A 144,179-nucleotide genomic window follows, 5' to 3' on the forward strand; every position below is an offset into this window, starting at 1 on the left:
CCGATCGGAAAAGGGTGGACCGACCGATCGGATGGCCGACCGGGGTCTAAATGACATCAAAGGTACCCCCGCGGGAAGTCGGGGTTCCGACGCTCTTGTTGAACGGAGTCATGTGGCCGAGCGGGTAGTCCGCTCGGCCGAAGACATAAAGTAGCAAGACTGCGGACAGTCCATAGAGCACACGACCGGGAATCTCCCTAGCGGACCAGCACGTTCAACCGGCTGGACGCGAGGGATTGCCTACCGGACGGGCGCCCAGCATGGAGTAAGAAGAGACAAAAGGACAAGGTAACATCTTATGACAGCGGTATTGTTCAACGACCAGGCCATACGCAGGATCTTATGACATAGGATTCCGCTGTCCCATCAGAGATGTGCTCGGACTGTAGCAGTATGGTGTCAGGTAAGCTCTTCTGACAAGCCCATATGGAAGTATGGGTTGAGGACACGTATTCGCCTCGATATGTGTGCGTGAGCCCCTTCCCAGCTCTATATAAGGAGCCTCACACTTCGCCGGAGGTACGCATTCTCTGATATTCGGAGCCACTTCTTTGCTATCCACTTGCCTGACTTGAGCGTCGGAGGGTCGTCGCCGGGAACCCCTTCCCGGCCCGACTTCTTTACAGGTTCGCCGGAGCGTCGTACGACCGGTCGGGTATCTACGCCAGCAACCAGGAGAGCGCCACGTGCCCAACGTCCGTTGATTCAGCGATTCGGACAGGATCAATTTGGCGCCGTCTGTGGGAACGCTCCTGCATCCGATCAGAAGCAATGGACGAAGCTGGACGACCGCACTCGGTGATGCTCTCCATAGAAGAGCTCGACGCTCTGGTCGAGACAAGAGCAGCTAAGCTTGCGGAACAACAGAGGCAGAAGTCGCAAGCCGAGCGGATTGAGCAACAAGCGACTTCAGTATCTGGGGGCCGAGTGGAAGCACCTCAGGCCACAGTCCCATTTCATCGGGCCCTATTTCACACGCCTCCGAAAGCCACAGCAGTTAATCGTGAGCGAGGATCTTCATCAGACGAAGTGCCAATACGAGACAACAGAAAAGGCAAGACCCCCCGAGCGGACGCTTCTCCCGAGTGGATCAATCGGTAATTCTCGGAGGCCATTCTGCGAGACCCTCTGCCAAAGCACTATGTGCCCCCGGCGATCGGTGAATACAACGGAACCACCGACCCGGACGATCATTTGGGTAAGTTCGACAACACCGCTACCCTTCATCAATACACAGATGGAGTGAAGTGTCGGGTTTTCCTTACCACCCTCTCGGGATCGGCTCAACGGTGGTTTCGGAGGTTACCGGACGGATCCATCACAAGTTTCAAAGACTTTCGCACGGCCTTCCTTCACCACTTTGCAAGCAGTCAGTGTTATTAGAAGACAAGTGTCAGCCTGTTTGCCATCAAGCAAGAGCCCAGAGAGCCGCTCAGAGCGTACATCCAACGGTTCAACCGAGTGGCCAAGGATATTCCAATAGCCACCTCAGAAACGATGATGAACGCGTTCACGCAAGGCCTCGTGGACGGTGACTTCTTCCGATCACTCATTCGGAAGCCGCTCCGAGACTACGATCATATGTTGCACCGGGCCAACGAATACATCAATGTGGAGGAAGCCCAGGCGGCCCGAAGAAAAGAAGTTTCAACAGAGCGGTCAACCCCTGCCGAGCGAAAGCCTCATACTGCTCATCAGCCGCCCAGAGGACCGCGAGCTGAAGCAGCCCGCCCACCGCAACAAGAAAGATCCCACGCCATTCAAGAAGTATTTGCCGAGCGACCCAAACCAAAAAAGAAGGTATGGACCCCAATGTTTTGCTCATTCCACCGGACGGACACACACAACACAAGAGATTGCCGGAGCCTTCCTCTGATCGCCCACCCCGTTCCCCGGAGTGGCGGCCGTCCATCGCCATCATCCGACAGACGACAGAGACCTCGTGAAGCTGATCGGATGATACCCGACAGACGGCAAAGACAGACTCCCGAGCGGCATCATACTCCGAGGCATGAGAATCCCCGGATGTCAGGGAGCAGCCTAGATCGTCCGCCCGGGAAGAAGAAAATAGAAACAACACTTCCTGAGGCGAAATCAACATTATAGCTGGCGGGCCGACTGGAGGAGACTCCAACAAAGCAAGGAAGGCGAGCGTCAGGCAGCTTCAGATCCATGCGGTTGGCTGCAGCCAAAAACGGGCGAGCGGTCCCGAAATCAGTTTCGGGCACAGGGACTTGGAGGAAGTCGAAGTGCCACATGACGACGCTCTCCTCATCAAAGCAGTAATAATCAACTACGCTATTCACCATGTTTTCATTGATACAGGAAACTCGGTCAATATTATATTCAAAAAGGCCTTCGACCAACTATAAATTGATAGAGCCAAACTGCTACCCATGACAACCCCCCTCTATGGGTTTACGGGCAATGAGGTTCTGCCGGTCGGACAGGTCCGACTGGCTATTTCGCTGGGAGAGGAGCCGCTCAGAAGGACACGGACTGCAAACTTCGTCGTGGTCAACTCTCCCTCAGCATACAATGTCATCTTGGGGCGACCGGCGCTCAGCGAGTTCCGAGCGGCCGTCTCCACCTTCCACCAGAAAATCAAGGACCAGCTGGCAGCTCGGCGATGCTACATCGAGATGGTCCGAGCTGAAGCTAATGCCGCCCGGAAGACGCCACGGATCGAGGTGAACGCTATAACCGAAAAACCTCCCTCTTTGGTTTATTTAGAAAAAGAGAAAGTGCAGATTCACCCGACCCGATCGGAGGCCACCACATTCATTGCGGCCGATCTGGAGGCGAGCTAGAAAAAGGAAGTAATCAAATGTCTCCAGAAAAACTGTGATGTCTTCGTTTGGTCGACACATGAGCTGCCCGGGATTTCGCCAAGTATAGCGCAGCATGAGCTCCATGTCCGACCGGATGCTCGGCCGGTGAAGCAAAGGAAGAGGGACTTCAGCGCCGAACAAAATGCCATAATCCGAGCGGAGGTCGAGAATCTCCTGGAGGCCGGCCACATATGCGAGGTTCAGTTCCCGAGCTGGTTGGCGAACGTAGTACTAGTCTCCAAGCCGGGCAACAAGTGGAGAGTTTGCATCGATTTTCGGGATCTCAACAAAGCATGCCCAAAAGATTTTTATCCTTTACCCCGGATCGATCAACTGGTGGACTCCACAGCCGGCTGCGAGTTGATATGCATGCTCGATGCCTATCAGGGATACCATCAAGTGCCGCTCGCCTGAGAAGATCAAGAGAAAGTTAGCTTCGTTACAGCCGACGTCACGTACTGCTACAATGTGATGCCGTTCGGACTGAAGAACGCGGGAGCAACTTACCAACGCTTGATGAACAAAGTGTTCAAGGAGCAGATCGGACGAAATTTGGAAGTATACGTGGATGATATTCTCATCAAGTCCGTCCGAGCGGCCGATCTCTTTAAAGACATGGAGGAGACTTTCCGAACGCTGAGGAAGTATGGAGTTAAGCTGAACCCTCAGAAGTGTCTGTTCGAAGCAAAAGGCGGGCGTTTCTTGGGTTACATAGTGACCGAGCAAGGCATCGAGGCAAATCCCAGAAAGGTGAAGGCATTACGAGACATGCCACCCCCAAGAAATTTAAGGGAAGTATAACGTTTGACCGGTCGGATAACAGCATTGTCTAGATTCATCTCGAAGACCGCCGACTGGAGTCTCCCGTTTTTCAAAATCTTGCGCAAGGCTACCAAATTTCATTGGAATGAAGAGTGTGATCGGGCGTTCGAAGACCTGAAGGCATATCTGAACTCTCTGCCTATACTAGCCAAGCCAGCTGTGGGGGAGCCGCTCTGTATTTACTTATCTTCAATCGAGCAAGCAGTAGGCTCGGCATTAGTGAGGGCGAGCGGAAAAGAACCCGTGTATTTCTTAAGTCATATTTTAAAGGACGTAGAATCTCGCTACATCGGGCTCGAGAAGCTGACTTTTGCTTTGGTCCTCGCCGCTCGGCGCCTCCGTCCCTATTTCTTGGCCCATACTATCATCGTCCGGACGAATAGCCCATTGGGAAGAGTGCTGTTGAATCCAGAAGCGTCCGGACGGCTCATTAAATGGACCACGGAGTTGAGCGAATTTGATATTCAGTACCAACCCCGCTCGGCGATAAAGGCGCAGTCCTTAGCAGATTTTGTCACCAAAGTATAAAAGTCATAGCCCGAAGCCATGTGGAAAATATTTCTGGATGGATCATCTACTCGGCTTGGAAGCGGAATTGGAGTATTATTGCTCTCTCCACAAGAAGAACGAATGCATCTGTCCGTTCGGCTGGATTACAGAGCAACAAACAACGAAGCGGAGTATGAGGCCCCTATAGCCGGCTTACAGGTCGCCCGACATGTGGGGGCCGGTTGGGTGACGCTGCATTCGGATTCTCAGTTGGCCGCTCAGCAGCTCTCTGGAACTTTTGAGATTAACAATGCTCGGCTCAAACTCTACGCTGAAGCCTTCGAAAAGCTCAAGGCCAAGTTCAGAGAAGTCGTTATCCAGAAGATACCCCGAGCGGAAAACCAGGCAGCAGATGAGTTAGCCAAACTTGCAAGTTCAATAACGCCGGTCGTCATCTAGCAGCCAATTGAACAAGTATCTTTAGTGGCACACGTCGACCGGATGGAGGGCCTCGAGTTTCCGAGCGATTGGAGGACAGTCATCATAGAATTTCTTCTGTCGGGGGCAACACCATCCGATCGGGAAGCAGCCCGGCAGTTAAGGAGGAGAGCCGGTCGGTTTACACTCATTGGAGACCAACTCTACGAGAAGGCTTTCTCCCGTCCGCTGTTGAAATGTGTGAGCTCGGAAGACGAGGCATACATCCTCCAAGAAGTGCATCAAGGATCGTGCGGAGGACATCCGGGCGGGCGATCGTTGGCTAAGAAGATCCTGTTGGCCGGATACTTCTGGCCAACCTTGCAAGCAGACGCCGCTCGGACCTTCACGACGTGCCTTTCCTGCCAGAAATATCATAACTTCTCCCACCGACCGGCGGAGGAAATGAAAGCAGCTACCGCATCCTGTCCGTTCGACCAGTGGGGAATGGATATTGTGGGTCAATTTCCTATGGCGACCGGTCAGTGGAAGTTTCTACTGGTGGTTGTCGACTATTTTTCCAAATGGGTGGAGGCCGAGCCACTAGCCAAGATCACCGAGCAGATGGTCAAGAAATTTATCTGGCAACATATAATTTGTCGGTTCGGCATCCCTCGTCAGCTCGTATCTGATAATGGACGATAGTTCACTGGGAAGCTGCTAGAAGATTGGTGCAAAGGTTATGGTATTGAACAATATTTTACGTCTGTGGCGTATCCCCAGAGCAACGGCCAAGTGGAAGTAACCAACAGAGAAATCCTTAGAATTCTTCGAGCCCGACTGGACCACATGGGAGGAAGCTGGGTGGACGAGCTGCCGGGCGTTTTATGGGCCATCCGCACGACCCCAAAGGAAGGAACGGGCGTCACGCCTTTCCATTTGGTGTATGGCGGCGAAGCGGTTATTCCGGTCGAAGTCGGCGTCGAGTCCGTCCGGATCCAGAATTATGATGATGATAACGCCGAGCGGAGGAACATGGAGCTGGATTTGGTCGACGAGGAGCGAGCCAAGGCGTCCGTTCGGCTGATGGCGTACCGGCAAAGAATGAAGCAAAACTACAACCGGTGCGTGATCCCTAGATGGTTCCAAGTTGGCGACCTAGTCTGGAAGAAAGTAAAGTCAGTCGGTGACGTCGGCAAGCTGGAGGCTCCTTGGGCGGGCCCCTTCAAAGTCATCGAAAAGCTCCGCTCAGGTGCTTATTATTTGGAGGATGAAGACGGACGGCAGCTAGATCGACCATGGAGCGTGAATCATCTCCAGCCGTACCGAGCTGGGTGAGAGGTGCGCTGATGTGATTTTACATATGTTTTGGTCGCCTATGTCCTTGTAATGCAGGAAGCAAAAATGATAAAAAAGATGGCAAATAGCTTCACCGAACGGCAGTGTTAAAATTAGCCTTAAAGGCCGTCGAGCTCCGACGTTAAAAATCGAGAGTCGAGCCGGCGACTATAAACCCTCCGAGCGGAAGACCGTCGAGCTCCGACGTTAAAAATCTAGAGTCTAGCCGGCGACTATAAACCCTCCGAGTGGAAGACCGTCGAGCTCCGACGTTAAAAATCAAGAGACGAACCGGCGTCTATAAACCCTCCGGTCGGAAGACTGTCGAGCTCCGACGTTAAAAATCAAGAGTCGAGCCGGCGACTATAAACCCTTGCGAAACAAAAATTAAAAAGTCGAGCCACGACTATAAACCCTCCGAAGCGGAAGTATGGACGTAAAATATCGAGAGTCTAGCCGGCGACTATAAACCCTCCGAGCGGAAGACCGTCGAGCTCCGACGTTAAAAATCGAGAGACGAACCGGCGTCTATAAACCCTCCTACCGGAAGACCGCCGAGCTCGACGTTAAAAATCGAGAGTCGAGTCGGCGATTATAAACCCTCCGAGGAAGACCGCCGAGCTCCGACGTTAAAAATCTAGAGTCGAGCCAGCGACTATAAACCCTCCGAGCGAAAGACCGCCGAGCTCCGACGTTAAAAATCTAGAGTCGAGCCGACTATAAACCCTCCGACGCAAGACCGCCGAGCTCCGACGTTAAAAATCGAGAGACGAACCTGCGTCTATAAACTCTCCGCGGAAGATCGTCGAGCCCGACGTTAAATATCGAGAGTCGAGCCGACTATTAACCCTCCGAGAGGAAGACCGCCGAGCTCCGACGTTAAAAATCGAGAGACGAACCAACGACTATAAACCCTCCGAGCGGAAGACCGTCGAGCTCCGACGTTAAAAATCTAGAGTCGAGCCGGCGACTATAAACCCTCCGACCGGAAGACCGTCGAGCTCTGACGTTAAAAATCGAGAGACGAACCGGCGTCTATAAACCCTCCGGCCGGAAGACCGTCGAGCTCTAACGTTACAAATCGAGAGTCAAGCCGGCGACTATAAACCCTCCGAGCGGAAGACCGTCGAGCTCCGATGTTAAAAATCTAGAGTCGAGCCGGCGACTATAAACCCTCCGACCGGAAGACCGTCGAGCTCCGACGTTAAAAATCGAGAGTCGAGCCGGCGACTATAAACCCTCCGAGCGGAAGACCGTCGAGCTCCGACGTTAAAAATCTAGAGTCGAGCCGGCGACTATAAACCCTCCGAGCGGAAGACCGTCGAGCTCCGACGTTAAATATCGAGAGTCAAGCCGGCGACTATAAACCCTCCGAGTGGAAGACCGTCGAGCTCCGACGTTAAAAATCAAGAGACGAACCGGCGTCTATAAACCCTCCGCCCGGAAGACCGTCGAGCTCCGACGTTAAAAATCGAGAGACGAACCGGCGTCTATAAACCCTCCGGCCGGAAGATCGTCGAGCTCCGACGTTAAATATCGAGAGTCGAGCCGGCGACTATAAACCCTCCGAGTGGAAGATCGTCGAGCTCCGACGTTAAAATTCGAGAGACGAACCAGCGTCTATAAACCCTCCGGCCGAACGAAGGCAATAAAGAGGACTCGGGAACGAGTACTCGAAGGTATTCGCCGTCAATATCGTTCGACCGCCTCTACGTTCCGCTCGGCCCAGTACCCAAAGGTACTTCATCAACATCCAGCGAACAACCTCTTTTGTTGAAACATGATATATTAAGCCGAGTGGAAAAGCTACGCAAAATACTTCATAAAAATTCCTTTCAAACATAAGAGAGGTGTGATAAGAGGCGAGCGGACAGCACACATATTGACTAGCAAAAGGACAAAGCAAGCAAAAGGATATCATAATAAGGAAACTAAAGCCGAGCGGCCAAATTACAAAAGTGGCAGTTTTTAGCCGAGCAGCAGAATTACATTTAGGCTTCTATTCTAAATAATCGTAAAGATCCTTCGGGATGTTGTCGAGGAGCGCCACTTGATCTGCGGCCGGGATGAAAGCAGAGTCAGGAAGAAGACCCTTGGACTTCAAATATGTGGTGGTGGCGGTCATAGCAAGGTCGAAGGCAGTGTACATCCGCTCGCAAACTTTCTCCGAAAATTCGGGCGAGTGGATGTAATTCTGTCTCAGGGCGGCGACCCGGCTTGGCTCGGCCTCTTGATATTCTTTAAAGGCTGCCTGGGAGGCGGCGAGGGACTCCTGCAGAGTTTGTAGTTCGTCCTTATGCTTGTTTGCATCGGCCGAGTGACCCACCTTCTCTCCATCGAGCTGCTCCATCAACTCCTTTACTCGCTGCTCTAGCCCCCGAGCCTCTACATTCTTCTTCTCCAGGTCGGAGATAGCTGTGTTCTTCCGCTCGGTCGCCAGGCTTATCTTGCGATCTAGAGATTTATTCACGCGCTCGAGCTCGACCAAGGTATGAGCCTGATCGGATGTCTTCTTCTACTCGGCCGCCAACAAGTCTTGGGCTTTCTTCAGCTCCTTCTGCAGATCGGTGTACGAAGGGCCTTGGGAGTCGGACGGACCGCCTGCAGCCTTCAGTAGCCTCAATTCTTCGTCCACCATCGACAGGCGGTTGGAGACAGCTATCTCCTCCACCCATCTCTGACAAAAGAAAAAAGAAGTTGTTAGTGGCCGATCGGAAAGAATGCATAAAGAACTTTTCTTACCCCCGTGACCTCTTGCATGTGGTTGTTCGCCAAATTGCGAAGGGGGATCAGCGCGACGCGCGCTCGAGCGTCAGCCCACATCTCGGTTAGGGGCCCCTTCAAGGTGATTGTGTTCTCAGGCGCAGTTGGCCGCTCAGACTCGGGTAAAATCTCCTCGATGGGAAGATGTAGGGTGACCCTAACAGTGCGGTCGTGACCGGGGGTCGTCCGAGCGGAGGATGGAAGAGGGTCGGAGGCCGGTGCCGAAAATTGAGATAAAATTGTTGAACGCTGGACTCGGCGGGAAGCAGGCGGAAGGACGCTGACCGGAACGGCCTCAAGAGGGTCCGCCGACGCGTCCAAATGCGATGGTGTCCGATCGGACAAAATCGCCTCAACCTGTGGAGCCTTGCCACGAGCGGTTGCAGTGACCCGCTCGAATGGCTGGACCGCGGACGTAGCCGATCAAAGGGGAGTCTCCACTCGGCGCCTCTTTTGTCGAGGTTGCTCTTCCTCCCGAGCGGAGCCTTCATCTTGGACAGTTGGTCCTCCACTGGGGGTGGCTCCTCTTGCCACATTCTGATGAGAGGCCTGAGCGGCTGACTCTTCATGAGTCCCGCTCTTCCCTTCATGTGAGCCGACCGGCTCAATGCCGAGCTTCTCCATTTCTTTGGCCGCGGCGGCTTCGAGTGCCGCTGCTTTCCTCTTCAGAATACCAGTCATCGCCGACTCCATGACAATATTCGCTGCAAAGGAAAGAGGAAAAAATCAGTTAGCAAGCAAGACAAATGTACAAGTAAAATTCTTACCGAAGCCGCTCGGGAGGGGTGTTCTGATCGGACTCAGCCCGAATATGTACATGACCCCCTCTGGAAGGAATTTGTTGATGTCAATCCGCAGACCGGCAAGCATGTTGGCGGAGTGAAGATAATCCGGCTGGGTCTTGAATCTTTTGAGTTCTGGGGAGAGAGGATTTCCGGTCTGTCATTGGGTTCGGAAGGAAGTCCGCTCGGGGAGGCGAATGTAAATGTAAAATTCTTTCCAATGCTTATTGGAAGAAGGAAGTTTATTGAAGAAAACCAAGCCGGGCCAAGCCTGGAACATGTAAGTGCCCGGCTCGGACTGTTTAGGGTAATAGAAGTAATAGAAGACCTCCGGCCGGAGGGGAATGTTATGGATTTTAAATAGGACGATTACACCGCACAGAAGGAGGAAAGTGTTGGGAACTAGGCTGCCGAGCGGAACGCCAAAAAAATTGCAGACGTCAATGATGAAGGGATGGAACGGAAATTGTAGACCGGCGGTGAACTGGTCGCGGAAAACACTAAAAGCTCCGCGCGGCGGTTTGTTTGGCCGAGCGGAGTCTGTTGGTAGGCTGATTTCAAGGTCGGAGGGGATATTGAAACTATTAATCAGAACATTGGCGTCGCGCCGATCGAAGCGCGACTCCATGGTAGCGTACCATGGGCCGAGGGTTTGGTCTTCAGGTTGAGAAGATTGGGCCATTGTCCGAGTGGACGAAACCAAAAAAGACGAAAAGGCAGAGGATAAAAGCAAGAAGATGGCAACGAAACAGTATCCCGAGGACGAAAACTTGGGAAAGGAATGTAAAGAAAACCAGAAATAGAATAGAAAAAGGGCCTTACAGAGAAGAATAGAGATGGAAGAAGAACAAGGAATCGCCAGAAGAAGCAGCAACAGGATCGCTGGAGCACCGAAACACCAAAGGCAGCTGTTGAACTCGCGCAGATGCAAATGCGGCGAAGAGGGGAGAAAACGAAGGTTTTATAGGGCGGAGCCCGAGCGGCCTCCACCGTTGGATCCAGGTCGCGAGAATCGGAGTACTCATCGCGCCGTTCATTTCGAACCGCCTCGATCTCATCACCCGCAGCGCCGCCGCCGTACGCTGACGGCAGCAAGGCCACGTGGCATTCCACCACGGGAGAGCATTTAATATGCGCCTTATCAAGGCGCAGAGCGCGTGCTTGGCCTTAATGATGGAGATTGGTGCAGCTTCCGAGGAGATCCGGGGGATAGTGGCGTTGACTGAGGCCGTAGTTACCTCCATATCTGCCGAGCGGAGGATGGTTTCTTGGAAGAGCCGCTCGGCGAAACAATCGTCCAGTCAGTCAGACTAATCGCCTCCTTTGACTAGACTTGAAGGGGAGGCAAGTGATCCGGCGGTAAGAACAGGGGACCCTCGGAGTCAACGCCAAGCGTAAGTCAAAAGGTCAAAAGGATCGAAGAAGGGTGGACCGACCGGTCGACTTTTGGACAAAAGCTGGACCGACCGGTCGACCAGAAAATGGTGGACCGACCGATCGGAAAAGGGTGGACCGACCGATCGGACGACCGACCGGGGTCTAAATGACATCAAAGGTACCCCCGCGAGAAGTCAGGGTTCCGACGCTCATGTTGAACGGAGTCGTGTGGCCGAGCGGGTAGTCCGCTCGGCCGAAGACATAAAGTAGCAAGACTGCGGACAGTCCATAGAGCACACGACCGGGAATCTCCCTAGCGGACCAGCACGTTCAACCGGCCGGACGCGAGGGATTGCCGACCGGACGGGCGCCCGGCATGGAGTAAGAAGAGACAAAAGGACAAGGTAACATCTTCTGACAGCAGTATTGTTCAACGACCAGGCCATACGCAGGATCTTATGACATAGGATTCCGCTGTCCCATCAGAGATGTGCTCGGACTGTAGCAGTATGGTGTCAGGTAAGCTTTTCTGACAAGCCCATATGGAAGTATGGGTTGAGGACACGTATTCGCCTCGATATGTGTGTGTGAGCCCCTTCCCAGCTCTATATAAGGAGCCTCACACTTCGCCGGAGGTACGCATTCTCTGATATTCGGAGCCACTTCTTTGCTGTCCACTTGCCTGACTTGAGCGTCGGAGGGTCGTCGCCGGGAACCCCTTCCCGGCCCGACTTTTTTGCAGGTTCGCTGGAGCGCCGTATGACCGGTCGGGGATCTACACCAGCAACTAGGAGAGCGCCACGTGCCCAACGTCCGTTGATTCAGCGATTCGGACAGGATCACTTTGTTTGCCCATCATATGCCATGACATCATCTTTGTATTCATGCTTTATTATGAAAAATACAAAAATACCATGTCATGTCATACATACATCATGTAGTTCTAGCGATTTTTTTTTTGAAAATTATTTATTTTGATGTATGTCATAACACATCTTGCATTATTTTTAATTCCTTGCAATTAAGGACAAATGACATTTACTAACAAGTAACATCCTAGGTGGATGTTCATAATTTCAAAATGCCTAGGTAGATATACATGCTCCCTAGTTTAAGGCAAAAATCAAATTTTACATCTCACAAAGACCTATAAGGTGACTTGTATGTGTTTTAGTGCACATTATATACAAGTGAGATGTTAGGATGATGAACAAAACTCAAAATGTTGATTTAGTGCATCTAGTTGAGTTTTGATTTCATCAAAACATATAATTATGTATTTTCCAATCATTGGGATATTAGTTTTGAAAATGACTTTAAATATACTTTAGAAAATCTTGGTGATGACTATCTTTTGATAGTAATCATCATTGAAAAGTTAGACACAAACTAGAAGAAAACATTGAAGATTTTACAAGTTTTCAAGTTTTGTCAATCTTTGAAAATAAGAAGTATTTTCTTAGAAAACTATTTTTCCTTGATAGTGTATACCCTAAGTAATGTCTACACAAATTTTTATGATTTTTAGAATTTTGTAAAATTTTTGGAGAGTTTCTGAAGTTCACTGAAATTAACCTTCAGAAAATCAGGGCTTCAATCGATCACCCGATCGATTGGAATGCCTCAATCGATGGGTGATCAATTGAAAAGGCAGGTATCGCGAACAGAAGCTTAATGGATCGATCCATCGATCAATCCACACCTATTGAATCGATCAGTGGATCGATTGGGTCAGGTTCAATCTATTCAACCCCCAATTTCAATTGATTGAAGTGCTGATTTCAACTGGAAAAACCTAATTTCAGCATTTTAAACCATGTTTAGTCGAGGTAACCATTCCTAATCCCTTGAAAGCCATTTGTATACATTTAGGGGGAGTTTTCATAATGAAAACAAGGATGGATTGGTTAAGGAAGACTAAGTAGGAGTTTAGATTGAGGTTTGATTTAATTATTGGATTTTTAAACCTCAAAACTTCCAAATTTTGGGTTTCCTAAATATTTGGGAATTCCAAGTCATTGTTGATGCAATGAGAGAAGTTACATGCATGTCTTTAAGGGGAGTTACTCTTTAAGGACATGAAAATTTATTTTCCGATACCATTGAAGATGGTTAAACCTTCGTTTAGAAAAACAATATCCAAGGTTGAGCGTTGAAAAATAATGGAGAGTGTATATCTTCATTGTAGGGTTATGGATGCTCTAGGATGAGCATCATAACATGGAATAATGCTCCAGGGTGAGCATTTAATACAGTGAAGGGTATGAGACCTTCATTGTTGGATTGGTTAATGCTCAAGGGTGAACATTGGATACAATGAAGGGTATGAGACATTCATTGTAGTGTTGTGTCCAACAAGTGAAGTTGTAACCAACGATGGGTAACTCTTTAGGGGGAGAGTTCTTTTTGATGTGTGCCAATAGGGGGAGAATGTAAGATTTAAGTTAGACCTTCATTACCTAAAGAGGGAGTTTGTCCTCTAGGAAAGGGGGAGAATGAAGGAATCCCTCATTCATACTTTGGCAGGAAAGGAAGTTGAGGCTATGAGATTAGCCTAACTTAAAGATATTGTCAAACATCAAAAAGGGGGAGATTGTTGGTGCAATATCCCTAGGTCAAGGTTGACCTGGTTGACTAAGCTTGAGTTGACTCAAATTTGAGTTTTGATGTTTGGGTTTCGATGTTTGACAATACATGGAGATTGACAGTATATAGAGATTGCAGGTGCAATCGTTCATTTGGGGAGATTGTTGGTACAATTCTCCTCTGGTCAATGTTGACAAGTTAGATGTGAAGAAGAGTCAAGTAGGTCAAGACTGGCTGGATACTTGACTGAGAAGTCCTGGTGAGTGAAGCCAGGCAGTTGGAAAATCCTGGTGAGTGAAGTCAGGTGAAAGTCTTGGTGAGTGAAGCCAGGCAGATGGGAAACCCCAGTGAGTGAAGCTAGGTGAAAGTCCTGGTGAGTGAAGCCAGACAGATGGGAAGTCCTGGTTAGTGAAGCCAGACACGTGGAAATCCAAGTGGGTCAAGGTTGATCAGACACCTGGTATTGAGAAGTCCAACTAGGTCAAAGGGTTGACCGGATACTTGACACGAGGAGAAAAGTCCAAGTGGGTCAAAGGGATTGATTGGACACTTGGTGAGGAAGTCCTAGCAGGTCAAGGGTGACCGGATGCTAGGCATGATGTCCTAACAGGTTATGGTTGACCAGATGTTTGTTTTAGGAACTTTGGACTTGATTTGGCAAGTCACAAATGGGCCAAATCGATCAACCGATCGATTGACTCATGCCCAATCGATTGGTTGATCGATTAGGTGAGGCGCCGCGACAAAAACTTCTCCCAATCGATCCACTGATCGATTGGGGGAGTGTCGCGATCGCACAGAAGCACTCCCGATCGATTGGGAGCCTCCAATCGATCCGGCGATTGATTGAGAGATTGGAATCGCGCAAGGGTCAGTGAATCGATCGGGAAATCGATTCAAGGGAGTTCCAGAGAGCACAGAGGCACTCTGGATCGATCAACCGATCGATCCAAAGTCTCCCCAATCGATTGAGAGCAATTCAATCGATTGGGATTTCCGACCGTTGGCGCAGGTTATATTTGCTGGCGAGTGTTCTTCTCCACACGACTTCTATTCTCTTCTACGCACGATCACAGCGAAGACCACAACGATTTCTCCACTCTCACAGCCAGATCTCGAAGGCTCTTGGAGACAAGTGTAGGTACACTTCCAAGGTTCAAGAGACAACAACAAGCAACAAGTAAGCAAGAAGAAGAAGCTCTTTAATTGTATCTTTTGTATTTTCTTCTTGCGTGAGTTATATTTGTTGTGTGGGTTTGTACAAGGCTTCTCCGCATTCGGTAGTTACCATAAAGGAGTGTTTTCATAGTGGAGAGTGCTCGTGTGTGTGGATCCTTGGATTAATCACCTCTTCTTGAGGTGGATACTAAGTAAATCCTTGTGTTAGCGTTGTGTTTTTGTTTCTTGTACATTCCGCTGCATATCATCACCAAGAAGCAAGCTACAAGCGCGCGACGAGCTATTAACCCCCCCTAAAGTCATTGTAAAGTTTTGTGCTTGCATTTTCTATTCATTTTTAGTGTTTCTTGTATTTTATTATTGTGAGAACAACTTGTACGAGACTTCTTTGTCTCTGAAAAATTTTCAAGAAAGAGGGATTTCATAGTAAATGAGATCATACGAGCCGAATCTTTGGATTAATATCTTTGGATTAATATCTTTGGATTAATCATCTCGAGGAGATGGAGATAAAGTAAAACGAAGGTATTGAGATTGCTTCAAAATTTTTGTTGCCATATCCTAACAATGTGCGCTTAAATTTTTTTAGATTTGAAAATTTTTATGTATTTAATACTATAATTCAATGCTTAAATTCTAAAAATAAAATTTTAAATGATATATCACAAGCTAAATAAAATAAACAAAAAAATCATTAAAAAAAAATAAAAGGAAAACATACGGTAGCAGAAGTTCACAACTATATACTCCGTAGGTTAATTTTTTTTTATAGAGGTTTGATATATTAAGAATTTTACGTCGAATACATCACACCACACCAGTTCAAATCCTATAGATTCTCTGTCCTAATAATCATGTGTCTTCGTATCTCCTCGTCAATAAGAGGGGCATGCATGAGTGACATCCTTAAAATATATATAATACCTTTTTAATGTGCACTATATTTTTAAGATATGATCTTATCCATCTGATTGACGAAAAAATAAGAAAACACATAATTATTAGGACAAATGATCTGAACTATCACACCACACCACACCACACCACACGGCGTACACTTTTTTACGGTTTGACAAATTCCTCATCTATTAATTTGTAATTAATAGCAACCGTAAAAAACAAAATACAAAGCCATCCGCAAAGAAAAATTAGTTTCTTGATTACCATGTTACAATAATTATTTTTTAAATTTCCTACGTGAATCAAAAAAATATTGATACGATAATTTAATAAATACGAGAATTATGGACATTAGGCAATAATAATCTCATTGGCCACGTCGTTTCTGCAAGAGAAGGTGAATAGCTATGAAGGGAATTAATAAGAGAATTAATGGAGCTTAATATTAATTAGATTATCAAGTAAATAATTTTGATTAGTATTATTCATCATTTTTAACTTAATAAAGACCTCCTTCGATTTTTAGTCCCCTAAGACCTCTAATGAGTGTCACATTATCTCGGGTTATGGTGCAGCTGAAAAATATTAAGCTGTCATCCAAGTATCCATGTAGTTCGTATTTATAGAGATTTTTCTTTCAAATAAGACGCATAACTATTGGTTACTAGATTTCTAGGCCATTCGTCATGAGTACTTTTCGATTTACTTTGTCAATAGATGAAAAATTTTCATGGGACTAAATCAATTGTCTCAGATTCAATATTAACTAGTTCATTAAAAAATTTAATGAGTGTCAAATTAAAATTTTCCTAAATTTAAGGGACAAAATTGTAAAATTATCTCCATTCATCCACTCCCGGCACCGGAGTTCAGCCGCAGTCCTTGGTGGTTGGACAGCTCTCAATAATCTTCTCCACCACCTCATCGTCGTCTCTACTCTTCCTCCGCGAACCTCTCCACTTGGCCCTTCGAAAGCCTCGCCTTAAGCCTCAGGCTCATACCCCGACGAAGGTGGCAATGTGTTCGAACAAATATTGAATTATTGACCATGTCAAAGAACAAAAACGATATATAGTAGTGATTGCTAAACATTAATTAAGTTTTAAAAGATGAAATTAAATATATAGTTCCGGGAATCGAACTGTCAATGTGATATATATGCATGACATAAACTATAATACTATTTTACAAGTATTTGTAAATATATAGTTTATTATTATTATTTTTAAAAATAATATTAAAAAGATTTTAGAATGAATGCGGGGCAAAGTTTTAAATAAAAAGCGTTAGATGCAATTTTAAAAATTATAAAAAACATATTCATTATCAACCCGAGCATCAAACACTAACACATATTCCTAATTTTATTATTGGATTGTTCATTTCAAGTGCTTTTGCCCCAAGAACTAAATTTGCACGCTCTGAGCCTTCCCCTACTAATTTATAATCGTTTTATTTATACATATATTTTTATTTATTATATTATCTCTTTTATCATCATATTTAATACCTTTTATCAATAAAGGAACGATGTAATAATATCCTAATAACCATTGAATAAAGCTAGTAATTAAACATTTTAAATTCAATCAACAACATCAACTAGAATATATACAAGATTTTAACTGAAAATTGAGACAGAAAAGGAGATGTGGACAACTGAAACTCGATACTCCAATAAACGACACCCACGGCGTCCTACTGCTCGTTCATTGGTGGTTCCCACAGAAGTTCCAATCAAACGCCTGGTAATATGGTAATCAGAGGACCGCCGCAAGGCAGGGAATCCCACGTGGACCAGTCTTTTCGGCCATTTATAAAATTAAAATAACCTCTTTCCTCTCTCTAATTTCTCCTGCGCTGATTCTCTCGCTCGCGCTTGCGATTCGTCCGCTCTGGCCTCTCCCTCTGCCCTCGAACGGCGCGAAGCTAAGATTGGGGCTCGCATAATTCGCCGCAGGGCGCCGAGGTCGGCCCTCTCGGGTTCCGGCGTTCGAATCGACTTACCGGACTCGGGGCGCGCGCGATCGAAACCCTAGCGGCGCCCCCGCCCCCGCCGGCGGCTAGGAGCGAGGCGCCGGTTCACAGCTTGGAGGTGATGGCGGCTGAGTTGGGGCAGCAGACTGTGGAGTTGTCCACCCTCGTGCGGAGGGCCACGGATGCCTCCTACCTCGCGCTCAAGGAGCTGGTGGACCGGTACCGGCAGGTAGAGGACCAGCGATCCGACTCCGTCAAGAAGATCGACATTCTCAAGTTCATCGTGAAGACGCAGCAGCGTATGCTGCGAATCCACGTGCTCGCCAAGTGGTGCCAGCAGGTGCCATTCGTTTTTTTTTTTTGTTTTTTTTTTTGCTTCCCTTGTTCTGCTTCTTTACCGATTGCAAGAAGCTGGCTTTCCACCTGGGGTTTATGGATGAAATCTTTTAGAGTTTAGAGAAGTTTTATTTCTTAATTACTTGCAAGTCGGTACTGGTTCCCATGTTATGCCTCTATCTGGAGCAGAAAGATTTGATGTCCGAAGGAGGTTTATCGAATAAGTTTATTCAGACCATGGGAATTTAGTGGTCTAAGAATCCGATATGCTTCAGTAGAAGAACCATAATTCATCTCGTGGAGTGTTTTACCCTTCCAGACATATTTTTAGTATGAACTTGAATTCTATAAACTTTGTAATATAGTCTGATCCTCTACACTCCGACACAATTTTCTGTTCTTTTCTACTCAACGATGCGATAAGAAAAAAAGGGCTTAATCTTGTTTGTGTTAATTGGCACCTGAGAAGAAACAATTGATGTTTTGATATCATTGAAAATACCTACGAGAATCCTTGTAGGTGAATTGTCCACTGTCGAGTTGTAAGTGTTCACTATTCCCCTATAATGCACCAGTCTTCTTTATCCTTCTCTTCCTATCTTTTTAAAAAATATTTTTGGTGTCTTGGCTATCTGATCTGCTATGTCAATCAAATCTGGTTGTTTTCTTTGACATGGACCACATGGCATGTCGAATTCAAACCTAGTCTAAAGTGAAATCATTTTGGATCTTAATTATTTCGATAGAATGTAAAAGATATGTGATGTTGGTCAATGTTTGAGGTAAAATGGTCAATATAGGAGGTAAGATCTCAACAAAGTTTGCTTATATTTGAGACTGTAGCTTTATTCAACCTACATAATAAAAGTAATCCTACATCATTTTGAGAAAATTGAACTTATATTAGCCCTAAGAATTGATCAATTGATAACTTGTGATGTTTCAAGTGACAAAGATTACTGCTGCTGGACCTAGCCTATGGCAATCACACTGCAAATGCAAGATCGATATAAGCTAGAATAACAGTTGCCTGTGTGGATAAGTGGCAATCTTTTTGTGTATAAAAATTTGGGTTTTAATATACTATTATCTAGTTCTTTACTTTTTAGGCAATAATGTTTGCTCACCAGGTGCATCTGACGATGTGGCTTGATGATGATGAGGATAATCATGTATATTTGTCATATTCATCTACAGTGCCACCTCCTGAAATATTTCAATCATATTTGTAGTGCTATTTTTTTTATTGTTATACAACTAGAATCCAAGTTATGATTATGATTGTTCAATAACCTGGACTGGGTGCAATTCTATATTTTACTCTTAATGTTGCTGAAGAGAAAGGAGGGTATCTTTGCATTATAGGTTAGGATGTTCATATGATACTTTTCTTGAATTTGGCTGATTAGAATGGCTTCATTTTTTTAATCTTGTGATGGACAATGATAAATTAAAAGCAGCCCGGTGCACGAAGCTCCCGCTATGCGGGGTTGTGGGGAATAATCCATTGTACGCAGCCTTACCCTGCTTTTTACAAGAGGCTGTTTCCAGGATTCGAACCCGTGACAAAGCAACAATTTTACCATTGCGCCAAGGCTCCCCTTCTTGTGATGGACAATGATGCTTTAAAAAAAATCTGATTGCTTTCGTTGATGATATAATTGCAATCACTTTTTTTTTTTGGAAATTTGTGAGGAACAATATTTATTTTGTTAGTTTGGTGATGAAAGTTTTACGTTGTTCAACACTACATCTTTTGTGGTTGATCTTACAATTATTTGTTTCATCATCAAGTTTGGTCTTACTGAGCTAAGGATTGCTGTGCTCAGTGGTACAGGTTGTCATGTGATTCTTAGAAGGTGCTGATTCCTTTGTTTTTTATTTGAACATCATCAATTGATCTTTCCTCCCAATTTGTTAGCATTCATGGTGTATTAAGTTCATTACTGAACTATGAACTATCAGAAATGCAAATGCTTATTTTTTGTGTTAGCTTGAAGGTAAAATATAATGAACTGGTTTGATGTTTGATAATTTGATTCAGCATTCAACTTTCAGGATCAAGATGCAGTGTTGGCATTTAAACTGCATTCTTGTATAACATAAAAGTATTTTGGTGTGTGCAGGCGCCCTTAATCCAATATTGCCAGCAACTTGCAGGAACTCTTTCCAGCCATGATACTTGTTTCACCCAAACAGCAGATTCTTTGTTTTATATGCATGATGGGCTGCAACATGCTCGTGCTCCTGTATTTGATGTTCCATCTGCTATCGAGGTCCTCCTCACTGGGAGTTATCAAAAGCTACCAAAATGCATAGAAGATTTGAATATTCAGAGTACACTTTCTGAAGATGAGCAAAAGCCTACTTTAAAGAAATTGGATGCAATCCTCCGATCCAAACTTTTGGAGGTTGTTCTTCCAAAAGAAATAACTGAAGTAACTGTTTCTAATGGTACTGCTGTTCTCCATGTGGATGGTGAGTTTAAGGTTTACTTGACCTTGGGTTATCGTGGTCATCTATCATTATGGAGGATACTACACTTAGAGTTGCTTGTTGGGGAGAAAAATGGATTTGTTAAGCTTGAAGAATCACGGAGATATGCTCTTGGAGATGATCTTGAGCGCAGAATGGCTGTTGCTGAAAATCCTTTCTCAATTTTATACACGGTTCTGCATGAACTATGTGTTGCCCTTGTTATGGACACTGTGGTCAGACAAGTTCAGGTACTACGTCAAGGTAGGTGGAAGGATGCTGTACGCTTTGAACTTATTTCAGATGGTAGTTCAGGACAAGGAGGGACTAGTGGTACTTCACAACTAATTCAAGATGGTGAACTTGATTCAACTAGCCTAAAAACTCCTGGCATGAAGATTATTTATTGGTTAGAAGCTGATAAAGGTTCTGGTGGTTCTGATTTTGGTTCATCTCCCTTTCTCAAAATTGAACCATGGCAAGATACACAAATTAAGTGTCTACATAGTTCGTTTGTATTGGATCCCTGTAGTGAGAAAGAAGCTACCTTTTCTCTTGATCAAAGTTGCATTGATGTAGAGAAACTTCTTCTGAGAGCTATTGCATGCAATAGGCACACACGTCTACTTGAAATCCAAAGGGAGTTGAATAAAAGTATCAACATTTGTCGAGCTTCGGGTGATGTTGTGCTAAAGCAAGATGGAAATATGGATTCAGATTTGACAAAGGTATATAGTAGGATATTTGACTTTTCAAGATTTTTTTTCTTTCTCATATTGTGTGTATAAGGAAGGGGAGTCTTGGCGCAATGGTAAAGTTGTTGCTTTGTGACCAAAAGGTCATGGGTTCAAATCCTGAAGACAACCTCTTGCAAAAAGCAGGGTAAAGCTGCGTACAATGGATCCTTCCCTGGGACCCCGCATAGCGGGAGCTTCGTGCACCGGGCTACCCTTTTTTTTTGTTTTATATTGTGTGTATAAGACCTTATTCCTGTCTTCTATAATCTATGTTTGAAACCTACAAGCAACACTTTAATGATAGCATCTTGCACTTTAAACCCACAAGTACAATTAAACATGATTTTTTTAACATATGAAAACTCAAGATAGGATTCATCCACAGGGTGCATGGTTGATATAGATTATCGGCTAAATGGCATTTCATGTTGTACATCACTGCATTTTTTGTTATACATCCACATGCTTCTATTCTTTGTTAATGGTTCAACTTTTTTGTGTTTTTTCTTTTTCTACTCGGAATGACATAGAAAGCCGAAGGTCTAAACTTGTGTGGCTATGGTAATGTTTTGCTCCCAAAAGTTTAATTTGATAACTTGATTGTTATATCAATGCTTGATTGTACAGATTTTCAACTTATTCATATTTGCACAAGTAGTTTAAGATGAAGAGTGAAACTTTTAACTTACCATCTGACAGACCAATGTGATTATTGTGTCAAAAAATTTCTGGATAGTCTTTTAGTGTATCCTATTTACTAAAGATCCTTAAATGGTTCATTTTACCTTGTTACTATGTTTGGTATCATTTTATTTAACAACAAATGAATTGATGCTGTCAGCATGCCCTCAATTTTTGTCTTTTACTTTTATATGAGGGCTCTATGCTTTCTTTCTCATTAAAATATAATTATGTTTTACCAATATGCTCTGCAGCGGGAAAGCTTTAGTATTGAGGACTCTTGTGGGGATGAAGTACTGAAAGTGCGAGCCTGTGGGATGTCATTTATTACGCTTGGAATAAATATCAGGTTATTTAATTTTTTACTCAAGATTTCAGGAATCATACTTTAAGTTTGTTTATTTCCTGTTCAGTTCACTTCCAGACTATTATCTTTATTGAGAATCATTTACCAGAACAACCATTTTGGTTGGGTTTCTACATGGGGACAGATAGGTCTAAGGTGGAACATCAAGGGACATGCTCTGGATAATTCATCATCATGCATGACAAATGTTTATTATATCAATGTATCAGACATAGCACCCCTGATCCAGTAGTACCTGACAGAGTAAATGTTACAGATCTATTAATCTTGCCGTTCGGAGATTAGTCAGTTTGGCTCTAGACCTCTAGTAATCAATAACTTGTATAGTTTTCAATATTTCATGGATTTAGGAGAATGCTTAATTGTGGGCTGATGCCGGTAGAAATTAAGTTCCTTGGTGACCTTACCAGTGTAGGAAGGAGTAGTACCTTCTTGCTGGATCCTGGTTGGAGAGGCAATTTCTTGGCTGCTACGTAGAATAAGAAATCAAGTCTCTGAGAGTCTGTAAGGCTTACCTAGCTTAACCCATTTTGTGTTTGCCATTTCAACTGAGTTTTGGCCCTACTATTCTCTCTCTCTCTCTCTCTCTCTCTCTCTCTCTCTCTCTCTCTCTCTGTTAGTTTTTTTTTTTAATTTTAACTTTATTTATTTTTCTTTCCTGGTGTATTTCCCCATCAAGAATGCCTCTTGCCTTGCCTAAGCCAAACTGAGTGCTTAGGTGACGCCTAATGCTGGATACACGACCAAAGATGATTAAGTGGGTAGGTGATGTCTAATGCAGGATATATGCCTGAAGATGAATAGGTGTGTGCTTATGTGGGCTGGTTGTGCCTAGCTTTGGATTTAGACAAGCACCAGATCTTCATACTTGATGCAGCATGGGGGTTTGACACAAATGAGAAGGTGGTTTTAATGGGTTTAAATGCAAATCATATGAGTTTAGGTGCTGTATTTGACTTTGTTGTGGTTTTTATAAGACACAGATTGGGTACTGTATTGAGTGGGGCTGCAGACTCTAGCTTATATTTGAAGTAATTTGGTGAAACCCCAGATTAAAATAAGTTACGATGATGTAAATTCCATAGATTAGCTGAATTATTTAGAGTTTCATAAGAGTGATAAATGAAGGGGAAATAGAATCCTATTTAGCTTAATTAATGATATGATGTCTTGGACAATTACTATTTGCTAGCAAATTATTGTTGCGTATGGCTTAATGGCAGGTGAAGATCCATACAGCCAATCCACATAGTTGGCATACACTGCTTATCATATCTGGAAAATAGAAACAACTAAGGTGCAGCTAGGAACATGGTTTTAAATTTTTTTTTTTTACTTTTTTTTATCATATTGAATGTGATAAATACAATTACTTGAATCGTAGATCTCTTGGTTCCATGAGGAAATTTATGTGATGTTGGCATTGTTGATGCCTTCCAAAATGATAGCATCAAAGGCTCCATCTGTTTAGCATGTGACCCATGACTAAAAGGATCATTTCCAAAAAATAGTTTTGTGATATTAGTTGCTGATATCCATTCATCTATATGGTATAGTGAGGGTGCACACAATTCATTTTCCAAAACTTCATGCAAAGTTCAGAATTCTAAAAAAGTCTCTAGGTGAGACACCAATTTCTATGTCAGTTGATCATGGAATTCTTTTTGTTAATGATAACCAAAATTCTAATTTCAAATAATATCAATCATTTTACAGTAGCAATTTACGCGCATGCTTTTTGCCTGAGCTGCTATTGCAATTTGCATCTACAATAATGTACCAACAATTTTCTATTCTATTAATGCATATTTAACTTTGCAATATTGTGTAAACTGTACAACAATATCTCCCATTTAGTTGCTAATCTGTCTTACATTTTGGTTTTCTTCTCAGTTTGACTTATGCTTTCTGAATTATCTTTGAAAGCTTGCTAGCTAATTTTTGTATCAACCTTGTATTGCAACACAGGAGTGGCAGGTTCCTTCTTCATGCTTCCAAGAATGTACTTTCACCATCTACACTTGTTGATTTTGAAGTGGCTTTAAACCAAGGAAGCCTTAGTGCAACGGAGGTATTCACAAGTATAAAAAGAAAAAGTATTCTCAATTTGTTTGCATCAACTGGGAGATTTTTGGGCCTACAGGTACTCTTTCAATTCTTTTATAGAAGTTATTAGAAAGAAAATGCACTCTATAACTTCTGTAGTTCCTCAGATAAAACAGTTAGATTACCGCATGTGTTTAGGCATTATGATGTATTCAAGCCAAATTATGGTTAGGAACATAAAGCTAGGAAATTGTGCAGGCTGTGAAAAAAAGGAGGTGACGAACTGAATTGTAATTCTGTCCTTCACTAGTTACTTAAAAGAAAAACAAAGCCCATTCCAAATACCTTCATTTTCTTGAGTTTATGTTGCAGTAATGTTGTTGGTCTTCTCTACAGATGTTATGGACCTCTACAACTTGTATGTTGTGCTAAATAATGCGGTCTGCCCTGCAGGTTTATGATCAGTCATTGACAACTTTAAAGATCCCCAAATCTATATTGGATGGATCAGATTCTCTTTTAATGGGGTTTCCTCAGTGTGCAAATTCTTATTATTTGTTGATGCAAGTTGACAAGGATTTTAAACCTATTTTTATCTTACTGGAATCTAGATCTGATTCAGATGGAAATTCCAATTCATCCAATGATTCCAATAAAGTAATACGTAGTAACAGAATTGATATTGCTCAAATGCAAATTGTTGATGACGAACTGAATATCAGCCTTTTTGACTGGGAGAAGCTTCATTCTTTATCGAATATTGTCACCTTTAATCAGGCTGGAGAACATCATTTTAGAGCCGAAGCCACTCTCCAGCTTCCTGGATTTGTGCAATCCAGCTTTTCATCTGTTGTTGACGAAGTGTTTGAGTTTGACAAAGTCCCTTTGCCCTCAACAAATCCGCTGGCCTTGTCTCATAACATGCCTTCTTTATCTAATATAGGAAATGCAAATAGTTATCATGGCATAAGTGCTAAAGTTACACCACCTAATTTGGAAGGAGAGTTACAACAATCTCAAGTTCATAAACTTGCAAAAGTTCCTGGTTCGTTTAATTTGCTTCATGTGGCACACAACATAAAAGGCTTAGTTACGAATGATATTACGAGTTCCTTTTCCTCTTCAAGCACGGTTAGGTTCCCTTCCATTCATAAATTGTCAACCTTCAGGTCTGATCAAGACATACATTCTAAGTCTCCATATTTTTCTGATGCTGGTCAGTACCTATCTGTAGATGAACCACCAAAAGAGTTCAGTATGCTTGAAGGGAACGGGCCAGGTCAACCAATTCCTTCTACTCGCACAACTGGCTTGCCACTCTCTACCCACAGTACAACTCCAAATATTTTAAAAAGCTCATCAACTGGCAACTTGCTTGGTTCTTCAAAAGTTACTAGAGCTAACTCAATGAATTGGACTGATTCTTGTAAGTTTCATGTTTCTGTGATTGATTCTTTTCTTATGTAACAATTGACTTTTATTTAAACTGTATGATTGTATAACCTTTTGCATTCCTAATCCATGTTTTGTAGATCCAACACCAGAATCTGGAGCATATACCTCAGACTACAATGATGCCCACAAACATGAGAAAAAGGGAAGAAAGCGCTCCCGCTCCCTGCTGGATTTTATTAAGTCATGTCCATCTTTTCATGGAACAGAAGCAAGTTGTTTGCAGGATAAAAGGAGGAAAATATCAGAACTATCTGATGCTCGTAAGCCATCCTCTGCTTTAGTTTCTTCACCATTATCTTGCAGAAAGAGTGGACATATATATGGGGATCTTCTTTCTGAAGCAATCAATGGCGTTTCTCCTTCAAATCTGTATGTTTCTGTCCTCCTACATGTTGTCAGGCACTGCTCTCTATGTATTAAGCATGCTCAGCTAACTAGCCAAATGGCTTCACTTGATATTTCTTATGTCGAAGAAGTAGGCTTAAGAATTCCATCATCGACCTTGTGGTTAAAGTTGCCATTTGCCAGGGATGATTCTTGGCAGCACATATGCTTGCGCCTTGGAAAACCTGGAACCATGTGCTGGGATGTGAAAATCAATGATTCTTATTTCAGGGAATTATGGGAACTTCATAAAGGGAATGCTACTACTTCATGGGGTTCTGGTGTACGCATCGCCAATACATCTGAGATTGATTCTCACATTCACTATGACGCAGATGGCGTTGTGTTGAGTTATAAGAGTGTTGAAGATGATAGCATCCAGAGGCTCATGTTAGATTTGCGTCGGCTTTCAAATGCTCGATTATTTGCTCGTGGGATGCGGAAACTCATTGGTTTGGGAACTGATGATAGGTCAGATGACAACACAGTTCCTGATTCAAAGACACACACTAAAGGTACCAGTGAAGCAATAGATAAGTTATCTGAACAGATGAGGAAAACCTTCAAAATCGAAGCAGTTGGTTTGATGAGTCTATGGTTTAGCTACGGTTCAATGCCTGTTATAGTCCACTTTGTTGTCGAGTGGGAAGCTTGTAAGGAAGGTTGTACAATGCATGTTTCCCCTGACCAGCTCTGGCCACATACTAAGGTATGCACATATTTCTCAAAATTACATCCTTGTAATAACTTATTTTCAAACCAAAATGAGTATACAGAAACTTGCGTGGACAGAGACATTAAGGGTAGAGGAATGCTGCCTCAACCTTTTCTATTGAATTTCAAGGCTCAAACTGCTATTTGCCATGAAAATGCTCTCCTAAAATTTATGCATTTGGATCAAGTTTAGATAGCCTCTTTTAATGAAGATTTATAATGATGCACTTGATGGGTTCTCACTGGAAGTGTATACCTTTTTCATGCATATGATGAATTCTTTTCTTGGAAAATCAGTTTGCTTTGCTGGTACATTGTGAAAAAAAAACCTTTAATTCTACTTACATATTTCATATCATTACCTCAGTTCGTTGTTGATGTTAACTGTTGGAGATGAAAATGAGCAGTATTTGAAGTATTTCATTTTGCATCAATAAGATGATTATTCCTTATAGCATGATAAAGTTCAATGGGATGTTTAATGCAATTCACTGCATCGACACAGTTTCTGGAAGATTTCATAAACGGAGGTGAAGTTGCATCATTTTTGGACTGTATTCGTCTTACTGCTGGTCCTTTACTTGCTCTTTGTGGTGCGATACGTCCTGCTCGTATTCCTGTGGTTACAGCTGCCCACTCCCTTGCACAGAAGCAGGGCAATTTTGTCTCACCTCATGGTTCGATAGCAAACTCTTCAATCCAACATTCATCTGGTTCTCCTGCAACCACTACACTAATGGCCCAGCTTAGTAGTCACAGCCTCCAAACTGCTGCAGTTTTATCTGCTGCTGGTAGAGGAGGGCCAGGACTTGTTCCTAGTTCTCTATTGCCTTTTGATGTCTCAGTTGTATTGAGAGGTCCGTATTGGATTCGGATAATATACCGGAAGAAGTTTGCTGTGGATATGCGTTGCTTTGCTGGCGATCAAGTTTGGCTACAACCAGCAACACCTCCTAAAGGAGGGCCTGCAGCTGGTGGATCATTGCCATGTCCACAGTTTCGACCATTCATTATGGAACATGTTGCTCAAGGCTTGAATGCTTTAGAGCCCAATTTTTCGGGTGCATCACAAAGTGGTATGCAATTGGGTCCAAGCAATCCGAATGTGAATTCAGTCTCACAGCAGTTGGCACCTAATGCCAACCGTGCAAGTGTTCCAACTGGAGCTGGAATTTCAAGACCAAGCTCTGCTCTTGGAAATCAAGTAGGTGCTAGCATTAGTCGAGTTGGTAGTGCCATGCTAGCCTCTTCAGGCTTGGCTCCTGGTATATCCACGGTACGAATATCTCCAGGTACCGGTTTCCCAGTTCATGTAAAGGGAGAGCTTAACACAGCTTTTATTGGACTCGGAGATGATGGAGGTTATGGTGGTGGTTGGGTCCCTCTTGCGGCTTTGAAGAAGGTGCTGCGTGGCATCCTCAAATATCTTGGTGTCTTGTGGTTGTTTGCACAGTTGCCTGATCTCTTAAAAGAAATTCTAGGTTCAATTTTAAAGGAAAATGAGGGGGCTCTTCTGAATTTAGATCAAGAGCAACCTGCGTTGCGCTTTTTTGTCGGGTAAGAAATCTTGTTCCCTTATACTGCAATGTTTGAGCTGGTTGAATTAATTTGTCTCTACTGTTTCCATGATGCAATAAAATAAGCCTCTCCCCTGGGTTTAGCAATGATATTTTTTTTAGACCACAAGATAGGGAATGTTAGCTTGATGAATTTAATCGAGATCATGCTATTTGAAATAATTTAGTCTAGCTTTCTAGAGTGGAAAGATAGGATAGGGAGGAGAGGTAAAATGCAACAAAAATATATTTTGTCAACTTTTTCTACTTTCTCCCCCTCCTGTTTTTTGACCCTAGTAAACTCAGCCTAAAAAGTTATTTTTTCCCTCCTTATCCAGCTTATTTATTTGGATTATTTTATTTTATTTTATTTTTTTTGCAGTTGGCTTGATTGACTAAATGGATTTATTTCTCCTTTTACAGAGGCTACGTCTTTGCTGTCAGTGTGCACAGAGTTCAACTTCTTCTGCAAGTCCTGAGCGTGAAACGATTTCACCAACAGCAGCAGCAGCAAAATCAAAGTAATGCTCAGGAAGAATTGGCTCAAGGAGAGATCAACGAGATATGTGACTACTTTAGCAGGCGGGTTGCATCTGAGCCCTATGATGCTTCTAGAGTCGCTTCATTCATCACACTTCTTACGTTGCCTGTTTCGGTTCTTAAAGAATTCCTGAAGCTAATTTCTTGGAAGAAAGGGTTATCACAGGCCCATGGTGGAGACATAGCTACTGCCCAGAGGTCTCGTATCGAGTTATGCTTGGAGAATCATTCTGGCTCTGTTTCAGATGAAAATGTGGAGTCCTCTTCTTGTGCAAAAAGTAACATACATCATGATCGCGCCCATAATCTGGTAGACTTTGCTCTTACCTTTGTACTTGACCTGGCTAATATACCTCACATGAATGCTGCGGGTGGAGCTGCTTGGCTGCCTTACTGTGTGTCAGTCAAACTGCGATACTCATTTGGGGAGAATGCCCATGTTTCCTTTCGCGGAATGGAAGGAAGCCACGGAGGTAGAGCATGCTGGTTAAGGCTCGAGGATTGGGAAAATTGCCAGAATAGAATGGCCAAAACAGCAGAATATGCAAATGGTAATCCTGCAGGGGACATCAGCCAAGGGAGGTTGAGGCTGGTTGCTGATGCACTACAGAGGACATTGCAGGGTCTATTACAGCAACTCAAAGATGGTGTGATTTCTTCAAGTTCGAATGGAACTTAAGAGCATAAATCTCAAAGCGTACTAGATGTTTCAGGTGCGTGAATTGTGCAAGAGAAGCTAAAACCTAATTGCCATCTCAGTCGCATCTTTAAGGCATGAAGATGATGATAATCTATCCTCTACACCACAAATCAAATGTCGGATAATGGTCTGCAAGTTTCAAGATGAGCTCCTTCCTACTTTGTATGGATATGCTATGAACAATTAGTGGGTGTATACTTCATTGGTAGGTTAGACAGGTAGTTGAGGGTTCCACCGATCATGGCTCCATGATCAATCAAGAATCTAGGTTTGCATAAGCATCATCTCTGAAAAAAAAAATATCTGATGGGAGTTCCCTTTTCTCATATAGTCCTCGCCTAATTGTAGGACCTACTGAAGTTTCATAGGAATCTAGCAGCTTGTATCATGTGAAAATCTGAAGGGAAATAATATAAATTGGTGACTCATTAATAGATTCTTATACTAGTTGATGGAGACTAATCACATTGCATTCAAGCAGTGATCGTTGCATGATGCAACATATGCTGTTCATAGGCACAACTTGCTCAATAATTCACACGGAGTATTCTTCAATTCTGATGATACCATAACTTGTAATTTGATCAATTTCTCATCAATTCTTTTAGTGTTACAAGCAACGTTGTTGGAGGGTGAGATAGTTACTCTTAGCTGAATTGTTAGTGGCAATTATATATCTTTTATGCCAATGAGTATGGAATACCCTGCGCGATACTCTTGATTTTAGTCAAATTTGAATCTGCCATCATATATAATGTTTATCTGACTAACTCGATTATTAGGTGTTTAAATTAAACTTAAACAAATTCAACATCTTTGGATGTCTGTTTATTTTATTATTATTTTTAAAATCCTATAAAAAATAAAAGGTTTTCACAATTTTAAATTAAATGATACTGAAGCAGACGGCTTTTGAAAACGGTTATTGGTAACTAACACTTCGAAAGTCGTGCCGGCCATTCTCTTTCCTCTCCAAGGCCACTCGTCTTCCTCCTAAACATAGTCCCCAGGTAGGCACCCAGCTGAAGCGGTATGTTGACCAACAGTATGCCTATGTGAATTCATTATTCATGCTTCATGCCTCTCCTCCGCAGATTCCCATGGTAAGCGGGTTTACGCGGTAAGTTGACCTCCGGTATTTCCACGTGTTTTCCCCTCCCACACACTCATTTTAACACGATGACCCGAAGAAGACGAAGAAGACGACGACGACCAGGAGAAGGTGAAGCCAGACGACGACGACCAGGAGAAGGTGAAGCCAATGCGGGGGAGGGGCGGCAAAAGCGTAAGCGAGCGGAGAACCCCAGCAAGATGGGCGGCCGTCCTTTGCGCCTGTAGCTTCGTGCTCGGGATGCTCGTCTCCCATAGGTCGAACCCCCTCAATCCCCACTCCAATTTCGCGCCTCCTGCTAACCCTAGCTTACGTAGGCTCGCGGTTTCTTCTTCATGCCAGATTCTTCTTGGCGAGTAGAGGTGGTGACCAGGTCGTCTCCCTCAGGCGGCAGGATCAGGAGCTGCAGATCTTGTCGGAAGATTTCGCAACGAAAAGGGTACGAGCGCATTGTTCAATTCGAGGTCTGACAAGGAAGTGTGCTTCTAATGTAGTTCATTTTATCGTTTGATAGCAGAGGCCGGTGCGGAAGGGGGACGTGATGGGGGAGATGGCTAGGACACATGAGGCCCTAAAGTTCGCACTCCTACAAAATTTCCATTTTTGTGGATTTTTTTTACTGGAAATATTTAGGATTCAATTTTATGTGTGGGTTCATGTGTCTGTTTGAAATTTCAGATCTTTGGATCAGACGACCTCAAGTAAACAGAGCAGGAAAGCATTCATTGTGATAGGGATCAACACTGCTTTCAGCAGTCGGAGGAGGAGGGATTCCGTTAGGGAAACCTGGATGCCCCAAGGTAAGGTTTAATGCATCTCCCTAGTTCGAAGTGTAGCTTAGATTTTGTACCATGTTGCAGCTAAAGTTCTGTTAATTAATCAATAACTAATTGGCTACTTCTCATTGTTGTGCGCCATTCAGTTTTGAGATTGTGCTTTATACAAAGTCGAATTGTTTAAACCAAGTTATGCTTTAATAACCAGAAAAGCCTTATCTTTTTTTTTATTTCATTTCCCTATTTATTTATTGCAAATCATGTATGCTTGTTCTTCTAACAATCTTGGTACTGAGACTCCTCTACTTGTACACATTTGATAGTCCTCCCAACTATCACAGTGGAATCCCTAGCATAAATGTGTTCATATAATGCTAATGTTTCTCTTTCTTTTTGATTCAAATGGTTGTTTTACTTTGGCTGATCATTTTGAAGAGGAAGGAAAGGGGAAGATAAAACATTACAAAAATGCAAATGGGACTGGCTCATGATCCATGTGCAGTTTTGTGATACTTTTGACCTCTTATCTCTCTAATCGTTCACTCAAGTAAACCATGCCTAAATATGTAGCAATAAGCATTGTACCTGACACATTCAATATACAAGATTAATGTTTGTGATTTATATAAACATTATTGGATGATTAATAACCATAGAAATTGAATTTCTTTTGAGGAAATGAAACTTAAATTATTACTGGGGTGTGACCATGTAATAGAGAATAAAATTTCCAGTTTCCGAAAATTTCCTAAATTACTTTGAAAAAGTTAAATTAGAACAATCAGATCGTCAATCCGTTTGTTACTTCTTTATCATCAATCAGATATATATATATATATTAGTTGGATTTACCTGGTTTGTGCTTTTCTCATATAACAGGTGAAAAACTTAAAAAGCTGGAACATGAGAAAGGAATTGTTGTCCGATTCATGATTGGCCGTAGGTAAACATTAGGACTCTTAATCTTTGATAAAAAAAGGCATCTCTTCTCCTATAGCTACTCATTCGCATAAACTTTTATTCTTCTTGCAGTAATTTTATGTTGCCATCTTAATCTTTTAGCTAGACTTATTTCGGTTCATTATCAAAATGCCATTTTGTTTTTGATTTCTTCATGGTCAAACTTGCCAAGCTCATGCATTTAAAAGATGAAATAATTCAAAAGTTAAGGTGGCAAACAACTCTATTTTAAGCACAACAGTAGTTGTGTGCAAACTTCTTTATTTTCTGTATGGATTTCTAATGTACTGTTAGATGCATATAATTTGCAAGGCTGAAGGCTGTAGCATGATCAATTGTAACAAATGAAATATAATTGAATATTGACTTACATAAGGGGGAATATTTACCCTACTATGTTACTGTTTGAATTTTAGTGGAATTATTATATTGAAATATCCTTGATTTAACTAGGCCGTCATATGTATCATTTTATGTTTGTCCGTGGTCATCAATATGGTTCAAGAAAAAACGATTAAATGCATATCTTTGAAAGGCTTTAAATTTCAAAGAACATAACAAAACTAAAATTTCATATTTTGACATGTTTTACTGGCATTGTCTCTCGATTCTGAGAGGAAAAACTATTTCTGGAAGTCTGCAACTCATATTCAACTGTGAGAATTTTGTATTCATGTGACAGTTCTCTAATTCCTGAGCATATACTGATTGAAGTTGTATTTTTGATGTTCCCATAATTTCTGTTTCTGGATTGCCAAATTTATAGTTAACATTTCCCTGGATTGCTTCCATAATTTTGATGTTCCCATAATTTTTGGTTCAGATGCAAAATTGATAATCTTTTTGAAACAATGTATATTTATGTGTGCTCTTCCTCTTGCCTTCATATTTATTTTTTGTTGTGGTAGGACACCCTTTGCCTCAATTAATTTCAGTCTCCATCTTTTTCTCGATACATTTGTTCTTACCTTGTTTTTCTTGAATTGCTGGTGTGGCTGAGTGGTTCTTTTATGCACAGTGTGACCTCTAATAGCATACTTGATAAAGCTATTGATTCTGAGGATGCTCAGCATAACGACTTTCTCCGGCTGGTATGCTGCAACTCTTCTAAGATGTTGTTAGTTCTAAAAAATTGTCCAATCTCTTCCTCGAATTACAATGTTTGTCTTGCAGGAGCATATCGAAGGTTATCATGCACTCTCTGCAAAAACAAAAACATTCTTTTCCACGGCTCTAGGCATATGGGATGCGAACTTTTATGTCAAGGTGGATGATGATATTCATGTGAATCTAGGTGTGTACAAGAACTTGTTTGATGTTATGCACTTTGTTTTTACCCGTGGATACAAATGTGGACAACCAAATGCAGGTATGCTAGCCATGACTCTTTCTCGACACAGATCAAAGCCTCGTGCCTATATCGGGTGCATGAAATCTGGCCCAGTGCTTTCGGATAAGTAATGTCTCGTGATCTTTCTAAGGGGCATAGTCCTTTCAATGGTCCAAATATTTCACTTTGAGTTCATGTTTCTGAACCATTTCATCTGTGCTTCAGAAACATCAAGTACCATGAACCTGAGTACTGGAAGTTCGGAGATGAAGGGAACAAGTATTTCCGTCACGCTACTGGACAGATTTATGCTATTTCTAAAGACCTTGCCTCGTACATATCAATAAACCAGTAAGAGGCTCTCTCATGTAACTGTTATTTGGTTCAAACTCTGGATGATGCTGATTAGTTACAATATCAAACGCAGACACATTCTACATGAATATGCAAACGAAGATGTGACACTGGGTGCATGGTTTATCGGGCTTGATGTAGAACACATCGACGACAGAAACATGTGCTGTGGGACTCCTCCAGGTTTGTTCTCTGGCAGTTGCAAGCTTTTGAGTTATCCACCCAAAACTACTACCCCTTGACTCTCTTAAGCTTCCCTAGACTGCGAATGGAAGGCTCAAGCAGGAAATGTCTGTGTTGCGTCCTTCGACTGGAGCTGCAGCGGGATCTGCAAGTCGGTGGAGAAGATCAAGGATGTGCATCAGAAGTGTGGTGAAGGCAATACAGGTCTATGGAGTTCTTTATTCTAACATGCAAATGTGGCTACCCCATTATTACTAAACATGATTGAAGTAGTGAGAAGAAACAAGCAGAAACAGAGACCAAACTCCAAAAGGGAGAAGCAAAGAAGCGTATCTATGCTTTGTGGAACATTACAAAATTTTCTTTACTCCGAAGTCTAATCAATACGAAGACCTGTAAATTTTGTAAATTTCGTCCAATCATTTCTTTTTCTCTTCAGTTGTTTCTGTGTTGTGATATAGCATATATTTTTTTAGCTGCATCGATCATTTAAATTGTTGATTAACTTAACTAAGTTTGACCTAATTGGAGAATTTTCATTTCACCCCTCCACTATTTATCCTTTTTTTAAAATGCCCTCACGTTAATGTCTATTATATGAGGGTGATTCAATTTGGTAGTGTTTCTGGTTAATAACACTATTATTTGTCTTAAAGGACACATTTTTTTCAACAATGGTAGTGGGCATTCTAATAATTTCAAAACTTTTAGGTGCATTTTGGAAAGAAAATATACAAATTACCAAGAGGAATTTTCCCTCATTAGGTTTGTACTTGTTAATCCTCATTTATTTATTCACCGTATCATAGCAACGAAATCCAACAAGTCCAACGGCATTAGAAGGAAGGGGGCGCGAGAGATGAGGCAGCGATATGACTTGGTGTTCCCGAAGCTCGCCATGGCGGCGCCGCCGCCGCTCCTCCTCTTCTCGCTGCTGCTGCTGCTTGCTTCACCGGGCGCGGTCGGCGTGTGGCTGAACCTGCCTTCGTCGGGTACCAAGTGCGTGTCGGAGGAGATTCAGCCGAACGTGGTGGTGCTGGCCGACTACGCCGTTGTCCGCGAGGGCGATCACGCTGATAACCTCACCACTCTCGCCGTCAAAGTGAGCTCCAAACCCCCTTGCTTCCAAAACCTTAGATCTATCTATTCCTTTTCTTCGCGATCTGCGTGATATATGTATGATTTGGTCTTGATTTGGGGTAAAGATTCTATATTTATTAGAAGTCACTATATTACCGCTATTATAGTTGTATGAAGATCTCCTGTAGTTTTTTCTTTCTTCCGACACAAAAAGGGGGGAAAACACAGAATTGTATATGGTACGACTTATATCATTATGTTTCTAACCCAAGTTTGCAGATTTTGATGGTTAGAATTTGAGTTGTCTAATTTTTTAGCAATTGAAGTATACAAATGAGCTTGATTAAGGCATCCAGCAGTTTTTATGGTGGAACCAAGATTTATATCGTTGAATGATTGAGACTAACTTGTTATTTATATATTCGACTTATTCTAATAGCACTAAACAGAAGTTGTTGCTTGAACAACTTTAGATATCTTGGAAGCGTTACAAAAGGATTTGGAACTGATATCTTAGAGTGTGAGTTTTGAAGTTGTTGCTTGAACAACTTTAGGTATCTTGGTAGTGTTACAAAAAGATTTAGAACTGATATCTTAGAGTGCGAGTTTTCTAATGTTGGACCAATCAAATCATAAAGGTGATAATAAGTCTTGACACTCTCATCTTTCTGTAGATAGATGAGCTTGTGTTGGATTCAAATTTATTTTATTTCAGAAATGCTGGCACTTGTACATGTTTACTGAAATATGTAAATGCCAAGGTATTTCATGAAATTAAATAATTATCTAGCATGCATGCCAAATAAGTAAAGGATAGCTTTATACTTTTATGTTGATCTTACTCTTTTTGATGCCAGAAGTGTACACATTTGATTTGCTTGGAGATATTAAGTTTGTGGAGATGTATGAATAGGATGTATCTAAGGGTTACATTGAGATGCAGGAAACTGAGTGGAAAGGTTCCTAACGATTATGGATTAAGGTGGTACAAATCTGTGTCATTATTTTCCTGCAGGCATCGAGAGAAAGACCAGATGTAGGCAGTGCCCACCCAATGCAGTAAATGACTATTTTACTTGACATAATCACCTGTGATGCTGATTACTGTGGAGATACTAGTATTATTACTCAATATTAATCCATAATCAGATTTTTGGGAATGAGAAATAGCAAAGAGCCATAGACTGAAGTATATATTTCTTTTTTCATCCAACAGGATTAATTCAAGTATGTATTTGGGTGGAAAGCATTACAAGAAAACAATTCGGGTGCGTTTGGTTCAAGTCATAATGTATGATCTTGGTTATGTGATTATCAGGTAATCACATAAGGTTATGTAGAATAAAATATAACCTTTGGCTCAATCTTAGGCAATGCAACAAAAACTTGTTTGATTGGAGGTTTTAGTGTATAACCTAGTTTAACATTTATTGTATTATCCTTGGTTCAACCCAATCGGCAATCGATTAGGAACACTATTCATTGTCACATAATGTATTTTAATATCTAATTCATTGTCACATAATGCAATCGATTACAACAAGTTCAATCCAAAATGACAATCATCCAACAAGCATAATTGTAAATTTAAAAAGGATTTACACACTAGATTTCCAAGATACAATAATACATAAAAAGGATCTACACACTAGATTTCATGGAAATCGATAATGATCTTCAAGCCAAGGTACTTACGTCTAGTCTCACGAGCATTCTTCAATTCCAGAGCCTTTGCTGCCTTTCTTTTCAGATACTTCTTAGCTCGAATGACCTTCTCTGACATGGGCGGGTGAATGATTGAAGGAGGAACTGCCTGAAGCTCCATTCCCAGAAAATTCATCTTCTCAGTGAGGGCACTGTGAATTGAGGTCTTCAAACTATCAACCTTGAGCTCCAATGTCTACACTGAGAACTTCAAGATCCTATCTTTAATATCCATGGTAAGCAATTTTGAGCCAGAAGTGACCACCAATATCTCATGTAGGTATCACACTGCATAAACCCTAGTTGGTTTGTCAAGAACACTAGAAATTCCATTCTCTTCATTATCTACAAGGCCGGAAATCCTGGGGGTTTCTTTTTGGATTTCGGCACGGATATCTTAAATCTCCCTGTCCAGGGTGTTGAAATATATGTTGACTATTGTATCACTAAGACCACTTTCCTGTGGAAAACTGCAGCCTAATTCGACTCCTCCAGCTCTATGGCAATGGCCTCACAGTCGAAGAGGCGTTTGACGAGAGAAATTAGGGCAGGGTCCTCGTTCTTCTCCTCCAAAATAGCAGCCAGGTGACGGAGGTGGAGGGGACCGAAGGGCTGGCTACAGAGAACAACGCAAAACCACCATGTGGGATTTTGGACCCTGGCATTAAGGTGATGGTAGTGTGACGCCCAATGGATTCCCTTCCGCTGTAGGCAAAGGTGGTGAAACGCTTCTTATAGACAACTTCGAGGGCCATCCTCACGGCCTTGATGACAACCTTGAACTTGAGATTGGGGAGGGTGAGGGACTCACCCTTCTTTCGCGAGGGGACAAGGATGGTGCAGTTAGCGGAGGGATCGAGGATACCTTGGCAGAGCTCTTCGGCAAGGGCATCGACCGATAAGTGCAAGGCAAAGGGGGAGGAGGGAGGGAGGGAAGGGTTGGAGCGAGAAAAGAGGCAACGGGCAGTGACAGCGAGAACGGAGTGGGTGGCGAAGATGGAAGGGAGAAGGTGGTGGAATTTCCCGGTGTGTTGTTGGCGGTAAATGAGGGATTCGAGGTTGGACGGGGAGATGGGACGAGGGATTTAGATTGGGAGTGGGGAAGGAGAGGAGGAAAGGAATCGAAAGGAGAAAGGCAAATATCGGAGGATAATTTTGAAAAAAAAAATTGTTAACCCTGGAATATTGCAAAATCTCACACTTCCGAGGTAATCAAATTCCGGATTTATGCCCCCACTTGCTAACGTGGCGGGCATACTCCATTACCTAGGAATCAGTCATTACCTGAACCAAACAGGGTTGAATAACATAACCTTACATAGATAACCAACCATAACCATGAACCAAACATACCCTTATTGTTTGTGAGTTTCTGGTTGGATATTTTATTGGGAATTGTTTTCCCTAAGGAGCAACAATCTGGAACATGACCTGTGAATCATGGATTTGCACGTTTGATATTAATTGCACTTCTATGCACTAGGCTATAGAACATTTGCTTGATTAATTATTACATCATAAGTTTTGAAACTTATTCAATAGTGGTAGATTAGCAGTTATACAGTGAGAACAATTTATTTAGCAACAAATAATACAAAACAATTATAAAATTTGGGAGGAAAAGGCAAATGGAAGTTACTGCAAGAAGATTAATTTAGTTTCATGAATGAAGCATGAGGACTAAGCATTCTATAGTTAGACTAGTTGAATTGATTAAAATTGAAATTGTTAAATGCAATAAACAAGCGATGTTGCACAAAGTTCAATTGAGCGACAAGATACATGCAGTTGGCCCTAATTTGTTGGAAGTCAGATGGCTTAATAATAATCATGATTACGAATGAGATAATTGTTTTTATAGGTTTAGTACTGTCAGTGCATTATAATGGATGTTGTGACACTGAAGACACAGCTCTCAACATGAAGATAAAGCTCTCAATGAATATAAAGGCACAGTTATAGAGGCATGTGCTTAGGAGGTTGACTGTGCATTATATTGTGTTGACTGTGATTTATTAGTTGTATTGGGTAAGGTGGAGCTAGAAAAATGTTAGTTGTTAGTTAGGAGGCTGGTTTATCTTCAATTTGCTACTATGCCACCTCGAAGTGCACCAAAAAGCATGCACATCTCATTATTTTGACTAGTGAACTGATTCTATTACCATTCCATCTTCATCTTCTTTGGAAGTTTTCCTGATCACTTCCTATTTCTAAACATTCACTAGCCCTCAATTTATCAACGATTAGTTGACAGGGGGGATTGCATGGATTGTTATGCCATTTAATCATCTTTATACAGTTTTGTGATCAAGTTGCTTTTATGCAGGTTACATCACCTTATGGATACACACTTCATGAGAAAGGTCAAGTTACTACAGGTCAGTTTGCGTTCACCACAACTGAGGCAGGCAACTATTTGGCATGTTTCTGGATAGATAGCAGCGACAAAGGCATAGGGGCAAGTGTTAACCTAGACTGGAAGATTGGAATAGCAGCCAAGGATTGGAATTCTGTTGCTAAGAAGGAAAATATTGAGGTGAGCACTTGAAACTACATAATCAGGTGATTAACCAGAGAACTTTAGATAAGTTTGTCTGCAATTGACACATGATTTGCTTCCTCAATTTCAGGGTGTTGAACTAGAGCTGACAAAACTAGAAGCAGCTGTGCATGCAATCCATGACAACTTGTTATATCTTAGGTTCAGGTACTCCTAAAAGCCGTTCTTTTCAGCTAATCATATGCACAAAATGTGGTGATGGAAGTTACATGTTACTAATTGGTATTTAGCAAAATGTGTTCTTATATATATAAGTGAAACTAAACAAATGAGTGTAACTAAAGAAAAGATAAGTTGATCATTCATTCTGTTTCTTTTCTCCTATGAAAATGAGTGAAACTCAACAAGAGAGGTCCATCATTTTCTTGGATCTCCATCTGATTTGGGCCAAGAATATTTCAATCAGTTGTAATGCCTTTTCTTTTTTGGTATTTGTGGCAGGGAAGCAGAGATGAGGACGGTGAGCGAGAAAACAAATTCAAGGGTTGCATGGTTGAGTATTTTGTCACTTGGGGTTTGCATCTCAGTCTCCATCTTACAACTATGGCACTTGAAGGGCTACTTTCAAAAGAAGAAGCTTATATAAAACAATGTTTTGCATGGTCTTTGTTCTTTAATTTTTATTTTAGAATTTTGGATTAGATAAGAAACTTTTATTTTCTAAACGCTTATGCTTGTATACTAGAAGTTGGATTTTATGGATTGGCAAATTTTTGAGCTGAAATCTTTCATTATTTATTCTGTTGAGATTTATCCCCTTTCATGGTTCAAAATTTCTATTATTTTATCTATTGAGATAAAATAACTAGGAGGTAATTGAGTGTATTCTTTTTCGAGCTTGGGTTCCATTGAAGGCTTCCAAGGACCACACAAGACTAGATCGAATGCCATCTCTATTTTCGCCATTTCATTTCTATTCATTTTTTTCCCTCTAGAAAAGAAAGCTTGTAGATTTAAATCACGGCTTTAATTAGTTGATTCGATTCTTTTCAGGTGATTTTTCTCTCTAGCTAACTTGTTCTAATAGCTTTCTGAATTTGATTCTGATTCTTGAATTTCAAGTTGCGTAGCAATTCAATCCCTTTAATAACGGCTTTAATTAGCTTGATTCGATTCTTTGATTCCTCTAGAAAATGATGAGATAATAATAATAATAATAATAATAAGTTTCTTTGAATGAATATTTCTTGAACGGAACGAACAATTGTAAAGGGCTCTTCATTCGAGAGCAGAGCAAATCCTTTGGTCCATAAATTATGGATCAGGGGATGATTCATTATATGAGGACCTTTGATTTGAATAGACCTCATTTATGAGCCACATCAAAGATGACGATAAGATGGAGTCCATCTAAATCAAAGGTCCACATCAGTGGATTATCTCCTGATCCGTAATTTACGGTCCAGAGGATCCCTACTAGCCTCATGAGATTCGCATATGAGCCAGATGGGGAAAACGAATTTTGCTAAATATTTTATGTGAAATAAATGAACCTAAAATTTAAAACAGAACCTTCTTGACATTTAATAGCCTCTTAAAATACTTTTTAAGATATTTTTATTTTACTATCATAATGTTAATATTCTTCTAAAATTCTATCAAATCTTTTAATTATTAATATCGAGATGACATGACAACGAACGTTGATAAAATTTTAAAGCTCTCTAGGACATGTTGGGGTGGACCTTTTGAACGTTATCCCATATGTGGTGGATACATGTACATCGCCATGCTCTTTATAACCATAGCACCAGGACAGAACAATTATAAGAATCGCCATACGACGCCATGGCAATCAAAGGCAGCAGTGGCGGCGCCGCCGGGAGGAGCATCATGCGGAGCACGTCGTCGGAGGTGACGGAGGAGGAGTTCAAGGAGTGGCTCAGGAGCTTCGACACCGACCGCGACGGCAGGATCAGCCGGGCTGAGCTCCGCCAGGCTATGCGCAGCATCCACCTCTGGTTCAGCGGATGGCGGAGCCGCTGCGGCATCCGCTATGCAGACGCCGATGGTGACGGCTTCATTGAAGATGACGAGATCGACAGCCTCATCCACTTTGCACAACACCATTTAGGCCTTAAAATTACCACCTACTGATTATTAATTCAATTAAAGCATTTTTTTTAAAGTGATAATTGATCGAGTTTACATATAAATTTATGTATGTGTGTGTTAATTTAGTTAATCATGTGATTAAGTTGTTGATTTTGTTGTATTTGGTATAATAATAAACTTATGTGTTTGTGAACTATATCTGTGCATAATTAGTTTGTGTGATATTATTGCTTATGGGGCAGTCAACTATATCCTAGTTTTATTTTTTTAATTATTAAGTTTGATAATATTTGTTGTAATATTTTTCTTATGGAAATTTGGACAAAGAAATAAAAAAATTACCAATCAAACACAAAGATATTGATCAAATTAGTTAGCATTATTCCCTTTTTCATTGTCAACAGATTTCACTATCACAACAATAGTAAAAGAATAATCTATCTCTTCCTATATTTCTTTTATAAAATAACAAATAAATTATTTCTAGCAAATAAACAAGTACCGTAATAAATTTCAAATAGAGCCAAATAACAAAGATATTGATCTAATTCGTTTTTTGTTGGATTCAGTTTTGAGCCAAATAGCAAAAGTGATGAATATTTCTAACTTTCTTACGGTCAATTGCATCAACAATAAAATATTACAAACTAAACATTTCCATTTAATGTCAATGTAACCAATCCATGAGCAAAAAATAATGACTACAGCTGAATGAAACCTTCTTCTTCAAAGAAAGTGCCAAAGAAACAAATTGCAAATGATATTATTCAAAGAGCATATCATATAATACCCAATGGAGATTAGTCCTGTAATATATTAATCAGTGATGCATCCATTTAATCAGTGCTGCTGAAATGTTGGCGTTTAAATCTTTGTTAATTTGCTGGAAGAGAGGAGAGGCCCAACCAAATGCAGCTTTCTAGTTAAAGGATGCCACTGGAAAATTCTAGTGCTCGTCTCTTGCGAGAGCATAGCTTGATCATGGTCAGCTAATGGAGGAATATATCCTTGCAGTGGCTTCTTCATCCGTGCCATATTTCAATACTGCTGATACTTTGCAGGCCTATTCACTTCCGGAGCTTTTTCTGAATGAAGAATCTGATATGTAAAGGAATCAGAATGACAGTGTCTACTCCTTGGAAACTTGAGAGCAACTTGATTCATTACCTCTTGAAGGTCTTCTTCCTTCCATAGCTTCCTTCTTCTCTTGACAACTCGGGCAAATAAATGGACCATCCCAGGGTTGCCGTTTGCCAGACTGATGTGAGTTTCCATTGACAGAATAGCCCTTGTATGGTTTCATCTTGATCTGGCATATCGCACATACAAAAAGCTTGAACAAGTTGTGAATTGGATATGCAACACTCAACTTGCATTTCCCTAAAAATTATTGAGCCTGTGTCACAAGAAACACCAAAATCTCGAGGGAACTTTTAGCATACTAATTTACTCTTGTTAATGGTTCCAAAAAGCCATCTCAATTCTCTTATATGATTTGATATGCTGTCATAGTAAAAGAAGAATTCTTCGCAAGTAAAAATTAACTAAGATTTTTGACCTTTGGAATAGCAATGCAGATTCTCCTTCGAATATTTCCTCCACACATCTGGCTCCACAAAGTTTCTATCAAAATTTGATGATAACTCAGGAGACTTCCTCCAGAACAAGTGTTTGAATACACACATTCCCTGTTTCTTGGTCGGGGCGTAGTAGGAGTTATTTTCTCTACTGGTAATATATCTATCACAATGCAAGTAGTATCATCTTTAAGCCCCAGCACTTGCACAGCTTTCTGCGAGAGGATATCTGATATTGATGAAATGAAGCAAGGATGTGCATATTGTTGGGATCTTGACGTCCGGTAGAAGGGGGTGAATAGCGTCTCACCCAAATCGATCGTTTCCTATAATGTTAGTTCATAGCGGAAATACAAAAACAAATACTAACAAGAGAAAGCAAACCTAACACGTTGATTTAACGTGGTTCGGAGATAAAGCTCCTACTCCACGGTTGTCCGTAAGGTGGACGATCCCGATCCGTAGATGGATGATTCCCCGGAAAACCTCCGGCTAGCTCAAGCTCCTTGTCGGTGGAGAAACCTCGCCACAAACACTTGAATACAAGCACACCGATCACACGAAGGCTTGGGAGACTCTAATAGGCTTTAACCAAGTCTATTTCATCAACCATGCCCAAGCATCTCGAGCTCTATTAAATAGAGCTCGAGAGGGAAAACACTAAGTTGTTTTCCCGCTACTAGTCGACTGGTGTATGCACCAGTCGACTGGTCCTTTAAGTGAAGTCGACCGTTATCCAACATTCGGCTACCAGTCGACTGCTACAGTAACCAGTCGACTGCTACAGTGTCGCTACATTACTGCTGCAGTAAATCCTAAAACACATAGAGTTTTGCCCTAAGTACAATCACTCAGCACTCGTCCTCGCCCGACCAACCTAGACCTAGCCTTCTAGCCTCCTCCATCAGCCTCGCGTCCCTCGGATGTCTCCCCATCTTTCACGTCTTGCCTTCTGGAGCTTCCTTCGGCCTTGTCCATATTGTCGGGTCTTCCTTTGCCAAGAGACTCCTCACCTCCGGAACTTCATCCATTGCCAAGTCACACTTGGACTTACGTTGCCAAGACTACATGCTTGGACTTACGCCGCCAAGACTCATTCTTGGACTTTCCTCATTTGCCAAGATCACACTTGGACTTTCCTTGTTGTACCTGTATCCTACACACTCACAATGCATATTAAATACAACAATAAACCTAACTTAAACCTTTGCCCAAACATCAAAACCTAGGACACCTAGATTGCTCCAATAATCTCCCCATTTTTGATGTTTGACAACCTGTTTAAGTTAGGGAAACATAAATGCAAATAAATATGCAAATCAACTCATGCATAAATAATGGAACCTAAATCCCTAGGCTCCCCCTTCACCTAAGCTCTCCCTTGAGCTAGGATTTCCCGCAAAGGTAAACTTCTCCCCCTTTGCCTAAACAATCGCTCCCCCTTCACCTAATCTCCCCCTCGAGCTAGGATTTCTTACAAAGGTGTATAGGTTTCCCACTTAAACCTAAACTTCTCCCCCTTTGCCATACATCAAAAAGAGCTCCAACAATATCCCAATTGTTGAAAACATGTCATCCAAATTGACCCTAAACTCATGTATTTATCCCCCATGGATTTCATACATTTAAACGAGTTGACACAATCAAGAACAACGTTGAAAAACACTTTTAGGCTGGTATCAGTCGACTGAACTAGGTACCAGTCGACTGCCCCCTTCGATTTCCACTCATAGAACCTTTGTGTTCGAAATACACTGTTACCAGTCGACTGCTATCGGAACCAATCGACTGGTCTCATCAAAATGAGCTTACAGAGACATTCTATGCTCAAAAACATTGTTACCAGTCGACTGGTACTCTTTTTGAGCAAAAATCAGTCTTTTTTACTTACTTTCAGAAATGCGCCAAAAATTCCACAGACCTCTAAAAAATCTCAAATTTTGTGGAGAGGTCTATTTTATCCATGTCTACTTGGGAAAAATATATATAAAAATATATTTATCACAGATCCCATGATTGACACAAAATTCAAAACTAGCTAAATAGTTCAATTGAACATTGACCTAAAGTCCTAGTTTTGGCTTCCTCTTGATGTATCTGCACATACTAAACCACAATACTTCCCTAGCATGGGTTTATATGACATCTATACATCAAAAACTAATTTTTATGCAATATGACCCCCAATGTCATATTTTCATGCATGAAACACATCCCAATTGTGCTAACCCACTAGGTTAGAGACTTAAGTCCGTCTCCTAACCACTTGGCACATTTGATAACCCATCTATCACGGGTCCCAAAGGCTCTTCCTAACCTTAGGAATCTTAACCTTAGTCACCTCCCTTGGTGACTCATCCACTATGGCTAGGCCACTTCGGTGCACCTCGGGTGACACTTGGCCTACTCAACTCACATTCTTAACCTTAGACACCTTGTCTTTGATTAATTTCTTCTTGTCCTTAATCTTGGACACCTCATCCTTGCTATAATTATATGCTACCCTAGCATATTTCTTCTTATTGGCCTTGGATGACTCTCCTTTGTCCTTGGTAACACCTCCCATACCAATGTCATGTGCTACCTTAGCACTTGACCTCCTTTTGGTCTTGGAAAGGATTTTTATGTTTTCAAAGAGTAACTCCCCCTAAAATCATGGTCAAACTTCTATCATTGCACCAACAATGACTTGAGGTTCCTAAATAATTAGGAAAATCAGAACTCGAAGTTTTGAGGTTCAAAATTCAATAATGAAACTAAACCTCAACCGAAACTTCACTTTGGTTTTTCTTAACCAATCCATACTTGTTTTCATCATGAAAATTCATGTAGACATTATTTAGGGTATACTTTATCAGGGAAAAATAGTTTTCTATGAAAATACTTCCTATTTTCAAAGATTGGCACAAATTTGAAAACTCTTGAAAACTTCAATATTTTCTCATAATTTGTGTCTAACTTTTCAATGATGATTACTATCAAAAGATAATCTTCACCAAGGTTTTTCAAAAGCATTTTGAAATCATTTTCACAACCAATATCCAACCACGTTCTTTGGGCTCAATGCACATGATTTGTACATTAGCTTTCCTAATGATTGGAAGACACATAACTATGTGTTTTGATGAACGTAAAACTCAACAAGATGCACTAGATCAACATCTTGAGTTTTGTTCACCATCTTAACATCTTACTTGTATCTAACGTGTATTAAAACACATACAAGTCACCTTATAGTTCTTTGTGAGATGTATATTTGGTCTTGCCCCTAAACTAAGGGATCATGCATCTCTATCTAGGCATTGTAAAAATCATGATCATCCATCTAGGATGTCACTTGATATGATCCCTCTTGTTGGGACACTTTCATACATAATAAATGCCTTTTGTCACACTTTCATACATAATAAATGCCTTTTGTCGTTAATTACAAGGAAATTGACATACTGCATGATGATTAATGGCATACATCAAAATAAGTAATTTTCAAAAACAAAGCATGCTATAGCTACATGATGTATGTATGACATGACATGATATTTTTGTATTTTTCATAATAAAATGTGAATGATAAATATAATGTCATGGCATATGATGGGCAAACAATCATGGCAAGTTAGCATAAATAAAATTTACCTAGCTTACCTATCTAAGTATTCTTAACCCTAGCTAACTCAAAATTTAACCCTAGATTGTCCAATTTCATCAAGAAAATGTCAACCCCCAACTTGACATTTCTTTAATTTCTTTCTAAATTTGTGTCATTTTAAATTAAACAAATTCCTCAAAGTATGACAAATTTTACTCTTTCCAAGAGTAAATGAAATCAAATTAAGACTTAGATTTGCCTTCAACCTTCTAAGAAAATGTCAAAACCCCAACTTGGCATTTCTTATACTTTTCTAAATGTGTCAATTTAAATTAAGTTCAAAACCTCAAAGTTTGACACATTTTACTCTTCCAAAGAGTAAACATCTTACATTAGGACCTAGATTTTCCTTTAATTACCCTAAGAAGATACCAAAACCCCAATTTGGTATTTCTTATGTTTTTCCATATTGTGCCAATTTAATTCAAATATAATTCCTTAAGATTTAGCACATGTTACTCTTTCCAAGAGTGACAATTTGGATTAAGGTTTACATTTCCCTTAATTCCATAAGAAAATGCCGAATTCCAAATTTGGCATTACTTTTGCTTCTCTCTAGTGTGTCAATTTAAATTAGATTTAACTCCTCAAATTTTGACACATTTTGCTCTTCAAGGCTTTAATCACATTTGATTAAAGCATGAGTTTTCTCTTAATTCCTTAAGAAAGTATCAAAATTTTAACTTGATTTTTCTTATACTTTTCTTAAGTGTGCCAAGTTAGATTAAATTCAACTCTTCAAATTTTGGCACATATTACTCTTTCAAAGAGTAACCTTACAATTCTTTTCATTTCCAAAGGTTAACAATAACCTTGAAAATACTCTCAAGTGTCAACTTTAACAAGTTTGGGTTAACTACCCTTCCAATTGGAGTTGACACTCTCTAAACCTATCTAGGGTGTAGAGAATATGCTCCTAGAAACCCACAACCTATTGGTGCTCCTTGGATGCTCTAGGTACTCACTAGGGATGACTTCCCTAGATACCTTCTTAAGGACCTTTCTAGGCTTCTTAGAAGCCTTGGTCACCTCTACTAGGTCACTTCTAGGAATAACTTCCCTTATAACCTTCTTTGTGACTTTATTAGACTTCTTAGAAGTCTTAGTCACATTTGTCTTGTCAAAAGTACTCTTAGGGATTCTTTCCCTAGTATCTTTAACTTGACCTCTACACCTAGGCTTGGCCCCATAGCTATATGGAACCCTATGAAAGGAAGTCACATCCTCCTTGGCTTTAGGTTTGTATCCCAAACCACTATCGCCATTAGATGGCTCTTGTCTAGCTTTTCCTAGGTTATGCTCATTTTGACCCCTAAGCATGTTTTCCATTCTTGCTAAGGCCCTTTCTAAATTATCAAGTCTTGTCCTCAAGACTTGATTTTCACTCCTTAAATCCTTAGATTTTGGTTTTTCATTGAATCCTTGAGCATTTCTATTTTTAGGCATATATCTAAAATCCTTGGTATTAATGCCTAAGTTGTTATTTACCTTCCTAACCTTAAATGTGGTAAATCTAGCATGAGGAGAAATATATTTATCCTTAAGGTTATCATGCCTCCTATTCTCATGATAAATAGCATTAAGATGATAACAATTATTTCTAGCATGCTTTTTATCATGTGTCAATGGAATGGATTCATTAAATGATACCTTGGTTTTTACCTTGGAAGCTCCCTTCTTCTCCCACTTCTTCAAGTACACCAATTTCTTGAGCTCTCCTATCCTTGGGCACTTTGTGTGGTAGTGACCCCACTCACCACATGTAAAGCACCTAATGTGCTTCTTCTCCTTCTTCTTCTTCCTACAACTCACATTAGTTTCTAAATTAACTTTAGTGAGTTTAGGGTTTACCTCCTTTGCCTTCTTGAGCGAAGGACACCTACTCTTGTAGTGCCCCATCTTACCACACTCAAAACATTTGATGTGGTCCTTTGTGCTCTTCTTGGTAGTTGAGGTGGAGGGTTGAGCTTCCAAGATCTCCTCTTCCTTGGATTTCTCTTCTTCCTCTTCACTTGAAGATGTGGATGATTCCACTTCTTCCTCCCTTGAAAATGTGGATGATACCTCCTCATCTTCCTTTTCCTCCTCGGATGTTGAACTTGTGTCAACATTCGATTGGTCCTTCTCTTCTTGGACCAATGAGTCCTTCTCCTTGGATTCCTCCTCTTTTTGGATTTGTGTAGGACTCTCATGAAGTGCAATTACCTTTTTCCAAAGGTTGTTTGCATTCTCGTACTCGCCTACACTCAAAATTATGTTAGAGGGTAATAGATTTAACAAAATTTTTGTTACCTTCTTATCCGCCTCCGCTTGCTCCCTTTGTTCCTGGGTCCAATATTGAGGTCGGAGGCACTTCCCCTTTTTGTCCTTTAGAGGCTCAAATGGGTCACTCAAGACAACTCATTGATTCTAATCCATTTGAAACCATGTCTCCAACCGCTTCCTCCAATAATTGAAGTCTTCTTTGTCGTACGGAGGTGGAATTCGGATATCCCATCCGAGCGGTCCTTCGGACTCCATCTTCTTCTTCCTCTAGCTTCTTGCTCTCTTGGCGGTTAGTCCGTAGAAGAGTGACCTCGCTCTGATACCACTTGTTGGGATCTTGACGTCCGCTAGAGGGGGTGAATAGCGTCTCACCTAAATCAATCGCTTCCTATAATGTTAGTTCACAGCGGAAATACAAAAACAAATACTAACAAGAGAAAGCAAACCTAACACGTTGATTTAACGTGGTTCGGAGATAAAGCTCCTACTCCACGGCTGCCCGTAAAGTGGACGATCCCGATCCGTCGGTGGATGATTCTCCGGAAAACCTCCGGCTAGCTCAAGCTCCTTGTCGGTGGAGAAACCTCGCCACAAACACTTGAATACAAGCACACCGATCACACGAAGGCTTGGGAGACTCTAATAGGCTTTAACCAAGTCTATTTCGTCAACCATGCCCAAGCACCTCGAGCTCTATTAAATAGAGCTCGAGAGGGAAAGCACTAAGCTGTTTTCCCGCTACCAGTCGACTGGTGTATGCACCAGTCGACTGGTCATTTAAGTGAAGCCGACCGTTATCCAACGTTCGGCTACCAGTCGACTGCTACAGTGTACCAGTCGACTGCTACAGTGTCGCTATAGTACTGCTACAGTGTCGCTATAGTACTGCTACAGTGTCGCTACATTACTGCTGCAGTAAATCCTAAAACACATAGAGTTTTGCCCTAAGTACAATCACTCAGCACTCGTCCTCGCCCGACCAACCTAGACCTAGCCTTCTAGCCTCCTCCATCAGCCTCGCATCCCTCGGATGTCTCCCCATCCTTCACGTCTTGCCTTCTGGAGCTTCTTTCGGCCTTGTCCATATTGTCGGGTCTTCCTTTGCCAAGAGGCTCCTCACCTCCGGGACTTCATCTATTGCCAAGTCACACTTGGACTTACGTTGCCAAGACTACATGCTTGGACTTACACCGCCAAGACTCATTCTTGGACTTTCCTCATTTGCCAAGATCACACTTGGACTTTCCTTGTTGTACCTGTATCCTGCACACTCACAATGCATATCAAATACAACAATAAACCTAACTTAAACCTTACCCAAACATCAAAACCTAGGGCACCTAGATTGCTCCAACACTTATGCCTCAATTTCAAAATAGGCAAGTCACTAAATACTTTTACAATTTGATGGGCTGCAATGCTTGCCGGCAGGCCAAACATCCCAGACGCCATCACTTGTGATGATAAGTCGACCTCCAGCAGTTGGGAGCTGCAGCAATCATGAAACCACCTGTTCACATAAAGGCAAGTGACACTTGGTCATTGCAAGGATAATGGATCTTGTTAAAGTCGTGCCATTTACTTTTCCAACATCCCAGCATGAAAAGAACACAAAGATATAACTCCAAATTAGTTGATCCTTAAATTCAGACTTTTGTTCTATCATTACGAGATCAAGAGCAACAACACCCATTTCCCAATAGGTTCAATCTCCGTTATTTGTCTAATTAGCTTCAAATGAACATAAACAAGCATAAATTATTCACTTTAAATCATTAGAATACCTTCACTTGCTTAACATAAGGTACAGGAACAATAAATTCACCCACATCCATATCACCAATAGATCTCGATAAACATAAACCACCTGGCCAACACCTGAGAGGACTAATCTGGAAAAGAAGGTGATACTTGTGAATATATTATCATAACTAAGATAAACAGAATTTCATAATTTCAAGGAAAATACAATTAGACATGAGATCTTTAATTGGAGAATTCAAGTAACTATTAGGATTGCAACTCAATAAGCAAAAGTTACATAATTCGTCAATCCTGCACATGCTGACCCCATCAATTGCCCATTACTGAATCATAGAAATATTGGTTTTGGTTATATCTAACCAGAAAATTTTAAACCCTATCGAACCCAATTGAAGCCCTTCAAACTTAAATTACTCCCAATACAGATCTAATTCAATTTACTCAAATGAACATACAACTGACGTTCGTTAAAGCCTTTGATATGATAATAACTAAATAATATAAAGTATAACTATAGACTAAGTATCTAACTACGTATCTATTACAGCAAGTAACTAGCACAAGAAATTCATTCTTGTAGTAACAGAGACTTAACTGTAAGAAATTAGCAATTATAATATCTAAACCTTTTTTTCCTCGAAATAATTATGCATAACCTTTGCCAACTTTGAAAATGAAGAAAAAAGCAAAAATATGGCCAAAATGGTTTGAAATAAACAAACCTCTGTACCTCCAACTATACTTAATCTCCCAACCTCACCTCCACTAGCTACTATGCGATCAACCCTACAGAAGAATCAACTATCAGACATCCAACATAATATCGAACTATAGCAACAAGATAATCAAGAGAAGAAACATACTCCTCTGCATTGACTTCCAGACGATGATCTGCTGATAAATAGTAAACAGAACCTTCGGCAGATTCAAGAATGCATCTTGAATCACCAACTGATGCTACAATTACTACCCATCCATCTATTATAACAAATGTGACAGTGGTTCCTGAAGAATGCACTGTAAAGAAAACAAATAATAATACTGAAATTGATATTGATAAAGAATAGAAATCAGAAAGATTCAAAGAAGATGGGAAAACAAGCAGGCTCACAGTAATTTAAGATTGAAGTTCAATCTAATAGTTTAGTGCTATTGAATGATCTATTCAAGCTATAGATATAAGTAGAAAAGTTTTGCTACAATGATGAACAAATTTTATGTTTCAGAAATGCAACACAGAAATGGACCATACATGCATGGCAATTCTTAACATGATTTGAGTTTAGCATTTTTTTCATAAGCAATTTAATGTATGCAACTGATTTGATTACAAATATAATTTTGACTGCTCCAAGCTTGAAAACCGTTCAAATATTAATGCAATGAGAAGCACAAAATTCACAAAGTGATCCATTGTCAGCCTGTTGTCTTCTTCTAACAATAAAATGGTCCAACCGCTTATGTAGTAGACTAGAAAGTTCAAATTCTTGCAATTACTATGCTGTGCGAAGTAGCTAACTGAAGATGGATCAAGCATGATGAACAGGAAGCAGACCTGTGAGTGATTATACAAGAATTATGTTGCAACTGAACCCATTACAAATGCAGTGTTGGCTCAGAAGCATCATCAAGAGTCAAAAAAGAATTGATCTCAGGATGAGAGGAAAAGCTTTCACAGGTTCCATGTTAAGTGAAAATTCAATATTCATGCAGAAAAAGAATGTAAGAACAATCATATTCCTTACAAACCAAAAAGTTGACAAACAACAGTGCACTCATACCAGTAATTTGAAAATCTTTATCTGTTTTCACAAATCCTGCAACCAGAGCTCTTGGTAATGCAGCTAACCACTCTTGCCCAAGGTTCTAAAATTCGCTAGGCGCTAGACCAGCGCCCAGCGCCTAGGGCCTAGACTGCCTAAGCGAGGACTAGGCGCAGCTAGGCGGATTCCACGGTAACATAAATTATATAATAAATCACATTCTATCACTCCGAGATAATAACATCAAATTTAAAATGAGTTCAAAATTACACAACTAATAAAATAACACAAATTTATTTTTCTTCATAATTTTCAACAACTTATTCTTCATCGGACACAAACTCAATATCATCATTGTGATCCTCTTCTTCGGATGCAAAATTATCCTCATGAAGTTCTCTCACTCTAGAGCTTCTTCAGGGTTGCCTAATGAAATGATGTTTCCAAAGGATGAGGCTTGGGCCAACCTTCAATTCAATCTCCTCTAAGTCGCTCAGTTGAGGAAAGATCAGACAACAAATTTTCTTCAAATCTGCCTTTTAACTTTTAGATTTCTCAAAAATGTAGGCTTCTTCATTCGCTGTACGATAAAGATAAAGTTTGGTACTAGCCGCTACGGCAAGCCAACAAATTAATTTTCTTGTTGGACCAAAGTTTAGGGCTTATAAAACTTAAGCCCAACACACAAAAAGTTATAGCTCAATTTTTTTTTAATTGAACTTTAAATTTAAAAGCCCAAACTAAAAAAAATCATGAAAATCCTGAATTATTTCCACGGTGCCAAGATGATTCGACCAATTAGTCGGCACCTAGGGCTACTAGCATATTTTCGATGTGGCTGGCTGGTGCCTAGCAGCCGCCTAAGCCGATTTTTAGAACACTGCAGTCTTGCCTATTAAGATCCGAAGGAACAGCACCCAAAATGTTATCCAAGAGTTTTTCCCTTGCATAAACAGCAGCTCCAGCAAATAGCTGAAGAAGAAAAAACAAAAGAGAGTAAACTCACTGTGACTACAGAAAATTGAAATTAAGAAAATGCATTTGGTACAAGAGAGCATTGAATCGTTTTAGCAAATGGTACAAGATCAACAAAAATTGGGCCCAAATGCCTCAAATTTTAAACTAACACAAAATTGGGGGTAAAGAGAAAGAATGTCTTCTAATCAAACACCAACAAATTTTCATTTCCAATTTCGAAGAAAAGACAAAAGAATATATATTTTTTTTCAAGTCAACAACAATTTCAAAGAACCAAAAAGCTCACACCAGCCTCCAATGGAATGCTTCAGCACCCGAAACATAAGCAAGTGAAAACGATCTCATACCGCGAAGACGGAGTACGTAGCGTCGAATCCCCCGGGTCACGCCGGAGTGCCGTCTCAATGAGAGTTAAGTTCTCCCCTCTCTTACTCTGGCTGACCTGACCGTACAGCACGTCCGGTCTCTCCATCTTCTCGCTTGAAGTCTCCCGTCTCAACAGCACTGCCAGCGGCACCATCGCCGCCCGTTCGCCCTTCGTTTTCATAACGACTCGCGACCCTCCTGCTCAAGATCGCAACTTCAAACCAATCTCCATCGCAAACCGCATTACCTTAAGGTGCTCGAATCAGGGAAAATCTGGATTAGGTCGAGAGGGGAAGAGGAAAGAAGCAAATCCAGAAGGATTGCTTGAGGAGAATCGAGGAATCGAAAGCCAGTAAATCGCAGTGGAAGCCGCCGCTCCAGGGGTTCGAATCGTTCGATCGATCGATCACTCTTTAATTACTCTGCCGGGAAATGTTTACGCAGATACCCGGTTGGTGATTCGGTAGGTCGCGTAGGTGTACAGAATGCCGTGTGGGTTCTCTACGTGCCGTTGAGATTTAATCCACGTCCGCGTCGTGCAAACGGCCATAGCGACTATTTGTGAAAACACCTTTGTGAACGAAAATTCAAATTTCTAAAACGCCACTTATAGTTTCAGATTTGATAACTAAGTACCAATGGCATTTGGCATAAGAAACCCTGCAAAGTTGTAAATTGCCGTGGCGTTATAATATAATTAATTAAATAAATAAAGACAGAAAAATGGCCATCTAGATGGGTGATGAGTTGGATTCACGGGATAATAATTAAGGATAAGTTTTATTTTTAATTACTAAAGAAACGATAGTTTGACTCCGAAATTCGGGTCGCAAAATTATTAAATGCAGCTGCCAACATGAGATATATATATATATATATATATATATATATATATATATATATATATATATATATATATATATATATAGAGAGAGAGAGAGAGAGAGGAATTTAATAGGCTTTATATTTATCCTTGATTAGCCTTAAGTACCTAGTATATTATTATTATTATTATTTCAATTCCTTTAGTCTACATCCTAAACTCAAATTTTAAATTCTATTTTTTTTTTTTAAATAATCTTGTGGATGCATCAACATAACTCAAAATTTTAAATTCTATTTTTTTTAAAAAAAAAATAATTTTGTGTATGAACCATCATATTAAATCCGTGTGTATATATATACCCATTAGGCTCCTCAAGGATAAATATAAAGCCTATTAAATTCGTGTATATATATATATATTTCTTTAATATACACGTGTCACGCATTCAAAGGCCAACAGCATGATGGAAAAATTTTACACCAACACAAACAGGAGTTGATCCAACTCTTTGTTCTTTGTTCTGCATCTCAAGGCTTCAAGTTTACTTGAATGCTCAGAACTACCTTCACTAAACAAACACTCAAACCACTATGCACATCACACTACAAAATAATCACAAAAAGATCTATGAAAAAGGATCAGAAAGAAATAAATCACTATACTTCACTTTCGACAATCTCAATTGAAGAAATTGATCTACTTGAATGCCCTTTGTAAGACCTTCCTCTCTCGATAGTTCCTTCTTGCTCGAGAGAGTAAGCTAAAATGACCTTTATGACTTGTCTGAATCTTCTTCTGTAGGTTGGGAATTTGGAGCCACTCCGAGTCATGCCAACCAACCTGAAAATGAATTCAGATTGTCGAACTTAAAGTTGCATCTAGAGCTTCTAACTTTGATCGGATATCAAATGTTGGGAAGGAGAAAAACAAGGCAATATGCAGCAAGAAACTCATTTAGATTCCACAGGTTCATAAAGGAAAATTGTTTGTTACCTTCTACTAATGGCTTGAATCTGAGCTGTCCTAATTGTATCTTGGCCGACCATGGCACCATCGCCTGTTGCTTGCACTGGCAATGTGCTACTTCCTGCAAACAAAACCAACTTCTCCAAGAACTTGACCTCATCGTCTTTCAGATTCAGGACCCTGATTTGCTCCATCAGTACCATAACGGGATGGAAGAACCAATCCAACAACCGATCTTGGGGTCGGTTGAAGTGGGTAACTTCAATACCACCACTCAGCAATATTCCACCAGAACCGCCTTTGATGGAGAAGAGGAGATTATGCAAAAATGCATATGAAGGAAGGCCAATGCCAACCATTTCTTGGCTGCGTCCCTTGGTTTGTAACCATTCGCGGAGATGGAAGGTTGTGATGATGTTTGCATCCACAAGTTCCTTGCCCCTGGTTTCACAAGATTTCATGATCTCTCCCCACACCTGTAGCATTGACATTTCGTTATTGATTGTCAAAGGGATCATGCAATCCAAATATATGTCCATAAATCTATTTGACAAAGGAATAACATAGATTATGGAAGGAAACCAGTATGACAAAACAAGGCACAAGCCATTTTATGGAATCAGCATAAGCACAGTCTGCTTAAACTAACTTCTATTTATCTGACACTAAAATATAGTATCAGGAACAACTTGAATTTCAAAGTCTGGGAATTTTCATAATCGAAGATCTGTACGTGGTGTTCCAGTTCAGAAATTAGTACAAACACAGCTTGCTTAGTATAACTATTGCTTATCAGACACTAAAAAAATACAGTATCAGGAACAAGGAAATTTTGAAGTGATGGAGTTTTCGAAATTTAGGCTCTCAACTATCTTTTAGATAAATGGGTTGAACTTTGAAGTATAGCAATCATATTCCAAATACCCAAATGGCTATGAAATTGAAAGACAGAAGGATATTTTCTTGCTTTATAGATGATGGTCGCTGTGAGAAAGTCTTTTAGCTGTTTTTTAGTAATTCTGATATTCCAGAGTGTTAGTTCCAGTTTAAGTTCATCGGCCATAAGATATCACCATAAGACAAATAAATCACATGGTATTTTAAATCTGATAAGGTCTTGTAAAAAGGATAAATCTACATCAGATTCTGAAATAATTGTAGCAAGCTTGTCATGATGGAAGAAATGATATCCATAATCCAATTGGTACAATTATCAGAGGTTAGTGTTGGTCATGGACATTATATCGAATAAAAGAATGGAGATGTTACCTGCACCATTTTGACCTCTTGTATTGTCTCTCTGATAGATCTCGAAGGAGCCAAGCTAGGTACCAACATTGAAGGAGCTGATGAAGAAGCATGACTAGCTTTAACTGCTCTAAAAGAATTCGATCCAATAGAAAATTCTTCTGATTGAGATGGCTTTCTCTTTCTGTACCGAGGTCTGGCCAAGTAATAAGAAAGTTAATTCTTAGGAATGGAAAACAAAAACTATTTTTGCTGGTCTAGTAAGTAATACAGCAAGAACATGTGAAATTCACACAACTAGTAGTAAATAAGAGAAGAAAAACAAAACAAGTAATTAATTGACATTACTTCGGAAGAATGGTCCCTTCTCTTAGATAGAGCCAATCATTAGTGTATTCATCAAACTCGGCAACCATGGCAACCACGAAAGCAACTCCTCGTTTGAAAGATCTTTCCTATAAAAAGAAGTGAAGTTTTGATTGTTGTTATTTATTGAACATAAACAAATGCAACAAGGCAAATTAGTAAGCATAAACAAAAGACAGTAAGGACAGCAAAGAACCTGATACACAATGACAGATCCATATAACCCAATGAAGATACTTGAGACGACAGCCAACAGGAAACTCCCAAGAACAACTAAAGGCCAAAGTAGAATAGCAAGACCAGCAATAGGCACACAAGCTGTCTCACTAAATGGCCCTTCTCGACTTATAAGATCCTGTAGTAGCCTCTGCCAGCCTTTGAATAGCATATAAGGGCTTTTTACCAATGCTATGACAGTGTAAAGTGGAATAGTGACAACTACGCCCATAGAAGCAACCACCACACAAGCAGGTATCTCTATCAACCTACACAAAAATTTAAAAGACAACATTTCTTAGTCTAGATGAACAAGAATAAGCTCCCGCATGGAATTCATGTAGCTGTCTGATAATTAGTAAAATTACTTAAACTACTACTACTAGTGGGCATGAAAAATCAAGTGAAATGCACATAAATTACAGATAAAGGAATGAAGCTCAATATAACTTAAGGCAAAAATATAGAATGTAAAACAATTCTTATGTGCATTATGCAAAAGAAAGTGGAGTAAAATGAAATAAATCAAAATCTTTCATAAAGAAGTTTCAGATTGTAGGACCTAATATCTCATCTATTCCTGATAAACAAATTGCTGCTATCCAAAATTTAAATCAAAGGAGCAAGTCAAAGGAATTAACTTATATACCTAATCGAATATGACTGCCCATCATGGGATTTTTCTCTCAATTCTTTTAAGTAAAGAGGATATGAGTGGTAGCATATATCTGCGAAATCTCTCACGACAGTGCAGCTCCCTTTAATAGTACTCCATGTACCATCCTGTTTAATGACAAAGAGGAGAGGATGAATTAACAAATAACTAAGAAAATAATACACAAATATCCATTTAAACGGTTTTTTACCACAACGAAGCGAAAAATTATCTTTGTTTCATTGTCCTCTCGGAAGGCCTCAAAAGTTGACAGCCACGGTGTGAAGAAGCCATAACCAATTCCTACAAGTACACTCCCTGATATCGCAATGGCCAGCCATAACCCAAGGAATACGGGTAGAACAAACAAGAATGCAAGCCTAAGTGCTGTATTTATGCAAGTAGATCTGCACAATAGAGCCAGAGTAATTTACAAAATTTTGACGAACAAGTTCATAATCACAAATGCTTGTAGAAACCGTCATGATACATAATAAAAGGTAGAAGTTAATTCTACATAGGTTTTAGGTTGTTAACTTACTATCAATTAATGACTAGAAAAGGTCGGTAAAATCCAAAGTCGTTGATGACCTAATTATTAACCAAAGAAGGCCATGGCTTACTTTACAATAGAGTAGATGGTCCAGGCAACATGAGCCGGAAACAGCCCCAGTATCACCCCGACGTTCCCAAGAATTAACAACAACGCCGCCACAGGGCCGACCACCAAAGCTACAGTCAACAATCCGCCGTCATAAAGGAAGAAACTTCAGCAATATTAGATCGGCGAGAAGCCAGGAAAGGGATTAAAGGCGGGACCTTTGAGGCCGCCGAGGAAAAGGGCGGAGCAGAAGGCGATGACCACGTAGGCGACGCGGGCGGACTGCCTCACGGCGCCGATCGGCTCCGCGTAGTTGGTCCGCACCCAGAGCGCCAACGAATCCAGCGGCGACGGGGGCCCCGGCGACTCCATCGAGAGAGCATAGAAGAGCCGAGGCCGCCAAAAGTAGGAACCCTGTATGTTTGGAGAAGAAGATAAACAAGCAAGAAGAAGAAGAAGAAAACCAACGGTTTGAGGCTTTGGTGGTGTTATTAATGGCTGCAGAACCAATCACAGTTTTGAAATTTCTTGGTCTTCGCCGGCCGATAAAGTAGAAAAGAACTCAAAATGAAAAAGATCGAGAAGGCGTGGCCGATGGGATCTTGTTCGATTTCATTTCTCAAGGTCAAAGTGGCTGCGGATTTGTATCGGAGAAGGTGCCAGCCGGTGAAGTAACAGAAGAAGAACCAGGTGCTAATAGTTTATTTTTATTTAAGTTCGGGGGAAAATAAAAAAAGAGACGCTTATTTATAAAATCATTGAAGTCCTTCCTGTTTTGATTATTTTAAAAGCAGGAACATACACTTTGTTTTGTCACGCAACTGAAAATTAATGAAACAATTTTAAATCACACGAATATCCAATCCAATTTCATTAATAATCTCGTGAATCTTGATGATAAAAAAAACAACATCAAATCGTCATCAGTGATGTTAACCAAGCCAATGAGATTTAATTACGTCATCCAATTTGTGGAAAACCCCAATCAAATTCGTTCACTTATAAAATGACCACATCCAGTGCTTCATCAAGCGTCACATCCACTTTGTAGAAAACCCCAATTAAATTAGTTCATTGCAAAACAAAGACCTCCTTTTGAGACACCATTTATAAGATTTATATGCCATTATGAGAAGGACATGTTTTCTTGACAAAGACATCCAATTTGAAGCTTGAACGACTCAAAATGAGAAATTGAAGCTTCGAAGTCTCAAAATTTGCGATGTCAATTAATGTCGTGTACATTATTTTCTTTAGTTTTCTTATATTAAGGTCGTGTCTACTTTTTCTTATTTGGATACTTATTTATCATATTTGAGCAAAGTTGATGAGATAGAGATTATAAAGATGAATAAGGTCCTAGCTTGGGTCAAGATTATGAGTGAGGGATGGCAAGGCCAAAGGTAATTGCTAAGGTCAAAGCCCATCAATACAAGAACGAAGTCAATACAAACAATATGCAATAGACATGGAGGTCAATGCCGTAATCAGCACGATAACCATACTATTAATTAATAAATTCAGTCCAATTATATAAATAAATTAATGCCGATTTTTATTAGAGTATATTAAATTGTCTTGTTTTATAAAATGTTAGCTAAGGCTTTTGAATTCATCGGCCATAGGCTCTTAATTTTTGGATAAAATAGAGACAAATTTTTAATCACAATCACAATTTTACATGTAGTTCTCAATCATAAAAAAATTTTGTTTCCACTCCCTACATGTAAAGTATTGTTTGTTTCAACTCCCTCATGCAAATATTGTTATCTAAATTGTCTCTCAACTTTTTTAGGTATAAAAAGTCTAAAAACGAATATGCAGGGAGTTAAATTTAGCACTTTACACTAGAATCCAGTACTTTATATTAGAATCGAGTATATTTTCTATCAAAATTAATTCTCATATTTTTTCGGTACAAATAGTCTAAAAATGAGTATAATTCTTATCAAATTCAGCACATTAAATTAGAATTGAGTATATTTTCTATTAAATTGAACACTATTTTTTTCTTGTTTAAATTTCTCGTAAATTCAGCATCATTTATCATTTAAAAAAATTTAGTATATTTTCCATCAAATTGAGTATCATTTAAAGAAAACCTAGTATATTTTTCATCCAATTGAGGTGAAAAAAGAATCATACTCAATTTGATAGAAAATATACTATATTCTAATTTAATGTACTGAATTTAAAAGGAAATATACTGATTTTTAGACTTTTTATATCGAAAAGTATCTTGGACAATTAGGTAAATATATTTGATTAGGGAGTGAAAATAAAAATTTTTATAGATGGAGACTAAATGCAAAGATGAATTTATGATTAGAAACTACATGTAAATTTACCCTTAATTTTTTTCAGGGAGCCTAATTAATTAATTTTAACAATTATGTTTTGTCATGGAGAAGACATGCACTGACTCAACTAGCGCACCAGGACTATTAGAATAAAATGAAATTAATTTAATAATAAGCAATCTAGAAAAGTAAAAAATATATTATCTTGCATTTAAAAAAAAATAAAATGACCCTATAATTTGCAATATTGGAATAAATTTACTTAGCAAATTTCAAATTAAAGACTCTCTGGGCTTTGATTTGGGTTTCCCTGCTCTGATTCGCCGGCTTCCTCCTCCCCTCCATTTCTTCCTCGAAGAAAGGCACGGCCCGGTCACTTTCCGGCCATCTTCGCTTCTGTCTGCGTCATCAACATCCTCGTCCTTTTCGTCTGAAGGTACCCCCCCCCCCCCCCCTAATCGACTGCGCACAGGAACCTGCTCTCCCGAGGCCCTGCAATATTGTTATGAGGGCGGCGGCCGAGGAAAATACGAAGACGAGATTATGGCGAGGGTCAGCGCGGTAGAGTGGGCTAGGGGCGGCGGCGGTTGCTGCTGTTCATTCAAGAGGATTGCCTTCATGATTTGCTGCGTTAATCTGGTCGCCGCGCTTCTCGTGGTTCGATCGTTGTACACTTCTTTCTTCTTCCCCCCTTCGTCTGGTATCAGTGGCAATTCCCTTGCCGGTACAAAGATCATCCTTTTCTTGTGTGGGTTACATATGCTGACTTGTTTTTGACATTTTTGAGAAAGTTTTATTTTTATATACAGATCAGATAATGAGGACGGAAGAATCGATCCGGATTCGAGGAGAAATGGAACCTTTGGCTCTAGTTAGCGCGGTAAGATCTCAGGTTTGATTTCTATGCTTTAACTCACTGTTTGGGCTTGGGGATGTAATTGGTGGAGTTTTCCTTTCCATTCGACTCGAGTAGGTGAGGAAGCTGAAAAAGAAGTTGTCCGGAGATCAGAAAAGGGGACTTATTCAATTGCCACAACCGGTGATGTATAAGTTCGCCTATGAGATTCTGGAGAGGTTGCAAGGTCTTCACAATACTAACGTGACAGAACAACAGGGTTAAGTCGGCCATCCTTTTCAGTTTTCATGTTTAGTTGAGCTTGTTGGTCAGTTATTTTTTTCATGAATTTATTGACCAAATTGGTCAAGACGTTCATGCATGGACAACTTAATCCCTTGGACTTTGGGGAGCTCAAGATAAGAAAATGCTATGCTTTAGAAATTGATTTTTTTGGTATTTCATTGTATCCTAAATTTCTTATGGAATTTCCGTTTCAAACTTCCAGTTCAGACTTTAGGTTGTTCCAACCTCATATGTCTGGATCCAATATCTCACTAGCTCTGATTCTAGCTCCTTTGAGCAACAACAAAATTTTGTTCTCCTCCCAACTTTTAGTTTGTTCCAACCTCATATGTCTGGATCCAATATCTCACTAGCTCTGATTCTAGCTCCTTTGAGCAACAACAAAATTTTGTTCTCCTCCCAACTGCTTTATTCATGTATGATGTCGGACTTATAGTTTCACTTTGGTTGGTAAAGATGAATCAAGGAAATTGTCTATTTCGGAGGCATAACTTCCTTATGATGCTTAGACTCTGTTTCTTGATTATGTTTCAGGAAGCTGCTTGTTGTTTTCCTGTTTCATATCTTTAATACTTCTGAAATTATACTTTTATTTTGGGTAATCAAAAGTTCTTGCAGGCAACTATTAACCTACCTTTCTGGACAATTATTTTGGCCATCTGCAATATGTTATCCATTGTGCATCAATCATGATAAGGAACTTGGGTTGGATTAGCTGTCTAGCTTCTTGGCATATTTAACATTGTTACTTGGTCATTAGAATAATGAGATGATTTCTTTTATCAAAATTTGTCACACTTTTTTGCAGTTTTCGAATGCTCTATAGTAATTCTGCAATTTAGAAAATGGTATTTAATTGAATAATAATAAAAGTGCAACAGGAAGAAGTATGCCAATATGAATATAAGTTTCCTTCTGATTCAGGAAAGAGAGTGCAATATAGAATATGCTTTCAAGGCAAGATTAAGTAAATAACATTATGGTTTCATTTCTTTAAGGGTCTTTTGGTTCTTTAATATTGTAATCACACACAAACTTAGGTGACAAAAGAACTGATGGTTGGGTGGATGCTGATTGCGTCATGGTTTCGCATAGCACATTGAAATTTACATGTTAAAAAGGACACTATTAATTGAAAAAAAAACTTTAGCTTGGAGAGTGTGACAGTTCTAGTTCAAACATGCTGATTATTTTGATTTTTGAGCAGCTGCAGTGAATTTATGGCGTATCCAAAAGCTTGAAGTAGTTAGAAAGGAAGCAAGTTCGAAATCTTCAAATTCAAGCATCCGGTATCAGGAAGCAAGTATGCTTTGTTTGTTTATGCATTGATGTTATATCTTGATGATTGTTCTTGAATTTGCCAGTGTGGTTCATAGAGATGTTGAAACAAGCACTGGTGACTAATTGGCATGTTCTAATGGAAGGAATTGGATTTTGGATCGCAGCCAATGTTATGAACACTGAGCATGATGATAAACCCGAGAATGAAACTGATATTGGTAAATTTATTCGGTTAAAATCTTTAACAATTGATTTCTCCACACAGCTTACTTACTACAGCTGTTGGCCATCTTACCTTTGCTGTGCTGTAGTTGATTGTGAAGATTTTTTTAGTTGATAATCCTTTTATGTTCTTTCCCATTTATGTTGAATAGATCTAGTATTCCGTTTTGGCAATCAAGGGAAACTAATTCAAGAAATCTTCAATACATTTTTATGCAGAAGAGATAATTCCTGGTCGGCCAATGGCTCCTGAATGCCATGCTGAGCTTCATACTGAGGGGGCGGATCTTCTGGACCCAAAATTCCTTAAACCACATATCCCATATAAAATTCTCCCTCACGTGCAAAGCGCGTGCACGCGCCGACGCACAAAGAAGCCCCAAAAGCCCTAGCCTCTCGAACTCTCCTCCCTCCAGCGTCACCTCCTTCCGGCTACCTCCACCGTCCTGTTGCCTCCCTCCGAAGTTGTCGCCCTCCAGCGCCGTCTCCCTCCCGCCGCCTCCCTCCAACATTGTCGACATCCAGCGCTGCCTCTGCACAAAAGCCCTAGCCTCTCGACATCCAGCGCTACCTCTGCACAAAAGCCCTAGCCTCTAGACATCCAGCGGCGCCTCCCTCGTCGCCTGCGGCCTCCCTCCAGCGTCGTCTCCCTCTCGCGACCTCCCTCCAGCATCGCCTACCTCCAGCGTCGCCTCCCTCCCATTGCCTCCATCGTCGCCTGCGACCTCCCTCTAGCGTCGTCTCCCTCACGCGACCTCCCTCCAGCATTGTTGACCTCCAGCGCCCTCCCGCCAGCATCGGGGACCTCCAGCGACCTCCCTCTACCTCGCTTCTGTGACCTCCAGCAGCCTCTAGCGACCTCAAATTTGATTCCAGCGACCTCCGTCCTTGGCACTGTGTGGAAGAAAGAAAGAACCTTTTCGATTGTTGCTGAAAAACTTCTCATTTTTTTTGTGCTGCTGATCCTTCTCAGAAAGGTAATAGTTTGAACTATAGTTTATTTGGTTCAAGGTATTACAGTTCATGGTACATGCCCCTTTGATTTGCTATTTTTTATAAGTTGAACATGAAGAAATTTAGTTCATAGGATGTTTTTGCAACGGTTGGTACATACCCTTTCACATTTAGCTCATAAAAATTCTCATGCACTATAAATTCAATCTTGATACAGATACTCAAGAAAAAAGGAATTGCTTAGCAGTTCTTTATAAGAGTTCAAAAATAAGAAGTTCTTGACGATTTTTTATAAGAATGGTTAATTATCTTGCATTAGGATTTTTCATCAGTAAAGAGAGTTCTATCAAATGGTTTGGGTGATTATGAGTTATTGAGTTTAACACTTGAACTTGAAGGCCATTGTTAGTTTTTTTTCGTCGAAAATTACATACCTTAATCTAATTTATGTCTTTTTCGCATATTGGTATTGTTCAGGTACAAGAAAAAAATCATGGCATCTGACTCTTCATCAGCATCATCTTTCACTCGATGACGTATAAACGATGAGCAATGTGAAGCTCCCAAATATTATGTAATTGTGGGTTACGAGCTATTCTCCAAATATCATGGACAGAATCTAATCCAGGAAGGCGATTTTTTTCATGTCCAAAATATAGAGTAAGTTTTTGTTATATCAACACGGTATTATGAGTTTTTTAATTATTGGATTTTGATTAAGTTGATTTGAAATTCAGCAAAGAGGATGTGACTTCTTATGGTATGACCCAGAATCGTCAGAGAGAAGTAAGACAATTATTAATGAGTTGAAGAAGAATAATAACAAATTAAAGTTGGAGATTAGTGAATTGAAGAAATGTATTAGTTACGAGGGTAGAGTTGAATACAAGGATGTTCTGGATGATGGGAACAACAACCATGTAATAATAAAGTTGAGTGATAAAATATGTTCATTGAATAGGAAATTTAGAGTTATTGTCATTGTAGTTGTATATACTTGGATTGTGATGATGAGTATGTGGTTGATGTAACTTATTTTTGATGTAATACTTGGATTGTGATGGATTATGATGATGATATTGTTCTTTTGGATCGCAAGTAGTTTTTGTAATCCTTAGGAATAAATCCTAAATTCTCTCTCCCACCTACTTGTCTCACCATAAGATCATGAGATGCTTTTGGAGGATTCCCACATCACTTGCAATCTCAATCTGTTTCGCTGCAAAAAAAGATATATTTCTATGACTTCTATAGAGGTGAGTTTTGTTTGGACTTGAGAGATAATGATTATGCTCTTTAACAAATTGCACTACAGTATACTTGTTTTTTTTTTCGATTACTAATCTTCATTTTAGCCTCACAACCAAACTTAGTTTCATCACAACTTGCTTTGACATAAAGATCTTGTTTGTCTTTTTCTCTTTTACGTTGGGCACAACAATAAAAAAACTCTATCAAGTAATTTACCCGATTTATCATTGTGGATTTTACCTCTTCTTACGTCAAATCTAACTTTTTTAGCATATGCCAAATAAAATTGATATGCATCTTCTTTTGTATCAACTTCCAACCCTATTTGTGGTATATCCAAATCTGTTTAAATGTTTAAGCCTATAAAATCAAAGAAACAAAGAAAAATGTATAAAAAGTAAAATTCGATATATTAAGCCTATAAAATCAAACAAGCCAATATGAATCTTATTACCTTCATCAATAACATCAAAGTCACCTTCCCGACTAGCTTCATTTCTTCAAAATTCAAATGATGACAACTCGTAGATTCACCCTCCATGATAATTTTAAGTATAAAAAAAATAGCGACAAAAGAAGCATCTAAAAACAACAATTTTATTTAAAATTTCTGTATGTCCAACTTTTCTATAAACAACGACAAAAGAAACATCTAAAAACAATAATTTTATATCATATTTCAAGTAACAATACTCAAATTGTATATACAAAATCAAATTTTAAATATAAACAATTTAGGTAAAATAGAATTATTGTTGTGCTACTAAATAATGTTCCAAGCAAACAAAATTCAGGTTTGTAACTCACTGATATGAGAAGTTTTCAACCACCATTACCTAATCCAGGGAGGGAGGCAGCTGGAGGTGAGGGAAGTCGCTGGAGGCCACGAGAGGGAGGTGGATGGAGGTCGTTAGAGGTTATTGGAGGTCGCTAAAGGTTGCGGAGGTCACTGGAGGCTGGGGGAAGGAGCTCGCGGGAGGGGACCGCTGGAGGTCGTCGCGGATGCTGGAGGCCGCGGAGGTCGTCGCGGATGCTAGAGGTCATGGAGGTCGCTGGAGGCCGCAGGAGGGAGGTTGTCGTGGGCGCCAGAGGCTGCGGGAGGGAGGCCGTGGGAGGGAGGTCGCCGCGGGCGTTGGAGGTCGGCAATGTTGGAGGGAGGCAGCGGGAGGGAGACGACGCTGGAGGGCGACAACGTCGGAGGGAGGCAGCAGGACGGTGGAGGTAGCCGAAGGGAGGTGACGCTGGAGGGAGGAGAGTTCTAGAGGCTAGGGCTTTTGGGGCTTCTTTGTGCGTTGGTGCATGCACGCGCTTTGCACGTGAGGGAGAGTTTTATATAGGATATGTGGTCCAGGGATGGACCAGGGATTTTGGGTCCAGAAGATCCGCCCCCGGTTCTTCCTGGTGCGGATCTTGCTTTCTCCTGCTTTTGTTCCTAGTTCCTGGTGTTGGTGCAATATCCCTTAGGTAAAGGTTGACTGGTTTGACCAATCTTGAGTCTTGGTCATAGTTTCGATGTTTGACAATACATGTAGACACATGGACAATGCAGGTGCAGTTGTTCATATGGGGAGATTCTGATCAGGGACTGATCAGTATGAATGAAGAAGAGTCAAGTAGGTATACTTGACTGGAAGGAAACCCTGGCGAGTGAAGCCAGGTGAAAGTCCTAGTGAGTGAAGCTAGGCAGATGGAAATCCTGGTGAGTGAAGTCAGGTGAAAGTCCTAGTGAGTGAAGCTAGGCAGATTGAAAACCCTAGTGAGTGAAGCTAGGTGAAAGCCCAAGTAGGTCAAGAGAGTGACCGGATACTTGGCATGAAAGAAAAGTCCAAGTGGGTCAAAGAGATTGACCGGACACTTGGTGAGGGAGTCCTAGCAGGTCAAGGGAGTGACTAGATGCTAGGCATGACGGACCAACAGGTTAAGGTTGACCAGATGTTGGTTTGGGAGGTTTGGGCCTTGGTTTTGGGCAAAAACCAAGTGCTGGATCGATCAGTGGATCGATCCAGACCTTTCCCAGCGAACAGAAAGCCTCTGGATCGACCAGTTGATTGATCCAGAGGTCTCAATCGATCAGTGGATCGATTGGGACGCTGCTGCTTCGCGCGATAAGCGCTGGATCGATCCATGGATCGATCCAGACGTTTTTCCAGAGCACAAAGGCGCTCTGGATCGATTCGTGGATCGATCCAAAGCCTCCCCGATCGATTGGGAAAAATCGAATCGATCGGGATCCGACCGTTGAGTTGTATTTGAGCCGCAGGCGAGCGTTGTCTTCGGCACTTCTTCACCGATTCATTTCAGATCTTCACCAGCTCCTCCACAGCACTTCTCAAGCTCGAGATCACCAGTTCTTGAAGGTTCTTGGAGGCTCTTCCAAGTCAAGAGGCGGATCAAAGCAAGATGAAGAAACTAGGGTTAGGGTTTGTACACTTATTGTAAGCTTGTAAGCTTGTATTTCTTTACTACCCTTTCTTCTTCTTGTATTGAGTCTTGTAGGGCTTCTCCGCCCTTGGTAGTTACCATAAAGGAGAGTTTTATTTAGTGGAGGGTGTGTGTGTAGGTGTGGATCCTTGGACTAGTCACCTCTTGTGAGGTGGATACCAAGTAAACCAACCGTGTTAGCATTGTGTGAGTTGTTTCTGTATTTTCCGCTGCACATCTTCGAAGAAACAAGCAACGCCGAACAACGGGCACCCGACGAGCTATTCACCCCCCCCTCTAGCTACTTTTGGTCCTAACACTTGGACCCCTCGACTGGTGATCGATTTCCCTAACCTTTTGGGGAGATTTCTCCATATTTTTTGGACGGGGGATGGATCATATGAAATTACGATCGGATCATGATGGTGATCCGATCATAATTATTTGTGATTCCTCTCTAGGTTTACCATCACAATCCGACCATAATTCCATATGGTTCATCCCCTGGTCTAAAAAATGTGGACCAGGAGATCTGGTCACTCCAGCTTGTTCCTTTTCGTGTCCTTGCGTATGTGATCATCATGTTTGCTTTGTTGTGGTCGATTGTTCTAATTAAAAAAAAATGTGGAACTGCCACATCAGTGGCCTCCTAGAGTCGGTCTCACAGATATAGAAGGAGGTAAATACAGGTACACAACTGAAAACGTATGACCGAGACGCTAACCCCAGGTAATATTTTGTTCTAATTAAGATTTGATTTTGTGTGGCATGCATGATGGAAGGGGTGGCGTGAAGAAGGGAAAAGTTTTTGAGAGGGAGGAGGGCAATGAGATTTGGAGATTAAGGGTTTCGATGTGATATTTTAACTCTCCCTGAAAAAATTGTCAAAATCATATTTCCCAATTTTTAGCGGAGTTTTGAGGCGAATTAACACAACAGTTATAATTTCATTACCAACAGTTATAAATCATTGTCCTATTATCACAACTCGCAATGACAACAGTTTATGCACCGTTGTTCCAATCGTTGTGATTTAACTAAAATGATATTCTCATTGACAACGGTTCATTGTATCGTTGCCCCAACTATTGTTAAAATATTTTTTTTTTAAAAAAAAAACAACGGTTTTGGACGCTCAGTGACAACGAATAGTGTAAAATTATTGTCTTTTGTGTTAAACAACATCATAAAGACAACGATTATGTGTCTTTCACTAAAATCAAACAGTTTTCCCAAAAATTATTATCTTTGTGGTGTTATCTTTTAGCATTTTTATTGTAGTGATATGAATATAGCACAGAGTATAGATAACCAAAACTAAGACTGTATAAGAAATAAGTAGATCACTTCTAAGATCAAGCACACAAGTATCAAGTATGGATAAGTACAAATAGATTAAGGGTAAAGCAATCTAATCAATCAATTAAAAATCATGTACTAAGTTCAATAAACTAAAGAGACCAAGGAAAAAAACCTGCCTCAAAATAGCTCGTGTCGGAAATAACTCCCACATCATGCTACTCGCCACAAATCAAGGTCCTGCATCACATGTGTAATTTATCTAATTACATATGTTGCAAGTAGCTAAATCACATTTCGAGATATATAGCCAACTCCAAATTATTATTTAACTTTGGTTAAGTCTCCTTTATTAATCGAATTGGATATATTGCCAACCCTAGTTTAATCCATCCAAGTGATTAAATTATATAAGATTCAAGATTACCCTTAATTGTCTCACAACTACATTGTATTTAATAACCTTAATCATTCCACAACTCAATTAGACTAGTGATCCCTAACCATTCACAATCCCAATTAAACGCATTAACACCTATCCATTCCATAATCCCATTAGGTTAGGCTAAACATGAATCAATTCCAAGTTAGAGTGTATACTAAAAGCCTAGCTTTTGTAAATATTTATTTTTGAAATAAAAAAATCACATTGGTCAAATGTCTACATTTATTTGTTAAGTGTAGTTGTTCAATTAATTTATATTATAGATAACATGGTGTGTGGTGTTACATACAGAAGATCGTGTTATCAGTTCTTTATAAATTATAAACAGTTGCTCACGACTAAGATGGAAGGGAACAAACCATTGGAATAGTCGTAGTGTAATTAGGTATTAGTTTATCTTGACTAATAAATTACACTAATACACTCTAAGTGTATTGAGTAGGACCATTTAAGATAAGTTCTTTTTATACTGACTTAATAAAAGAACTAGACTTTAGTTATTATGGAAGTGTGTGCTCTTAATCCTAATATAATAACAAGCACATATATTTAGTATTTATTTCTTTGACTTATCAAACGGTGAGATTTAGCTCGATAAATCAATAGGCCCGATAAGTTGGGAAATGATATTACTTATAGTGTGTGTTGTTGATTATAAAAAGAAACTGTGTCCTAGTAATCTAGGTTGAGAATGCCCCCAAGAGGAGCTCATAAGGATTGTCATGTTAAACCCTGCAGGTGGACTTAGTCCGACATGACAATGAGGTTGAGTGGTACTACTCTTGGACTAAGACATTAATTAAAATGAGTTGTCAGTAACTCAATTAATTAGTGGACATTCGATATCTTAAACACAGGGAGACTAACACACTCATGATAAGAAGGAGCCCATAATGTAATTTGGGATTGGTGCGGTAGTGCAATAATAACTCTCTAGTGGAATGAGTTATTATTGATGGACTTGAGTTGTGTGTTCGAGGCGAACACAGGATACTCAAGTTCGTCGGAAGGTCAAAACCAATTTTTCCTCTAGGTCTCTGTCATAGCCTCATTAATGCCTCATATCCACCCATAAAAAGCTCATCTTGGTATCCAAGAGGGGGTCGGCCCAAGGCTTGGTGACCAAGCCAAGGGTCGACCACTATTCTTCCTAAGGGGGCAGGCCACAATTAGTTTTGAGGGGTCGACCACAATATTTTAAATTAGAAGGGGTGTTTTGAATTTTTAAAATCTTCTCTTTGTAGATATCTACGAGTTTTAAAAGAGAGATTTTAAAATATAAAACTTTCCTTATTTGAATTATACCACATGGTTTAAAAGAAAGTTTTAAAACTTTCCTTTTTTAACCATCCTCATGGTTTTAGAAAAAAGGAAGGGAGTTTTAAATTTGAAACTTTCTATTTTTGTAACCATGTTAAAAAAGGAAATTTTAGAAGAGAAATTTTAAATTTTAAAACTTGGCTTTAATTTTAAAACTTTCCTTTTTTAATACCCACATTAGGAAATTAAAAGAGAATTTGTAAAATTTTATAAGAGCTTTCCTTCTTTGCTTATAAAATTTTTACAAAACTATTTTTCCTTCTTTTAAGGGTCGGCCACCCTTGCTTGGTGCCCAAGCAAGGGGTCGACCAAATCATTCAATCAATGATTGAATCAATCAAGAGAAAAAAAAAGAAGGAAAAATAAAAGGGGAAAAGGAAAAACAAGAGGAAGATTTTAATTTTTTGTAAAAATTCCTTATTTGCCTTGGGCAAGTAATATAAAAGAAGAGGAAGAGAGACCTCATGAGATATCAATTCTTATTCTCTTGTTGAAGCACCCTCTTGTGGTCGGTCTTCTCCTCTTCTCTTTTCCCTTGCTCTCTTTTGCTCTGTGGTGGTGGTGGTGGCCGAATACTAGAAGGAGGAAGAGCTTTTGGGTGGTGTTCATCTTGGAGGATCGTCGCCCACACGACATCCAAGAGGAAGCGAGGAATACGGCAGAAGATCTCGAGGTTATTAGCATACAAAGAAGAGGTATAACTAGTAATTATTTTTCGCATCATGCTAGTTCTTCATTGTATGAATTCCAAACACAAGAAACATATGATTCTAGAGTTTCGGATTTGTTTCAAAGTTGTGTTTCTTTTATTTTGTTTTTCGGATTTGTGATTCGATTGTTCTTTTCAGTTAAACCTAATGTTATTTTAGGAAATTAAATATTGAATTTCTATTAAAGGCTTTGTCAAGGCAGTGGTGGATGATCTCATACCCAAGAAGGCCTAGTGTCTCGCCATATTTGACTTGGGAGTCGATTTTAGAAATAAATATTTAATCAACTTTATAACATAGGTGGATTTGGATCAATAGTGTTAAGTTCTGCTTGTGATCCAAATCTAAACCATTAAGAACAGATAAGTTAAATTTGGAATCAATAATGTTAAGTTCCGTTTGCGATTCCTAATTTAATTTCTAAAGAACACAATAGGTTATTTAGGAAAGGTTCGACACTTGTACAAAATTTTTGTACAGTGGAACCGGTACGATCTTCCTAGGACCAACCAACACAACTCACCAAAACTTACCCAAATCTGGACACTCCATTGTTGACTCATAGCCAGAGATGCTTGCTACCAAGAAATGTGGCTGGAGCAAGGTGGAATTACATATCTCCAAGACAAATACTCTAAAACATAATCAACACATCCACACCTGAGCATTAGACCTAATTACTGATCAATAATGTCTTAACCTAGAGATCTGACTCTCAATTGATCCCTAACTTTTGTCCGGAACAGTATTGTTTGGCTAATACAAGGATTCTGGCCGAGAGCTTCATGTTGGACCAGGGGAATGTTGGAGCAATGAGGCTGGCAAGAGGGGGTGAATTGCTTACAAGAAAAAATAACTCCTTCTCATTCATTTAATTTGATTAGTAGCACAATAAAAATAACAATAATAAAAGAAATAACAACTTAAAGAGAGTAGGTAAAAGGTTAGAGTTTTACTTTATTATAACCTAGGTGGTTGTTAATTCAAGGCGTTTGAAAACACACTAGTAAATCTCTTACGTTGAAGGCAGAGAAGCCTTTTACACATGCTTACAGCTCAGAAATGATTAGGAAAGTTAATATAAAAGTTGTTGAATATTTTCTAAATCCAGAGGTTTTTTTATAGCCACTGAAAAATTCTATCTGAGACTGGAAGGCGCCTCCAATATAGTCCAAGGCACCTTCCATCAGATAAGTTTTATCCGTGCGAAGATAAAATTTTATCTTCGTTAATGATTACTATTTGCTCAGTCTAAGATGCCTCCAATGGGTTGAAGGCGCCTTCCACCAAAATAATAACTCAAGTCATACCGTTAAAGAGTTATTATTGTACTACCGCACCAATCCCATATTACAATATGAGCTCCTTCTTATCATGAGTACGTTAGTCTCCCTATGTTTAAGATATTGAATGCCTACTAATTAAATGAGTTATTGACAACTCACTTAATTAGTATTTAGCTCCAAGAGTAGTACTACTCAACCTTATTGTCATGTCAGACTAAGTCCACCTGCAGGGTTTACATGATAATCCTTATGAGCTCCTCAAGGGGACATCATCAACCTAGATCACTAGGACACATTTTCATTCTATAATCAACAACACACCATATAAATGATATCATTTCCCAACTTATCGGGCCTATTGATTTAACGAACTAAATCTCACCCTTTGATAAATTAAAGAAATAAATATTAAGTACACGTGCTTGTTATTATATCATGATTAACAATATGTACATTCATAATAACAGAGGTCCTGTTCTTTTTTTACAGTCAGTAGAAAAAGAACAACCTCAAATGATCCTGCTCAATACACTCAGAATGTACTAGTATAATTTTATAGTCAAGATAAATTAATACCAAATTAGATTACAACCATTCCAATGGTTTGACTCATTCCATCTTTGTTGTGAGCAACTATTTATAATTTATAAGGAACTGATAACATGATCTTCTGTGTGACACCACACACCATGTTATCTTCAAAATAAATTAAATGGTCATGCGCCTATGGCCTGTGTACCTGCATGAACCTCCCTCCATATCCGTGGGGCCGGCACTAGGAGGGCCGCTAAGGTAGCGGATCTACCTTTTCAATATAAATTAAATGAACAACTACATTTACCATATAAATGTAGACATTTGACCAATGTGATTTTTATTTCAAAATAAATATTTATACAAAAAACTAGACTTTTAGTATACATTCTAACAAGGAGAATCAAACCCGCTAAGTGTATCCGAAGTGACTGAGCGAGGCACTGAGTTGAGGGGAGTTGTGCCCCTAGAATCGGAAGAATCCTATCATTGAACGTATCTGAACTAACTAAGCAAGACACTGAGTTGGAGGAGCCGAGCCCCTGGAGTGGGGAGAATCCGATCAGTTGAGTGTATCTGAACTAACTGAGAGAGATATTGAGTTGGGGAGACAAGCTCATGGAGTCGGGAGAATCCGACTAAATGGGTGGCCGTCTTTAAAATTTAAATAATCTGATCGAATAACCTAATCAGGGTGACCCTGGGCTTGACCTACCACCCTCGCGAAACTATAGCCTTTTGACACCAATGCACAACACGACCCTCTTCATGGTAGCAAAAAAAAAGATAGAATCCATCACTTCAACGACTTTACACGGTTGACCCCATAATTATCTGTGAAGAGATAAATCGAAAAGCTGTAGTTGACCAATACGAGAGAGGAAGTTTTTTTTTCCTCAACTTTGCCAGCACGACCATCGTAGTGAACAACACGGCGGATGCTGATTTGATGGCAGAGGTAATTTTGAGAAAATGTTGGTTTTATATAGGAATAAAAAGGGCCCTAATGATAATTCTGAAAATATGAGGTGCCAACATTTAAACTAATAAATAATTTATTAAAAACACTGCTTTTTCGTTTTAAATAAAAATAATTGGCAATGTTTTGCGGAAACATTTTCCAATTTCCTATCGTTGTTGCCGAAACATCACAGAATTCCCGAGTTCCCCCACGCGGCCGCTCACCCCCATCGCCCTTTCTCTCCCCTCGGCGACAAAACCCTCGCCCTAGAGCCATCAGATCGGCAGCGTCGGACTGAGAGCGGCTACATCCCGACGAAGGCAACGTTCCTTCGACAGACGCGAGGCAGGAGCGAGGGCGATCGTGCGAGATATAACAGGTCCTACTCGTTTCTCACTTTTTCTTCTCCAAATACTGGACGAGGAGTTAAAATTTTCAATTTGGCTCTTGAATCATACTGTGTGATTCCGTACCTATTAGCTGCTACCCGATCATAGCGATAACCCTCGCGAGCTTGAATGCCCGACGATTTTATGAAAATACGCAACATGTATTTAGGATTATGGAATTAGGTGTCCATTATTCTCGCCTTTCTCAAAAGAAGGAGACGAACCCCTTCACAAAATGTTGTGGTCTTCTCAATGAAATGGGAAGTTTTCGTGAAAAAATTGTCCTTTGAATCTTATCTCAATTTTTTGAAGGTAAATTTGTAAATTGAAGTCTAGTAGCAGTTGGTTTGTTTATATGTACTTGTTGTTTAAGAGGCGAGGGAAACACAAATTTACAACTTTCAAGTGCTTTGTGCTCTTCAATTAACGAGTGAAATTTAGAATTAGAAAATATTGTAGTGCTTTGGTTATGAACCATACCTGTTCTGATATTAAATCACATTCTAATTGATCAAGAAACTCTAGCATATTTAATCCAACTCAGCCAATCTGCATCAATATTAGCTGACTTTTCCAACAATAACATAATAATGCAGTTATTACAGTATTGAGGTTGAAGCTAACTCATTCTACAATTATATAAGGTTTCAGATACAGTGAATTATATTGAGCACTTCATTGATGCTCTTTCTTCAATCAGTTGAGCAATGAAGTTACTTGATGACATTTTTATCCTGGATTAGATTTATCAACATGATTTATGAGTCACATCAAACGACTGCATAAGCTAACAGACTACCTAAACAGTCCTCTCAGTTGTTTTAACATTCTTTAGCCCATTCATGTATACATTATCAACGGCTAAAATTTTACAAGTTCTTTTCTATTTCATATTTGGTTTTACCAAGGTGTTCAATGTTCATGATTCACTCTCTCTAGAAGTTCTTCCTTGAGAAAAAATCATAAAGAGAACAATAGATGCTATTTTTCTCTGCTATCCGTAGTGTTGTTCTAAACTTAGTTCTCATGACACTTATGTCTTTTTTTTCATCTCAAATCCTGAGTTTCGCTGTGAAACTGTTTCTCTTAAGTATAGTTTGGAATATGTTTATGTTCTTAAAAATCATGTGTATGATGAACTTCACCTTTAGATTGTATTTGCAGTTACAAAATAGTTTTTTTTTCTCATTCCCTTGAGAAGTTTTTGCGTGATGGTTTTCAACTATTTTCGATGCTCCTGATTTAGCATGTTTGTTAGCAATTTACTTTTCCATATTTAACAGTAACACCTATGGTTATAGTCATGTTGACTTTCATTTGCCAACAAATGTTGCTGCAAATATCAAGGTGGAGGCTGCACTCATGTTCTGATGTGCTTACCTAGCTGTCAAATTTGAATGTTTGATAACTTTACTCGACTTCTCTTCTGTTGCAGATATGATTCAATAAATGTTCAATGTTCTTTCCTGAGATCCTAAAGTGTGCCCCTATAATAAATATGGTTGAAATTTTTGATCATTTCCCTGGGTTGAAGGCAAATGGTTTTTATGAGAGTATTCTCTTGGAAGTAGCTGACTAGACTGGATATAATATTCCTGAAATAGTAATAAACCACACCATATGGATGGATCCTTAGTAAATACTAAAACGATGGACAGTTCAGTTGGAAGCACAAAGACCATGGATAGGTCATTAGAAGGAAGTGTGGCTTCTGATGTATCAGGAGAAGGTACCAATGGAATAAACAGATTAACAAAAAGAATCAGTGCCTCTGTAGAAAATGAAATTTGCCTTGATGGAGCAATGGAAATAACCAATGCTGTAGATGGATCTAGACAAAATGTGGTTGACAGAGATACAACAGGAAGAAGTACAATTGATGGATGTGTAAAAAATACTGGAAATGTGGATATATTAGTGAAAAAGGTTCCTGAGACAACTGAGTATCTAGAACTAGAACCAAAGGTGGGCATGGTTTTTCATTCAGAAGAGGAAGCATTTAATTTCTATAATTCATATGCTAAAAGAAAAGGTTTCAGTGTACGCAAGGGGCATCTTTCTCGAAGAAGAGACAATAGCATACGGGATAGGCACTATGTGTGTAGCAATGAAGGGACTCGTCAAGATCATCGCACTCATGTAACTAAGAAACCACGTCCATTGGAGAGAACACAATGTTTGGCTCGTATTGAGTTCAAAGTAAATCGTAGTAATGCATGGGTAATAAATAAGTTTGTTGAAGAGCATAACCATCCACTTGCAAGCCCAAATAAGATACACATGTTGCGTTCCCATAGAAAGAAGTTACCCATTGAACGAACAATCTTTACTGAAGCAGATTACTATTATGGGGTCAGACCATCTCAGATGCATGATAATTATTCAGAGGGGTTACATGGCAATGAATTACACATGAAGAATCAGTCCTGTTTAAGTACTACAAGGCTTAGGGATCTTGAGAAAGGAGATGCACAATTCCTTCTAGATTTCCTGAAAAGTAAACAGTCTGATGTTCCATCTTTTTTCTATGCTGTGCAAATTGATGAAAAGGAGCGCTTGACCAACTTCTTCTGGACAGATGCACAGTCTAAAATTGATTTTGCCTACTTTGGGGATGCAGTTTTGTTTGACACAACCTATCGAACGAGTAGGTTTGACATACCATTTGCAGCATTTGTTGGCATGAATCAGCATAAGCAAATTGTTATATTTGGGGCTGCATTACTTCTAGACGAGTCTGTAGGATCCTTTGTTTGGTTATTTAATACTTTTGTGGCTGCTATGTCTGGTAGAAAACCAAAAACAATTTTCACAGATCGTTGTGCTGAATTGTCCCAAGCAGTTACTGAGTCTTTCCCTGATGTATGCCATCGTTTTTGTTTATGGCATATATTACAAAATGTTCCAAAAAGCCATTCCATGTCTAACCGTGAACTCAACTTTCAAAAAGATTTTGAAGATTGCATATTTGGAGGTGGCTTTGAAGAAGTTTTCTGTAAGCTATGGGACAACTTGATTACTAAGCATGGGCATGGAAGTTGTCCATGGTTGAAGGATTTGTACTTGATCAGAGAGAAATGGGCTCTTCCTTACCTCAGCAATTCATTTTGTGCTACTATGATGACAAAACAATGGGTTGAAAGCATGGATAATCTCTTTAAGGTTCATTTCTACAGGAAATTGCCTCTTCCAAAATTTATTGCACAATACTTTAAGACATTAACTCAACTACGTGAGAAGGAACTTATTGAAGATTATGAATCTAGGCAAACTAAACCTGTCTTATTGGTTGATATACCTGTTCTAGCTGAAGCAGCAGAATCCTATACAAGGAGCATATATATGGATTTTGAGTACGAGTACAAGAGCCAACTTGCTTGCCTTTGTGAACCTGTTGCGATGGATGGGACAGTATATACTTTCAGAGTCTCAGTTCCTCAAAGGTGTACTGGGATTGTTGAGTTTAATCCATCTAATCTTGCAATTAAATGTAGCTGCAAGAAGTTTGAATCAATGGGTGTCTTGTGTATGCACACATTGAAAGTTCTTAATAACAATAATATTCTCTACCTACCTCCACAGTACATTTTGAAGAGGTGGACCAAGTATGCCAAAGACGGCATAGTGCATAGTGGACCATCGTTGGTAGCAGACTCCAGTGCCCAAGAATCTTTGAGCTTGAAATATAGTCGCATTTGTCACAAGGCAGTTTCTGTTGCAGTAAAAAGTGCTCCATCAAAAGATGCTCTTGAGATTCTTGAGCATGGACTTGACAGGTTCATTGCAGAAATGGAAAATATGTTTCATGGTGCTCCTTGGACCAAACAATCTCAAAACATGAATGTGGTTGATGATGTGCAGCAGAACACGTTGGAGACAAGTGGAATTTGTTTTGATAGTTTTGAGTTTTCTGCTAGATGACATAAAACTCGCATGTCTGCTGAAATCTTACATGTGATCCACCTGCTACTGAGGTTTACCTTTGCCTAACTAAACCCTAGCTGTAACTATTGTCGCTATTGTGCCTTCTTTAGATGCTGAAACTTCTGCAACCTGAATTAGATGCATCAATCCAGATCAACTTCTACACGGTTTTTTATGAAATCTAAGTGGGCTGTTTTAGAGATTACTACAGTATAAAGATGGGTAACTCGTGTTACACTAGTCAGTTTTTGTAAATCCTCCATTTCTTGGTTCTCAAATGGAATGAATTTTACATGCTCTAACTGCTGAGTTTAACTTTATTTTAACTGCTTTCCTTTCCTAAGACAATCCAATTTTTCTCAAGTTTACATTCAATATGATAGCATTTTGGTGCTCATAAATCTAGTTTAGTTCGCTCCACACACAGACCATCCACAAGTGATAGCATTTTGGTTCAATGAGCACCAATCAGTACTTTGTTCATTGTAATTAGAGGATCATCAGTTCTAAAATTCTCCAGTTTATGTTTTACATGAAAATTGTACTAGTTTCTGAATTTACAGGAAGATCCTGAGACATGATGGGGTAAATGAGTCTGAGTGTACATAAACACCATTCTTGAACACATTAACCATCAGCGAGATTCGTAGCCAGATAGCCTATCCTAATAAATTAAATTCAACTTATGTTCATGCAGTTGGCTAGTCCATGGTTTGTGTTGTGCTCATGCACATACAATTTAATTGTTCCTCACTGTTTCCATGCAAAATCAATTTGTCATCCATATTTGATCTTGACTCCTACTTGCTTATGTTTCTTAATTTTAACTCCCTCACTAGTTTATAGTACACGTGAGGGTACAAGTCGTTGAGTTTTGCTTAGTAATAAGGAGTGAGGAGCACACACTGATCTACCAGTATCTCTTGAAGTAGTTGTTCATGTTTCTGTGTGTCATTCCTCAACTTTCTTTTGAGCTTCTCGATGTGACTATATGTCTACAGGCACAAGTGCTCATTGACATTATTTTAGAACTTCCCTGAGGTTGTGTGGATTGCTAATGCGACAAGATAAAAGATTTATTGTTTTGCCACGAAATATTTTTGGGTGATTTCTAACTGTTATCGGATAATGATATCATTGTTTCAACTGTGACATAGGAACTGGCTTATTGGTTTAGCGGTAGCTACCTTATGGCTGTTCTTAGTAACGGATTCCCAAAGGTAAGTCTTGAAATGCGTTCTTGAGTCTCTAGAAATATTGTTGGTTATTTCTCTACTGTTGTTGAATCTCTATATTGTCTCCTTTTCTATGTTTTGTTACATGACATGGAGTTTAGTAAGATCTATATATTTTTTCCCCCATTTTTTTATTACTTGAACTGTTTATATGGACTATGGGGCAGAATAATTGTTAAAATGGCTGTCATTTGTTCTACTTGTTCCCCTGATGTACCATTGTAGGTTACTTGCCTGCCTTCACTTAGCTTCACATGCATAAAACATTACAGTGCATAGTTTCTTTTTCGAATTACTCAAATTCTATAAGTTTCAGGACGGCCATTGGATTTAACGAAGCTGTGTGCACCCATCGAATCCTACTAGGTAACATAATCCCTTTCTCTCTTTAATTCACTAGATTGTGTGCAAGTGCCTCTATCGATTCTGTTGCCGTATTGCTCAAACGTTAATTTCAACTGTTTGTTCGACGCTACCTGAATCCCTCGCAGGAACTCAACTCCATTCGTCGGCAACTATCACTATCTGTCTCTGTCATACTAGAATGCATCGGGTCTGTTGAATAGCAAGAAAAGCTTTGTTGGTAGGATCCATTCGACTACTTCCAAGTGACACTTTCACCTACTGACCATTAACATGCTCACAACACAAAGTTGGATAGTAAAATAAGGGAACGACGTAGCAAAAGAAGTCGGGGAGATGGATTTGGAAGAGCGATTAGCTTCAACAAGTAGACATGAGGGTCTTGGCCATTGATATGATGAATAAGGGATGAGGTACCAGAGTCGGGTCAAAGTTAAGAAAGTCGATTGATATGACAGTTAAAGTCAAGAAAGGGTCAACACTTGAGGCTAACACGGTTATCTGTCTCGACCGATTGGTCTGGCCAATCGGACCGCTGGTCCGATCGGATCCTGAGTCCCTCAGAGTCGATAAGACATTGAGTTGTATTAGTGCCCTTCATAGTTGAGTCAAGTGTCTCTGTCGAGTGTCCTAGCGGATCGGACTGAAGGTTCGATCGGACATACTAGACACCGTCCGACTGGACCAGACTCTTTATCCAAGTGCAGAGGTCGAGCGCAGGCCGGGTCCTAAGAATGATATCCATCCTTTATCCGACCCGATTGTGCTTGCAAACAAGCGTCGATCAGGCTACCCAAGGGACTCGGTTGGCCTGCCGGCAAAGCATATTAGGGGGTCATCATCCCAACGGCTTAGTATTCCCTTTTACCGTTTTATGTGACAGTTGTCAAAGTAACAAAGGAATATTCCCTGCACAATTTTCACAAGGGAAGTTTCTATTTTGCAATCACATAGAATCATCGGGGACTCCTTAGCCCGATTGCTAATACTTTTTTCCTCTACTCTATTTTTGACATGTAGAATCGCACGATGTCTTTGGTTTCCAGTGCAGAGTCTTTTCACAATTAATATCAGAGCCACTTGTCCAGTGTTTCATCTCCCCCGACTTCAGAGAGGATCAAATTTGACGCCGCCCATGGAAACTTTGTCTGAATCTGAAACACGAAGATGGAAAAGATTGGACGACTCACTATAGTTACTTTATTGCAAGAAGACTTGGTAATAGCTGCCAGAGCACAGACGTTGGTCCAACAGCAAAAAGCAACGGTCCAGTGTCGTCCTTTGTTGAATGACCTAGCCGCATCAATGACAGACCCTCACACTGAGCGAGGAACCCTAGTGAAAGGGTCAACTGAGTTCCAACTAATTCCTCCTCCTCTGGTCGGCTTTGTGCAAGCGCCTGCACAACCAATCACCTTGCCGCCTGTGCCTCCCTCCCCAGTCACGTATCACAGGGCATTATTTTACACATTGTTCGAGGATATGAGTCGAGCGGAAAGGCCCCAAGTATCATCTTTTAGAGATGTGTTTGCTCGGGATCTTCGAAAGGGAAAGCCTCGATGGCCAGTAGTTCTCCCGAGCGAATAAGTATGTCGTTCTCCCAAGAAATTTTGGAAGATGAACTGCGAGTCAATTCTGACCGCTAGCAAACTGAGAGTACGGAGGGGCGATCGATCCGGAGGATTATCTGCTCAAATTTAAAAAAACAGTCATTCGTCATCCTTCATCAGTACACGGATGACGTTAAGTGCCAAGTGTTCCTTAACCACTCTCTCTGGCTCGACACAAAGATGTTTCAACTGGCTTCCTGTCGGGTCCATTTGTTGTTTCAAGGATTTTCGTAAAGCATTTCTCTATCACTTTACCAGTACATCGCCGCTATCACAAAACCACGTTGAGTCTATTTTCCCTCAAACAGGGGGCTCAAGGAAGTATTGAGGGCATATATAAAAAGGTTCAACCAAGTCGCCATGAATGTTCCCTTAGCCATTGCAAATATTATAGTGAGTGTCTTCTCTTAAGGGCTCACAGATGAGGACTTCTTCTAGTCTCTGATCAAAAATCCCCTAAGAGACTTTGATCATCTGCTCGGAAGGGCAACTATGTATATCAATATAGAAGAGACACAATCCGCTTAGAAAAAGGAGGTTGTCACTCCTGCTCCCATCTTCGCCCCCGAGCGCCGAGCCCCTCCCCCTCCTCTGCCGCACAGAGGACCTTGATTGGGACCCCAGCCGCACCATCATGAGCAAAGGCTGAACATTGTACAACACGTGAGGCCAAGTAGACATGATTCCCTAGGCCTCGCAGATGGACTCCATCGTTCTACACCTATCAGTATAACCAAGAGATGCGTCGGGCAGCTAACCAAGGGTTTTGCCAATGTTTGCCATCTCCCAATCATCAGCATAATTGTTAACCGAATGAACCTCAAGGAGAAGCCCTGAGAATGCCAATCAGAATCAACAACAACCCTAGCAACGTAATAACCGAGCCTCGACACAGGCACCTTCAGGGTTGTTGCACCAACTGACTCGAGAAGAAGAAAACCATAGTAATGCTGCTCGGAAAGACATAGACATGATCGCGGGTGGCCCGACCAACGGTGACTCCAACCATGTAAGAAAGTTACACGTTTGTCGACTAGAAATCCATATTGTTGGATGCAGCCAAAGCAAGCATAAGGGTTTGAAATCAGCTTTGGTCCTAAGAACTTAGAGGGGGGTGGAAGTACCCCCATGACAATGCTCTATTCATTAAGGTTGTTAAAGCTAATTATAACAGATGTCGTACTTTTATTGGCACAGACAACTCGATTAATATTATTTTCAAGAAGATGTTTAAGCAATTACAAATAGAGAAGAGCGAGTTAGGGTCTCAAGTTAGGTTTTCGAAATGCATCTAAATTAGACTGCCCTCTACCATCCCCTCAACCAGGACGCACCCTCACTAAGTCACTCTCCTCCAGTGACTTACCTTCACTTATCAACTTGTAGTATATTGACTAGCCTCTTGACCTACCAAGTCTTCTCACTAGTTGTCAAGTCCGCAGACCCAATTGGATTTCGGCCAGCTATCAAGCTTTCAGACCCAATCGAACTTTCCACCATATATTAGGTCGCCCTTTGACCTATCTGGGCTTTGTATCAACTATTGGGTTCTCAGATCTAGTTGAGTTTCATCCTGGTGGCAGGCCCCCTTGACCCGTCAATCTCTGCACACTCGATAAATACATTAGATTATAAAAACACCTAACTTAACTCACTTGTCATTCATCAAAATCTGATTTAGACTGTTAGTGTAAATAGCACTAATAATCTTCCATTTTTTGATGCAATGACCATCTATGTTAAATATAAAAAAAATAAGTATATAAAAAATAGTTAGAGAAAAACAATGCATAAAATAATGACATGCATAAGTCTATTCTATATTTCTTTTCTTGATGATTTATTATTTTTCTAACTTAATCACATTCTTTTTCTAACTTAATCTCCTACTTCCCTCCTTTGGTGTTCATTCAAAAAAAAATATGTAAAATAGAATGCATAAGTATACCAATTTAGAAAAATGTGATAAAAGCATGACAAGTAATAAAACTTTTAAAGTTATCATAAAAATCGACAGATTTATTGGAGGGAGGAATTTAATAAAAATTTTCTAAAATAGTTTGAAAGAAATTTTCAAACTTTTTCAAAAGGTTTTCAACATTTTAAAAATTAAATTTGTAAAAAAAACAAACCATTTGAAAAACTAAATTTTGTAATTTTGTAAGAATTTTACATATTATTTTTCAAGATAGATTTCAAAATACTTGTTTTAAAAAAAAACATTGCAAAGTAATTTCAATTGTTCAAGGCAACTTTTGAAAAAAATTTAAATTATTTTTTGAAAATATTTTTGAAAGTAATTTTAAAGAATTTGTCCAAATAAAATAATTTTAGAAATATTTATAAAATAGTTGTCAAATAAAATTTTTAAAAGATTTTTCAAAGGTATTTTTCAAATGAAAAGATAACCTTTGTATATTTTTTTTAAAAAATATTCCAAAGTGTTTTTTGAAAATATCTTTTCAAAAAATTTTTCAAAGTATGTTTAAATAATTTTTTCAATATAATTTTCAAAACACTTGCATTTTATTTTTTAAAATAGATATTTTGAAAAAGTATAAGAATTTTTACAAAGCAAGTTTTGAAAGTATTTTAAAAAATAATTTTCACAAAGATTAAGTAAAATAAAATACCACCAATGCAACTTTTTGGAAGTAAAATTTTCAAAATAAAATTTGAAATATCAAGTCAAAATATTTTTTTTTAAAAAAAATTGAGTAAGTTTCAATTTTCTTTTTGTTTTCAAAAAGTAATAAGAAAGAAAATAAATCATTTTGAAAGTAGTTTTCAAATATCCTCCCTCTGAACCTAATATTATTTAGAAAAATAATATTCATCTAAAATGTATCCGTAAATATCTAATCGTTAGTTACTAACTAATTATCAGAAAAATAGCAGTGTTCACTTGATTAGTTAAGTTAAGTACTAATGTCTTGAGAAATTTACTAAAAAAAGGACTATTTAACTTGATCAATGTACTATTTATATTTTTCGCTCAGACTTATGGTGATGCACTGATATAAGCATTTGAAGTCCAAGCAATAGACCTTCACATCTCATGTCATTCTAAGTTTTTAAATACACAATCAAGATTGACCTAGTGTGTTTGTAAGATGCTTGTTATCTAGATTTATACAATCATACTTTCTAGGGGATTGTCCTAGACTAAGACCAAAACATATTTTGAAACATTAAGGAAATAGGAATTTTTAGAAAATATACTCTTAAAAAATTTATTTAGCCTAGAATTTGAAACAAAACATAGTTAATGCAAGTCCTAGCCTATGAAGCACATTCTTAACTGTCAATGTAAATTACTAAATTCATTTTTAGGGAGGGGTTTGATAAAAATATTAGCTAAGTTTGACTTGGACTCAATGTAATTGAGTTTAATTTATTCTTTAGTTACATTGTGACAAAGGCGAATATGCTCGCCCCCAGCGCCCCCGCCAACCCGTCCCAGGACCAACACGGAGGAGGTAAACCACGGGCGGCTACTAGCATTTGGAATAGTGACTAGTTCTTCTTTAGTTACATGATCCATGATAAAGTGGTATTCAACTTTGATGTGTTTGGTTCTTGAATAATACACAAGATTTTTTATTAAGTTGATTGAGCTAACATTATCAATTAATACTTTTATATTTTTAAAGTTTAGATGAAGTTTTTAGGGTGTGCATCATTCATAATAGTTGTGCAACACATTTTCTACTAAAAACTTTTTTGAAGTATTTTTTAAAATACTTTTATTTTCAGTTTTCAAAAAAGATATTTAAAAAATATATTTCTAGTGAGTTTTAAAAGTAAATTTTTTTAAGTATGTTTTGAAAAGAGTTTTTGTTTTAACTTATTTATTTTGCAAAGCATTTCTAACTTTTTTTCAAACAAAGTTTACAAAAGGTTTTTCAAGATAAATTTTAAAATAATTAAGTTGGTCATATAGATCCTCCCCCTTAAATTGCACTCCCCATTAACTTGACACCTATGGTTATCAAGGAGCTCTATCTAATTATTTAAATTAACTTGACACCTATGGTTATCAAGGAGCTCTATCGACGTGTTGTGGTTTGCTTGCTCTTTCTTGTCTTTAGATTAGCTTTCTATTTGTTTTGTTTGGATTCCGCTGCACTAACATCGTAGTAAAGCGAATTGGGGGCACCATCTATCCAATCCCCCCTTCTAGCCGGCCACCGATCTCCAACAAGTGGTATCACAGCGAGGTTGCCCTTCAATAGACTAATTGTCGAGAAGAGCAGTTTCAACAAAATGGTCGGCTCACACATCCAACTATCGAAATTCGAATGAGATTTCTCTTGGTGGAAGAAGAGAATGGAGATATTCTTCGATATCAATTTTGATATTATGCTAATTATGGAAAACAGTTTCAAGATACCTAGGGATGAAAATAACATGATAATCAATAAATCAAGATGGAGCAAGAAGCAAAAGAATGAACACTTAGCAAATTCAAAGGTCTTGCATCATTTACTAAATGTTCTTCCTCAACAAGAAGTAACAAGAATTGGAAACTACACGAGTGTCAAGAATTTATGGGAAAAACTAGTAGAGCTTCATGAAGGCACATCGAAAGCGAAGTTAGTAAGAAGGGATATTCTCTGAACTCAACTCAACAACATCAAACTTGAAAAAAGAGAAAAGGTATCTTTACTTCATGTTAGAATTAAAGAAATTTTAAATAGACTAATAAGTATAGGTGAGAAACTTTTCAACCAAGATGTCATAATGAAAGCCATCAATGTTTTTTTAAGAACCACAACATGGATGTCCATTGTGGATTCATTCTATATCTCAAGCGATTTAGAGAAATCTTCTCTAGATGAATTTTTCTCAACCATAGAGTTTCACAAAACTCGAGTTGAAGGGTTGGATGGAGAAGCAAATAGATCAAGAGGAGTAGCCTTTGTGTCAAATAAGGAAAAGGGTAAGAAGAAGAAGTCTTCATTCCCACTATCATTTGACTCCGAAGAATTAAGCGCCTCAATGTATAGTGATCAAGAGGCGTATATGGTAAGAAAAATGGAAAAAGTATTTAAGAATTTTTCTACTAACAAATCTCATGCTAGGAGAAGTTCAAGAGATAAGAGTAGGACAAGGAGGGTCATTTGCTACAATTGCCAAGAAGAATGACACATGAGGGACAATGTCCTCTCTTGAAGAAGAAGGAAGAGTAGAAGAAGGAAGAAAAGAAGAAGACAAAAGAAAAGGGAAGAAAGTCAAAAATCTAAAGGTAACATGAGATTATCCATCATCATCGGAGGAAAATGAGCACTATGTATCCCATTTTGCTCTAATGAGAATTGATGACATTGCCTCCACCTCATTTGAAAATGAAGAAGGAAAGAGCTCAAGTGAAGAAAAAGGGGGCTCAAGTGAAGGAGGAGGTTAAACTTTAGATTCAGACTTCTTGGTAAGTGAGGTATACAATCCACCCACTCATACTTTAGTTAAAATTATTTCAAGTACGAAGGAAGAATTGTTTAAGACTAAAAAGAAAAACATATCCTTGAAAAATGAGATTAGTATTTTAGAGGAAAAATTAGAATCCATGTATTCTAATTAGTTAAATAATTCCTTTAATATGTATGTTTTTTCTAGTTTAAATGATCCATGTTTAGAAGAAGAAAATAAAGAATTAAGGGAAAAGGTAGAATACCTTAGTAAAATCCTTGAAAAAAATCATAATTGGCTCCAATACCTTAAGCATGGTTATTGGGAGCCAAAGGGTAAGTTTCAACAAAAAGGCATTAGGATACAATGAATCCAAAAACGAAAAAGTTTATCATTATTTACTTGCTAGAGGGCAATCAAAAATAAAGACCATAGATAGGAAATGGATCCCCAAGGAGTATTTGGTTAACCTAATTAGAAAGAACTTATATTGGGTACCAAAGTCAATACTCAAAGGTTAGAGGATTTTTGAATTAGTCAACCATTGGAGTCATATTTTATTTTATTTTATTTTTAAAAAATGGTTGACTTAAGACCTTAAGGGGGAATACTTAGCCTTGATAGAAAGTTATGATAAGAAGGTCTAAATAGAGGTTACTTTTATTTCATCTCATAATAACTTGCGTTACATTTCTAAATATAAATGTGAGTTGATAGGATGATACTAATAATTCACTTATGCTTATGACATATTATTGAATCATGAAATGTGTCAAAATAGTGATCATAGACCAACTATGGGAAAAGTAAATGTTTACTTAATGAAAATCTTACCCATAGATCATAGTTGGATATTTTAAATGTTTTGAAAATAATTCTATATTTTATTTATAGTGGCATAGTTATTTTGAAATATATAAATTCAAAACAAAATTTCAAATTGATACACAATTGAATATTTTCAAAGTTTTTAAGTTTTTGTCAAAACTTCAAAAATATAATGAATTTTTATGAAAATATATTTTTCTTGGTTAAAGGACATTATAAGAAATATGTGTACAAATTTTTATGATTTTTTAATTTTTTTAGAAAATTTTATGTATTCCTGAATTTGGTTTAAAAAATCAGAAAATGTGATTCTCCTCGTGCCAGTCGACTGGTGTTTGTTTTCCAGCACTTTCAGTAGTTGGTTTTGGTTAATTTGGTCAAAATTGATGTCATAGTATGTATGATTATTCAGTGCAATCTTTTTGATCGTGTCAAAGGGGGATAAATGGGAAGTTTAAGTTAGAAACTTATTTCTCCCATTTTGTGCAAAACTTAAAAATTAAGTGTTAAAACATATATTAAGGGGGAGCTCAGATTTATAATTCAATGTTTACATTTTACTTTTAATTTTTCAAATATTATTTATGTCTAACTTAAACATATTGTCACACATCAAAAAGGAGGAGATTATAGGTGCAATCAATCTAGGATTGATTGGGTACAATCATGGTTTTTATATGTGCGTCAAAGAATTTAAGTTAGGCTTTAATATTGGTTTGATATGTGTGTTTTGAGTCATGCAGGACTTGGTGAAACATACATGAGGAGCTTGGTGCTGTCAAGCTTAAAAAGCGCATCCTATGGCTCGGGTCCTTGAGATTGGTGAAGGATGGTGCATCTGAGAGACCGCCGAACGAGGAGCAATGAAGTGGAGCCGAGTGAAACAGACTTCAAGGCAACGCGAAGGATGCATGGAGAGGAGCTGTAGGCTCGAGTGCATCTGAGGGACGAAGACCCAGGAAGAGGGCTTTAAGGGTAACTACAGAGAGGACGAGTGTGAGTGTGTAACCGGGACCAGTCGACTGATGGAAGTTGCAATCGGCTGGTCCAGTCGATTGCTCAATCGACTAGGATCAAACAAAAGTATTCTATTTGCTCAACCAACAGTGACCACTCGGCTGGTACTTTCACCAGTCGACTGATAAGTGACTGCTGGTGATCGTTGGTAGAATCCTTGATTCTGTGAAAGTAGCTGTTGGCTACCAATGGTAGCACTAGTCGACTAGTGCGTAGGAAATAAGTTATCTTGTGATCAACTCTTTCCACTCTATTTAAGGAAGCTTTGAGGGATGGAGGAGGTTACTGATTCTTGTTAGAATACTCCAAGTAATTCCCTCAAGCTTCCAAGCTAATTCTCTTCCTCCTAAACCTAAGTCTCATCTTGTAAAAGAGGAAGAGAGGTTTGTGAGAAGTTTGCTCCACCGAGAAGGAGAACGCATTAGCTAGAGATTATCGGGGATTAATCCACCGACGGATTGAGGGATCGTCCACCTCAAAGACATGTCGTGGAGTAGGAGCAAGCTATCTCCAAATCATGTAAATCGACGTGTTGTGGTTTGCTTGCTCTTTCTTGCCTTTAGATTAGCTTTCTATTTGTTTTCTTTGTATTCCACTACACTAACATCGTAAGAAAGCGAATTGGAAGCACCGTCTATCCAATTCCCTCTCTAGCTGGCCACTGATTTATAAGAAAAGGATATCTCCAATGGTATGAAATTTTTTTGGTAGAGCCCAAGAGCAAAGTTATGAGGGCTTAAGTCCAAAGTGGGCAATATTATGTCATTGTAGAGATATCTGAATTCTTGTGGTCATGACAATTGGTATCAGAGCGAGGTTGCTCTTCACCGGACTAACCACTGTAAGAAGCATAAGCTAGAGTCATGATCCAAGATCGAGCCATGTGGGTGAAACTTTGAACGAAGTAGGGGGCCTTGAGTAGGTCAAGAGTGACCTGATGCTCGAGGAGAGGCCTTGAGCAGGTCAAGTTTGACCCAATGCTTGAGAGGGGACCCTATGATCCTTTGTTTGAGGGGATGCTTGTTGGGATTGCAAGGTTGCAAGTATAGTCCCACATTGAAAAAACATGGGAAAGATCATGAGTCTATAAGAAAAATATATCTCCATTGGTATGAGGTATTTTAGGTAGAGCCCAAGAGCAAAGCCATGAGAGCTTAGGTCCAAAGTGGATAATATCATATTATTGTGAAAATATTTAAATTCTTTTGGTCCTAACAATGTCAAGCAACAACAAAAGAGCGGACAGATGGACTTGTCCGTGGTACCAAAGAAACGGAGTCATGAGCCAAGCACTTGGCGCGCATACAGACTTTGGCATGGGGCCAAAGAAGTAGAGCCATGGACTGAACACTGGGCGGACAGATGGACTTGTCTGTGGTGCCAAAGAAGCGGATAGATAGACTTGCCCATGGTGCTAGAGAAATGGAGCCATTGGGGCGAACACAGGGTGGACAGATGAACTTGTCCGTGGTGCATGCTAACACTTGGCATGAGCCAATGCAATATAGTGATGGGGCAAAGCACAAGGTGTGTAGGTTGTCATTTGGCATGGTGCAAATGCTACCAAGACATGTAGACAAAATGATTTTGTAAGTTAGTTTTGTACATGTGGCACAAGTGGTTGGTGCAACCACTATGTAACTTTATTGTAACCGCCACCTATGCATGATAAATAGGCAAGGTGATTCATTGGCAAGGGAAGAGTGCAAAGTGTGTACATTGTGAGCAAATTTGTGGGGAATTTGTAAAGGCTACTCCTGAAGAATTATGAGCAAATCGTGAGAGATTTGTATGCATGGATCATGTGCGATTTGTGAGTGATTCTATATTGTTTTACTTGTATTCCTTTGTTATTGGGATTAATAAAGGTTGGGAGTTTTCTTGTAATTGTTAATGTTACTTGTTGTGGTTTTCTTGGAATTCTTTGTACCTTTGTGGTGTATTAGTGCATTTATTGGTAGGCTGAGTAAATGTGGAACTTGACTGTCGCGTAAGAAATTTTTGAAGGCTAAAATTACCCCTGTGACAATAGACTAATATCAATAATTTTTTTTTAAACATCATTCATGATCCTATCCAAATTAAGGAAGCTGGAAAGTTAGGGATGGGGTGACTACTGACGGGATGAAGACCTCAATCCTACAAAACAAAATCAAACCAGGGAAGGGGTCCTTGCATTGGCCCTCCGATGCTCAAGTTAGAATCATGAAGAGAATGAGTATTTGAGAAATAGATGAATCTTTCCTTTCCTCATACCTAGCATACCCTTTTATATCTTTCTTTGTGATCGTTTATCTGTTCTTATTTAATGATATTAATTACTAGAGGAAGACTTCTTTGTCTTGACTTCTGTGCATTAACGATAAATGGAGTGTTCTTCTTAGTCTTGGTTTCTTTATCTTTAATGATGGTAGACGGAGTGTTCTTTTTTATTTTCTCGTCTCCTCCCGTGTAATGTCATTCTCGCGCTGGACGGGCGGTCCGAGCGGCTCGCTTTCCTGCCGGATGGGTGGTCCGAGAGGCTTATTTTCCTGCCAATCGAAACAACCGACTACGGATTTGTCCATTCATCCGACCGGATAGGTGATCCACTCGACCACTCCTTTGCCGACTGGGCTAACTAGACAGCCACATTTGGCCGAGGATCTTTCCGTAAGTCCTGACATTGATCACCTTGATTTTGACTGACACCGTGTCAATTGACCCGTGACAGGTGGGCTCTGTTGGAGATCTTGCAGCCGGCTAGAAGGGGGTTGAATAGATGTTGACCCTAAATTATCGCTTCCTATGTATTTGTTAGTGCACAAGCAGAAATACAAATACTAATATGAATACAAAAGCTAAATACAAAGAGAAAGAACAAGCAAACCAATGCACGTCGATGTAACGTGGTTCGGAGATTAGGACTCCTACTCCATGGTTGTCCTTGAGGTGGACGATCCCGATCCTTCAGTAGATTAGCTCTCGACAAACTCTGGCTACTCAAGAAACTCCTTGTGGGTGGAGAAACCTTACCACAACACCAACTAAGAACACTTGAACATGAGAACCTTAAGCACTTTGTTGACTACTAATTAAGATTTAACCAAGTTTAATTTCGTCACCTTGGCCAGCCATCCCAAACTCCTTCTTATAGAGTTTAAAAGAAAACAGCTCTGTTGTTTTACCATTACCAATCGACTGGTGCCTGCCCAACGACTTTCTACTAGTTGACTCCTACAGTACACTAGTCGGCTGCTATAGTAATTGCTATAGTGTCGTTAATTGCTATAGTTCCCTCATTGACTGCTGCAATACTCCCGAAATTTTTCCCTGAGTACAATTTCTCCTGCACTTATACCCTCATGACTCACTTGACTCTACTTTGCAGCTTTGACCTCTTGCCTTCAAGTCTACTTTCTTTGGCTCTCATCCCTCAGATGCATCCAAGCTCGTGGCTCGTCCCAAATGTCATCCTTCATGTATGCCTCGAAGTCCCTTCCCTCAACCCTTGTCCTTCCTGCCTTGTCCACAGTCTCTCGGATGCTCCATCCTTCACGGACCCGAAACCATCAAGTTTGTCATATGTGTATCTTGCAAATCTACGCACTCACATACACATATCAAATAACAAGGGTAATCCTAACTTAAACCCTTTGCTCAAACATCAAAACACATGGTCGCACGGACCATTGGGATTGCTCCAATAATCTCCCCCTTTTTGATGTTTGGCAAGACGTTTAAGTTAGGAAAACATATAGCAAATAAAGATGTTAAAAATAAATGGACTTACGTTGCCAAGGCTACACACTTAGACTTACACCGTCGAATGGACTTACGTTGCCAAGGCTACACACTTGGACTTACATCGCCAAATGGACTTACGTTGCCAAGGCTATACAATTGGACTTACACTACCGAATGGAAATGCAAACATGCATTAGAACCTCCTATCACAAGGCTTCTCCTACACCTAAGCACCCCAATGAGCTAGGATTTTCCCACAGGGATTTTTAGGAACCTATCACAAGGCTCTGTTGGTTGCTATTCGGAATATCGTACTGGTTCCCCTGTACCAAAATTTTGTACAAGTCCCGAACCTTTCCTAACAACCTATTGTGTTCTTTAGAAATTAAATTTGGAATCGCAAACGGAACTTAATATTATTGATTCCAAATTCAACTTATCTATTCTTAGAGGTTTAGACTTGGATCGCAAACGATTCTTAACATTATTAATCCAAATTCACCCATGTTACAAAGTTGATTAAATATTTATTTCAAGAATTGACTTCCAGGTTAAACATGGCGAGGCACTAGACCTTCTTGGGTATGAGATCATCCACTAGTTTCTAGACAAAGCCTTTCAACGAAATTCAATATTTAATCTCCTTATAGTAACCCTAGATTTAACCACTAAGAACAATCGAATCACAAGATCAGAAAAAAATAAAAGAAACACAAAATCAAAATATAAATTTGATAACTTAGAATCGTTAGCCTCTTGTATTTGGTATTTCAAGATCTAAACAAAAGAATAAACTAGTTATGATACGGAAATTAATAACTAGTTATACCTTTTGTAGCTTATAGACCTCACGATCTTCTATCGTATTCCTCTTCTTATCTCGGACGTTGTGTGGGCGACGATCTACCGAGACGAGAATCCACTCAAGCCTCCTTCTTCTCCTTGCAAGTTTCGGCCACCAACAATCTCCTTGAGATGAAGAACTTCGGCCACCAACCAAGCTCTAAGGGATGCTAAGAAACAAAGCCTCCTTTCTCTACTTCTTCTCCAAGCTAAATCCGGCCACCAAAATCTCCTTGAGTGTTGATGCCGTCGGCCACCAAAGAAGAAGAAAAGGAGAAGAGGAAGAAGATGAGGGCTGACCACCACCAAGGAATAGAGGAGAGGAATAATAGATGTATTGTTATTAGGTGAGACACCTCTACCCTCTCTTTTATATTCCTTGGTCTTGGCAGATAAGGAAAATTTTAATCATAATTAAAAATTCCTTATTTTCCTTGCCAATGTCTAAGAAGGAAAATTTAATAAAACCTTCCTTATAATTCTTTCAATGGCCGACCACATTAAATCCTCCAAATAAGGAAAGTTTTAAACACAAAATTAAAACTTCCTAATTTGTTTCCGAAAAAAAAATTTCTCTTTTAAAATTCCCTTCATGGTTGATTATAAAAGGAAACTTTTATAAATTAAAATATCTCTATTAAAACATGTGGATGATTATGAAAAAGAAAAGTTTTCTCCAAAATTAAAGTCTTCCTTTTAACTACAAATAAGGAAAGATATCAAACCTTTCTCTTAATCCTTTGTAGAAACTATAAAAGGAAAGATTTAATTTTAAAACTCTCTTTTAAATCATGGCTTCCACATAAGGAAATATTTTAAAATTAAAATCCCTTTTATTTTAATTGTGGTCGGCCACCCTTGCTTGGGCTCCAAGTTAGGGCCGACCACAACTTGATCCATCCATGGTTTGATTTGGCCGGCCCTTGCTTGGGCTCCAAGCTAGGCTTGGCCGACCACCTAAGGATGGGTAAGAAGGTGGACTTTATGTGGATATAAGACTTTATAATTAAGAGGCTACGACAGGGACCGAGAAGAGGAATTGGTTTTGGTCTTCCGATGAACTTGAGCTTCCCGTGTTCACCCCGAACACCCAACTCGAGTTCATCAATAATAAGTCATACCACTAAAGAATTATTATTGAACTACCGCACCAATCCCATATTACTATATGAGCTCCTTTTTATCATGAGTGTGTTAGTCTCCTTGTGTTTAAGATATTGAATGTCCACTAATTAAATGAGTTACTGATAACTCACTTAATTAATATCTAGCTCTAAGAGTAGTACCACTCAACCTTATCGTCATGTCAGACTAAGTCCACCTACAGAGTTTACATGACAATCTTTATGAGCTCCTCAAGGGGACATCATCAATCCATATTACTAGGACACAGTTTCATTCTATAATCAACAACACTCCATATAAATAATATCATTTCCCAACTTATCGGGCCTATTGATTTAACGAGCTAAATCACACCCTTTGATAAATCAAAGAAATAAATACTAAGTACATGTACTTGTTATTATATCATGATTAAGAGTACACACTTCCATAATAACAGGGGTGTTGTTCTTTTATATAGTCAGTATAAAAAGATACTACCTCAATTGGTTCTACTCAATACACTTATAGTGTACTAGTGTAATTTATTAGTCAAGATAAACTAATACCTAATTATACTACAACCACTTCAATGGTTTGTCCCATTCCATCTTGGTTGTGAGCAATTGTTTATAATTTATAAGTATCTGATAACATGATCTTTTGTATGTCTTCTCACACCATATTATCTATAATATAAATTAAATGGACAACTACACTTAGCATAAATGTAGGCATTTGACCAATGTGATTCTTATATGTTTATACAAAAAGTTAGATTTTTAGTATACACTCTAACAATCTCTCACTTATGCTAAAAGACTATGCTGCCATATACCCTGCCATACATCTAATTCCCAACTCTTCAACATGCACATCAAAAGCTCTTGCCTTAAGGGCCTTAGTGAAAGGATCTCCCAGGTTATCATCTGATGCAATCTAGGCGGCAACAACTTCTCCTTGTTATACGATGTCTCGTATTGGGTGGTACTTGCGCTCTATGTGTTTACTTACCTTATGGGCTCGTGGTTCCTTCAAGTTTGCTACTGCACCACTTATTATCACAATACACTGTAATAATTTTTGGACAAATCAGGAAACACATCTAAGTCCATCATAAAGTTTCTGAGTCATACAGCTTCTATGGCTGCCTCAGAGGCTGCCACATACTCAGCTTCCATGGTGGAGTCCGAAAAGTATTTATGCTTATCACTCCTCCATTGTTATGGCTTTACCTCCTAAAGTAAACACAAAACCCCGAGGTCGACTTACTATTGCCCCTATCTGATTGGAAGTCAAAATCCGTGTAACCCACAGGGATTAAATCATCTGCTTGGTAAACCAGCATATAATCTCTAGTCCTTCTCAGGTACTTTAATATATGCTTTTATGGCAGTCCAATGTCCCAGTTCTAGATTACTTTGATATCTGCTAACCATGCCCTCGGCAAAACATATATCCGGTCTCATGCATAACATACATTAGGCTTCCTACAACATAAGGAACTGCCTTCATTTCTTCTATCTCTTTTGATGTTTTCGGAGACATCTCTTTAGATAAAGATACTCCATGTCTAAAAGGTAGAAAACCTTTCTTGGAGTCTTGCATGCTAAAACGAGGTAGGATTGTATCGATATATGAAGCTTGGGATAAGCACAACATTCTTTTCTTACGATCTCTTATTACTTTGATCCCGAGAATATGTGTGCATTATCCCAAGTCCTTCATATTGAATTTCTTGGACAACCATACCCTTACTTCCGACAACACTTTGATATTGTTTCCAACTAACAAAAATGTCATCTACGTATAGTACAAGAAATACCACCACGTTTTCATCATACTTCTTGTATACACAAGACTTATCCGGACACTGAATAAATCCATATGACTGGATTACTTCATTAAACCGGATGTTCCAAGATCTTGAAGCTTGCTTCAGTCCATAGACCGATTGAGCTTATATACAAGATGCTCTTTGCCCTTTGCAATGAATCTCTCTGTTTGCTTCATATGGATATTTTCTTCAAGACTTCCATTAAAGAAAGCTGTGTTGACATCCATTTGCTAAATCTTATAATCTATATGAGTAGCAATAGATAAAAGAATCTGGATAGACTTAAGCATGATTACCGGTGAAAATGTTTTCTAATAATCGATACCCTTTTTCAACAAGCCTTGCTTTGAAAGTTTCCACCTTCCCGTCTACCCCTCTTTTTCTTTTGTAGACCTATTTACACCTAATGACTTTTATACCATTTGGTGGTTCTACAAGCTCCCAGACTTACATAGATTCTATTGCTCTTTGCCAAGATGCTGCATCTTTATCTTGGAGTGTTTGTCATATGTCCGGGGATCAGGTTCATGTTCACCAGGGATCAAGTCCAAATACTCTCCCAAAACATGAATCTTTCAGGTTGCCTAACAACCCTCCCACTACGACGAGGCACCGTCTGTGGTTGTGTATCATTTGTGATACGTGTTGTAGTTTATTGTGATATTTCATCTTGTACTATTGGTAATAGACTAGACGTGTCCTCTCTAATTTATTCTAGAATAATTTTACTCATGGGATTATGGTTCATTACATAATCTTCCTCTAAAAATCGAGCATTGGTGCTAACAATGATCTTTTGATTTTTAGGATTATAAAACAAATCACCTTTCGTTCCAAACAGACAAACTTCTGTACATGATTCCAACTTGTCAGTGTCTCCCTTCAGCACATGTGCTGGACTACCCCAAATCCGAATATGCTTCAGACTAGGCTTACGCTCATTCCACAATTCTATGGGAGTAGAGGGTACTGACTTAGAAGGTACTATGTTCATTGTCGTTTCCAGAGTATATCCCTTCAACGAATTTGGTAATTCTTAATAACTCATCATTGATCTAACAATTTCCATAAGAGTCCTATACCTTCGTTTTGCCACACCATTCTGTTGGGGTGTACCAGGTGCAGTCAATTGGGATTGAATCCCGACTTCCAATAAGTGACTCCTAAACTCTCCTAAGAGGTACTCGTCACTACGATGTAGTGTCTTGATACTTTTTCCATAACATTTCTCTACATCAACCTTGTATTCTTTGAACTTATCAAAGCACTCAGACTTGCAACGTGTCAAGTAAATGTATCCGTATTTTGAATAATCGTCTATAAAAGAGACGAAATATTCGAAACTACCTCTTTCCTGGATAGTCATAGGTACAAATCAGAATGAACCAACTCCAACATGTCTTTGGCTCTATACCCCTTAATCTTAAAAAGCCTCTTGGTCATTTTTCCATTCAAGTAAGACTCGCAGGTTGGAAAGTTTTCCACCACCAATGAACCTAAAAGTTCATCGGCTATTATCCTTTGAATCCTACTCAAGTTAATATGACCTAGTCTTAGATGCCAAAGATATGATTGATTCATTTCCGAAGGTTGCTTTCTCTTATTAGAGTTAGAAGATGTGTTATTAATTTCCATTTGTTGTATCGTGGGAGTTATTGAATTTAGAATATATAAATTGTTAACCAACGTACCAGAACAGATAACTTCCCTATTTTCTTGATAACAACTTTGTTATCAAAAGAGACAGAATATCAAGTTCTTTGAATAGTTTAGAAACTGAAATCAAGTTCTTTCTAAAACTTGGTACGTAAAGACAATTTCTCAAAATCCATGTTTTATTCCTATCAGAGGATAAACATCTCCCACTGCAACATCTGCTACTTTTTGCAGTAGTGCCCATGTAGACGGTGATTTCCCCTTCATATAGTTGTGGGGTTTCCTAGAACCCCTGCAATGAATTGCAGACATGATCAGTGGCTCCCATATTTACACACTAGGTACCGATAGATAACACCACTAAACATGTTTCAACAACTAATGAAATACACCTTTATTGTTCTCAATTCTAAGAGGACAGTCCACCTTAGTGTCCAAGTTTTGTTTCCAATCAATATAATTGAGACTACTAAGTCTAATCTATAGTATAACAGCTAGGGGATTGAAAAACATTTGAAATCCTAAGAATCACAAAAATATTTAGTCAAGACCAACAGTTCAAAATCCCCGTGAATTCTGTATGCCACGTTAGTGTGGACGTATACAAATTCAAACATTTGTAAGAGGAGATTTTATTAATTTTATTATCTTGTCAACCTATCTTTATGAGAAATAAAATTAATAGTTGGTCTTCCTTCGATCAAATATTTGGTCAAAACTTTATAATTTAAAATAATATTGATTCCTCAAAACAATATCATTTAAATTCACCAACACCTCAAACACCGTGAATTTTGTATGCCACATTAGTGTGGACATATACAAATTCAAACATTTGTAAGAGGAGGGTTTTACCCATTAATTATCTTGTTAACCTAACTTTATGACAAATAAAATTACCTCAAATACCGTGAATTTTGTATGCCACGTTAGTGTGGACATATACAAATTCAAACATTTGTAAGAGGGGTTTTACCCATTAATTTTATTATCTTGTCAACCTAACTTTATGATAAATAAAATTACCTCAAACACCGTGAATTTTGTATGACACGTTAGTGTGGACGTATACAAATTCAAACATTTGTAAAAGAGGTTTTACCCATTAATTTTATTATCTTGTCAACTTAGTTTTATGACAAATTAATAGTTGGTTTTCCTTCGGTCACACATATAATGGCAGTGACTCTGTTAGGGAGGATATTATTAAATGTGCCTAAGTATATACCATTACTTGATACTAAGTCCATTAAATAGAATTGTGTCCCTTCAGTTGGAGAATATCACACACATTCTAAATAATTTCCTATAATCATCCAATAAGGAAGTTTGATCTAGTGACCCGCAAACAAACTCATTTGTTGTGGAGGAAGACACTCAGAGCCAACACTCAAGTTTGTTTGCATCACTTACAAACCAGTAATGGAGACCGTGGAATTTATTTAAAATCTCTCTCCCACTTAGTTATTTAAAATGAGGAATTTTATCATGCAAGCACACATACACACATCACAGCAAATAAAAACAATAAATATGAAAAAAAATAAATTTTCAACTATTATGGTCTCTTCCATCACTGTCCTTCGTGTGCCGCCAGCCCTAGCAGTCGTTAGTTCTAGCCGCAAGTCCTAGGGCTCATGTTGTCGTGTCCATCGAGTTTCCTTTTCCGCTGCGCCTCTGGTCTTCCAATAGTACCACGCCTCGCAAGGATACGATCCACGACAAAAATAGAATTTTACATTTATTGATCTTATATTCCACGAAAGAATGTACATGTAATCTAGATCGAAACAAAAATATAAAATCCTAAAACTAATACAGCTCCTGCTGTATTTAATACATACAATCATGCACATACATAAAATATCCTCGATATGTCCGAGGGTCCAATCACACACAATCACATTAGGGTCATAATAGTTGGATCTAGGATGCTTGCAACCACATAGTTAATCTATTTGCACATCTTACTATTATCCTGCCTAAAATATGTATGACATGTACATAATTAAACTGAAAAACCAAACACACAGAGGCAATATCCTAGCTCTGATACCAATTGTTGGTTGCTATTCGGAATATCGTAGTGGTTCCCATGTATAAAAATTTTGTACAAGTCTCGAACCTTTCCTAACAACCTATTATGTTCTTTAGAAATTAAATTTGGAATCACAAATGGAACTTAACATTATTGATTCCAAATTCAACTTATATGTTCTTAGAGGTTTAGACTTGGATTGCAAACGATGCTTAACATTATTAATCCAAATCCACCCATGTTACAAAGTTGATTAAATATTTATTTCAAGGATTAGCTTTCAGGTTAAACATGGCGAGATACTAGGCCTTCTTGGGTATGGGATCATCCACCACTTCCTAGACAAAGCCTTTCAACGAAATTCAATATTTAATCTCCTTATAGTAACCCTAGGTTTAACCACTAAGAACAATCGAATCATAAGATCTAAAAAAAACAAAAGAAACACAAAATCGAAACATAAATTCGATAACCTAGAATCGTTAGCCTCTTGTGTTTGGTATTTCAAGATCTAAACAAAAGAATAAACTAGTTATGATGCGGAAACTAATAACTAGTTATACCTTTTGTAGCTTATAGACCTCACGATCTTCTATCGTATTCCTCTTCTTATCTCGGACATCGTGTGGGCGATGATCTACCGAGACGAGAATCCACCCAAGCCTCCTTCTTCTATTTACAAGTTTCGGTTACCAACAATCTCCTTGAGATGAAGAACTTTGGCCACCAACCAAGCTCCAAGGGATGCTAAGAAACAAAGCCTCCTTTCTCTACTTCTTCTCCAAGCTAAATCCGGCCACCAAAATCTCCTTGAGAGTTGATGCCGCTGGCCACCAAAGAAGAAGAAAAGGAGAAGAGGAAGAAGATGAGGGTCGGGCACCAACAAGGAATAGAGGAGAGGAATAATAGATGTATTGTTATTAGGTGAGACACCTCTACCCTCTATTTTATATTCCTTGGTCTTGGCAAATAAGGAAAATTTTAAACATAATTAAATTTTTCTTGCCAATGTTTAAGAAGGAAAATTTAATAAAACCTTCCTTATAATTCTTTCAATGGCCAGCCATATTAAATCCTCCAAATAAGGAAAGTTTTGAACACAAAATTAAAACTTCCTAATTTGTTTCAAAAAAAAATTCTCTTTTAAAATTCTCTTCATGGTTGGTTATAAAAGGAAACTTTTATAAATTAAAGTCTCTATTAAAACATGTGGATGATTACGAAAAAGGAAAGTTTTCTTCAAAATTAAAATCTTCCTTTTAACTACAAATAAGGAAAGATATCAAACCTTTTTCTTAATCTTTTGTAGAAACTATAAAAGGAAAGATTTAATTTTAAAACTCTCTTTTAAATCATGGCTTCCACATAAGGAAAGATTTTAAAATTAAAATCCCTTTTATTTTAATTGTGGTCGGCTACCCTTGCTTGGGCTCCAAGCTAGGGCCGGCCACAACTTGATCCATCCATGGCTTGATTTGGCCGACCCTTGCTTGGGCTCCAAGCTAGGCTTGGCCGACCACCTAAGGATGGGTAAGAAGGTGAGCTTTATGTGGATATAAGACTTTATAATTAAGAGGCTACGACAGGGACCGAGAAGATGAATTGGTTTTGGTCTCCCAATGAACCTGAGCTTCCCGTGTTAGCCCCGAACACCCAACTCGAGTTCATCAATAATAACTCATACCACTAAAGAGTTATTATTGAACTACCGCACTAATCCCATATTACTATATGAGCTCCTTCTTATCATGAGTGTGTTAGTCTCTCTGTGTTTAAGATATTGAATGTCTACTAATTAAATGAGTTACTGACAACTCACTTAATTAATATCTAGCTCCAAGAGTAGTATCACTCAACCTTATCGTCATGTCAGACTAAGTCCACCTGTAGGGTTTACATGATAATCCTTATGAGCTCCTTAAGGGGACATCATCAATCTATATTACTAGGACACAGTTTCATTCTATAATCAACAATACTCCATATAAATAATATCATTTCCCAACTTATCGGGCCTATTGATTTAACGAGCTAAATCACACCCTTTGATAAATCAAAGAAATAAATACTAAATACATGTACTTGTTATTATATCATGATTAAGAGTACATACTTCCATAATAACAGGGGTGTTGTTCTTTTATATAGTTAGTATAAAAAGATACTACCTCAATTGGTCCTGCCCAATATACTTATAGTGTAATAGTGTAATTTATTAGTCAAGATAAACTAATATCTAATTATACTACAACCACTCCAATAGTTTGTCCTATTCCATCTTGGTTGTGAGCAACTGTTTATAATTTATAAGTATCTGATAACATGATCTTGTGTGTGTCTCCTCACACCATGTTATCTACAATATAAATTAAATGGACAACTACACTTAGCATAAATGTAGGCATTTGACCAATGTGATTCTTATATGTTTATACAAAAGCTAGACTTTTAGTATACACTCTAATAGGCTCCTCCTACGCAAAGGAACTAAAAGTTTTCCTAACTAAATCTTACTTCTCCCCCTTAGCCTAACATTAAAAAAAAACTCTCCAATAATATCCTAATTGTTGAAAACTTGTTATCTAAACTGACTCTAAACTCATGTATTTATCCCCCATGGATCCCATATATCTGAATGAGTTGACATGGTCAAAATCAGCACTAAAAAACACTTTCAGGTTGGTACCAGTCGACTGCCCCCAAGTACCAGTCAACTGCCCCTTTTGATTCAACTCACAGAGTCCTCTGTGTTCGAAATTCACTGTTACCAGTCGACTGGTATCTGAACCAGTCGATTGGTACCCATCAAAATGATCTTATAGAGACATTATGTGCTAAAAAATACTGTTACCAGTCGATGGGTATCTGCACCAGTCGACTGGTACCCTATTTCTGTAAAAATCAACCTTTTCTGACCAACTTCAGAAATACACCAGAAATTTCACATATCTCCAAAAAATTTCAAATTTTGTGAAAATGTCTGTTTTACTCATGACTACTTGGGAAAAATATATTACAAAATGTATCTATCACCAATCCCAAGATTGACTCAAAATCCAAAACTAGCTAAATGACTCAATTGAACCTTGACCTAAAGTCCTAGTTTTGGCTTCCTCTTGATGTATTTGCCTATACTTACCCACAATGCATCCCTAGCATTGGTTTATATGGTACTATACATCCAAAATCAATTATCATGCTATATGACCCAATGCTATATTTCTTACATGAAACATAAACTAATTGTGTCAAATCCCTAGGTTTGAGTCTCAAGTTCGTCTCCAAACCACTTGGCATATTCCATGGCTCCTCTAGACTCCCAAGTAAAACTCACTTGAGATCCATTTTCCATGAGTCTCAAATTGACTCTTTGAGCTCCCTCTAGAGCACTTAATCTTAGTCACCTTCTTAGGTGACTCATCCACAATTGCTAGGTCATATCGGTGCACCTCCGGTGACACTTGGCCTACAAACCTAACCTTTTTAACCTTAGACACCTTGTCCTTGGTTAACTTCTTCTTACCTTTAAATGGTTTTTCCTTGTCATTTATTGACTTCTCCTTACTATAGTCATATGCAATCCTGGTATAAGACTTTTCCTTAACCTTGGAGACATTAGATCGGTATCCCAAAGATGATCTATCATTGTTGGGTTTTTGACTACCCAACACCATACTCAACCCTCTAGATCCAACCATTAATCTAGCTAGGGTTTTCTCCAATTGATCAAGGTTTGCCTTCAAAGCTTGCTTTTCCCTTTCTAGGTCCCTAATCCTAGAGTTGATTTGTCCATATTGGACATTCCTAGACCTACCATTTCTAGGCACATGTCTCCCCTTCTTGGGATTAATGCCTTAGTTCTCCTTAGGTCTACCGTGTCTAGATTTATCATGAATTGCTCTCCTAGGGTTATGATCCATATTAACCCTACTCCTATCATGATATTTAAATCTAAAAATTTACATGGGCATACAATGATAATCAAAATCATTTCTCCTAGCATGCATGGGAACATAAGAATTTGAATTATGATTCAAATTAGGGTATACCTCCCTTACCCTTGAAGCTCCCCCTTACTTGAGCTCCTCTTCTTCTTCTCCCATTTCTTTAAATGTACAAGCTTCTTGATTTCCCTCTTCTTGGGGCATTCGGTGTGGTAGTATCCCTTCTCCTCATATGTGAAGCATCTAATGCACATTCTCCTCCTTTGGGCTTCTTCCTTCCTACAACTCAAATTAGATTCTAAAGGAATTGAATTGAGTTTAGGAGTTACTTCTTTCTTACTCAATGGACACCTACTCTTGTAGTGTCCCTTCTCATTGCACCCGAAGCGAATGATGTGGTCCTTTGACTTGACTTCAGTGAAGATGCTCACTAAGTTGACCTCCAAGACCTCTTCTTCATCGGTCTTAGATTCTTCTTCAACCCTTGAGGATGTTGATGATGCTTCCTCATCCTCCTTCTCCTCCTCGGATGTTGAGCATGACTCAACTTCCGGTTGTTCCACCTCCTCTCCTTGAGCAATTGAATTCATTTCCTTGGACTCTTCTTCTTCTTGTGTAAGCATAAGTTCTTTCCCTAGAACTTTCTTTACTTTGCTCCATAAATCGTGGGCATTCTCATATTCACCTACATCATTTATCATGTTAGGTGGAAAAATATCAATTAAAATCGACATTACCTTATCATTTTCCTTTGATCGTGAGGTTTGCTCCTCTGTCCAATGACGTGGTCGGAGCTTCTTCCCTTTCTTGTCCTTCAGGACTTCGAACGGCTCCTTGACCACCATCATAGTGTCCCAACCCGTGTTGAAGAAGACCTTCCCTTCATCATCCAATAGGTGATGTCCCATAAGCCTTCGCCTTCAAACTTTGGCGGTTCAATCAAGCCAGTCATCCTTGCTTCCTCGGCGGTTAGTCGGAAGGAGAGCGCTCTTGCTTTGACACCACTTGTTAGGGATCTTGCGACCGACTATAAAGGGGGTTGAAAGGACGTTGACCCTAAATTATCGCTGCCTACATATTCGTTAGTGCGCAAACAGAAATACAAATACTAATATGAATACAAAAGCTAAAGACAATGAGAAAAAACAAGCAAACCAATGCACATCGATGTAACGTGGTTCAGAGATTAGGGCTCCTACTCCACGACTGTCCTTGAGGTGGATGATCCCGATCCTTTGGTGGATCAGCCCCCGACAAACTCCGGCTACTCAAGCAACTTCTTGTGGGTGGAGAAACCTCACCACAACACCAACCAAGAACACTTGGACACAAGAGAACCTTGAACACTTTGTTGACTACTAATTAGGCTTTAACAAAGTCTAATTTCGTCACCTTGGCCGGCCATCCCAAGCTCCTTCTTATAGAGCTTGGAAGAAAATAACCCTGCTGTTTTACCGTTACCAATCGATTGGCGTATGCACCAGTCGACTGGTGTCTGACTAACGACTCTCTACCAGTCGACTGCTATAATGTACCAGTCGACTGCTACAGTACACCAGTCGACTGCTATAGTATTGCTATAGTGTCATTAACTGCTATAGTGCTCGTTAACTGCTACAGTTCCCCCGTTGACTGCTGCAGTGCCCCCAGGATTTTTCCCTTAGTAAAATCTCTCATGCACTCGTACCCTCACGACTCACTTGACTCTTCTTTGCAGCGTTGACCTCTTGCCTTCAAGCCTACTTCCTTTGTCTCTCGTCGCTCGGATGCATTCAAGCCCGCGGCTCGTCCCCAATGTCATCCTTCGTGTATGCCTTAAAGTCGCTTCCCTCGACCCTTGTCCTTGCTGCCTTGTCCATAGTCCCTCGAATGCTCCATCCTTCACGGACCCGAAACCATCAAGCTGAGTCATATGTGTATCCTGCAACCTGCACACTCACATACACATATCAAATAACAAGAGTAATCCTAACTTAAACTCTTTGCCCAAACATCAAAACACTGTTGGTGTAACGGGGCCGACAAGAGGGTAGGGGTGAATTGCCTGCAATAAGAAAATACCCTCCTCGATCTTTCAACTCTAAAATGGAAACAATAAAATAATAACAAATAAAATAAAAGAAAGAGAAAATAAGAGACTCAATAATTTGACTTGGTTACAACCTAGATGATTTTTAATCTAAGGCAGTTGAACAGTGCACTAAGAATCTTCTTCTCTGAAGGTGGAGAAGCCTTTTACATATATAGCGAGTTCAAGAGTTGCTAGGAAATTGAATACTGAGTTGAATGAATAATTCCTAGCTCCAGGGATTTTTATATAGCTCCTGAAAATCCTATCTCCAGTCTTGAGAGCGTCTCCAAGGGGGTTGAGGGCACCTCCAAGGGGATAAACAGATAAAACTTTATCCGCTCACAAATAGTCTGTTTGACCCAGTTGAGGGCACCCTCAATGCTGTTGAGGGCACCCTCAAGCTGAGAGGGCAGAGGCGCTTCCAACGACTGTTGAGGGTGCCTCCAGCTGCTTTTCCAGCATTTCTTCATCTTCTTTTTAACTTCCGAAGTTTTGATTGCTTGGGTGATTGCGTCCAACCGAAATAGGGCTCACTCGAACCTAATTTCCGGCATTCTCTTTGAGCAGGCTTCCGCCTCGGCTTCTCGTCCCTCGAACATCGTGCATATTCTTCTCATCCACCGGTGTACTCTTCCGCAGCTCTTTCGTCCTTCGGACGCACCGAGCCTGTAGGCTCCCTTCCCGTACCATCCTTCTCGCTAGCTGCGTCTTCCGCTCGACTTCCAGCGCTCTTAAGCTCCTGCACACTTAGACACAGAGATCAAAATCAAAACAAGACCTAACCTAACTTGGTTGATCACATCAAAACAACCATGGGGACCAACAATCTCCCCCTTTTTGATGTGCATCAGTCCAAGTTCAAGTTAGGGTAAAAACAGATAAGAAGTAATTTGAAGAAATTACTAATGTAACATTTTAAGCATAAAGATTGCAATAATAGAATTTGTAATTTTCTAAGAAAAAAATATTAACTTGTTCCTATCCAAAAAATTTTTAAGTACCAATTTTTTTTAAAAATATTAACTCCCCCTAAACTTGTTCCTATCTCTCCCCTATTGATCACAGCAAAAACGGGGTAGGAATTTTTCAAAATAAATTCTAAGTTAACAAAGAACTCTAACCTTTAGGCAATTTAAATAAAATATTTTTGAGAAATTTCTAAAAAAATGTTAAAAAAAACTTGTTAAAGCATTATCTAATTTCTATTTTCATGCTTTATCAGTAAGTTATTTAAATATTTTATTTCAATATTTTGGGTTCCAGGAAGTGGCGAGGCACTAGGCTTTCTTAGTTATTGGAGCAACAACCACTTTCTTAGACAAAACTTCATAAAGGAATTAACTGTTTAATTTTTCTTGCTGAAAGTGCTAACTTACAAAAATTTAATCTAGAAAAATTTTGGAACCCAGTATAGGTTCCTTCCTACTGGATTAATCAAGTATTTAGGAGGTACATAACTTTTGGGAACTTTTCTAAGTTGTCTCTGATATTTTCTAATATACCAATTTAACTTTCCATAAATTCTAAGTTTTAATTTTTGAAATTTATTTGGTTTAAAGTATACATCAGTTTTCAGATTTTTGATTTGTATTTTCAAATTATCGTTTTATAATTTTAAATTATCTAACATTAATTTTAAGCCATCAATTTCTTTTTCTGATTTTACTAAGTTTTTGTAAGAATTTTGATAAAATGAAACTGTTTAGGGGTTAGAGTACGTACCTTACTTACCTCTATTTCTGATGCTCCCCCTTCATCGTAGCTTTCTTCTGATGATTCTTTCCCTTCATCTATGCTCATCTCTGAGCTGATTTCTTCTTCAATTTGATGGTTGACCATTAGTGCTACTCCTGAGAAGGCTTCGACTTCTGATTCAGAGGATAATGATTCATCCCATGTAGCCTTCAGACTCTTGCGTTTAGAGGACGTCGGTCTTTGAGACTTCTCCTTATCCCTTTTCTTTAATTTTGGGCAGTCATCCTTGATGTGCCCTTCCCCGTTGCATTTGTAGCATTGGACTATTCTTCTGTTGCGTTGATGCTTTCTCGACTGCGATCTAAATTTATTAGTCTTAATAAACTTATTTAACTTTCTTACCAATAGCGTCACTTCGGTTTCGTTGATTGATGCTTCAGAGTCGGGATCATCCATCTCGGCTTGTAGGGCAACATTGAGATTTGACTTCTCTATTTATTTAGGTTCTGCAATTTGAGATTCGTGAAGTTCGAAGGGAGAGAATAAATTTTCTAATGTACTTATCTCAAAGTCCTTAGAGATGTAGTATGTATCTACTAAGGACGTCTATTCTAGAGTTCTTGGGAAGGCGTTGAGTGCATACCGGATCGAGTCTCGATTTGTTACCGATTCTCCGAGGTTGTTCAGTTAAGTTATTAGTTCCTTGATTCTTGCTTGAAGTTGCGCTACTTTCTCACAATTGTTCATCCGGAGATTTGTAAGCTGAGTCCGGAGAATATCGCGCCTTGCTAATTTCGCTCTTGAGGTGCTTTCGTGGAGCTCCAGGAATTTTTCCCAAAGGTCTTTGGCGGAGTCGTAGCTTCCGATCCGACTTACCTCCTGGGGTGGCAGAACGCTGAGCAGATGGAACTCTGCCTTTCCGTTGGCCACGAAATAAGCTTGTCCTATTTTTATCCAGGTGTATTATTCCTTGTCTTTAGGGACTGCAAAACCATATTTCATAACTAAAAGAATATCAAATTCTATTTTGAAGAATACCTCCATTCGGTGTTTCCATGTAGTGAAGTCTCCGTCGAATTTCGGGGGATGAATACTTTCACCGGCCATCGTCTTAATCTTGATGCTTCAGTCGGCGGTCAGTCCTTCTGAGGCGGTCTGGCTCTAATACCACTTGTTGGCGTAGCGGGGCCGACAAGAGGGGAGAGGTGAATTGCTTGCAATAAGAAAATACTCTCCTCGATCTGTCAACTCTAAAATAGCAACAATAAAATAATAACAAATAAAATACAAGAAACAGAAAATAAGAGACTCAACAATTTGACTTGGTTACAATCTAGATGGTTGTTAATCCAAGACGGTTGAACAGCGCACTAAGAATCTCCTTCTCTGAAGGCGGAGAAGTCTTTTACACACTTAGAGAGCTCAAAAGTTACTAGGAAATTGAATACTGAGTTGAATGAATAATTCCTAGCTCCAGGGGCCTTTATATAGCTCCTGGAAATCTTATCTCGAGTTTTGAGGGCGCCTCCAAAGGGGTTGAGGGAGCCTCCAAGGGGATAAGCAGATAAAACTTTATCCGCTCACAAATAGTCTGTTTGACCCAGTTGAGGGTGCCCTCAAGGGCATTGAGGGTGGCCTCAAGCTGAGAGGGTAGAGGCGCCTCCAACGACTGTTGAGGGTGCCTCCAGCTGCTTTTCCAGCATTTCTTCATCTTCTCTTTAGCTTCCGAAGTTCCGATTGCTTAGGTGATTGCGACCAACCGAAATAGGGCTCACCTGAACCAAATTTTCGGTCTTCTCCTCGAGCAAGCTTCCGCCCTGGCTTCTCGTCCCTCGAATGTCGTGCACATTCTTCTCGTCCACCGGTGTACTCTTTCGTAGTTCTTTCATCCTTCGGACGCACCGAGCCCATTGGCTCCCTTCCCGTGCTGTCCTTCTCGCTAGCTGCGTCTTCCGCTCGACTTCCTGTGCTCCTAAGCTCCTGTACACTTAGACACAGGGATCAAAACTAAAACAGGACCTAACCTAACTTGGTTGATCACATCAAAACAATCACGGGGACCAACAAACACATGGTCGCACGGACCATTGGGATTGCTCCAATAGGCTCTCCTTTATCACCGCATCACAATCCTCCCCCTCTAGTCTAGTCGAAGGAGGCTACAGGTCCGCTGACTGGACAACTGGTTTCCTCGGCAATTTTGATGTCCAATCGGAGTGTTCGGTCCCTAGTATTTGATCGGCGCATCTATCCACACCGCTCAATCATTGTATAACCATGGCAAATAGATGATCGGTCCAGTAACCCGTTCACTGTGTAGAGCGGGACAATGAGCGGCAATACTTTGAGAATTTACGCTTCTTTGAGCGAGCGCGGTCATCGTCGACGTCATCCATATTTCTCAAAGCCTGTGCAAATCCTTGACCATTATGGCCGAGCACACAACCATCCCTTTTAATTAAGTTCATTAAATGATGTCTAATAACTGCATGCCACGTGTCTGTCTTTCTGTCGCCGCATGCCTGACAAGACAAGTGGATATCCTTTGCTGATGTGACTAGCGCCTTTTTTAATTCCATGGTCAGATCTTCTTCTAGGTTTTTGAAACCTTGAATTGGATGGTTGAGAGCGACCGACTGTGAGGTTTATAAGCCTCGTGTATGCCATCATTTTCTCCACTTTGTGCCTTCGTCTTTGAGCTTTTGCCGCTGCAACATTCTGCTTCTTCACCGGTGGACTCCCTGTACTCCGGTGGTCTCCTTATAAGCTTCTTCTTTGATTGATTCTGTGTGATCTTCCTTGTAAGGTTCTTTGATCGATTCGGTGTTCGTTTATCGTTCATCTTTGATCTTGTTCTTTCATTTTCTCGATGGCAAGCTCGTCTCAACCTCCCATTGCTGTCTCTACACTTTGGTACATCTCTATTGAGTCTAGGTTTGACGCCGACAATGTGGAGAGTTTGAGGGCTGCATATGAAATTCCACCTAACTATCAAATTGGTCTTCCCTCTGCCTTTGACCATCTGAGCGAACTACTGCCCAGTTTCGTAATATTTTTTAGGACCAGTTTATCGTCGATCAGCGGTTTCTGATCCACCTTTTCTTTTCTATTATTTGTAAATATTTCTGTATTTCTCTCCACTAACTAGTGTCGAACTCCTTTCGACTGTCGTGCGGGGTCGTCATTATATTCCGCATGTACTGCATTCTCCTTACTCCTCTGCTCTTTCATTATTTTTATTATCTCAAATTGTCCGAGCCGGGGACCTTCTTATTCCAAGCCCGAGTGGGCTTGGTCTTTTTTGATAAGATGTCGTCCTCCAATAAATATTAGAGGGAATACTACTTTTTTTTGTCAAATTCCTTGATCGTCCTGATTTCCTGACCGGCTGGCAATTAAAGGTGTCGAATACTCCAGAGTTCAAGAAATACAAGAGCCGATCGAACTACCTTCATGCAATCTCACAATTGGCAGGGCAAAAGTACCACATTCATAAATTGATACGAGGGGGTCTTCTACGTGTTCGGCTTGAGCCCGATCTGCACGAAGCTTCCGTCCAGCCTAGGTACACTCCTGCTTGGTTATAACATTTGAATCTAACTGATTTTTTTTCTTTTATTTTGTATCCCAAGTCATGTTGCGTGCACGTCTAGCCAGCAAGGCCAAGCTCGTGGACGCTGAGATCAATGCAGCAATCATGGTCAAGTTGGAGAGCCGAGGTGTGCAGCTAATTGACTCACAAGAAGACCCGCTTGGAGAGAGCGAGGGAGTGTCAGCCTTAGTGAGCGAAGGGATAGCTAGCCAGACACCTAGCGGTGGAGCGGTTGGTGCATTAAATCCTCGCTCTGCACGGCTGTCGGTGATTCCGGTTGAGAGGACGTCGGACTCGGCCTCTTCCGGGGAACCACTGATAAGCCGCAAGAGGGGTCGGGCGGAGGCGAGATCGCGATCTACTTCCTCCGTCGTGCGGACCCCCACCAGGACTAGCCCACTCCTTCCTTCTGCCGAACGGGTTGAAACCTCGACGCCAGCCCCTGCCACGGTGACCGTTCCCCCTACGTTATCGGATCGGACACCATCCCTGTCCAGTCTGCCTCAGGGAACTATTTGCGTGCCGCCAGTTGCTTTTATGCCACCGCCACCGAAGATTCAAAAGTTTGGTATCCGGCCTATGTCAACATCTCGGCCATCCGGCAGAGCGACCTTGGCCCAATTAGCCCCGAACGACCGGTGCCACATAATAGCGATTATCCATCTTTCGACTGAGGAATGGCGTGAGTCGAACAATATTGAAGCTCGAGTCCCCCGAGCACTAGATAATTATTCAAGGGTTGCTCGCACAAATATGGGTGGACACATGAGCCCGTGCGGCGATCATGCCTCCGGGGGCGCTCGCGGACAGTCATACCCAGATGTCCACTAGGGTAAGTGTTTTGTATATTCTTAATGTATCTCCGATCGACACTTATAATTTCATGGTTCCTCGCAATATTAGGTGGAGATTTTGGCCATGTGTCAAAGGCTGATATTTTTGGAGCAAGAGGTCAAGTAGTTGTGTGCGCCGAGTGGTCAATCATCTGCTTCCCAGACACAACTGGAGCAGATGAGTGTTGAGGTAGCTCAACTAAGAGCCGATCTGGCTAAGAGCGCCGAGCAACTGGAGGCGGAGAAGGGAAAAGCGGCCCAATTAGCTCGGCTTAATAAACAGACCAACACCTTTGAATCAAAAATTCATTCGGCCAACACTAGGAAACTCCGGGCTATTGAAAATCTAGAGATCAAAAATAAAGAGTTTCAGGTGTTGGCTCAAAACTTGAAGGAGGATGAAGCCGCGCTGAAGGCCGAGTGAGATGGGCGATCGACCGAGTAGACTGAAGCGAAGGCCCAGCTCGACGATAAAGATGAAGAGCTGACCAAGTTGAAGGAAGAGCTGGAGGCCTCCCGAGCAGCCTTAGAGACTTATCAGGGAGCTGAGTCGAGTAGGTTTGATCTTATGAAGCAAGCCTACATCCGCTCGGATGCTTTTAATGACAAAGTCGTCGATCGAGCTCTTCTTCTGTTCGATCTTGCGATTGACGGGATGCTCAACCAACTCAGGGAAGGTGGCTACCTCCCCACCGCTCTGACAAGTAAGGTCATCAGTCGGGACAAGCTGACTGAGTCGCTGCCTAATGATGTCTTAGATTATCTAGAGTGAGCCCGTTAAGAGTTCTGCCTCTGTAAAAAATTTAGAGTTTCAATGAATGCTTGTCCGTCCGACTAACCTTTATTTTCTTCTAGTATTTTAATTTTTTGACTCATTTTTCAAGTGTCGCCTAAACTCATGTGGCCTCGTGATTTTTTCTATCGGTAATGGCTTATCGACTTAGTTGATTGATCCGTTTTGTTTTCAAGATCTGTCGCTTGCTCGATATAGCGTAGACAGGGGTTTAAGGTCGTCACTCGACCGCTGATGAAGACAGGGGTTTAAGGTCCCCGCTCGACCGTTGATGGAGATAGGGGTTTAAGGTCGTTACTCGACCACTGACGAAGACAGGGGTTTAAGGTCACCGCTTGACCGCTAATGGAGATAGGGGTTTAAGGTCCCCTCTTGACCGTTGATAACGACAGGGGTTTAAAGTCGCCGCTCAACCATTGATGATGATAGAGATTTAAGGTTGTCGCTCGACCGCTAATGACGACAGGGGTTTAAGGTCGCCACTCGACCGTTGATAGAGACAGGGGTTTAAGGTCGCCATTCAACTGCTGACGAAGACAGGGGTTTAAGGTTGCCGCTCGACCGCTGACGGAGACAGGGGTTTAAGGTCCCCTCTCGACCATTGATGACGACAGGGGTTTAAGGTCACCGCTTGACCATTGATGACGATAGGGGTTTAAGGTCGCCGCTCTACCGTTGATGATGACAGACGTTTAAGGTCACTGTTGGACCGCTAATAGAGACAAAGGTTTATAGTCGTCGCTCAACTTTTAACTTGCCTTGGTCGACCCAAGAGTCTGGAAAGCTTAGTTTTTATTCATATCGGCCCTGCATCCAGAAGGCATATACATATACATTTATATTTGCTCACACACCTCTCACCTGGGTCTGTAGGATTCGAGATGATTTGCACTCCACGGCCGCTTGAGTCATCTCTCGTTTTCATCTTCCAAGTAATAGGCCCCCGAGCGGAGTTTTTGTACGACCTTGTAAGGTCCCACCCATGGTGCCTCGAGTTTGGTGACGTCGCTGACCGGCTTGATTTTCTTCCACACCAGATCACCGACCTAGAAGAATCTAGGGATCACCCTCCTATTGTAGTTCTGCCTCATCCGCTGCCGGTAAGCCATTAGCCGAACGACTGCTTTATCATGCATTTCATCCATCAAGTTGAGCTCCAATAACCTTCACTTTCCATTTCCTACGTCGTATAGTCACACCCGGTCGGATTCTACTCCAACCTCTACAAGAACCACCGCTTCTCCTCCGTACACCAGCTGGAATGGTATTATGTCAGTCAACTCCTTTGGAATCGTACAAAGCGCCCACAAGACACTTGAGAGCTCGTCGACCCATCTACCTCCTGCGTGGTCGAGCCGAGTTCGTAAGCCTCTGAGGATCTCCCGATTTGTGACCTCTGCCTGGTCGTTGCTCTGAAGGTAGGCAATTGAGGTGAAGGCCTGCTGAATGTCATAGTCTTCGCACCACTCCCTGAGCTTTTGACCCACAAACTGCCTCCCGTTATCCGAGACGAGCCGGTGGGAGATGTCGAACCGACATAAGATGTTTTGCCATATGAACTTGATGACCATCTGCTCACTTATCTTTGCTAGGGGCTCAACCTCCACCCATTTTGAAAAGTAGTCCACAGCAATGAGCAGGAACGTCCGCTGACCCGTCGCCACAGGAAATAGTCCCACGATGTCCATGCCCCATTGGTCGAACGGGCAAGATACAGTGCATGACTTCATCTCTTCAGTCGATCGGTGTGAAATATTGTGATACTTTTGGTAAGACAAGTATGTGGCTATCATCCGAGTGATATCCTTTTGAAAAGTTGGCCAGAAGTATCGGGCCAAGAGAATCTTTCGAGTTAGCGAATGACCGCCTGGATGGATTCCATAGAAGCCTTGTTGTACTTCTTGCAAGATGTATGTTGTGTCCTTTGGTCCAACACATTTGAGCAAGGGCCTAGAGAAGACTCTTTTATACAGCTGATCTCCAACCAAGGTGAATCGTCCGACCCTCTTCTTTAATAGATGCGTCCCTTCCCGGTCAGCCGACGTACTACTCGATTAGAGAAATTTTTTTAATAGTGTTCTCCAGTCGTTCGGAAAGACAACTCCCTCCATTCGGTCAATATGTGCCACCAAAGAAACATGTTCAATTGGCTGGCTGATCACAATCGGTGATAATGAACTAGCTAACTTAGCCAGTTCGTCTACTGCTTGATTGTCCGATCGAGGGATCTTTTGTGCAGTGACTTCTTGAAAATTTGTCTTTAGCTTCTCGAAGGCTTCTGCATATAACTTAAGTTGGGGGTTACTAATCTCGAATGCCCCCACCAGTTGCTAGGCGGCCAACTGAGAGTCTGAATGAATGAGGACCTTTGTGGCTCCGATGTGCCGCGCTACTTATAAGCCGACTATCAAGGCTTTATATTCAACCTCATTGTTGGTGGCGCGATAATCCAGCCGAATGGAAAGTTGGATTCGGTCTTCCCTTAGGGAAATGAGAAGGATGTTGATCCCGCTGCCTTGTCAGGTGGAAGAGCCATCAACATATATTCTCCAAGTTGATTCTAGCTCGTTGTTCTGGATTTCTGTGATGAAATCAGCTAAGGCCTGAGCTTTTATCATCGTTCAGGGTTGGTATTGGATGTCGAACTCACTTAGTTCAGTTGTCCACTTGATCAGCCGACCAGATGCTCCTGGGTTGAGGAGGACTTTTCCTAAGGTACTGTTGGTCATCACGACGATTGGATGGGAGAGGAAGCACGGGCGGAGTCTCCGAGCGGCTAGTACCAAAGAGTAAGCTAATTTTTCTAGACCAGTGTAGCGGGATTCAACATCTTTCAATATATGACTTAAAAAATACACAAGATGTTGCTCTTGTCCATTCTTCTTAACTAATGTCGAGCCGACCTCATTTTTGATGGACGACAGATAGATCCAGAGCGGTTCTCCTACGCTCGACTTAGCTAATATAGGCAAGGAGTTGAGATAATCTTTGAGCTCTTCAAACGGTCGGTCGTACTCCGTATCCCACTAGAATTTTGTCGCCCGATGCAGCACCTTGAAGAATGGTAGGCTCCGGTCGAATGATTTGGATATGAATCTAGACAGAGCAGTAATACGCCCGATCAGCCGTTGGACTTCCTTTAAGTTGCGTGGCGGTGACATATCTTGCAGAGTAGCCTTGATCTTGCTCTGATTCACCTCGATCCCCCACTCAGTGACGATGTATCCCAGGAATCGACCACTTTTGGCGTCAAACATGTACTTGTTCGGGATTACCTTTATTCCATAAGTCCTTAGAGTTTGGCAGGTCTCCTTGATGTCTGTGCAAAGATCAACAACTCTTGGAGATTTTATTAATATGTCGTCGACATATACCTCTATGTTTCGGCCGATCTACCACCGGAACACCTTGTTCATTAGCCTCTGATAGGTGGCATAAGCGTTCTTTGGTCTAAACGACATGACGTTGTAGCAGAATATTCCGTCAACAGTGATAAAGCTGACCTTTTCTTGATCTTCTCGGGTGAGCGGCACTTGTTGATAGCCTTGATATGCGTCGAGCATGCAGATCAGCTCGTAGCCTGCCATAAAGTCCACCATCTGATCTATCCGAGGTAGCAGATAGAAATCCTTTGGGTATGCTTTATTTAGGTCGCAGAAGTCTATATAAACCCTCCATTTGTTGTCCGCTAACCAGCTTGGAAATTGTACCTTCCGTATGTGGCCGGCCTCTAGCAATTTCTCTATCTATGCTCTGATGACCAAATTGTGTTCCATGCTAAAGTCCCTTTTCTTTTGTTTTACTGGCCGAGCGTCCGGTCGGACGTGTGGCTCGTGCTGAGCCACACTTGACGAAATACCAGAAAGCTCATGTGTCAACCAAGCGAACACATCGTGATTCTGTTTGAGGTAGGCTACCAACTCCATCTTTTTCTCACCCTCTAGATCAACAACGATGAAGGTAGTTGCTTCCGGGCGGTCAGGGTGGATCTGAACTTCTTTTTTTTCGTACACCAGTGTGTGTGTGTGTGTGGGGGGTTAAATGATGGTGTTCACCTGCAAGCGAGGTGCCTTCCGAGTGGCTCGTGCTTCTGTTCTGACCATCTCGACGTAACAATGCCGAGCGACCAATTGATCTCCTTTGACTTCTCCTACTTTACCGTCCACCGAGAATTTGATCTTCTAGCAGTAGGTGGACACCACCGCTTGGAACTCATTGAGTGACGGTCGGCCCAAAATAATATTGTAGGCTAAGGGTGCATCTACCACTATGAAATTTATGGTCCTTGTCCGCTTTAGAGGTTCTTCTCTAAGTAAGATGACCAACTTGATCTGGCCGATCGACAACACTTTGTTGCCCGTGAAGTCGTATACCGGAGTCGACATGGGCAGCAATTCACTCCGATCAATTTGCAATTAATCGAATGCCTTCCTATATATGATATTTATCGAGCTCCCTGTTTCAATAAAAGTGCAATGGATTGTATAATTGGCAATTACCGCTCGGATGATTAATGCATCATCGAGGGGGACCTCCACTCCCTCCAAATCCTTAGGCCCAATGCTAATCTCGTGTCCCTCAGCTTTCTCTTTGCTGCAGCCAACGGCGTGGATCTCGAGCCGCCGCGCATGTAACTTCCTTGCTCGGTTAGAATCTCCACCGGTTGGCCCGCTGGCGATCATTCCTATCTCCCCCCGAGCGGTGTTACTTCAATTCTCTTCTTCCGTTGCGGGCGATCTAGTCCGTTCGGAGGAGGCTCAAGCAGGGATTCAATCCCTTTGTGGTTGGTGCTGGTAAGGCTAGGTCATCCTTTCCGAATTCCTTCGTTCTGCAGATCGGCTTCGGTGACGCCAATCAGGAAGTGGTGATCGTCGGCGGTATCCGTGAGAACCGACCTACTAGCTGCCAGGTTAGTCCCTAGTGTTGTACGTCGTCGACTCGTGGAAGGTGCAAAACATCGATGCCCACCTCTTGCTTCTTGGATGAGTGGCCACCACTTGCTGTACGACATGTGGCCTAGTCTCTTAGTATGGAGTGGATCCCGACCAGGACCCTTTAGGCGATTGATGACTGCTCGGTTGACGTCGTTCAGATGCTCCTGTGGGATCGACGGTCGTCTTCTTCTTCCTTGCCATCTGAGCTTCCTCCATATTAATGTATTCATTAACCTTCTTTTGGAGATGACTAAAGTCCTTTGGTGATCGCCGAATGAGCGATCGGAAGAACTCTCCCTCGGTGAGCCCTTGGGTGAAGGCGTTCACTAACACGTTTGAGGAGACTGTTGGAATGCTCATCACTACCTGATTGAAGCGTTGGATATAGGCCTTCAGGCCCTTGCTTCAGCGAGAACAGATTCACTCTCATCTTTTGGTGGCGGCGACTACTAGCAAAGTGATGTAGGAATGCCGCTTGGAAGTCCTTGAAGTTGTGGATCGAGCTGTTCGGCAACCGTTTGAACCATCGTTGCGCCGATCCAGATAAAGTAGTAAGAAAAACTTGACATTTCACCCCATCCGTATACTGGTGAAGGGTGGTCGCATTGTCAAACTTGGCCAAATGGTAGTCGGGATTGGTTGCTTCATTGTACTCCCCGATCGTCAACGGAATATAATGCTTCAGCAGAGGGTCATTTAGGATCCTCTCTGAAAATTGTTGATTAACACGCTCGGGCGAGTCGTCTGTTGGTTGCTACTCGGAATATCGTACCGATTTCCCTATACAAAAATTTTGTACAAGTCCTGAACCTTTCCTAACAACTTTTATGTTCTTTAGAAATTAAATTTGGAATCGCAAACGAAACTTAACATTTTTTATTCCAAATTCAATTTATCTGTTCTTAGAGATTTAGACTTGGATCGCAAACGATGTTTAACATTATTGATCCAAATCCACCCATATTACAAATTCAATTAAATATGAATTTCAGAGATCGACTTCCAGGTTAAACATGGCGAGGCACTAGACCTTCTTGGGTATGGGAGCATCCACCACTTCCTAGATAAAGTCTTTCTATGAAATTTAATATTTAATTTCCTTATAGTAACCCTAGGTTTAACCAAAAGGAACAATCGAATCACAAGTTCAAAAAATAAAAGAAACACAAAATCGAAAACATAAATTCGATTATCTAGATTCATTAGCCTCTTGTGTTTGGTATTTCAAGATCTAAATAAAAAGATGAACTAGTTATGATGTGGAAACTAATAACTAGTTATACATTTTATAGCTTATAAACCTCACGATCTTCTGCCGTATTTCTCTTCTTATCTCGGACGTCGTGTGGGCGACGATCTACTGAGACAAGAATCCACCCAAGCTTCCTTCTTCTCCAAGCAAGTTTCGGCCACCACAAGAACTCTAAGAGAAGATGAGGTTCAGCCACCACCACCAAGCTCCAAAGGATGCTAGAAACAAAGCTTCATTTCTCTCCTTCTTCTCCAAGCAAGATCCGACCATCACAAGAACTCCAAGAGAAGATGAGGTTCGACCACAAGAAGAAGAGAGGGGTGGCCAAGGAAGAAAAGAGAGAGGAAATAGGGGATAGTTAAAAGTGATGTGATAGAATCAATATATTATAAAAGAATAACAAAGATACATTTGCTTACCAACTTTTTTAAAAAATGGAAAGATAATGATGTGTTTGCTAAATAAACAGACAGAAAAGAAAGCAATGAGAGGAAAATTACGAGGGCCAAGAAATTTACTTGTGTATTTATTATAATTATAGACAAGTGTAAATTTAAGATAATAATAATAAATACCCAGAACAAAACAAATCCGACCTTAGCTCAGTTGGTAGAGCGGAGGACTGTAGTCTGGTCAGATATCCTTAGGTCGCTGGTTCGAATCCGGCAGGTCGGAGGTTTAATTTTTTCATTATACTTTCTTTTCATTTTTTAAAAAAACACCAAATGTACGATATAAAACAGAAAGTGACAAAAATAAATGAAATTAAATTGTCGAACAATGCTTTGCTAATTTATTTATTTATATTAAAAAAAGCATCTTAATAGGGCTTGAGTGGGCTACTTACGACTGTATAGTACTAGTAAATGTTCGTGGTTGGCTTCTAGTGGACAACCAACATAAATCTATTAATTATACGCGGATGGAGATTTAGACTTAGTATGTCGTGATATTCAATAAGATGTGGCCATAGAAAATATCTATTTTCTTTTATAATGTGCATAATGATGCAGTTTAATAAAATTGGACAGTTAAAAATAAAAAAGATATAATAATCAAAAGTCAAGGATTCAAAGGGAAATTGACAGTCAAAAATTAAGGTAACGTGACAGTCAAATGGTAATTAAAGATTAAGCTAACGTGACAATCAATAGTTAAGGAAAGAAGAAGTAGGACCATCTGACAACATCAACGGCATGATTTCCAGTCAGGTTCTCACAGACCAGAACTCCAGATCTAAGACACTCAGGTCTGAGACATAGTGGACAGTCGGGGTAATACCTGACCTATTCCGACTGGTCGGGTTTTCACAACTCAGCTATATCCAGGCCCGATCCTCCCAGTAGGCCTGTAACGACCCGACCCTTTCGGTCTCTTGGGCGCCCTTGCGGTAGCCCAACTAGCGGCCCCTTATGTCGTCGGCCCATTTGGTGACCTCTAGGTCGTCGACCGTCGACCCTTGGCCGTGCCAGTGGATTTTTGCCTTCCCCAGGATTCGAACTCTAGACCTCCAGGCTAAGTACTAGAGTTTATGAATCCTGGTAGCCAAGTGAGCGCCAAGATTCATAAGGAGTGGAAAGTCTAGTACTCACTAGCTAAACTCACTTAGCTATCAGGATTCATAAACTCTAGTACTTAGCCTGGAAGTCTAGAGTTCGAATCCTGAGGAAGGCAAAAATCCACTGGCCAGGGGTGGAAAGTCCTAGTGAGTAACGACACAACCAAGGGTCGACGGTCGACGACATAGAGGTCGCCAAATAGGCCGATGACATAAGAGACCGCTAGTTGGGCTATCGCAAGGGCGCCCAAGAAGCCGAAAGGGCCGGGTCGTTACAATAAAAATGCGTCTTTTATTGTAAAACTGCTTGGAAAGAGAACAACAACATGCACTTGAGTATAGTTCACGCTAAAACATATGCTTTGTAAATATGCACATGATATGTATTTTTAAACAATTTTAAAATGCTAAACACCAATTTAAACCTTGCTAGTAATGTAACGAAAACAGAAATCCTGGCATATTATAGAGTTCACCAACACTACACTTTATAACTCAAGTTCTACACTTAATGATGGTTTCACTTCAACAAACCAATGCAGTTTGAAAATTTTATCATACATATTAGTGAACATAATAATCAACTTTCTTAGGCCTGACAATGTACCACTTGCGCGCATCCTTAATAAAATCTGAGGTAGCTAATCCCGATCTATTAAGATACTGCTAGACGAACTTATGCCTAGGGGCAATCTAGGAGCTCATCCCATGGACCTTGTGTCCAGTACATGCTATTTTAAAGTAAAATACTTTCTTCTACTCAGTACTTTCTTATAATTGCACTTGTTGTCATTTCGACAAACACCTTATGTGCACTTAATCTCCCACACATATAGGGAAGCATCTTAGGGCACTTGATTATGCTTCTTAGTCCCAGAAACTTAATGGGAAACAAATCAAAGTACTCACATGCTCTTAATCCCAAAACTTAGAGGGACATCTTTACATATCATGCATTATATCTTCTTTAACATGCACTTTAACATGAAATTTCTTAACCATGCATACAACCATACAAACCTACCACAAATAGGTTCCTTCATGCATAATCGAAACAACTTATATTGCAGGTGAGAAGTACTTACATTCTTTCACTAGATCTTACTCTTATAGGGTGTAAGAAAAACAACACTCTCTTTTGTATGCCTTGATCTCCAAACCACCCACCTCGTACGTACGAATCCTGATGAAAACTCCCCTCTAGATTCTCTTCTTGAAGAACCTAGAACCTTGGAACCCTAGAGTTATTGGCCAAAAATACAAGAGAAGAAGAGAGGAGTTTCGGCTAGGTATGGGAGAAGGGAAAATAAAGAGATTTAGGTTTTGATCTCATCCCCCAACTTTTATACTAAGTGGAAGTTGAAGCATCTCTTCTCTCAAAATCTGCTTATAAGGAATTGTTGCCTATTGCTAGTGTGATGCTTTACCACCACCCTAATGGAAACTCTAACCAATCATATATAAGAGGTCTTGGGTTCAATCCTACCCAAGGCTATTTTTAAATCTATTTTTATTTCTTTTTTTTCTCTTCCTCTAGTTCTTTTTGCCTTTTTGAATAGAGAAAATTTACGGGTGTTACAATCCCCCATACCTTATAAAAAATTCGTCCTCGAACTAGAACAATTGTGGATACTTCTGTCTCATCTCGTCCTCACTCTCCCAGGTTGCCTCTTCATTCTGTTGACTTTGCCACAACACTTTTACTAACGGTATCTCATTGTTCCTCAGCTTTTTAACTTCTCGATCTATTATCTGAATAGGTCGACTTTCATAACTGAGATCCTCTTGAACTTGTACCGTTTGTGGCTCAACCACATGATTTGCATCGGGAACATGCTTCTTCAGCATTGAAACATGAAATACATTATGGATAGCTGACATTTCTTGAGGTAGTTCTAGCTCGTAAACTACCAACTCTTTTGGTGATCAAGTATGGCCCCACATATCGTGGACTCAACTTTCCTTTCTTCCCAATCCGCATCACTCCTTTCATAAGAGCTACTTTGATGAACACTGAGTCTCCAACCTCAAATTCTAGCGGTCTACGGTGGACATCCGCATAGCTTTTCTGCCGGCTCTGAGCAGTTTCTATTCTCTGGCGAATGTTCTGAATAGCTTGGGTGGTGTCTTCGATGATATCTGTCTGAAGTCCCATTTCTTTCTGTTCGCCACCTTCATACCAACAAATAGGAGATCTACATCTCCTCCCGTACAGAGCCTCATAGGGCGCCATTCTGATAGTAGCTTGGTAGCTATTATTGTCTGCAAACTCTGCTAAGCATAGGTATCGACACCAGCTACTCTTGAAATCTAAGGCACAAGCCCGTAGCATATTCTCCAAAACTTAGTTCACCCGTTCTGTTTGTCCGTCAGTTTGAGGATGAAATGCAGTGCTGAATCGTAACCTAATGCCAAGAGCTCTCTGAACATACTCCTAAAAGTGTGAAGTAAAATGACCATCTCTATCAGAGATTATGATTTTGGGCACTCCATGTAATCTGACGACCTCTTTAACATATATTTGTGCTAACTGCTTAATAGAGTAGGATGTTCTAATTGCTAGGAAATGAGCAGACTTGGTCAATCTGTCTACTATTACCCAGATAGCATTATAACTATTCGTAGTTCTGGGTAATCCTACCATGAAATCCATAACTATATCCTCCCACTTCCACTTTGAGATCTGGATAGGCTGCAGAACTCCACCTGATCTCTAATGTTCTGCTTTAACCCGTTGACATGTTAAACAGGTACTGATGTATCTAGCAACATCTCTCTTCATTCCAGACCACCAGAAGCGTTCCTTTAAATCTTGGTACATCTTGATGGAACCAGGATGCATTGCATAGGGTGCTCTATAAGCTTCTTCTAAAATTTTCCTTCGCAGTTCTTCTTGATTAGGGACACAGAGATGATTACCATAATAGTATCCCACCGTCTGATACTCGAAACTCTCCATTTTCTACTTCCTATATTCCCTGCTTGATCTTCTGAATAAAGGATCTTCCTCCTGCCCTTTTCGTACATCGTCAAGCAAGGTTGACGCTAGTGTCAAAGTAGAGAGCTGTCCGGTAATAATTTCAAGCCCAAAGTTTACTATTTCTTTTTGTAGGGGATAGGCCATAGCATATATAGACAGTAAGGCAGCACAAGATTTCCTACTTAGTGCATCTGCCACTTTGTTCACTTTCCCTGGATGGTAGAGGATTTCACAGTCATAGTCCTTGACCAGCTCAAGCCATCTTCGTTGTCTCATGTTAAGGTCTTTCTGAGTGAAGAAATACTTCAGATTCTGGTGATCTGTGTAAATCTTGCACTGAGCTCCGTATAAGTAATGCCTCCAGACTTTGAGAGCGAAGACTACTACTGCTAACTCAAGGTCATGAGTGAGATAGTTCTTCTCATAATCTTTGAGTTGTCTCGAGGCGTAGGCAATAACTTTGCCGTTCTGCATTAGTACAGCTTCGAGTCCCAGTTTAGAAGCATCGCTGTATATATCAAAGCTCTCGCCATTTTCTGGAAGAGTCAGGATTGGAGCACTGGTTAGTCTCCTTTTTAGTTCAAAGAAATTCTTCTCATAATCCTCTGTCCACTCAAATTTTCTATTCTTTCGGGTAAGCACTGTCAGTGGAGAGGCAATCCTTGAGAAGTTCTCTACAAATTTCCTGTAGTAGCCTGCTAACCCAACGAAACTTCTGATTTCACTAACATTCTTGGGTCTATTCCAGTTACTCACAGCTTCTATTTTTGTCGGATCTACCATAACCCCATCTTTAGAAATAATGTGACCCAGAAAGGACACTTGATCAAGCCAGAACTCGCACTTAGAGAACTTTGCGTACAACTGTCTCTGTTGGAGAATCTGTAATACTGTCTTCAGGTGTTCAACATGTTCTTCTAGAGTTCTGAAGTATATAAGAATATCGTCTATGAAGATGATCACAAACTTATCCAATACTCTTTGAACACTCTGTTCATCAGGTCCATAAATGTAGCAGGAGCGTTCGTCACTCCAAAAGGCATAACTACGAACTCATAGTGCCCATATCTCGTTCGAAATGATGTCTTCGGTACATCATCAGCCTTCACTTTCACTTGATGATATCCGGACCGCAAGTCTATCTTGGAAAAGACTGTAGCCCCCTTTAACTGATCAAATAAGTCATCACTTCTCAGCAAGGGATACCGATTCTTGATTGTCACCTTATTTAGCGCTCGGTTGTCCACACACATTCGCATGGACCCGTCCTTCTTCTTTACGAACAACACCGGAGCTCCCCAGGGTGAGTGACTAGGGCGAATGAAGCCCTTGTCGAGTAGCTCCTGTAATTGTCCCTGAAGTTCTTTCAATTCTGTTGGAGCCATTCGGCAGGGTGCCTTTGTGATTGGATCGGTACTAGGAATGAGTTCAATCTCAAATTCAATTTCCCTATCCGGAGATAACCCTGGCTACTCTTCCGGGAACACTTCTGGGTAGTCACATACAATTCTAACTTCCTCTAGCTCGTGATCTCTTTCTTGTTGGGTATTAATCACATGAGCTAGAAATCCAGTACATCCATCGGCTAACATTTTCTGAGCCTTCATGGCTGATAAAAATTTCTGAGTTTTCTTCTTCGAATCTCCAATGAATTCAAACTTAGATTTTGCCTCAGGTTGGAATAGAACCCTTCGCTTATGGCACTCAATGGAAGCACCATACTTGTTCGGGAAGTCCATCCCAAAAATAACATCGTAATCAGACATGTTCAGCAAGATCATATCACTGTACAATTCTCTGTCTGAAATTTTGACTGGCATAGATCGCAGCCAGTGTGTAGATGTCATTATCTCTCCCGAGGGTAGTGTCGTCAAGAATTGTCTACTTAGGACTTCCGGGGGTATAGGTGGCCTGACTCTTTGGCCTCTTGGGCAGCCCTTGTGGCGGCCCTTATGTCGTCGGCCCATTTGGCGACCTCTAATGTCGTCCACCGACGACCCTTTAGCCGTGCTGTTACTCACTAGGACTTTCCACCCCTGACAGTAGATTTTTGTCTTCCCTAGGATTCGAACTCTAGACCTCCAGGCTTAAGTACTAGAGTTTATGAATCCTGGTAGCTAAGAAATTGGTGAGTAAGTCAGCAATTTGTATAGAAGATGAGACAAATGATAAAGTGGTGGTGTCATTCTGATAGTGGTGGCGAGTGAAATGACAATCTATCTCGATATGCTTGGTGCGCTTGTGAAAGACACTGGAGTTGTCACAATGTATAGGGATATAGTTCAAGAGAAAAATACCTATATCAGTAAGTAGCCAACGTAACTAAACAATTTCAGCAGTAGTAGAGGTCATAGCACGATATTCTATTTCTATAGAAGAACGAGAGATAACATCTTGCTTTTCACTCTTCCAAGAGTAGGGGAATCTTCCAAGAAAACACAAAATCCTATGGTAGATTTACGATCTGTAGAATCACCACCCTAACATGCATCTGAATAGGCATACAACTCTAAGGTAGAAGTGGAAGAATAAAGAAGACTATGAAACTAGGTACCTCAAAGATATCGAAGAATGAGAAGTACAACTCCCTAATGCACTAAAGTGGGAGAAGTAATAAACTGACTGATAATGTGTACAACATAAGCAATGTCAGGTCTAGTGATGTGAGATACACTAGAATACCAACTAGAGTGCAATATAAAGTTGGATATGGCAAGGGAACACCATCAATAGAAGAGTACCGAGCATTAACCTCAAGCAGAGTATCAACAATGTGAGTCTCAGATAGATGAGCTTACTCTAGAATGTCACGCACACATTCTAGAATAAGTTACTTCAAGTCCCAAAAAATAACACAGAGAACTCAAATCTTTGATATCAAACTCATGAGTCAAATGTAATTTCAATTCTTCTATTCCACTTAAATCATCCCTTATAATAATCATGCCATCAACATAAAGAGAGAGTAATGTGTGACCTGACGAAGTACAACGAACAAAAAGAGCAGAATCATGCTGGAGAACTTGTCAAACCAAGCTTGAGGAGCTTGTTTAAGGCCATAAAGAGCCTTCTTTAGCCTGAAAACTTTACTAGGGCTATGAGTGACACCTGGCGGAGGCACCATGTAGACTTCTTCTTGAAGATTTCCATTTAAAAAAAAAATATTTTTAACATCCATCTAGAAAAATAGACCACTGACGAATTGATGTAACTGCAATGAGAGTATGGATAGTAACAAGCGTGGAAACTGGAGCAAATATTTCCTTATAATCCATACCATACTATTGGAAAAATCCTTTAGTAACTAAACGAGCTTTATACTGCTCAACTGACCCATCAGATTTAGTTTTAATCTTATATACTTATTGAGAACCAATTGCACGCTTCCCCAAAGAAAGAGGAATAAGATCCCAAGTACTTGTTTGATACAAAGCATAAAGTTCTTCTGCCATAGCCTGCTACCAAAGAGGATCAAGAGCAGTCTCTCTATAAGAGGAGGGCTCAGATAATTGGTGAATAGAAGCCAAAAAGAAGAAAAAGAATCAGAATAAGTAGAATACACAAAATCAGGTAATTAAGTACACTTATGAGATCATTGAGGGTAATAAGAAGGAGGCACTACAACAAAAATTACAAACGACAGCGAATATTATTGTTGTCCTAAACGATCCATTGTCGTAGGATCAAAAAACCATTGTAACTAACTGTGTTGTAAAAGGCATTGCCCTACGACAACGGTTTTGAATCCATTGTCTTTGTAGACATTCGACAACGGTTTTTATCCATTGTTGTTTATATGCTCAAAAAATTTTTACATGATATGATAACACTTTAAAACCGTTGTGGTAGATAATTTCGATAATAGATATAACCGTTGTGGTAAATGTTGGTGCGGGAAGCATCCGACGATCGAACCTGTATTTTGATTATATCAAAGGGTTCAAAGTTAAGTTGTTTTGTTATCTGATATGTTTGAATGAGCTTTGCAAGAAAGTCCTAAATGTACTTAGGCAAAAGTCCTAGCTGCGGGTAGGCAGGTGGAAAGCCCTAGGGGGTGGTAACCCTAGGTGAGGAAAAGTCTTAACTGTGGTTAGGCAAAGGGAAAACCATAGGGGGAGGTAACCCTAGGCGGAAAGTCTTGGCAGGTCGAGCGTTTCGGGCAAAAGTCCTAGAGTCGAGGACTGTAGGTGGAAAGTTCCGGTATCGCGAACCAGGTGAAAGACTGGGTGGGTCGTGGAGCGGACGTCCAGCAGAAAGTCCTGGAGCATCGGGCGTTGAGCAAAAGCCCAGCCGATCTGGAGGACCGAACTGGCAACAGGTATACTCTTTTGAGTGGAGTAGGTGAGGATATGTTCCCCGCTGAGGGAACAGTAGGCGTCGGTTCGACCTAGGGTTTTCGGAAAAAAATTTGAAGTCAAAACCAGACAGTCTTGTGACTATCAGATAATCATATTTATGTTATTATTATGTGTTAACTTTGTGTTGCAGGGTATTTTGGGACTAACATATCTTGCAGGGATAACTGTATTGAAAATCATTTTTTTTAACCTAGTGTTCGAAATTGAATCATCAATCTTGACAACTGTATTGTACAAGTATTGTGTACACTATTTTATGTCAATATCGTGGGTTGGCCAATCCATCATCGAGCTCCATGTAAGTCTACATACCTAGTTATGAAGAATTAAGTTCCTAAGGAGAAAGATAATAACAATAACCTGCAAGAGTAATTTACTCTTTACAATTTAGTGTAAGCCTCACTTTAGAATTTAGTTATATCTTTAAACATGCCCACAAAATCTTATACTATCCTTGTCTCATTTTCTTCATCTATAGAAGCTGAACTTGGTACCTAATAGCATTTTTTTACTTCCGTCTTTTTATCTTATACCAATTGTATAAGATAAATTTGTTAGCATCTATTAAACAAGTGTTTGATTAATTAGTTCTGAAGAAATCTCAATCAACTTAAGAAGATGGAGAAAAGTGATGGAAATTTCAGTAATTTGCTCTAGGATCAGAAGACAAAGAAAACTTTTGGTCCACAATCGGCAAATTGACTATTAGAACATCTTAGTCGACGGGCATTTCTATGCTGGTTGAGTGTGTAGTAAATAATCCAGGAAACAATAAGTTCGGCGCATTTAGAACTGAAAATTTAATCAATGTGTGTATATATTTTCCTTTTTTCTATTTAAATTTACTATTCTCCTAAAAAGTAAAAGTTTGTTTAATATATATGTAATATAGAATATAAATTTTGAAATCCAAAATTCAGCACAAACATTGATACTGTGATCAAATTTAATCGAATTTGATAAAGTTGATGAGAGGTCAAATTTGCCATTTGCTATCCATAATTGGGCTGAGCCCAAAGCAAAAGGATTGGGCTAAATCACAGAGCAAAGTATTGAACTCTAGAGCTCGAATCTTAGGGAAGATAAAAATCTACTGTCAGGGGTGGAAAGTCCTAGTGAGTAACAGCACGGCTAAAGGATCGTCGGTGGACGACACTAGAGGTCGTCAAATGAGCCGACGACATAAGGGCCGCTAGTTGGGCCGCCACAAGGGCCGTCCAAGAGGCCAAAGGGCCGGGTCGTTACAATAAAAAGGCGCCTTTTTATTGTAACGACCCGGCCCTTCGGCCTCTTGGTCGCCCTCCACTGCCAGGGGTGGAAAGTCCTAGTGAGTAATGGCACGACCAAAGGGTCGTCGGTCAACGACATTAGAGGTCGCTAAATGGGTCGACGACATAAGGGCCGCCAGTTGGGCCGCCGCAAGGGCGCCCAAGAGGCCGAAGGGTCGAGTCGTTACAAGGCCAACTACCGACCATCTCGAGCTTCTCCTATCCATACCCGGTCGGGACAGAGGGTGTTATACGACAACAAGGTCAGAGAATCGTAACCGCCTGTCAGAGAATAACTGCTGTATGTCAGGGAATATTCCAACGGTATGTGGTCATCTGCGAATAGAACCTTCTTCCAGCCAACAAAAGGGTGCAACGTGTCCTCCATCACCATACATGCCCTGACACCCTGTTGGTTGCTACTCGGAATATCGTACCGGTTCCCCTGTACAAAAATTTTCGTACAAGTCCTGAACCTTTCCTAACAACCTATTGTGTTCTTTAGAAATTAAATTTGGAATCGCAAACGGAACTTAACATTATTAATTCCAAATTCAGTTTATCTGTTCTTAATGGTTTAGACTTTAATCGCAAGCGATACTTAACATTATTGATTCAAATCAACCCATGTTACAAATTCAATTAAATATTAATTTCAGAAATCGGCTTCCAGGTTAAACATGGCGAGACACTAGGCCTTCTTGGGTATGAGAGCATCCACCACTTCCTAGACAAAGCCTTTCAACGAAATTTAATATTTAATTTTCTTATAGTAACCCTAGGTTTAACCAAAAAGAACAATCGAATCACAAGTTCGAAGAAAAAAAGAAATACAAAATCAAAAACATAAATTCGATTACCTAGATTCATTAGCCTCTTATTTTTGGTATTTTAAGATCTAAATAAAAGGATGAACTAGTTATGATGCGGAAACTAATAACTAGTTATACCTTTTATAGCTTATAGACCTCACGATCTTCTGTCGTATTCCTCTTCTTATCTCGGACATCGTGTGGGCGACGATCTACCGAGACGAGAATCCACCCAAGCTTCCTTCTTCTTCAAGCAAGTTTCGGCCACCACAAGAACTCCAAGAGAAGATGAGGTTCGGCCACCACCATCAAGCTCCAAGGGATTGCTAGAAACAAAGCCTCCTTTCTCTCTAAGCAAAATTTGGCCACCAAGGGTCTCCTAGAGAGTTGATGCCGCCGGCCAAGGAAGAAGAAAAGGGGAAGAGAAAGAAGAGAGCGAGGGTCGACCACCACAAGGAAGAGAAGAGAGGAATACTATATGTATGTTCTTATGAGGTGAGGCTGTTAGTTAGAGCCCTAGAGCCAATCATATGATGATTGTTGTATGGACTCGTTGTATCATATTCTTGTATATAAATAAAGGTATTTCTTTATGGTTATTATACTTACTTGTATTGGTGTCAAATAATTAAGTATAATAATGTCCTTGAGTAAAATGTTCTTATCTATATCATCGATTGGTTGAATCGATAGTGAGATGATATAGAGAACACTACTCTTAATCATTCCTAGTCAAGCATTAACATTCAGGGACAATGTTAATGCGACAAGACTAACATGTAGGTCAACTCGATGACTTGATCTCACAAGTCATGGATATAGAGATATCAAGTTGACACATGGGTATGCATTGGAGAATGTATACTGAATGACCTGCCATGAGAAAGTATCATGGATCGTTATATGAGTGTCATATACTTTCTCATGTGGCTATTAGTATGACTATTAGTCCTTGGACCTAAAGTCACCATGGTTCCCTACATAAGGAGTTGCATACTTTGGCTTCGTCAAACGTCACCCATAACTGGGTGGACTATAAAGGCGATTACTGGATATGTAACAAATTATGCGGAGGGATGTGAGTGATGTAGATGAGATCTATCCCTCCTATATAACGGGAGTGACATCGTTATTCTTGATAGAGTGAGACCACTAAGTGCATGGTCATGCCCAAATGAGTCAATATGAGATATTGAGCTCATTTGATTATAGTGAGTCTACTTGGAGTTCAAGATTTAGATTGATCAGAGGATGATACCGTCTATGCCTCAAATTTGATCAATCGAGATGTCAAGGATGGAAGGGCACTTGTCATATATTGTGAAGAGTCACAATTAGTAGTCACAAGGTGATGTTGGATCTCAACATTCTTGTAACTTGGGTAGTAATGATGTGTTGCTAGATACTACTCATTACTTATCCTTCTAAATGGGTTTAGGAGCATTGCCAATGTTACAAGAACCTATAGGGTCACACACAAAGGGCAATTAGATGGAGATTAGGTTCATTTGATGTACCTAGAGGATTAGGTTCATGTGATGAACCAAATTGGATTGAGAGTAATCCAAATTAAACTAATTGAGTTGGACTCAATCTGATTCATGTGTTCAATGAGTCTAATTTGGACTTGCATTCATTGAGTTAATTTAATTCAATGAATAGAGATTCATTAAATTAAAATTGACTTGAATCAAATGGTTATATTTGATCAAGCATGGGAGAGAAGAGGTCAAGTTTGACTTGACTTGAGAAGGGAAGATGAAAGGTCAAGTTTGACTTGACCATTTCCATCTCATTTGTGAGTTGGCATAAGGTGGGCCAATGATGATGTTACACATCATCAAGGTTGGCTTATGTGTGTGCCACATCATGAGGGAGATCAAGAGTTGTGATTCTTGATATTCCATGGAGGTTTAAAAACCTCTAAAGTGGTCGGCCACCATTAGTAGTGTGTGAGTTACAATTTTGTGCTCATTGATTTCATCTTCTTCCTCCTTGTTTCTTCTTCTCTCCCTCTCCTCCACCTTGGCCGAAACCTTCAAGGATGCTAGCACACTCTAAGGTTTCTTCTCCACCTTTTGTTCGTGTGGATACACATAGAGGGGTGTTCACTTGACACCCTTGAGATCCGGTGAACCTTGGACTAGCGTGATAAGCGAAGGGCTTCGCATCAAAGGTATAAACTCCTAAACATGTAGATCTAAAGTAGATCTAGGATTAGAAAACTTGTACATGTAAAATTTTAATATTTGCACGGATTCGGTGGCATGAGATTTCGGGGTTTCCGCAACGCAAAAGCGGTTTTTTAGGCTGAAAAATTCCAACAGTGGTATCAGAGCCACATGTGAACATGTACTTGTTTTTATTTTAATTTTTATGAAAAATTAAAGTTCTGTAAGTTTCTGTGATTTTGTTAATTTTATGGTTTTTAAGAGTATTTTCTCATAAAAGCAAAGCAACAAGTGTTTGAACACTTGTAGGCTTCGACTACCGAGAAACACCTTTCGTAATGGTAAGGTCTCGCCCAAAATATTTTGGGACAGCGGCTAAAGGTGTTGTAAGATCATCGTGGGACACTCGTGAGACTCATTTCGCGAGAAGGGGTGCTGCCCCTAACCCCGCAAGGGCCATTGTCCTGCGATCGCGCCCAAAAATCGCTAAACGGGACCGCCGGAAAGTTGCGACTCATAAAATCATAAAAACAATAATAAAATTATAGAAATTTATATAAAATACATAATTTATAATTATGTATGATTTGTGATGATCATGGCCCAAAAAATCCCAATTGGATTGGTTACATGTGTTGTAATTCATAATATAGCCTGCGCGTCATTTTTGTGTGATTGTGTGTGTTGTATATGTGATACGCGACCTGCGAGTCGTGCCTTTCTATTTTATTTCATGTTGTAAAATAGTTTAGAATCGAATGTAACTCAAGTTTCATTTTTGTAATGTACAAAATGGAGCGGTGGAAGATCCACTCGAGGAGGAGTTACGAGGAGGGTGCGAGCAATACATGGCGGTCAAAGGGAGGAGCTTGGAGAAGCTGTTGACCCTAGGTTGACCATCCGATCTTCTCATTAGCTTGAGAAGATCATAGTAGGGTCATGACTAATCATAATTTAATTAATTGCTTGTGTGTGTATGTGATGCATGCTAGAGTAGAGTAATTAATTAGTGTTTTAACGACTAGATTAGATCTAAATCGCGTATATGATGCACCACGATTAGATTAGATCTAAATCGAGTATATGATACACATCAACGATTAGATTAGATCTAAATTATGTCAACTCGTAATGCCTACCATGTCGTGATGCCCATCACTACCTCGATCACATGTTGTTGTTGAATCTGCCAAAACAGAGCAACACATATATCTTGGTAGGGTGCGGAGGGACAATCTTGGTCCCGCCTATCAACGCATGGGTGAGTACAAACTCAATTAGATTGAGTTAAATTAGTTAAACTCAATTGGATCAGGTTAACTATAGGCATTTTCTAATGGTTGTTAGATAGGTCAAAATCACATTTATATTAACTTTTGGGCGATTTAGCCAAAGCTAACTCAAGTTTTAATATACATGCGGATCTTGATCCTATAAACAAGAGTTGCATAGAGATGTAATTGGTAATATTAGTTACCTACCGATCATACTAAGTCTTGGGCGATTTAGCCAAAGCTAACTCAAGGCGTAGTATGATGTGGATCTTATCCCGCAAGAATTATAGCTAGTTGGTTAGAATCTAGTAGGTATGGTTTGACCACATCAATGACTTGATTCTACAAAAGTTCTATAATTCAGTGGGAGCATCATTTAGTTAAAGGCCTAATTAAATGATTAGTGGAATATGATTATTTATTTTTTGCATTTTCTGTTGTAGATTGTCATGTCGTCAAACACGAACACCTTCTCCCTGCGTTCTATCCTTGATAAGGACAAGCTCAATGGAGCTAACTTCCTAGACTGGTACAGGAACCTAAGAATTGATCTCACACAGGAAAGAAAACTGTACATCCTGGAGCAACCCATTCTTGTGGCACCTCCTGCCACTGCCACGCGAGCTGACCGTGATGCTTACAAGAAGCATCAAGATGGCGCATTAGATGTGTCATGTCTTATGCTTGCGACCATGAACTCTGAGCTTTAGAAGCAACACGAGTTGATTGGTGCTTATGATATGGTTGAACATCTTCGTCAACTATATCAAGGACAAGCTAGGCACGAGAGATTCGAGATCTCTAAGGCACTGTTTCAGTGCAAGATGAAAGACGGGACTCCCGTAGGTCCATATGTACTCAAGATGATTGGGTACATAGAAAACCTACAGAGGTTGGGATTTTCCCTTGGCCAAGAGCTGGCAACTGACTTGATCTTGCAATCCTTGCCGGAGAGCTACAGTCAATTTGTCATGAATTACAACATGAACGAAATTGACAAGCCACTGCCCGAGCTGCTTAGCATGTTGAGAACTATTGAGCTCAACCTTAAGAAGGTTAAGCCCAACTCCATTTTGATGGTACAAAAACAAAATGGCAAGGGCAAGCCTAAAGGTAAAGGAAAGTCCCAAGCCAAGGGCAAAGGCAAGGCACTGAAACCCAAAGGAGGGGTCGCCAAGGATGCTACCTGCTTCCACTGCGGTTAGACCGGGCACTAGAAGAGAAATTGCAAAGTCTACCTGGAAGATCTTAAGAAGAAGAGAAGTGAGACTTCTACTTCAGGTATATATGTTATAGAAGTTAATCTCTCTATTTCTTCATCATGGGTATTAGATACCAGATGTGCTTCTCACATTTGTACTAATGTGCAGGCGTTGAGAAATAGCAGGGCATTGACGAAGGGCGAGGTAGACCTACGAGTAGGCAATGGAGCATGGGTTGTTGCTGTTGTTGTAGGGATTTACTGTCTATCACTACCCTCTGGGCTTGTACTAGAATTAGATGAATGTTATTATGTGCCTGCTCTTACTAAGAACATTATATCAGTTTCTTGTTTAGACAAGAAAGGCTTTTCATTTATAATAAAGAACAAATGTTGTTCAGTTTATTTAAATGATATGTTCTATTGTAGTGCATTTCTGATTAACGGACTATATATTCTAGACTTAGAGAACCCCATCTATAACATAAATACCAAAAGATTCAAATCAAATAAAATGAACCAAACTTATCTCTGGCACTGTCGCTTAGGTCATATAAATGACAAACGCTTATCCCAGCTCCATAAAGATGGTTTGCTGAACTCATTTGATTTTGAATCATATGAGACATGTGAGTCATGCCTACTGGGCAAGATGATCAAGACTCCCTTTAGTGGACACAGCGAGAGAGCGACTGATTTGTTAGGACTTATACATAGTGATTTATGTGGACCTTTCAATGTCACTACTAGAGGTGGTTATAGGTACTTCATTACATTTACTGATGACTTCAGTAGATATGGTTATGTGTATTTGATGACACATAAGTCGGAATCCTTTGAAAAGTTCAAAGAATTAAAGAATGAATTACAAAACCAGCTTAGCAAGAGTATTAAGTACTTCGATCAGATCGAGGTGGAGAATACCTTAGTCATGAGTTTCGTGACTATCTAGCTGAGTATGGGATTCTATCCCAACTCACTCCTGGAACACCACAGTGGAATGGTGTATCCGAAAGGAGGAATCGTACCCTATTAGATATGGTACGGTCTATGATGAGTCACACAGATCTTCCTATGTCTCTTTGGGGCTATGCTCTGGACACAGCAACCTTCATACTCAACCGTGTTTCATCCAAGGCTGTGATAAAGACACCATATAGGATATGGACTGAGAGAGATGCACAGGTATCTTTTATGAGGATTTGGGTTTGTGAGGCTTACGTTCGACGTCAAGTCTCAGACAAACTGGGACCCAAATCCGATAAGTGCTATTTTATAGGATATCCCAAGGAAACGAAGGGATATTAATTCTACATTCCCAGTCAACACAAAGTAGTTGTGGTTAAAACTGAGGTTTTTCTAGAAAGGGACTTTGTTTCTAGAAAAACTAGTGGTAGTATGTTCAATCTTGAAAAAGTTCAAGATATGGACCATAGCACTGAAGCCTTGATGGAAGTTGAACTGGAACCACAAAGTGTTGTGGATGATGAGATTGTTCCATAAGGATTTGAGGAACAACAACCAGTTCAAGTAGACATATCTCTTCACAGGTCTGATAGGGTACGTCGTCAACCTGAGAGATACTCATTTCTCTTGTCTGACCATGATGACGCTATGCTCATTGAGTATGAGTCTACCTCTTATTAGGAAGCTGTGATGAGACCAGATTCTGAGAAATGGCTAGAGGCCATGAGATCCGAAATGGAATCCATGTATACCAACCAAGTATGGACTTTGGTTGATCCACCTAAAGGGGTAAAACTCATTGGGTGTAAGTGGGTCTTTAAGAGAAAGACTAACATGGATGAACTGATATATAAGGGTCATCTGGTAGCTAAAGGTTTCAAACAAATCATGGTATTGACTATGATGAAACCTTTTCTCCAGTAGCGATGTTTAAGTCCATTCGGATCATGCTTGCTATTGCAGCATACCACGATTATGAGATCTGGTAGATGGATGTCAAAACCGCATTTCTGAATGGAAACCTGCTCGAGGATGTGTACATGACACAACCTGAGGGTTTTATAGATCCACAGCATACTGGCAGAGTATACAAGCTGCATAAGCCCATTTATGGACTAAAGCAAGCTTCTCGGAGCTGGAATCTTCGATTCGATGATGCGATCAAACAGTTTGATTTCATCAAGAATGAAGATGAACCTTGTGTCTACAAGAAGGTTGTAGGGAACACAGTTGTCTTCCTTGTATTGTATGTGGATGACATACTACTCATTGGGAACGACATCCCTTTGCTGTAGTCTGTAAAGACTTGGCTAGGGAATTGTTTCTCAATGAAGGACTTAGGTGAAGCAACCCGTATTCTAGGCATACAGATCTATAGATATAGATCTAAGAGATTGCTTGGCCTAAGTTAGAGTACACACATTAACAAGGTATTACTACGGTTTGCCATGCAGAACTCCAAGAAGGGATTTCTGCCGATGTCACATGGTGTGAGTCTTTCGAAAACTCAAAGTCCCTCTTCTAGAGAGGAGAGAGACTGCATGGATACAATCCCTTATGCCTTAGCCATAGGATCTATCATGTACGCCATGCTATGTACTCGTCCTGATGTTTCGTATGCTTTGAGCATGACGAGCAGATACCAGTCAGATCCAGGTGAAAGTCACTGGATAGCAGTCAAGAATATTCTTAAGTACTTAAGAAGGACTAAAGAATATTTCTTGATATATGAAGGCGATGATGAACTAGTTGTAAAGGGTTACAGTGATGCCAGCTTCCAAACTGACCAGGATGATTATAGATCGTAGTCTAGGTTCGTGTTTTGCATAAATGGTGGTGCTGTGAGCTAGAAGAGTTCTAAACAGGACACAGTTGCTGATTCTACAACAGAGGTCGAGTATATTGCTGCATCAGAAGAAGCAAAGGAGGCAGTTTGGATCCGTAAGTTCATTACTGATCTTGGGGTGGTTCCTAGCATTGCAGATCCTATTGAGCTCTATTGTGACAACAATGGAGCTATTGTTCAGGCTAAGGAACCTCGCTCACACCAGCGGACCAAACACATACTACGGCGCTTCCATCTCATTCGAAAGATCATCGATTGAGGAGATGTGAAAATTTGTAGAGTACCCACAGAGGCTAACGTCGCTGATCCCTTGACTAAGGCTTTGGCAAGGAGAAAGCATGATAGTCACACTAGGTCATTAGGCCTTAAAGCCTACACTGATTTACACTAGTGCTAATGGGAGATTGTTAGTTAGAGTCCTAGAGTCAATCATATGATGATTGTTGAATGGACACGTTGTATCATATTCTTGTATATAAATAAAGACATTTCTTTATGGTTATTATACTTACTTGTATTGGTGTCAAATAATTAAGTATAATAATGTCCTTGAGTAAAATGTTCTTATCTATATCATCGATTGGTTGAATCGATAGTGAGATGATATAGAGAACACTACTCTTAATCATTCCTAGTTAAGTATTAACATTCAGGGACAATGTTAATGCGACGAGACTAGCATGTAGGTCAACTCGATGACTTGATCTCACAAGTCATGGATATAGAGATATCAAGTTGACACATGGGTATGTATTGGAGAATGTATACTGAATGACCCGCCATGAGAAAGTATCATGGATCGTTATATGAGTGTCATATACTTTCTCATGTGGCTATTAGTATGACTATTAGTCCTTAGACCTGAAATCACCATGGTTCCCTACATAAGGAGTTGCATACTTTGGCTTCGTCAAATGTTACCCGTAACTGGGTGGACTATAAAGGCGATTACTGGATATGTAACAAATTATGCGGAGGGATGTGAGTGATGTAGATGGGATCTATCACTCCTATATAACGGGAGTGACATCGTTATTCTTAATAGAGTGAGACCACTAAGTGCATGGTCATGCCCAAATGAGTCAATATAAAATATTGAGCTCATTTGATTATAGTGAGTCTACTTAGAGTTCAAGATTTAGATTGATCAGAGGATGACACCGTCTATGCCTCAAATTTAATCAATCGAGATGTCAAGGATGGAAGGACACTTGTCATATATTGTGAAAAGTCACAATTAGTAGTCATAAGGTGATGTTGGATCTCAACATTCTTGTAACTTGGGTAGTAATGATGTGTTTCTAGATACCGCTCATTACTTATGCTTCTAAATGGGTTTAGGAGCATTGCCAACGTTACAAGAACCTATAGGGTCACACATAAAGGGCAATTAGATGGAGATTAGGTTCATTTGATGTACCTAGAGGATTAGGTACATGTGATGAACCAAATTAGATTAAGAGTAATCCAAATTAAACTAATTGAGTTGGACTCAATCTGATTCATGTGTTCAATGAGTCTAATTTGGACTTGCATTCATTGAGTTAATTTAATTCAATGAATAGAGATTCATTAAATTAAAATTGACTTGAATCAAATGGTTATATTTGATCAAGCATGGGAGAGAAGAGGTCAAGTTTGACTTGACTTGAGAAGGGAAGATGAAAGGTCAAGTTTGACTTGACCATTGTCATCTCATTTGTGAGTTGGCATAAGGTGGGCCAATGATGATGTTCCACATCATCAAAGTTGGCTTATGTGTGTGCCACATCATGAGGGAGATCAAGAGTTTTGACTCTTGATATTCCATGGAGGTTTAAAAACCTCTAAAGTGGTCGGCCACCATTAGTAGTGTGTGAGTTACAATTTTGTGCTCATTGATTTCATCTTCTTCCTCCTTGTTTCTTCTTCTCTCCCTCTCCTCCACCTTGGCTGAAACCTTCAAGGGTGCTAGCACACTCTAAGGTTTCTTTTCCACCTTTTGTTCGTGTGGATACACATAGAGGGGTGTTCACTTGACACCCATGAGATCCGGCGAACCTTGGACGAGCGGGATAAGCGAACGGCTTCGCATCAAAGGTATAAACTCCTAAACATGTAGATCTAAAGTAGATCTAGGATTAGAAAACTTGTACATGTAAAATTTTAATATTCGCACGGATCCGGTTGCATGGGATTTCAAGGTTTCCGCAACGCAAAAGCGGTTTTTGCGGCTCGAAAATCCCAACAGAGGCACCTCTACCATCTCTTTTATATTCCTTGGTCTTGACAAATAAGGAAAGTTTTAATAAAAATTTCCTTATTTTTCTTGCCATTTAAAAGGAAAATTTAACTAATTAAAAATCCTTTTCTCTATTAATGTGGTCGGCCATATCTAATCCTCCAAGGAAGGAAAGTTTTAAACACAAAATTAAAACTTCCTAATTTGTTTCCGGAAATTTTTAAATAAAAATTTCTCTTTTGAAAATTCCTTTCATGGTTGGTTATAAAAGGAAACTTTTATAAATTAAAATCTCTCTATTAAAACATGTGGATGATTAACAAAACGGAAAGTTTTCTCTAAAATTAAAATCTTCCTTTCAATCTACAAATAAGGAAAGATATCAAATCTTTTCTTAATCTTTTGTATAAACTATAAAAAGGAAAGATTTAATTTTAAAACTCTCCTTTAAATCAAGAGGATTGTTACAAAAAAGGAAAGTTTTATCAAAAATTAAAATCTTCCTTTTAACTATAAATAAGGAAAGATATCAAACATTTCACTTAATCTTTTGTAGAAAACTCTAAAAGGAAAGATTTAAATTTTAAACTCTCTTTTAAAACCACGGCTTCCACATAAGAAAGATTTTAAAAAATAAAAACCTTTTAATTTATTGTGGCCGGCCACACCAAGCTTAGGTTCAAGCTAGGGCCGACCACCTCTTAAACCATCTCATCTTGGTTTGGCCGGCCCTAGCTTGGGCTCCAAGCTAGGCTTGGTCGGCCACCTTAAGGTGGGTAAGAAGGTGGGTATGGGTGGATATAACACTTTATAAATAAGAGGCTACGCCAGGGACCGAGAAAAGGAATTGGTTTTGGTCTCCCGATGAACGTGAGCTTTCTGTGTTCGCCCCGAACACCCAACTTGAGTTCATCAATAATAACTCATACCACTAAAGAGTTATTATTGAACTACCGCTCCAATCTCATATTACTATATGGGCTCCTTCTTATCATGAGTGTATTAATCTCCCTGTGTTTAAGATATAGAATGTCCACTAATTAAATGAGTTATTACAACTCACTTAATTAATATTTAGCTCCAAGAGTAGTACCATTCAACCTTATTGTCATGTCGGACTAATTCACCTGCAGGGTTTACATGACAATCCTTATGAGCTCCTCTTGGGGATATTATCAACCTAAATTACTAGAACGCAGTTTCCTTCTATAATCAACAACAAGCACTATAAATAATATCATTTCCCAACTTATCGGGTATTTTGATTTATCAAATTAAATCTCACCCATTGATAAGTCAAAGAAATAAAAACTAGATATATGTACTTGTTATTATATTAGGATTAAAAGCACACACTTCCACAATAACAAATGTCTTGTTCTTTTATTCAGTCAGTATAAAAAGAACTTACCTTAAATGATCCTGCTCAATATACTCAGAGTATACTAGTGTAATTTTATAGTTAAGATAAACTAATATCAAATTACACTATGACTATTCCAATGGTTTGTTGTTTTCCATCTTAGTCGTGAGCTACTGTTTATAATTTATAAGGAATTGATAACATGATCTTCTGTGTGTGATGCCACACACCATGTTATCTACAATATAAATTAATTGAACAACTACACTTAACATATAAATGTAGACATTTGACCAATGTGATTCTTTATTTCAAAATAAAATGTTTACAAAAAGCTAGGCTTTTAGTATACACTCTAACATCGTCTTCCCTCGGCACTTTTCCCTTTCGTGCATTCCGCACGGGCGCCTCATCCGAAGAAGATCCCCGGTCTCTATCCGCTCGACCTCTTTCTTCTGGGGGAGCCAATGATAGTGCTCGATTCAGGGGGATTGGCGCATTACGGGTGTCCCCATAGGAGCCGATTGGTCTCCTATTTGACTCCCGAGCGGAAAGTTGATCCACTCGGTCTTTTCTTTCTCTTTCAGCCTGTCGACCTGCTGCAGAGGCGGCAGGATCATGCGTTGGCCGATCAGCCAACGCCTGTTGCTGTTGCTCCAATATTTTCGTCACTCGAACTTGTATTAGTGCATCGAGATTCTCTTGCATCAGCGTCACTGTTATGAGTCGTCCAACGTCTTTCATCTTCTTATTCGAATACAGGCCACGTTCCCACAGACGGTGCCAAATTGATCCTGTCCGAATGAAGGAAGCTGGAAAGCTGGGGATGGGGTGACTACTAACGGGATGAAGACCTCAATCCTGCAAAACAAAACCAACCCGGGGAAGGTGTCTCTGGCATTGACCCTTCGACGCTCAAGTTAGAATCAGGAAGAGAATGAGTATTTGAGAAATAGATGAATTTTTCCTTTCCTCATACCTGGCGTATCCTTTTATACCTTTCTTTGTAATCGTTCATCTGTCCTTATTTAATGATATTAATTGTCAGAAGAAGACTTCTTTGTCTTGACTTATGTGTATTAACGATAATGCATAGAACTCTGTGCATTGACTTCTGTGCATTAACGATAAATGGAGTGTTCTTTTTTGTCTTGGGTTCTTCATCTTTAATGATGGTAGACGGAGTGTTCTTTTTTGTTTTCTCGTCTATTCCTGTGTAATGTCATTTTCGTGCCGGACGGGTGGTCCAAGCGGCTCGCTTTTTTGCCGAACGGGCTGTCCGAGCGACTCAATTTCCTACCGATCGAAATCACCAATTATAGATTTGTCCATTCATCCGACCGGCCAAGCGATCCACTTAGCCACTCCTTTGCCGATCGGGCTAACCAGACATCCACCTTTGACCGAGGCTCTTTTCGTAAGCCTTGATGTTGACCGCCTTAATTTTAATCGATACCGTATCCATTGACCCGTAATAAGTGGACTCCCTTTTTTTCGCCGCAACAATTAAAAAAAAACAGTAACTCTATAATAATAAAAAAAAAAAAAAAAAAAAAAAAAAAAAAAAACCCTTGAACCTTAACCGGTACAATACGATTCAGGTCCGTTGACTCGATTTGGATTCGGCATGGGAGGTCTAAGTATATTGGAATGATTTCGAACCTTAATTATATATTTATATTTGCCAAAATAAATCATTTTACTCCACTAGTGCTACACAAATAAAATATCCTTGCAAACGTTCCCTTTGACCGAAATCTACTACAAGATTTTTTCTTATTTTCCTTTTGTCGGCCTGAGTAATTCTTCCCCCATAAAGTAAATCATTTCTCCCTTCTCCTCCTTCTCAGTTCGTTAAATGGGAAGGCCATGGAGAAAAGTAAGAGAAGCGTCCCAATAAAGTGCTACTATTGATGAAAAGCCTGTGAGAGGCAGCAGAGTGCTCTCAATTCCTTGTTGAAAAATCCGAGAGAGAGAGAGAGAGAGAGAGAGGGCGATGGCGGCGGCGGTGGAGAGCTTCCACTTCGATGGGAATGGGAGGGCGTGCAGCAGCCCCTACGTGAGCGCGCCGTCGAGTCCCGAGCGCGGGGCACGGATGGCCTTCGATCTCTTCTGCCACTACAACAGCGCCCCCACCA

The 144,179-nt window shown here is 40.0% G+C and overlaps 8 protein-coding genes, 1 non-coding gene and 1 pseudogene across 13 annotated transcripts in view; 8 read left to right on the top strand and 2 right to left on the bottom strand.

Annotated features, from left to right (window-relative positions):
* The first annotated feature begins 17,312 nt into the window (after positions 1 to 17,312).
* Positions 17,313 to 29,884, top strand: LOC121974719 (mediator of RNA polymerase II transcription subunit 14-like). 2 transcript variants are annotated; one of them, XM_042525908.1, is made up of 9 exons: positions 17,333 to 17,801; positions 19,924 to 21,000; positions 21,945 to 22,039; positions 24,026 to 24,200; positions 24,557 to 25,234; positions 25,325 to 25,529; positions 25,636 to 26,651; positions 27,162 to 28,213; positions 28,636 to 29,884. In XM_042525908.1, exons 1-9 carry the CDS (start codon positions 17,583 to 17,585, stop codon positions 29,429 to 29,431), a joined length of 5,313 nt encoding a protein of 1,770 aa, XP_042381842.1. In that variant the 5' UTR covers positions 17,333 to 17,582; the 3' UTR covers positions 29,432 to 29,884. The 2 variants fall into 2 exon arrangements, with proteins under 2 accessions (XP_042381833.1, XP_042381842.1); XM_042525899.1 differs by having other exon boundaries at positions 17,313 to 17,801; positions 24,557 to 25,529.
* A 741-nt stretch (positions 29,885 to 30,625) lies between these two features.
* Positions 30,626 to 34,604, top strand: LOC121974730 (beta-1,3-galactosyltransferase 7-like). 2 transcript variants are annotated; one of them, XM_042525930.1, is made up of 11 exons: positions 30,626 to 30,820; positions 30,906 to 31,002; positions 31,081 to 31,139; positions 31,242 to 31,363; positions 32,219 to 32,282; positions 33,318 to 33,390; positions 33,473 to 33,593; positions 33,669 to 33,756; positions 33,855 to 33,980; positions 34,057 to 34,166; positions 34,245 to 34,604. In XM_042525930.1, the coding sequence occupies exons 1-11, from the start codon at positions 30,714 to 30,716 to the stop codon at positions 34,391 to 34,393; spliced, it is 1,116 nt and encodes a 371-aa protein (XP_042381864.1). In that variant the 5' UTR covers positions 30,626 to 30,713; the 3' UTR covers positions 34,394 to 34,604. The 2 variants fall into 2 exon arrangements, with proteins under 2 accessions (XP_042381864.1, XP_042381854.1); XM_042525920.1 differs by having other exon boundaries at positions 33,473 to 33,756.
* Positions 34,605 to 34,953: 349 nt separating this feature from the next.
* On the top strand, positions 34,954 to 40,263 carry LOC121974742 (transmembrane emp24 domain-containing protein p24delta3-like). The gene is made up of 4 exons (XM_042525942.1): positions 34,954 to 35,268; positions 39,277 to 39,486; positions 39,581 to 39,657; positions 39,952 to 40,263. The coding sequence occupies exons 1-4, from the start codon at positions 35,026 to 35,028 to the stop codon at positions 40,094 to 40,096; spliced, it is 675 nt and encodes a 224-aa protein (XP_042381876.1). The 5' UTR covers positions 34,954 to 35,025; the 3' UTR covers positions 40,097 to 40,263.
* Positions 40,264 to 41,177: 914 nt separating this feature from the next.
* On the top strand, positions 41,178 to 41,723 carry LOC121989133 (calmodulin-like protein 9). Its single transcript, XM_042543032.1, has one exon. The coding sequence runs from the start codon at positions 41,299 to 41,301 to the stop codon at positions 41,605 to 41,607; it is 309 nt and encodes a 102-aa protein (XP_042398966.1). The 5' UTR covers positions 41,178 to 41,298; the 3' UTR covers positions 41,608 to 41,723.
* A 480-nt stretch (positions 41,724 to 42,203) lies between these two features.
* LOC122041157 lies at positions 42,204 to 54,413 on the bottom strand (annotated as a pseudogene).
* Positions 54,414 to 55,195: 782 nt separating this feature from the next.
* LOC121974746 (uncharacterized membrane protein At3g27390-like) lies at positions 55,196 to 59,482 on the bottom strand. The gene is made up of 9 exons (XM_042525956.1): positions 59,024 to 59,482; positions 58,828 to 58,936; positions 58,416 to 58,611; positions 58,199 to 58,332; positions 57,530 to 57,818; positions 57,316 to 57,422; positions 56,989 to 57,163; positions 55,747 to 56,195; positions 55,196 to 55,593 (listed from the first exon to the last, which is right to left on the bottom strand). Exons 1-9 carry the CDS (start codon positions 59,175 to 59,177, stop codon positions 55,410 to 55,412), a joined length of 1,797 nt encoding a protein of 598 aa, XP_042381890.1. The 5' UTR covers positions 59,178 to 59,482; the 3' UTR covers positions 55,196 to 55,409.
* A 2,098-nt stretch (positions 59,483 to 61,580) lies between these two features.
* On the top strand, positions 61,581 to 65,773 carry LOC121974755. Of its 2 annotated transcripts, XR_006110083.1 has the most exons (8): positions 61,581 to 61,829; positions 61,915 to 61,985; positions 62,079 to 62,220; positions 63,454 to 63,549; positions 63,611 to 63,745; positions 63,969 to 64,726; positions 65,181 to 65,363; positions 65,441 to 65,773. XR_006110083.1 is itself a non-coding variant. In XM_042525971.1 (6 exons), the coding sequence occupies exons 1-6, from the start codon at positions 61,649 to 61,651 to the stop codon at positions 64,139 to 64,141; spliced, it is 798 nt and encodes a 265-aa protein (XP_042381905.1). In that variant the 5' UTR covers positions 61,581 to 61,648; the 3' UTR covers positions 64,142 to 64,729. The 2 variants fall into 2 exon arrangements, 1 of the variants encoding a protein (XP_042381905.1); XM_042525971.1 differs by lacking the exons at positions 65,181 to 65,363; positions 65,441 to 65,773 and having other exon boundaries at positions 63,969 to 64,729.
* Positions 65,774 to 75,098: 9,325 nt separating this feature from the next.
* On the top strand, positions 75,099 to 79,569 carry LOC121974760 (protein FAR1-RELATED SEQUENCE 5-like). Of its 2 annotated transcripts, none has more exons than XM_042525983.1 (2): positions 75,099 to 75,309; positions 76,755 to 79,569. In XM_042525983.1, the coding sequence occupies exon 2, from the start codon at positions 76,940 to 76,942 to the stop codon at positions 79,238 to 79,240; it is 2,301 nt and encodes a 766-aa protein (XP_042381917.1). In that variant the 5' UTR covers positions 75,099 to 75,309; positions 76,755 to 76,939; the 3' UTR covers positions 79,241 to 79,569. The 2 variants fall into 2 exon arrangements, with proteins under 2 accessions (XP_042381917.1, XP_042381925.1); XM_042525991.1 differs by lacking the exon at positions 75,099 to 75,309 and adding an exon at positions 76,646 to 76,666.
* A 41,045-nt stretch (positions 79,570 to 120,614) lies between these two features.
* On the top strand, positions 120,615 to 120,698 carry TRNAY-GUA. Its single transcript is given in 2 exon segments — positions 120,615 to 120,651; positions 120,663 to 120,698. It is a non-coding gene; the product is annotated as a tRNA-Tyr (tRNA).
* Positions 120,699 to 143,915: 23,217 nt separating this feature from the next.
* Positions 143,916 to 144,179, top strand: part of LOC121989214 — a 1,341-nt gene continuing 1,077 nt past the window's right edge. The window contains exon 1 of the mRNA XM_042543151.1: positions 143,916 to 144,179. This exon is cut by the window's right edge and continues 1,077 nt beyond it. Within this exon, the coding sequence (XP_042399085.1) occupies positions 144,038 to 144,179 (142 nt within the window). The 5' untranslated portion in view covers positions 143,916 to 144,037.

This window comes from Zingiber officinale, chromosome 1B (genome assembly GCF_018446385.1).
Source record: "Zingiber officinale cultivar Zhangliang chromosome 1B, Zo_v1.1, whole genome shotgun sequence".
Classification (NCBI taxonomy): domain Eukaryota; kingdom Viridiplantae; phylum Streptophyta; class Magnoliopsida; order Zingiberales; family Zingiberaceae; genus Zingiber; species Zingiber officinale.

Excerpts from the sequence above, each read along its gene's own strand:
- LOC121974719 (XM_042525899.1), top strand. The coding sequence starts at position 17,583 with ATGGCGGCTGAGTTGGGGCAGCAGACTGTGGAGTTGTCCACCCTCGTG. Across the intron at positions 25,530-25,635 it reads AATGAATTGGACTGATTCTT|ATCCAACACCAGAATCTGGA; the intron begins GTAAGTTTCATG and ends CATGTTTTGTAG. Across the intron at positions 28,214-28,635 it reads GCGTTGCGCTTTTTTGTCGG|AGGCTACGTCTTTGCTGTCA; the intron begins GTAAGAAATCTT and ends CTCCTTTTACAG.
- LOC121974730 (XM_042525920.1), top strand. The coding sequence starts at position 30,714 with ATGCGGGGGAGGGGCGGCAAAAGCGTAAGCGAGCGGAGAACCCCAGCA. Across the intron at positions 32,283-33,317 it reads CGATTCATGATTGGCCGTAG|TGTGACCTCTAATAGCATAC; the intron begins GTAAACATTAGG and ends TTTTATGCACAG. Across the intron at positions 33,757-33,854 it reads GGCCCAGTGCTTTCGGATAA|AAACATCAAGTACCATGAAC; the intron begins GTAATGTCTCGT and ends TCTGTGCTTCAG.
- LOC121974742 (XM_042525942.1), top strand. The coding sequence starts at position 35,026 with ATGAGGCAGCGATATGACTTGGTGTTCCCGAAGCTCGCCATGGCGGCG. Across the intron at positions 35,269-39,276 it reads TCACCACTCTCGCCGTCAAA|GTTACATCACCTTATGGATA; the intron begins GTGAGCTCCAAA and ends GCTTTTATGCAG. Across the intron at positions 39,487-39,580 it reads CTAAGAAGGAAAATATTGAG|GGTGTTGAACTAGAGCTGAC; the intron begins GTGAGCACTTGA and ends CCTCAATTTCAG.
- LOC121989133 (XM_042543032.1), top strand. The coding sequence starts at position 41,299 with ATGGCAATCAAAGGCAGCAGTGGCGGCGCCGCCGGGAGGAGCATCATG.
- LOC121974746 (XM_042525956.1), bottom strand. The coding sequence starts at position 59,177 with ATGGAGTCGCCGGGGCCCCCGTCGCCGCTGGATTCGTTGGCGCTCTGG. Across the intron at positions 58,333-58,415 it reads TAATTTTTCGCTTCGTTGTG|GATGGTACATGGAGTACTAT; the intron begins GTAAAAAACCGT and ends GTCATTAAACAG. Across the intron at positions 57,423-57,529 it reads GATCTGTCATTGTGTATCAG|GAAAGATCTTTCAAACGAGG; the intron begins GTTCTTTGCTGT and ends TTCTTTTTATAG.
- LOC121974755 (XM_042525971.1), top strand. The coding sequence starts at position 61,649 with ATGGCGAGGGTCAGCGCGGTAGAGTGGGCTAGGGGCGGCGGCGGTTGC. Across the intron at positions 61,830-61,914 it reads CAGTGGCAATTCCCTTGCCG|ATCAGATAATGAGGACGGAA; the intron begins GTACAAAGATCA and ends TTTTATATACAG. Across the intron at positions 63,550-63,610 it reads CATCCGGTATCAGGAAGCAA|TGTGGTTCATAGAGATGTTG; the intron begins GTATGCTTTGTT and ends TGAATTTGCCAG.
- LOC121974760 (XM_042525983.1), top strand. The coding sequence starts at position 76,940 with ATGGATGGATCCTTAGTAAATACTAAAACGATGGACAGTTCAGTTGGA.